This window comes from Gymnoscopelus braueri (genome assembly GCF_963280865.1).
Source record: "Gymnoscopelus braueri genome assembly, chromosome: 4".
NCBI classification, from domain to species: Eukaryota; Metazoa; Chordata; class Actinopteri; order Myctophiformes; family Myctophidae; genus Gymnoscopelus; species Gymnoscopelus braueri.
The window spans coordinates 19411069-19537290 of NC_137605.1; the positions used below are offsets into that span (position 1 = coordinate 19411069).

A 126222-nucleotide genomic window follows, 5' to 3' on the forward strand; every position below is an offset into this window, starting at 1 on the left:
CCACACCCTCTCCAGGCCCACAAGGGGCCATGCCTCTTCACTGTATCCATGAGCCCATCTAACTTATACCCCCAATGGCCCTGCTCAGCCCTCGAATCTGGAGCGTATCAAAACTGTACAGGGGAGAAGGGGGACAACCCAGGACTCCCTGGACTTCCAGCTGTCACAGGTTCCCTTAGGCCTAATTTGTTCCAAATTGTTTGTAATATCCCCTATAAATGACAATTTCCCCAATATACGTTTTAAACACATTCCTCACATTTGATCTCAAATCAGAATATGGGATTGGATTCTCCATATATGAAAACCTAAAAAGCTAAATTCAATCAAGTTTCTGCCTTGTGTAGTCAAAAATATGTTTTACGTAATATATTTCAGCATAGTGTTGGCCGCCATCATTAAATGGTCAATTTTGAGCTGGGCATACAGCAGATTTGGATTCAGCACCACTTAATACCCCAAAAAACATGTATGCCATAAATTAATAGAAATCCTGCCTACATATTGAAAGACATTTAACATGCTGTTCTGGAATGATTTATCTTAAAATGGAAAGTAATACTAATAATAATAATGATAATAATTTACATAGCAAGACACTGTAATGTTAGTTATTCAAGTAGATATATGGGTAGTGGAGACAAAAATGGAAATTAATGCTATTTCGACACATACGTTACGCAGGGGTCTTCAACAGGGGGTCCGGGACCCCTAGGGGGTCCTCAGAGTTACTACAGGGGGTCCTTCAAATCTTTGTGTGATATGATTTTTACCAGGTTGCCAAACCTGGTCTAACAAGAGGCAGACCTACTACTCATCATTCGACACCTTACAGATTTGCATTCGACAGATTCATTTGCATTCGACAGATTTGCGTCATTGGCTGTCCTTTAAGCCAATTTTCCCATACTCTGCACGGGGCGGCCTCGTCCTCCCAACCTATGGGACTAGACACGCCTCTCGCCTCTATGCCCAGTACTACACACGCCTGCTGTCGGATGCACGCTTATACAGTACTTGAGTAAATGTACTTAGTTACTTTACACCTCTGTGTGTGTTGTAGTGCGCGCGGGGGGGGGCTGTGGACAAATAGATATTAATCTAACGGCGTTCTTCTATTTCGCCGACTGTGTTGTTGACGGACAATGGATGCACGCTTATACAGTACTTGAGTAAATGTACTTAGTTACTTTACACCTCCTCTGTGTTGTATGCAGACAGACAGAACATTTATTTTTCGCCGACTTCACATCGCCCCTCCCCGCAGGGAAGGGGGTTCCCTGCCACAAAATAGATGGGGGGGGGGGGGCCTGTTGACAAATACATATTAATCTGGGGGTCCATGAACATGTTTGAGCACGCGAACGGCGTTTTCCTTTCGCCTCCGCGCCACCTAACCCAGTAGAGACACGAAAGGAGGTGGGGAGGGAGCCTGGCTGTGTTGTTGACGGACAACAGCTGCACGCTTTTATGCATTAACAACAAAAACACAACCTGGCGCAACAGTTGCGTGCATTAGCGCAAGATGAGGCCAAATGAAACGTATGAAAAGGCTACTACAGCAGACTACAGTCAAGTTGGACTGAATCAGGATATATGATATATATCATTTTAAAAGTCTATATACACACTTATATATTAAAACAATGATGTATTTAACTTTGGGGAATAAAATATTTGTTGAAAAAGGTGAAAAAAGTGAAAGAAATCGGGACACATGTGGAAAAAAATCGCGCACGCGCGCTTCGTGCGGAGTCCCCCGCCAAGCCCAGCCCCCCCTGGCATAAATGACTTCCAGTGTCCCTGCACTGAATGACTGAAACGGCTATGCCGTCGGTTTCAATCACCGTCACACAGAGTACTCACACGCGCATACTGAAATACTCTGAAAACAGCCGATCTACAAGCTCACAATCATTGTACAGTACTGGAGTAAATGTACTTAGTTACTTTACACCTCTTAACAGACGAGCATACGTGTTGAGGCTCCGAAAATCTGTACGAGCCACAACTCTGCGACCGTTTCACTAACTCTCGCCCCTAAACACGGTCGCCCCTGAACGCAACGGTCTGGGGTGAGCGATCAGCGCCGTTCTACCTCGCCCCTAAACACGGTCGCCCCGGATCGCAAAGAACGGTCTGGAGTGAGTGCTGCTCTGCCCTTCAGTGCATATTTGCATGCACATAATGATATTGTTGTTGTGGTTAAGTTGAAATAATAGTTGCACAACTTGTAACAATAGTGCTGTATCATTAATTTGTTGCAGTAATCAATTCATTATAATATACGTATAATGAATGACAGAATAGATAATATATATATATATATATATACTTCAAGAATGAATACATTTACCACTCAACTGAACAGCCACTCACCCCACCACAACATGACTCCACATACATTTACAGCTACTTCATGTTGGGCAGAAACAAGTCTCCACTAATTTACCAGCATTCTGTACTTTTTTACATAAATGTTTCCATTTCCTTAATTTGCATTTGTGAAAATAACTTTCATCTTGATTACTCATTTCAAAGATACATGTACACTGTCTTGTTTACTGCAAAATGTTATTGCTCCATTCCTTCAATAAAAACATCTATGAAAACATTGCCTCGGATATTATTTTGTGTCTTACACAAATACTTTCCCATATTTAGATGACTCTACTTATAATAATGACTGCATGTTTGACATTTTGCCCTGTACATGGCTGCTCTCTATCCCTCTTTCTCTCCACCTCTCTCTCCCTGAGTCCCCCCACTCTGATGCTGCAGTTGACCCATCTGACAAACACACGAGACAGACACCAACATCCCTACATTGTGACCGAGGCAGTGGTAGGGACAGAGACACAGACTGACAGAGACACAACCAGACAGACACCAGAGACACAACCAGACAGACACCAGAGACACAACCAGACAGACACCAGCGTGCACACACACACACACACACACACACACACACACACACACACACACACACACACACACACACACACACACACACACACACACACACACACACACACAATATTGATAGCCAACCAATGAACCTCTCTGTGGAGTTATTTTGGTTGCATTGGAATGGCTGAGATTTCATTTTAAAGACCACTTTCACATTTTGTGCTGCAGATTGGGGCAACAAAAGCCTGCCGCAACCTGGTATATTATGACTTTGTCACAACGCCTCGCGCTGCGAGGTGTTGTGAGCTTGTAGATCGGCTATTTTTGGCAAAGAGGTATAGGTGATGTGGGAAAAAATAGCAGACCACGTAAACAAAAAAAATTGAATCTGAAACACAATTTTATACGATATAGAGGGGTCCCTGCTTCATCTCTCTCTCAGCTAGGGGGTCCTTGGCCTGAAAACATTGAAGACCCCTGCGTTAGCACATAGACCTCTTCTGACTATTCTTGTGGAAATGTGCAGATAGCAGAAGAAATATTGTTTCTTTGGGAAATATGTGTGAAGTACCAGTTGCTACGCCTGATCCTGAATCCATAGATAACTCATTATGTTCATATTGGATAATCCAATCAAAAGATATAACAGTTCCAATATTGTTCTATGTGTGGGGTTGGGAACCGCTGACAGCCCCTAGAGGCCATTTTCTTTATCTGAGTGCTTGACACTCGAACCAGAAATGTTCTATAGACCCTTAACTTCAATTAAGTAGTGAAAACAAAACTTTCACATCAATTTGAAATTAAAACAACAAATTACCCATACTCGGTCCCCAACTATCTATTTTTGTCGATATGCGCCAATACTGGAAAATGAAATGGGTAACATGCTTGAAGTACCAAATGCTACTCCTGATCCTGTATCCATACATATCTCATATGTTCAGATCGGATAATCCAATCAAAAGTTACAATATATTTTGCTAGGGCTGGCAACTGCCGGCGCCCCCTAGAGGCCAATTTTTTTATCTGGGTGAAAAAATCTTCGACCAGAATTGTTCTATAGACCCTTACCTTCAAATTAGTAGTGAAAACGAAACTTTTACATGAATCGTAAATGAAAATTATTTTTCACATTGACACGGAACCCCACTATGGTCAACAAACGACATTCAGCAAGCAGAGAAAACAAAGGCTAAAGCTAACGTTTCAAATTAACTAGCCTTTAGCAGGTAAACAAACCGCCTGTCCTAAACAACTTGCTCTAAATAACATTATGCATCAATGATGTAAAGTTACTAAGTACATTTACTCAAGTAGCCTACTGTACTTATGTACAATTTGAGGTATTTGAACTTTACTGGAGTATTTTCAATACTTTTACTTCTACTCCACTACATCTCAGAGGCAAATATTGTACTTTTACTCCACTACAATTATTTGAAAACTTTAGTTACTAGTTACTTTGCAGATATAATTTATTATATAATATACATTAACCACTATAGCCCTATTTTATAGGCTATTTGAAAATAGCAGATCTACAAGGTTATAAGCTTGTAGATCTGCTATTTTCAAACATTTTTGTACTTTAACTTTTGGTACTTTGAGTATATTTTGCTGCCAATTGCTTTTGTACATTTTGAACACAGGCCTTTTACTTGTAAGAGTATTTTGATATTGTGGTATTGCTACTTTTACTTGCCACTACTGCATATTATAATATTAATACACGTGTGCATACCGTCTCCATGGTAACGTTCCGTTGATGTTGATGTGATGACGTCAGAAATAATGTCGCGCGCCGAGATCAACAACGTGAGCAGATCCACAAGCTCACAACTCGTTACACCTGCAACGCGTTGTGAGTTTGTAGATCTGCCGTTCGTAACGCAGTTTCCCATGATGCATCAGTAGCCTACTCGCCTTAAATGCAGCGGTACTTTTCAAGAGCTGTCAGAACATCACTCAACCAGCTGAAGAATAGTCAACTACTTGGAGCAGAGGAGAGGAGGATTACATTATTTCAGCCGTTATTGTTATTAATAGTGGAAACCGTGACTTAAATATGTGTTTGTCGATTTCGGACCGTGCTGTAGCTGTGCAACAGCTTACAACATATGGAATTAAAACACCGAACTTGATCAAAACTAAAGGAAGGAAACGGTCATCAACATGCAGCAACAAGGTGAGTGTGTATCATGGGATGGATGAACACCTGACTAGCACGCTTTGTCGTTTACTGGGATGTGTCATTTTGTCTCGTTCTGTCAGACCTGGGCCTGAATCAATGGATCCAACCGTTATGTGCAGATACAATGATGCTAATTTTTGGGTTTAGCAGCCAGGGTTAACTTGTTAGCATGTCATTTTTACTCGAGGACACTATATATGCATTACAAACTGTGATCAAGACTAGTTGATGAACAACAATTGAGGTCCTATATGTTTACTCTGGGTTTGTTACTGATAAACACATTAAAAGAGTCACAAGGTGTGCTGCAATAAGCCAGCTACTTTTCAAATGTGAACTTCCACATTTTTTTGTGTGAAATCACACCCACCAACATTCAGAGGAGGGATGTCTATATCTAAGATGATAAGATCCATTTGATAGAAAAAAAGTAAGCTTTACATCTGAGATTAAAGCTGTTTGAGAGGGCTTGAGTATCTTAAAAGGCACATTCAATCTATTTTATTGGTAATAATTTCCATTTGTTTTGTGAAATCTAAAATTCTGTTTTATATATGTTTCATCGCTCAGGTGAAGGTTTTCGGCGTACGGCTGGAGAGCTTACCTCACTATGATACTGAACATGGGAGTGTACCAAGGTAAGTGGAGAAAACAAATAAGCAAATAATGTCAGTTAATGTTCCTGTTCATAAGGTGTTTATTAATTTTTTTTGTTGCTCATTTCATGTCATGTCATGAAAAGGCCCGGGAGTTCAGAAAGGACCGGCACCTGTTTATTGCCTTCATCGACCTTAAGGCGGCCTTCGACACTGTAGACCACGGGTCCCTCTGGAACATCCTGAAGTCCCTCGGCGCCCCAACAAAAATCACCACACTCTTCAAGCAGCTGTACCATGGTGCGGAAAGCTGTGTGCGTGTGAATGGTCGGGACTCCGAGTGGTTCCCCATAAACAGCGGGGTAAGGCAGGGCTGCGTCGCTGCCCCAGAACTCTTTAACTGTGTCATTGACCACCTGATGTCAAGAGTCTGTGAGCGGGTCCCCGGGGTTTCACTCGGAAGCTACACTCTGAAGGACCTCGAATACGCTGATGACACCACTCTGTTCAGTGAGACTGCCGATCAGCTCTCTGAAGCCCTCAGCGTGTTTGACGAGGAGACCAAAAAGCTCGGCCTGAAGATAAGCTGGCACAAGACCGAACTTATGCACGTAGGCGACGGACCTGACCCACCACCCCTTCTGTTTGATGGCACCCCTGTCCACTTTGTCCCAACATTCAAGTTTCTGGGCTCGACAGTGTCCAACACCGGCAACCTCAAAATAGAGGTCGACCGACGCCGTGCCCTTGCAGCGTCCGTCATGCAGTCCCTATGGAGACCGCTGTGGCGACACCGGCACATATCCAGGGAGACAAAGCTCAGAGTCTACAATGCCTCTGTCATTTCTGTCCTCCTGTACGGCTCGGAAACATGGCCGCTGAATAACACTCTGGCGGCCAGGCTCGATGGCTTCGACTCCAGAGCCCTCAGGAGGATCGAAGGCATCACGTGGAGCCAGCATGTCACAAACCAGGCTTTAAGAGAGAAAACCCAACAGCTCCCAGCATCCCGCCTTGCAGCAATGCGACGAGTGCGCTGGTATGGCCACATCATCCGCCTGCCCGTGGAACACCCAACAAGCACCATCCTGGCCTTCAATCCCCAGCAAGCCGGTTGGAGACGTCCCAGAGGCGCCCCCCGCACCCGCTGGCTGGATGTAATAGCCCAGGACCTAAAGGCTTGTGATGTGACTCTGGCACAAGCTCAACACCTTGCCCACGACAGACCCAGATGGAGAAACCTGGTTGCTACAATTGGCTCTACGCGCCTTAGATGACAGCCCCGCTGTCTCATCTATAAGAAGTGCAAGAGGACTAAGTAAGTAAGTCTGCTTTCTCAGGTTTGTGGTGGATGCATGTTCGATGCTGCTGGATCACGCAGACAAAGAAGGCCTGTTCAGAAAGACGGCTTCCATTGCTAGTCGGAAAGCACTGAGGGTGAGTCATGGCTCTAGTTGACCTTGACCCAGAGAGAGGTCTAAAGGCAAACATTGTATCAGTTCAAAACATGCATTTTTGTGGAGTGTCACATAGGCCTGTTACAATTATTACATAATCGCCTAATTGCGATTATTTGAGATAATCCCAATAATATTTTGCATTATCGTCATAATCATTTACGTGTTGAAAAGCACACAATGCATCGCTTTTAAATCGTCTATTTCCGCAATTTTTTTATATTCTTTTGAAATTATAAAGTTATTAAATATGTTCGTAATTTCTTTGTATATTTAATTATTTGTCATATCTGCCTGTGGAATCTTTGCTTACGAAGCCTAAACGGCAAACAAATGCATTTTTTTAAAAATATGTACCATGTTCAATGCCAAAAAACACAATTAAATGATGATCGTGAGAGCCCTACTGACACTGTTGAAGTATAAATGAAGTCTAAACACAACTTGTTTGCATTGTTTCATCAGGCCAAGCTGGATGCGGGCGAGGAGTGCCTGTCCACAGCCAATCCCCATAATGTGGCCTGCCTGGTGAAGGAGTTCTTCAGGGAGCTGCCGGAACCCGTACTGCCCACCAAGCTGCATGATTCCTTTCTGAAGGCCCAGCAGCTGACCAGCGAAGTGGACCGCACCGCCGCCACACTGCTGCTGTCCTGCACACTGCCTGAAGGAAACCTCAGTGTGCTGCGCTACGTTTTTGACTTCCTCCACAGTGTGTCCAAGAGGTAAGAGTGTTCTCCAGCTTTTTGGAAAATCGTGAAAATGTGTGCAAATTTTTGTGTAGAAAATGTTTAACAAAATTATGTAATTGGCCGCGGACCCCCATCTTAAAATATTTTGTTCCAGGGACCCCCAGAAGCAAAGATTGAAATTAAAAATGTATATATTCATTCACACACATTTTCACAACTTTTTCCCCCAAAGTAGCAGATCTACAAGCTCATAACGTGGCCCTTGGTGCCGCACTATGCTTGTATATCTGCTATTTTGGAATAGGCAAAGAAATCTAAAGTGACACAGATCTTAATGGGTTAAACACATTATCATGTCCATACTTCCCAGCTCCATAATCTTTATTTGATAATGTTTCATCTGTCTGACATTCAAGAACAGTTCTTGAAGGACGGCAGATCAAATAAAGACAAATGTATATTGAACTGGACTCATTCTTACATAACTTGTGTATATACAGTGTACATCCCGTTCTGCTCACACCTGGTCTGACCCAATTGTCAGTGTTGCATATATATATATATATATATATATATATATATATATATGCAAATACACTTTTTTTTATACTGTACTGCTCTTCCAGATTTATGCTTGTGTTTTCTACTATGTGAGATCAAGTCTAATTCCCTGGCCAATAAATGGATTCCGATTGTAATCGTACTCTGTGATTGCTGTTTGTTTCTACCCTAGGAGTGCAGAGAACAAGATGGACAGCAGTAACCTATCTGTGGTCTTGACCCCTAATCTCTTTCCATCTGGAAAGGCAACTAAGAACATGGACGCCACAAATGAACTTCTCAAGCTGCAGACAGCAGCCATCCAGTGCTTCATAGAGAACGCTCAGGACTTCGGTAAGACTCTAGACGCCACAGTTCATTTCTAATCTATGCAATCAATTTAGACAACAAAATGACAGGTAACCACTTAAACCCTATATAATTCATTGACCGGGGTCCCCCAGGGATCTATACTTGGTCCCCATCTTTTCCCCCCTCTACACCAAATCTCATCACTACAAATATCCAATCTACAAGCTGTGTAGATGCTATTTTCACCAAATATTATTTAATGTATAATGCTATTAGGGCAAGGACGGTAAGGCCACAGCTTATTGGCCATGTTTGTAATTGAATGATTATCACCTGTTATTTGTTTAAAATAAACTAATTGTCTCCACCAGGGGGAGATGTTAGACTTTTAGTCATTAGGCAGAATTGGAATGTTAGGAATATGTTTACCCACAAAAACACACTTTCATTCTATAGAAAGACAAGCATTTTGCAAAGTTGTAGTGCATATTAGAAATGCTTACATAATACATCCCTCTAATACACTTTTGATTACTAACAGTTAGTTTGATTAATATGTGCTGATCAACTAATCAATGACTTCCTTTGTGCTGATAGGTGTGTTACCGCAGTTCCTCGTGGAGAAAGTTCCGGTCATGTTGGGCAGTGAGACCAGTGCTCTGTTGCCTCCTCGAGACAGAGAGGAGAGGACCCTAGGACGGAGAAAGAGACTTGCAAGGCTTGTAACTTGGATTCAAAGTCAGATCCTTGTGATTCACAGGGCATGCGCTTGCTGTGTGAGCCACCAGGTACTAACTGAAAAATGCACAGATTTAACATGATATTGCACTTGTTTAACATCTACAGGGCTCTTTTCACACAAAAAGACACACTAACACTACTAACAATAGTGTAATCTCTGGATCTATTGTACAAACTTTTAATGTCAAGGATCCTCACATGAATATGTACAGTATTTGGCCACAGACCCCCATCTGAAAATATTTGTGTACCTGGGCCCCCTGTACAAGATTTGTGTTCTTAAAAAGATTCACAATGTTTCACATCTTTTCAAGATTTCTTTTGAAAATAGTCAATCTACAAGCTCACAACACTTCGCGTCGTGACACGTTGTTGTGACCTTGTAGATCGTCTATTTTCAAATAGCCAATGTATAGTGGTTGAACAGATTTTTATGCTATATTAACACATTTTTAGCTGGGGAACCCCCTGTGGGTCCCTGGACCACACTTTCAGAACCACTGAATTAGAGGTTCAACATAATGCTGCAAATGATCCTAGACTGACGGTACTGTCCCACTCCTCTCTTTAGGCTCAAAGTACTTCAGTCAGTACACCTGAAGAGAACTTGCTGGCGTACCAGTGTGACGTAAGCGCCCTGCGGACCTCATGGAGCGGCGAGACGCCCGACGGAGCCCAGGAGTTCAGCGGGGGATCCATGACAGACACTCCCATGACAAGGGGCCTCCAGAGTAACTACTACTCCTCTCTCTGAGAACTGCCATCATAGCATCCAAGCCTCCGCTGGGGGTCAGCCTTCCCAGAAAGCTGTGCTGTGCGTGCCTCCAATGCAGCGAGCCTGGAGAACGAGGCCTCATCACATCAGTGCACACCCAGAGCGGTCCCACTCTGCTGAGGATCAAGACCATAGACATATAAAGGTAGACGCCTCCTCCGGCCCTGAGGCGTCTGTATCTCCGGCGCGCACCAGCTTCCGCTGGGCAAGCGGGATGCTTCCGTGTGTGTCACAGAAGGGGATGTTCGGTAGGCCAATCAGAGGCAGGTGGGGGCGGGTCTTTTCGTAACCCAGCCCTTAACCCTTTAAGAGGCAGCCGCGCAGCAACTAGTCAGTTACACACGCTGTGATTGGCCAGTAGTCACTTTGAGTGGCAGCGTGCTCCCTCTAAAATGGTGGCCGCGATACAGGTCGCTCCAACGAACTGCAGCGGCCAATGAGGTATCTAGGGTTCTATATCTATGATCAAGACGACCTTGACAGAATCAATGGACTGATTTCACATGACAATAGGACTTTGTTGTAGGCGTGCAACAGTTAATCGAACGGTAACCGGAAGACTAGGCACCTAAACATTGTGGGCACCTCATTGTTAAAATGGCATTTTTTTTGCAAAATGTAAAAATATAAAGAATTTGGGAAATAGTCTGAAGTAATGTTAAGTATACATGATATGAACATGCTTGAACATTTAAGATTTAAGGCCTAATACTTCTACACTTGCAACAAATTGTGATCAGCCAGTCACTATAGGGGCATAATAGTTGAAGGGTAAATTTAGGTCTGTTAATGATGTACCATGCATGTTCAAATCCTGTATACTTTACATTATTTCAGACCATTTTCCAAATTCTTAATGTTTTTCATTTAGAAAAAAATAGCCGATTTAACAGGTGCCCACAAGGTTTAAGTGCCCACTCTTACGGTTACCGTTCGATTAACTGTTGCACGCTGCCAACAAAGTCCTATTGTCATGTGAATCAGTCAATTTTCATGTATATATTGTATATATCGTATATTTTATTTTATATTTTATTTACTTTTAGTTTTTTTTAAATGTGATTGTGTAAACACTGGGGTGGAAAGCCAAAAACATGGAATATAATTTAAGGATGTTAAAATAACTTTGGCACTGTTTTTAATCTAATTTCCCCCTTTTTTTCCTTGTCTTGAAATAAATGAAAATATATTGTATATGTCTATAGTTTTAAAATGTATTATTGCCATTCTCTTTTATTAAATATAAAACAAAAATTCTGGAGTCATAGTGAATTTATTCACATTTAATATCCCAACATAATAAGTTATGATTCACTGTTCTACCACTAGTGAGGAGTGCATGTTACGATATGAGGGTTTCAGCATAATAATCGTACATTTATTACAGATTTTATTTCAGACAGAGGCAATTTATATCTGATCTCTGGTAACCTTGATTAGCTCAGCATTGCATTTTCCAGATTTTGCTTCAAACATACTATAAATGTTTCCAAAATGACATTTCTGTTCTAACAGAGAACAGCCAGCTGGGACAACCATAATACTTCCTGTACGATACATGTACAACGCAGACAAGCAATGGACAAGCAGGCAGGCTTATAGACAGAAAGATGACAGCAGTGATTCTCAAAGTTGTCACAGCAATGACCCCCAAATTAATATGTATTTGGCCATGGACCACCATCTGAAAATATTTGGTGCCAGGGACCCCCATACAAGATTTGTGTTAACATTTCTCACAACGCTCTCGCAGTGTTTAATTTATTTCGGTCATCATTTAACCCAAAGCAGAGGTCTGCATAGAAGTCACTTTTGTTCTGTCCATGTGTACCTGTCTGTGTGATTTGATTTATCCATGAGAAGTGCTGTTTGTAATGGGGTTGGTACGCTCTGAGTATGATTCCAGTGCACTAACACTGGACAATGAGTCAAAACTCTGTGGACAGTTCGCAGGACTCTCCATCCATGTAGGGCAGACCGCAGTAGCCCTAGTATAAAACTAATAAAAATAACTGCACCAAAACGCCAAAATCATATCATGAGAGCTTGGACTATGGGAACATATACAATTCAATTGTTATAACTGCCATTGTGCCACTAGTAAGCACATAAGCAAGTTTGGACTATTTATAATTATCTTCTGCTGTTTTAGCCATTCGTGAGTATGTAGCCTGTTGGTTTAATTGTGATTAGGAGATGTATGTATTCCATGATGATTGCATGGAATACACGGAGTGTTGGCTCTCTTCTGTATCTCCTATGAAATAATAAGGGCTTAAAAAAACCTTCACATTACATAATTTACAGAAATTCAGCTAGTGTGGAAAACACACGTGTCCCTTTTAAATTTAAAGCAGTAACAATGTAAATCCTATTTATAATTATTGATAGATTGCAGAGGACCTATTAACCACCAGTTGTGGAAAAAGTACTTTTTAACTTAATTTCACTGCCAGAACTTTTTTATTTTTGCGTTTGACAAACTGCCAGAGATTTTTTCATAGAAAAAGAAAGTACTCAGGAGCCAAGATACAAAATGTTTAAGTTTTAAGTTAACAAGGAAGTGGATTGGAGTCTAGATCTTCAACAAATCATATCTCCTTGGTCTTTAGGTTAAAAATTAAATAAATAAATAAGGAAAAAAAAGAAAAAGAAAAAAAAAAAGATTTTTTTTTTTTTGAAAAAATTAAAAGTCGTTTTAGTCGTTCTTGGCAGTGGGGGCTTAAAGGACAAAAGTCGTTTTAGTCGTTCTAGGCAGTTAAAAGTATCAATACCACAATGAAGAAATACTCTGTTACAAGTAAAAGTCTTAACATTTACTTGAGTAAAAGTACAAAGATATTGGCATAAAAATGTTCTTTAAGTACCAAAAGTATAATACTCATTATGCAGAATGTCCCATTTCACAACTTATGAAATATACATAACATATTTTGAAAATAGCAGATCTACAAGCATGTTAACTCACGCTACGGAGTCTGTGCAATGTATTAGTCCATATTCTTCAATAGATATGTGTTTTAATTCCGTCTGTGGCCGAACGCCATTTCCCCCATAGCCTTTCTTATATATATCTATGATTCCCCCCCTCGTTTACTTCCTGGTTACATTGAATGTAACTCCGGCTTTCACCGGATGCGCCCCGTCACTGCCGCCCATTGAGGCCCACAGAGAACTTCAGACAGAATTCAACACAGCCTGGATTAAAACACTTCTTTATTGGAAAAAACGGACTAATACATTACAGAAAGACTCCGAAGGGCGAGTTAACATTTGGGGCAGCCGGGTAAGCACCTTATATGTTTTCTTTGTAAATGTACGGAGAAGTACGGGCTTTACTGGTGAAAGTGCAGGACGCACTGGGGAGTGCTAGCCAAGACTATCGTAGATATAAAAATGTCAAAATCGATTCTATGATAATCTTGATCCATCATCCAAGGCTACTGAAGTCCCATCATCTAAATTATGTTAGGTAGTGTTTTTGAAGTGACCAGGTCTATGAAAATAAGTCCAAAATAAGCGACTAGGCCATGCTCTTTTCCACTCGTGTGTGTCCATAATATGTGACCACCATAGGCTACAATAATGTTCCCCTTGGAACAACAGTCTTTCCTTTATGAATAGACCAATTATTTGTTTACTAACGTTGAGAATGGATGCACAGGGGATTGTTTCACGCAATCAATTCCCAACCTGTTGTTTTGGGGTGCGCTGGTTTCAGCACATCCCAACCCTAACCCCTCTTGTGTGTTGGCTAGTGAGGCGCGTCCTAGCGAGACCTGAATGGGTTTCATTGAGCGCATATACTGGTTCTTATCAGTGTGACGTCGTCTGTTAAGGGGTCAGTAGGCAAAACAAATTTGACCCGAAGTTCAACTCCATCCAACATTAATAATGGTTGTACAATATTCCCAGTACCATAACTAAATTATTTTAGTTACATTATCCCACTAGGAATAGCATTAAGTAAAGATCTGTATTCTTTAAAAGGAGTCGGGAAATCATGAACAGACATAACACGTTTGTGGGACAACACATGACCAAAATTATTTTATTTTAAAACTAAAAAGTGATTTATGCCCCTCTGGAACCATTAAAATTTTATTTCTAACAATGTCTCCAATATTCCAAAGCAAAGTCCTGTGTGGGCAAAAGTTGTGAACATAATGTTTCCAAGCCAAAAGGGATTGTTGATGAAATTTAGACAAAAAAAAGAAAGCCCTCCCAATTTGTTAAATATAATTTGGTACAAAATTAAAAATTAAGTAAAAAATTGGCCTAAAACATATCTATGAGAAGGTCACAACTCACAAGGGGAGCTATTTTTATTTCCCTTTGAAAGGTGTTTTTCCTTTCCCTTTTTCTCCTTTGTATACTGTTTATTTGTTGATGACATGTAGTAATGTGTAATATTATTTGTGGTGTTCAATCAATCAATCAATCAATCAATCAATCAATCAATCAATCAATCAATCAACCATCCTTGGGACATTATAGTTAGTCCATTTGCCAGAAGATGGAGACAAATCACACCACTTAGAGGGAGAGAACACCCAACCATGGTTAAGAAAGAGACAAAGGGATCCATCTACTTATCTGCTGGCAAAGGTATAGGTACAGTATATCGTTGCTATCGGCTACATGATTCTGACATGATACTGACACAATACTGTCCATGACACTGACCATGATACTGACATGATACTGACCATAATACTGACATGATACTGACCATAATACTGACATAATACTGTCTGACATTGACCATTATACTGACATGATACTGACCATGATACTGACCATGACTAACCATGATACTGACCATGATGATACTGACATGATACCGGTATGAGCTGAGGGGAATGTTCGAAACTACTAGAGCTAGAACAAACATTAAAAGTAGATGTAGATCAGTTATGGCAATAGAAATATGGAATAGTGTGCAGTTCAATCTATAAATTCAAGATAATGTTTAAAGATAATGTAGTAGATACATATAAAACTTCATTAATCCATAAAAGTCAATAGTATGTGAAACGCCCACATTTTCGTCTTTGTTTTTGTCTTTTGTATCGATGTTTTGCTATTGTTTATGTTTTATGCATATACGGTAAAAAAAAGGGTAGGCATAAGCTATGGCTTCAGCCTACAACTTTTCGGTCCAAGTTTTGTTTTTTGTGCTGTTTGTTGTGACTAACTCTATGGCTTAAGACCAAAATAAAACCATTCATTCATTCTCTCACACTAACCATCATACTGACCACGATACTAACATTATACTGACGGGATGCCTGTCACAGCCCTATCACAGGGATGTCAGGCCCTGTCACATCAGCTGACATCCCTGTGACAGAGCTGACAGCCCTGTCATTCAGTACTGTGAGAGGGGACTAATGGGACAATAAATACAATTCTACTTCGTAACAGGCTTTTTTCTCTCCCTGGGAAGTAGGCTAATAATTACATAATAATCCCATACTAACAGTCTAGTTTAATGTAAAAAAAAGAAAAGAAGGAAATCCATGATATGTTTTCTAAATTATATAAGCAACACAATACACAATACAAATAAAGCTTACATAATTGGGTGTGGTGTGGGAGGTGGTAAGAGACCTGGATATTGGATAGGGGGCACTGGCCCAAAAAAGGTTGAGAAACACTCGACTATACAGTGAAAGATGGAATGAAGAGGACGGAACACTACATGAGTGGACACTAAACTACTATTACTAGCACAGACAGGTCAATTAACATCATTTATATTTACATTTTTAATTATTCTATTTAAACAATGGAGCACGAGAGGGAGTGAGTTACAGCAAATAATGTCACATTTGTGATCGCAAGATCATCAAATCATCAATATTATTCAACCAGTGTTCTATTTCTTATATGCAACAGTTTTTACAACATATCTCAATTCAAATTGTAAAAAAAACTCACTGAGACGTCAAGGTTTGATGAAGAGTTAATTCTGCTCTATTTATATGCGTTACTACAGTATGCAACTCTGAGCCATTATCGCAAAAAGCCATAATGGCCTCGGATTGCTTCAGCAGAACCAAATGTTGTGAAAGTATTAAGTATTTTATTATGTATGTACACTATCTCATTATTATTATACATTCATTGTTTAATTATTACTTTATACCTGTGGTTCTCAAAGTCGGGTCCAGGGACCCTCAGGGTTCCTTGAGTGGGTTCCAAATGGACCCTTACAGGTCTGTAACTCTGAGAGTGTAGAAATTGTTATGGGAATCCTTGAAATTACAAACAATTGAGAACCACTGCTTCATACCATTGTATGCATTTGTTTTATTTCATCCTTAAGTTACACGGTGACTGTTTTCATCACAGTCCCACTCTCCTCCACCAGGACCATCATCCCTTCCTCCCTCTCCCTCCTCTTCAGCCTTCTCCTGCTCTTCGTCGCCAGGTGAAAGACGGCCACGCTGCCCACCGATGATTCTGACATGATACTGACACAATACTGTCCATGACACTGACCATGATACTGACATGATACTGACCATAATACTGACATGATACTGACCATAATACTGACATAATACTGTCTGACATTGACCATTATACTGACATGATACTGACCATGATACTGACCATGACTAACCATGATACTGACCATGATGATACTGACATGATACCGGTATGAGCTGAGGGGAATGTTCGAAACTACTAGAGCTAGAACAAACATTAAAAGTAGATGTAGATCAGTTATGGCAATAGAAATATGGAATAGTGTGCAGTTCAATCTATAAATTCAAGATAATGTTTAAAGATAATGTAGTAGATACATATAAAACTTCATTAATCCATAAAAGTCAATAGTATGTGAAACGCCCACATTTTCGTCTTTGTTTTTGTCTTTTGTATCGATGTTTTGCTATTGTTTATGTTTTATGCATATACGGTAAAAAAAAGGGTAGGCATAAGCTATGGCTTCAGCCTACAACTTTTCGGTCCAAGTTTTGTTTTTTGTGCTGTTTGTTGTGACTAACTCTATGGCTTAAGACCAAAATAAAACCATTCATTCATTCTCTCACACTAACCATCATACTGACCACGATACTAACATTATACTGACGGGATGCCTGTCACAGCCCTATCACAGGGATGTCAGGCCCTGTCACATCAGCTGACATCCCTGTGACAGAGCTGACAGCCCTGTCATTCAGTACTGTGAGAGGGGACTAATGGGACAATAAATACAATTCTACTTCGTAACAGGCTTTTTTCTCTCCCTGGGAAGTAGGCTAATAATTACATAATAATCCCATACTAACAGTCTAGTTTAATGTAAAAAAAAGAAAAGAAGGAAATCCATGATATGTTTTCTAAATTATATAAGCAACACAATACACAATACAAATAAAGCTTACATAATTGGGTGTGGTGTGGGAGGTGGTAAGAGACCTGGATATTGGATAGGGGGCACTGGCCCAAAAAAGGTTGAGAAACACTCGACTATACAGTGAAAGATGGAATGAAGAGGACGGAACACTACATGAGTGGACACTAAACTACTATTACTAGCACAGACAGGTCAATTAACATCATTTATATTTACATTTTTAATTATTCTATTTAAACAATGGAGCACGAGAGGGAGTGAGTTACAGCAAATAATGTCACATTTGTGATCGCAAGATCATCAAATCATCAATATTATTCAACCAGTGTTCTATTTCTTATATGCAACAGTTTTTACAACATATCTCAATTCAAATTGTAAAAAAAACTCACTGAGACGTCAAGGTTTGATGAAGAGTTAATTCTGCTCTATTTATATGCGTTACTACAGTATGCAACTCTGAGCCATTATCGCAAAAAGCCATAATGGCCTCGGATTGCTTCAGCAGAACCAAATGTTGTGAAAGTATTAAGTATTTTATTATGTATGTACACTATCTCATTATTATTATACATTCATTGTTTAATTATTACTTTATACCTGTGGTTCTCAAAGTCGGGTCCAGGGACCCTCAGGGTTCCTTGAGTGGGTTCCAAATGGACCCTTACAGGTCTGTAACTCTGAGAGTGTAGAAATTGTTATGGGAATCCTTGAAATTACAAACAATTGAGAACCACTGCTTCATACCATTGTATGCATTTGTTTTATTTCATCCTTAAGTTACACGGTGACTGTTTTCATCACAGTCCCACTCTCCTCCACCAGGACCATCATCCCTTCCTCCCTCTCCCTCCTCTTCAGCCTTCTCCTGCTCTTCGTCGCCAGGTGAAAGACGGCCACGCTGCCCACCGCCCCGACACTGACCGCCAGGATCACCCAGCCCAGTCCCAGCAGGTGGGAGGTATCTACCCCTGACGAATGGGATTGGCGCCACAGCCCCAGGGCCACCACGCTCAAGCCGATGAGCGTCCCCCAAACGCCAAACGCCATGATGCAGGACCCCCAGGACAGCTCGGCGCCCCCGGTCACCACAGTGATGCCCGCCACAGAGACGACCCCTCCGGGTAAAGTCACGGTCTCAGATTTGGGGTCGTAGGTCACAGTAGAGGTGGGGGATGGTAAAGTGGAGGGATCTAGGGTTTCCATCTTTACCATGTCGGGTTTTATTCCTCGTCAGGGGGTTTACGGTGAACAAGCCTCTGGCTCTGTTTTCTTGATTTACTTCTTTTTTTCCCTCAGTGTCACTGTCCTCTGTCAACAGCCCTGGGTCCAATCCTACATATGGAACACAGACATGGTACTTGACAATGTGGCCTAGTTGTAAGAATTCAGAATTGCCATTAACTGGCAATTAAATCTCTAGCAGTCAAGAGAGAAAATTATATTTTATGAAAAGAATTAATGACTTTTAATTGAAAAGTTTCCCCTATAATGACATCCCCAACATATAGGGATGCCAGGTTTAAAGATACAAGTCCACACATATACAGTATACCTGCACACCCAAGGACAACTATCTTTCAAATGTCTTTTTAAAATGTCCATTAAAGATGGCCATTGGCCTATAGAAATGTTCCCACTTGACAACACGAACATTCTAAATGCACTTGGACCCAAGCTGTTCTTTAACAACGTATTTCCACTGACTATAAAGTTCATTTTAGTTTGTAGAATTTAACTGATAAAAACAAGACAATTATGAATTTTTATGTGCCATGTCATCAAACATCAAGCTTTCTGTTGCCTTTCTGCCATTGGAAACAGTATAGGCAGTACATAGTATTTGTATTCTTCACATATTTGCTAAAACACAAGCCATGGAGTTAAATGTGGGATCAGCTCGTTAGTTAGACAGGATGGAATATTACTGAAAAACAACTTTATTAGTCATTATTTATCAAAATTACTCCATTCAGAAGTAACCGACTGAAAGCAAAATCAGACAAAATAAAATAATTAGACAAATAAAGTACAAATGCAGAATTTAAAAGTAACAATTTACCAGGAGCAAATAAACAGAGAATTTTTTTAAGAGAAGTAGCACAAAATTGCTTACCTCAGTTGCGGCCCCTGACTTCAGGACATCTATGTAAAAATAGCTTTAGACGAATGCTCAGTATGAGATGGTGATATGAGTCATTTAAGTGAAAGTGCTGTTGATGTGTGTCTCTGTGTTGAGACAGCATAATGTGGAACGGGAGACTCATAGCCCGTTGTTACCTTTCCATCGTGTACGTCACAACATGAGGCCCCACAGAAGATGGCAGACGTCACAATAGTTATGATTGTTGTGTTATCATTTGTTTGGTTCTGCCATTCCTTGTTTGGAGTAGGAAGGTCTCGTCTGTCATTAAGCGTCATTATAAGCCATTAGCTGGTATTTATGTTAGACCCACTCCCTTCCTCTTTTCCTCCCTCTTTCACTCTTAAGATTTGGGTTGTGTTCCACCGCCGACACAAAGTTTGGTTTTATGTTTTAGCTCCGAAACTCTTGCAACCATTCAACCACTATAGAACCATTCATAGGTTTTTTTTGTCAAAAGGGGGACATCAACTGCCTGGGAATTTAAAAGGGAGGATAATAAAAAACAAAATCTGCACATTAATTAGAAGGAAAAGAGGACATAACATTTGTTCAGTATGAAAAAACATGGGCTTCTGTGTTCCAGCATGCTTGAGTATATTTAATCACTTTAAACCTAGCATCCTCATTCTAGGCATGTCATAATAGGCGAACATTTGGCAAAAATGTACAAGCTCACAAATCTACAATCTCACAACGCGACATGTGGTGAGATTGTAGATGGGCTATTTTCGGCAAAGAGGTGTAGAGGGAAAAAAGGAGGGGAGTGCATCTTAAACCCTATATTCTTAGTTGACCAGTGTCCCCCAGGGGTCACTAGGCCCCTTTTCCCCTCTACACCAAATCTCTTTGTAGATAATAAGTAGATCTGCAAGCTCACAACGTGTCACAGGACATCACGCCATGTTGTGAGCTTGTAGATCTGCCATTTCTGCTGAATGTTCCTCCCAGAATAGCGAAGCTAGGGTTCAAGTGGTTAAGTGAAAGGTTAAAAGTGAGGCAAACATGAAATACCACGTTAAATCTGTCATTTTAAATCTGTTTATATTTAAATACATTTGTAAAAAAGCCAGAAATACATAATGCTTGACTTCAATGAGGTTGTACGTTGCAAACCGGAGTGGCATTTTATTAATCTATGTCTTTATTGTTTCCGCCAGGCCAAAAGGCATGGCGAGAGTATGTTTTGCACCCTGTCCGTCCGTCCGTCCGTCCGTCCGTCCGTGTGTCCGTGTGTCCATCTGTCTGTGAGCAGCTAATCTCCGGCACCGTTGGCCCGGTTGCTGCGAAACTGTGCACACACACTCCCTGGATGCCAATTCAGAACCTCTCTATAGTCATGTGATCAACACGGATCTGTCCGATTTTCCATATTCCATCTTGATTGGCTAAGGTTAGCTTCCAAAGTTTGCAGGACCGTTTTGAACAAAATGCCGCAAATCATGAACGCAGCGTCCGATTGCGGTGAAACTTTGCACACACATTCACACTACATTGAGGAAGACATGCCACCCTTTCCACATTGCCCTATTATAGCGCCACCAGCAGGTCTAATTTAGCAAAACACATTTTTGGAACAAAATGCCTCTAATCATGAATGCATGCAGTGTCCGATTGCCATCAAAGGCCTAAGAAGAAATGGCACCCTTTTCACATTGGTCTATTATAGCGCCACCAGGAGGCCACGACAATCTACCTGACCTGTGCTCCGAGGAGCACTTTTTCTAGTTACATGAATGATTTTGTTCCAAAAACATTTTAGAAAGCTAGTTGTATGCCTCTATGTCTTGTAACAAGATTGTGAGTCTTATGTCTGCTGTCTATTTTAGTAAATATCTGAAAGTGTTTTATTTTGAATGTATAATTCACTGCACCTTTTCAGTTACTGCATAAATATTTATGTTGGGCTGTCACCATGAGCCAAAGAAAATGCTTTGTATGCAATACAAAAAACACCTTTTAGCAACAAGGCAACAAGTTCTTTACACAAAACATGAAATAGTCTGCCAAGTTAAAAGCAGCAGCAAACAGAAAAAATGAAATTAATGTATGAATCAAAAAAAAAAAACATTATCGAGTTGAGCACTGAGTTTTAATCGCTCTCCATTTGCTCCAAAAACAATTACTTAGGTGTCTTTGTTTGATTGAAGAAAATTCTGGCACATCCTATTGTTGAAAACGGATTATGCTCACTTAAACATTACTAGCAGCACAAGGAACATACAGTACTAATTTCCTTGGTTAATGTGATCTGATTCCAGACAGTTCAGTCTGCCTTCCAGACATCCACAGTAGATCAGCCTATACTTCCATCAATCCCTATTTTCTTCGCTATAGGAGGAAAACACTGAAGGAATGACCAGAGATCTGCTCGCTGCAGTTCAGGCTTAGAGTACTGGTCATAGGTCAGGTATCAGCGGGATTGTGGGGGTGGAGGTACAGTAAGTCACTTGGCTGTGGATAACGGTGATGATAATTGGCTCAGTGGTGGGTGGGGCGGGGCAGGAAAAAGGCATGAGTAATCCTGCAGATGGACTAGCATATTAATAGAGTAGGAAATATCTCGGACTGTAGGAGTGAATAGTAATCAAAAAGGCTGTCAGGGAGAGGAGAATTGAAAAGAGTCAGGGTGGAGGACATCTGTACATTGTAAAAAAAAAAGCGAAAATAGCAGATCTACAAGCTCAAAACGTGTCAATGCGACATGTTTTGAGCTTGTAGATCTGCTATTTTCATACGTTACACATGATACACTGTAGTATGATCAAGTAGGGCATTCATTTCCATAAAACATAAAAATAGATAAGTTTCTGCCCGACAGCGACAATATCAAGTAAGTAAGCATAGTCTGTCAGACAACAGCATACATATCAGGGCACGTCTTATAAAAATGTATGCACTTCCTCCAGAAGAAAATTATGAAGACATTTAGGGCACCAGACTGTCACCAATTTGGTGGTATTTGCAACCGTAAAAAATATAATTGGTGGCACTGCTGCCACTTATGTTGGTGTTTTTATTAATAGTATAATAATAATGATCCTAAAGCAATATTTTCGTCAAACAGTTGGCCAATTTTGTGTATTTATAATCCTTTTTTGAACTACCCACTGGCTGTATTTCTTTCTCGCATGTTACACTGTAGTATAGTATTGCAGCCTTAATTCTCCTGTGCAAAGTAACAACCTGTAGAGCCTTGAGGTTTTAGGTCATAATTGCCAGTCACAATTCTTTTTTAGGTATAATTGTTTCTTAATTTTTTTTTGTGTGTTTGGTATTGTACAGTTGATGTTTCGTCTACTACACGTCTACTGCACTTCTACTGCACTACAATATCATGGCATTGTCACTCACAAGTGCACTTGTGAGTCATTTTGTGCATACAAATCTACAAAGTAAAAAAATCAATAGGCCCGGACCGCTGGCGTAGCGGTTCGGGCACCTAGGCTCCAAAGTAGCCTGACAGCACGTCGTGGGTTTGAGTCCCGATCCCGACGGCCTTTGCTGCATGTCACTCACAGGGCCATATTATCCCTAAACTATTTTTAAAAACATTTTCAAATAGTTCAAATAGCCAATCTACAAGCTCACAACGTGTCGATGTAGATCGGCTAGTTGAACTATTTTAAAAATAGTAAAACATGTCAAAGAAGTTTAGGGATATTGGGTAAGGCACCGGTGAAAATAGGGCCCCCATCTCTTTCCCCATTTCCTGTCAACCTACTATCATATCAATAAAGGCAAGAAATCTTACAAACAAACAATAAAGTCAATCTTCCGTGACGGCTTGTGAGCTTGTAGATCGACTATTTCCGACACGCGACATCGTCGTCCCACAAACTAAGTATGAAGTTTGAAGGGGAAGTATGAAGAATTGTGCTTCAATTCAAACAAAAACATTGTAGAGAGAACAGAAGGGAGAAAGTCAGTCCAGCTCCAGGAGAGAGAGGTGGGCAGCAGTGTCAACATGCTGTCCAATAACAAGGAAGACGGTGGCCTAACACTTTCCAACATCCAACAGTTTAAAAGACAAACAAATCCCTGGTGAAAGACAAGACAAAGACAGGGGGGACAGCATTGTCACCCAGATATGGCAGAGGACGTGGGACAGGGAGACTGATGTCAGGGGTAGGGGAGACCTTTTTTTTAGTTCAGTTTCAGCTTCACCCTGCTGATGGCTGCTCAGATGGTCATGATGAGCGCTCGGGGGGGGGGAGCTGTTAAGAGTTAAAGGAAAAGTCCGGACTAAAATAACATATAGCCTTTTTTCCCTACTTATATTGATCCCAAATGACTGGCCATGTGGCCAGTACAGTCACTTTGATTGGCAGTTTAGCCAAACGCTCACCCCAAAACATGATTTACGAGACTGTAGCGGCTCGTGTGGGACAACCAAAGCATGGATGCGTGTGTAATGACAACTATTATAAACACTATAATAAAAAACACTTTTGACCGCAACAAATAGCGTAATGCTTTTGGGCTCCACTGATGTAATGGGGTCTGCTGGGAAACTGGTCGACAGGGGCAAATAGACCCCATAAGTAAGTAAGTCGGTAACAGCCGAGCAACACGCGGGAGTCTGTCCCCGTTACAATGCGCTAAACAAGTGGGAGTTGGATTGCTGAGGTAGAGCGACACACCTATCCTCAGCTCCCAGTATTTACCACACGACATACCGCACCCAAGCCATGCTATACTCAAGCGCTGAGTTGGCGGTGCCCGGGATCAAACCCATGACCTTGTGGTCTGAAGGCGAGAGCTCTACCGACTGAGCTACCCGGACACACCTATGGCCAGTCATTTGGGATCAATATAAGTAGGAAACAAAGGCTTGGGCGGTCAGGAGGCAGCTCCTGTGACCTTCTCATTACCAGACGCCCTGGCTTCTCTAACCAGTAAGCTATGGCACAGGTTAGAAACGGGGAGTTATAAATTATCATAAACAATAAATAACCCTAACCCTAGCCCTTTGGAAATGGGTATTTGAACAGCTAAATACACCCCTCCCCAACATTTAGAAAACATGCAGTAAATAAGGTTTTGTGAGTTGAAGTGGTCCAGCCTGGCAAACTCATCTGTTGTCTCTTATGTCCCTTATCTGTTGCCCTACCTTTAAGGCTAAACTCACCTTGGAAACCCTTGGCAGATGGTAGTCCAGAATTAGTTCCCAGGGGTCAACTAAACCCATTGAAAGGCCAATAGCCCAGTCAAGTAATGTCAAGTCAAGTCACCTTTATTTGTATAGCATTTTAAAAACAACAGAAGTTAACCCAAAATGATCATATAGACCCCAAAATAGCCACAGAAAACTAATTTAAAATAAAACATATTAAAAAAAATCATAAATAGCAATACACCAAAAAATATTAAACACAGATAGACATGACCATAGTGCCTTTGGCCCAATTTTTAGGGCAACAGGCCTTTAGCTTAACTTAGTTTAGTTTTAGTTTAGTTTAGTATGCACATGGGTGGAACATAGAATAAAGGTGATTGATGATTTATAGGCCACTTTGGCCTATATTTACAATACCTAGACAGCATATACAGCCTCCTGCTTTTACACTAAAGAAAAAAGAAGAATACTACAAATCTAGGCCAGCCCCAAATTGGCAATTTTCATTAGACCATTCATACGATTAAATTACATAAATCTACATAAGAGTGTACATATTGTTAATCTATGTCAACATAAACACAATATATTTGGGTAATCATTTCAAGTGGACTGAATTATGGTATAATTAAACTACAAATTTGGCTGAGGACCCCCTGGAAACCCCTCAAGGTCCCTGCAGTCCACTTTGAAAACCACTACCCTACTTAGAAAACCAGCAGGAACCTGCAGAACAGTCTAGAAAACCAGCAAAGGTGGAGAGAGAAGAAGGACCCTGAACCACTTTCAACCCGCACGGCAGCCCTTTTGGGCATATATCATTATTATGCGAAAATCTCCAAACATTTAAACATTTTTACAAAGATTTGAAAAACGATTTCAAAGAAATAGCAACAAAAAAAAGCAGCTCTACAAGATCACAACGCATCACAATGCGACGCGTTGTGAGCTTGTAGATCAGCTATTTTAGCTATTTTTGAAATAGGGCTTAAGTGGTTAACAGAATTAACCCTGGTAGCCGGCTAATGCCTCATCCCCTCCCTCAGTCTCGTAACCATCATCCATCTAATCCCTAACTGTCAATCCCTAACCCACATTTCCTCATCTTCTGTTTGGACATCGCACAGGTAAGTTTGTTGGAGCTCCCTTTACATTATTGATTATTGATATTGATTGTCCTGCTAGCTAGGTTCTAAACTGGAGATGTCAGATGTTTTCATTAGTGCTTCATCTCTTGATTGAATGTTTCTCTAAAAATTACTTTGCAGGACTCTTTTGGAGCCTTGGACATCAACTTGAGAGGCCAAATCTGTGAGCAAAGAGGGACTTTTACTGCGAGAAAGGGGAGATCTCAAACGTCAAGGAACTTGGCAGGAACTTGCCAAGACACTTGGGCTGGTGCATTTACGTTGGGTGGACACACACAAAACTGCCAAAATGGGAAATGCCACAAGTGGCAAGTTGTCCAAGGAGATCCTGGAGGACCTCAAATTGAACACCAAGTTCACAGAGAATGAGATCTCCCAGTGGTACGAGAACTTCGAGAAGCAGTGCCCAAGTGGACGGATCAGCCCGGAGGAGTTTGAGCAGATCTACGCCCGGTTCTTTCCAGACAGCGATGCCAAGACCTATGCCCACCATGTGTTCCGCTCGTTTGACACCAACGAAGACGGCACGCTGGACTTCAAGGAGTACATCATCGCCCTGCACATGACCTCGGGCAAGCCAACCAGGAAGCTGGAGTGGGCCTTCTCACTGTTTGACGTGGACAAGAACGGGTACATCACCAAGACAGAGGTGTCGGAAATCTGCCAGGTGAGGAGGGAACGGTGGTCTAAGTTACCGTCCTTATATAACAGAACCGTCCCACATTCAATGCCCACTATACGACCATGTGTCCTATATGAAGTGTCCTTGATTCAGACACTGAATCCTTGACATAAAAGGTAAAAACGGTCGATTGGGTATTATTTACAAAATACTGGCGAATTATTAGAGTAGGGTCTTGTGACAACACACATTGTCTCGATTTTAGTTTCAAAGTAGGTTTTCCAGAGTTGGTTCTTCTTCTTGTCACCTGCACATGTCTATGTGAACTGACTCCCAAACATTTATGTTAAACATTAGTATATATAACTTTATTTCAATGCCACCTGAAATAGTTGCAGAGCATAAAAGCAAATCATTTTGACAAAGACCATTTCATTAAGGACAAATGGACTGCTACTAATTAGATCATTAGTGCTACTATGAACATTGAGACACACAATTCACTTAAAATTTTGCTCAACAGGGGGATGAACTAATTAAAAATCTGCTTTTCTCAGAAACCAAGGCTAATCTCTAAATTAAATTGAGAGAAGCAATTTCAAGACCTGCCTTATCATCCATTAGGCAGGCCCCTTGAACCTCACAATCCTAATAATCTGTGATTAAAGGGTTTAGCCATTTAACCTAAATTCTACTCTTGGACCTATCTTACTCTATTCTAGCTGTTCAAGTTGAAGCTCAAGTTGTTTGGTAATAACAAACATTCATATCTTCTGCTTTAAATCAAATGATGTAGAACTCTGGGTAGTCTAGAAATCATTGGAGTCGAGCTTGATTAATTGTTTTGAATGGAGGCCATTGGACATTTGTCCATACACACTTTTTTTTAAAATATAAAGCTAGTGAAAAGGCCTAGAGTTCCAAAGCCTCTAAGAAACCTCAGAGTTTGCATGTTGCATGTAGGTTAAGAGATGTGTAGTTACATATGATATGTAGCTAGCTAGCTGATAGTTGCAGGTTAAGTAAAATTATTCACAATAAGGAAGTGGGGGCATAGAGTACCATTATTTTATAAGTTAACTGTACGTCTGTAGATGAGACACTACCACCTTGATCAACATCTACAGTCTTCACAGCCTGAACTAGATAGGCAAAGAGGGCAAGAGAGTAGCCGTGAAAGAAAAAAGACTGTAAGGGTCTGGCCCAGGGCTTGTTGCTAATCCATGCTAATCTACTGCAGGTGAGGGAGATGAGTGCTACCTCTCTATGTGGGACACACACTTAAAAGGTTTGACCCCAAAGCAGCTGGGTGGACAAAAAGTATAATACTCAAGTAATTACTCAAGTATTCAAAAGCACAAATTACAAAGTACATTTTATTTGTAATGTCAATGTATTGCTGTATTGCAATTTAGAACATTTACAAAAACTGTGAATATAGCAGGCTCACGACGTCTGATGCATTTTGAGCTTGTAGATCAGCTATTTTAACTCTACTTGAAATAGGGCTTACAGTGGTTAATATATTCATAATATATTTGTTAGTTTGGGTTACAAGAAGAGTCCCTTCCTAGAAATGTAGTTAAGTGAATTTCTACTATATTTCCACTATATTTCTATTTGAAATATAGTGGAGTGAAAGTCATGAGCTTGTAAAAAAAATAATTATAATAATAAATTTTTTTTTTGCATAAATACAATACTCAAGTAAATAGTATTACTTACTCAAGTAAATAGTATATAGTAAATAGCCTACTTGTACTGAAATGTAGCCTACTGAAAGAGGCCTTTCTCTGGGAGACCAGTTTTCCTAGGCTACACAATTAAATGGGTCAGAGCGATTCCGTAGACACAACTTCCGACAGGCAAGCTAAACAAGCATGGACAATAACATTGCATTAAATGTAGTTTAGGGAGTATAGTGTGTATTCAGCTTAATTCTAATGAATAAATTGGGTTTGTAAATGCATTACAGTGGCATACACAAGGATTTAAGGGCTCAGACTCAGACAATGATCAAGGAGCGGTCAAGGACCACTTTGGTGAACAGCCAGCTGGGCTACTGTGACATCTCCCTCTAGTGGCATGATCTTAACTTCACCACATAATTACCATAGGACACTATTGATTTTTTGGTGTAAATGTATCTGCTCATAAACAATAACAGATTGTCAATGAAAAGTAAAATAATAATAACAATAATAATAATTATTGAGTAATAATAATAATAATTGCTAATATATAGTAATAATATAACTTAAGAGCTTAAGATATTAGTCAACTGTCATACATTTGTTGTTACATAATTCATTAAATGATCGGTGTAAAAGAAATGCTGAAGCTGTCATTACACATTTTTGCTCATATTTATGTTATGTTTCCAACATGAAATGATGATAAAAACGTGTGTGTGTGTGTGTGTGTGTGTGTGTGTGTGTGTGTGTGTGTGTGTGTGTGTGTGTGTTATAAATGTATATTGTTCTCTACATTAAATGCATGTTCACCTCCACATCCAATGCAGGCCATATTTAAGCTGATTCCTAAAGAAGAGCAGAGCAAGTTACCAGACGATGAGAACAATCCAGAAAAGAGAGCCAATAAGCTGTGGTCTTACTTCGACAAAAAGGACAATGGTAATTCACACACACAAAATCTTTCAAAAACACACTTCTCGATTATTAATCAAAAATGTATCAATACAATAATTGCCAAGAGATGCAGCCCTATTTGCAGCCCTTCTGTATATTGCATACTGTACGTATACAACCCACTGTAACATGTCTGTCTGTGTGCGTGTGCGTGCATGTCTCTCTCTCTCTCTCTCCAGAGCGACTGGCAGAAGGAGAGTTCATAACAGGGGTGATTGAGAATGAAAACGCCATGCGTCTCATCACCTATGAACCACCAGTCAAACAATAAATTCACCCCCACTTCTTGCTCTGTTCAATGTTTTCTTTATCCGTTTAAATCTTTGTGCTCTCGCAATCTCTTTTTCACTCCATCTCTCCTCCTAGCCCTCTCTGTAAATACTTCCTTCGCAGCAGTGTCCTTGTCAAACCATTTGAGAAAGCAGAGGTTTACAGTAATATGAGTACATTCATGTTTGACGTATGTACGTTACTGAAGCGTTTATTCAATTTAAGTGGTTTTCTGGTGACTAGCATATCTGCTCATTTTATAAGTCATTGCAATAAATTGTAAATCGTAATCGTAATTGCAATTAAAAATTAATTATAATTTACAAATGAGCAGCTTTTGTAGAATGTTGGTGAATGTAATGCATTCTGTAACAGACTCAAAGACAGACAGAATAATTTAAGAATTGAATTAATCCCCACTAAAATGTTGCTTGGTAGATTTGTTTGGACAATCCTCTTGAAATTGTGTTACTATTTTAACCAAAGTGCAGTAATCTACTATGTGCTGTAAAAAAAAGAAGAAGAAAAAAGCTTCATTAAAGGTTTTGTCACAAATATGTGTGTTGGTGCAAGTCTTTTAATTTCACCTATACCCTGGAGAGCAATAAATTCCCCTTTGACCGAATGTATTCCATACTGGCATACTGTAGGGTGAAAAAAAATCCTCTTGACAACATGTTGCGTGACGACCCATGTTTTCTGGCTGTATTTGTCACCAGACAGAAAATCCAGGATTATTTGGCATGATGGCCTAAATGCTCCACCAACTGCATATACATTTGATGGAATTGGAAGTAGTGCCTTAGCCCTTAAATTTACAAATTGCATATATAAATGCCTATAGGTTGTTACTATATAAATATTTTTCTCATCCATCATTTGAGAATACTGTAGGCATATGTGTATTTATCTACATTTTGTGTAGTTCGTGTGTGTGCCAGCATGTGCTGCCATTTCTTTCCAAACTCATTCTGTGACCCCCACACAACCCACCATCGCTAAACCCCCCCGCCCCACCCACTCCATCCGCCTTCCATCTCTCCTGGATCTATTTGTCTGTTTGTCCATCCAATTTGGGATTACTCCCATAATCTTCTGTTTAACATGAGAGAGCAGACGTGTCACAATCTCTGTAATCTTCCTAACCCTGTGTGTCTGTCTTGTGCGTGCTTCAGCTGGGAGGTTCCATGTGTCTTGCATGTGACATGTATGACAGGCTTATCAGACCCATGTCTGTGGTATATGACAGGATCTGCATCAAACTGTGAACACAAGTCCCAACACTGTAAAAACTAAAAGGTGTGCATGGTGTCCAGAGACAGTATAGTGGTTAAGACACATGTCTCTGGAGCCACAAGTGCACTGTTCTTTCCTTGACTTTCCATACTGAGATTCCTCTCTCCCCTACTGGTACTTTGTGTTTGTGTTGTCTCACTAAAGTCTAAAATACAACTCATTCTTCTTTAAAACCAGACAGGTTCTAATAACGGCGTGGCTTCCATGTGAATCTCAGACTTCGTGTAGCCAGTCATCTGTGATGTTTTAGTCACCTCCATGTGACTAATTTGCAAGGTTTCAGTCCGATTCGACCACCATTCACTTCCAGCTACGGGGAGGCTGTAGCTGAGTGTGTAGATAGGCCATCTGGGCAAGGTCGCTGGTTGGAGCCTCGGCTCGCCCAGTCAAAATGATGCTAAGCACGACACATTCACTAACAGGTAAAAGTCATTTCACCTACCCATGGGGACCAGAATATACACCCAATAAAATGAGGATTTGGCGATGATCGGTCCAGGTTTGCGATATTAGCCCTGGACTCACACACATACTCAGACACACAGACTCACAAACCTCCTCTAGACGGCTCGGCCCCTTCAGGGCCATGTCGTAAAAAGGGAGCCCTGTGCTTAACCACTTAAACTCTTTAGTCTTAGTGAAACAGACTTGAGTTACAGCTGTACTCAGACCGATCTACAAGCTATTTTTGGCGAATGTTCCCCCCAGAATCGGGATGCTGCCTGGGGTTCAAGTGGTTAAAGCACCACTGACTGACATGGAATCAGCAGAGAAAGATCACACTTCTGTTTATTTGACAATAAACATCATATATAAATCATATAAAGTGTATGTTTTCTCTAGGTGACAAAGTATGTTCTGCATGGTATTTATTACCAGAGAAAGACAGGATACATTTGATGACATTGTCATCCTTAGAGCCCTGCCTCTATAGCAGAGCTAAAAAATGTCACATGCGCTGTGAGCATAAACCAAACCTGCTGTCTTTGGATTGGTTCTTGTGCAATACTTTCCTTCCGATTAGAGTGTAGTTAGCTAAAGGCTCATATCCACATATATTCCACCGTTTGTTCAGGAAGTACCGACAAAGCAAATTTGGCATCAGTCCATTCTTCCAGGAGTTACCCAGAGACGCTGCATGCAGATGCTTTCTCTTTGAACAGCCCCTGTGTGGATGAACAGAAGAACGTGAAACTTTCACTCGTATAATCAGAGGTTCTGATCCTCTAACAGGGTGAGTCCACCCTGTCCATGGATTCTTCCATCTCATACATCTCTCTGTCACAATCTTCACAGCCCTCCACCCCGCATCCCCCTACTAACACCAGTGTCGGTACATCCCTGTCCCACACTCCGAACTCGCCGCTCTCCGGGGCCCACGACAAATTGACCATCCCATCTGGACACTGCAACAATCCGCTGACAGAGTACAGACTGTTGCCCGGGACCACCTCATCATAGGAGGAGAGGAGGGTAGCAGCTCTGGCCTCGTTCTGTTGGCGCATCTGTCTGCGTCGCTGTTCGATGATGGTCTTGGTGTAGGAGTTGAGTGTGAGCACCGCCGACCCCATAGAGCAGCCGAACGACAGCCAGGCCAGACTAACGAGGAGGAGGAGAGAGGAGACAGGTGGAGGAGGAGGGGGAGTAGTTACTGTTCGGGAAGTTACAGTACACTTTGGGATCTTTTGGAAACAAAGATCCATTGGAAAACATTGGTAGCAGCACTCAAAAACACCTGACAAGTTATTTTGGGGGATTTTCTGCCTTTATTGTCAACGAGAGAGACAGGAAACTGTCCCCGTTGTACCCGTCTGTCTGTGTCCCTTTTGTGCCCATATATGGAGATCTCTGTATCTGTCAGTCCTTGTCCCTTTTATGCCCATATATAGAGATCCCTGATGTCATTCGTATATGCCCATACCCTGTATATTGGGATGCCCATCTATGGGCATATTGGTCGGATCGGCGGTTCTAGACAAACGCATATCCAAGCGGCTCGGCGGGGGGGCACAGCACTCCCTCGAGTCCTTGCCGACGTATCGGATTTGTTTATGGTTATGTCTGTGTCATAGTGACATGCCTATATATGGGTGTATCTGGTTTGTTTATGGTTATGTCTGTGTCATAGTGACATGCCTATATATGGGAGTATTGGGTTTGTTTATGGTTATGTCTGAGTCATAGCGAGGTGGCCATGGTCTGCCTGCCGGCCGGCCGGCCGGCCCACCCTCCCATTAGCCAATTTTAATATAGGATAGCATTTTATCTAGATCTACATTATATGAGGCTTGAATTTTGCTTTCACACAATTTAACCACACCCTAGCATCCCTATTCTGGGCATGTCATACTGTAATAGGTGAACTTGTGGTTCAGATCTCTTCGCTGGAAATAGCAGATATACAACCTCACAACATGTTGCAAGCTTGTAGGCTATTTTTCCCGCGAAGAGATATGGTGTTGAGGGAAAAAGGATGGGGAAGATAAATCAAAGAGCTCAAGGTCAAAGCTTAGCCAACATACGCAAAAGACCAGCTATAGTCCCAAGAATCTGGCCTCCAGTCTTTGGGTCCCACAATGATGGTCATCTGAAACACTGTACTGAACATCATGTGGGCCACCATCCCTACCAGACCTGGTGAGAGATAAAACACACACAATTAATAATGCATTTTTATACAATAAAAAATGCAGAAAGTTAATGTCTTGAAGTTACAGTAGATCGTCTAAGAGGCAATTTATACATTTTCAACAATGGCTTTCAAAATGGGGCCTGGGGACCCCCAGGGGTCCTTGAGGTGGTTCCAAGGGGGTCCCCAGAAAAATTTGAAACAGTTTAAACACTTATCCCTTAAAGGGATATTTCACTTTCAAAAAAACTTTTGGTCATTTTATTGTCTACTCAGGCTTTTGTGAGCCCCCAGACCGTTTTTAAGTTGCTTGATTCCGTATTTAGATATTTGATATTCATTTTATCAGACACGCCCCCTTCCTATACAAACCCATTATAACTTCAAACTCCATTTTTTACATGTTAGATTCATAAAATAAATATCAAATATCTAAATACTGAATCAAGCAACTTAAAAACGGTCTGGGGGGCTCACAAAAGCCTGATAGTAGATGATAAAATGACCCAAAGTTTTCTTTTAAGTGAAATATCCCTTTAAGTTAAGCCCCATTTTATTTTGTGTCTATTTTCAAAGATCTTTGCCAAATCTTGCCAAATCTTCTCCTATGGTCCCTGGCACAATAGATAAACAAGAATAAAGAGGTAGAGCAGAGTAATTAATATAATGGATACAGCACCAGGACTCACCTGACAGTACACAGCAGATAGCCGCGAATGAGTTGATCTTCAGCGCGTACATCTCCTTGTCAGCACATAGCACCTCCAACCAGTTCAACAGAAACCCCATCCCCAGTAGACCAATGTAGGTGAACTCAGAAATCACAGACAGCCACAGTACCCCTGAGACGCACGCACGCACGCACGCACACACGCACGCACACAACACAACGTAAGGTAAACTTTTTTACCTTACATCTTTAAAAATATATTTTATAAATCCGGCTTGAAGCGACACTATTTCGATTTTCAACATTATCCTAATTATTTGTATTGTTTGTTGTATGACTAATATAATAAATCTGAGTTCTGGGTCTTCTGTTTGTCTGCACAGTGCACACCACTGAAAGCAACCCAAATGCCAGTATAACTCATTCTTCTTCCTTTAGGAAGAAGAATGATGCAAGTGGACTGTACAATGATGTCACATCTTTCAGAAAATAAGAAATAAATGCATTTTCTGCCTTTGGAACCATCCACCTAATTCAAAGATATGGCACAGGTGCAGCTACAGTAGTTCATACATAGACAGCTTTGGTTTCAACTTACCTTGTGTTTCTTCGGGGGTTAGTTCTGTAAAGCTGCGACACTTTTCATCTGCAATATAATGTTTATTAACATTGTAAAAAAGAAGAAATAAAACACAAAGGAATGAAAAGGAGAAAGCAAATATTTGTAATTCAGGATCTGTGTTACATTCTGACAGAACCTGAAAATTCACTTCCTACATCTGGTACAATTATTTGCAAATATGTAGGTGATTATGATGTCACTGGTCAACTTGCAGTGTCTTTGTGTGGGTATTTGGTCTCCACCACTTTGGTCAAAATGTCTCTAATGAAGAAGGGGAGCTTTAATTCCAGCGTGTGGATATGTTTTCTCATGTGCTTTATTCCAGCACCTTGGATGTGCACGACTATTCATTATGCTGTATGCATATTATCTCAACAGGAAGATTGTCAGTGCAGCATGGCTCTTATTAAGCCTATAAATTATTTTCATCTCCCTGTTGCACTTGTTCTAAGAGCCTCAGTTAATGCCTAAAACACTAAAAAGACGTTTGGTGTCCGTGTGGGAAACCAAACACAGTATACCGCTCACTCAAAGGAATTCCCCCTTGACCAAGGGAGATATTATGCTTATGAACTTCAAGCAGAGCTACTCTATTCACATCCCCCACCGGGGAACCCGATCCGGATGAACCTGATGAAGACCTTTTGGGTCGAAACATTGTTTGTTTAATAAATACACGGTGGGAGCATTCAAGCAGTTTTTTAAATTTTTATAATACATTTGTGTCTTGTACATCTCACCATTGCTGTGTTGCTCTTGCTCACAGCTTATCCAGAAGCCAGTATGAAAGTATTTGAAGGCGTACTTGTCCTCTCCTGTCTCCCAGACATAATGGACTGCGTTAGCTAGCTGTCTCTGTCTGATCTCGGCCAGTTCCTCGTTCCGGGCCAGAGACAGCGTGTTGTTGAATGGAATGGGAGTGGGAATATCTGCAGAGCACCACGGGCACATGAGGAGAGTGAAAGTCAGGGAACACAACGTGCCATGTGCCGGACAACTGCTCAGCACACCACAACTATGATGGTCAGTGTGGATGCTCACAATTATGATTATAGTTATATACTTATCATGCTTGGTGTGGATGGCCAATTAAAGGAAAACGTGTCAATTATGGAGTTCAATTTAGCAACAAACATTAACATTAACCAAATGAAACCTTGGCCATAAAAAAAAAAAGTAGAAAGAAATTGTGATCCACTAATGAAATGGGAATAATGGGATTAATGAATGCAAAGTGTAAAGCTCTAAATTATCAGTGGTTAAGGAAAATGGCAGACATGTGGCATGCACTGTAAAATAGATATAATGCTGGGAGAGCTAAAAGACGATACCTACCAGTACCTGTGGTGTAAGGCTCACTGTTGTTCTGGCCGCAGTTCTTCATCTTGACAGGAGACAGGCAGATGGGCTTCACCACCTTGTGTGTCCCCTCACACCAGTAGGACGTGGTGATAGCCAGGATGGACAGAGACAGGGCCAGAGAGGTCAGGGACAGGGACAGCAGGGAACGAGAACGACGTGACATTTGATCCAACATGGCCGATGGAGGTCACAGAGGCCCAAGTGACAGAGAGAGAGAGGAACCAAAGGGAATGGGGGTTCCACATAGGGTTGGTAGAGACAACAGGTGCAGATCACGCAGGCGTTATCACTTTATGTATATATGACTATGATTTCACTGCTGCTGCACCGGCACTATAACGTATGTATACATTTGATTTACAAATGTATGATTTATCGTCTCTCACGGATTTATATCTACTGATATTTATATCTGCTCCTAATGATTCTCTACTTGCATAAGAAGCCTTTTTGCCTCATATATTTCTATTTTTACCATGCATCTTACGTATTTGATATTTTATATCTGACATTGTGTTTTCTTATCTGACTTCGCTTCCCTTGTTTATTGCAAAACGTTGAGAGCTTGTACAAAAAAAGAATTGTACGCACTCTTTTATACCTGTAAACTTGTGACGTGACAATAAAGTTTAAGTTGAGATGCTACCACTAAGGTTGCACTGTCATGGTAGACATGATAATCCAGATTATTTTGTTAGATGTAGGGTTTCTGGTTGCCAATGACAATTATTAGTCTGGATGATTTGGCAAACAAAATTAATAGACTTTTGCAGATTAGATCAACATGTTGACAATCCTCAACAACAGCAGGTGTTCTAAAATCAAATGAAATCCTTAAAATTGTGAGGCAGTAATAAACTGTTGATTATCAGTTAACTAACATTGCAGAGCTGTATTATGCAATGTGATCACAGCTTTAGTGCTCAGTGCTTTGTGCAGCCCTAACTGGCACAGATTGGATGGCAAGGAGAGGACAGATGTTTGGGATGTTAGAGAATAGAGAGATTAAAAGAAAGGAGGAGGAAGAAGAGAGGATCATTAGTTGAAATGTGGCAAACAAACAGATGGGAGCAGGGAAGCGAACAAATTTGTTGTGGATTTAGACGAGTTTCCTACGTTCTTCCATACGTTTTCCTTTTATTTTTCCAAATCTTGGAAATCTTGAGCTTCCATCTTCCTGATAACAGTAAATCACCTCTCATGCTATTGTACTATCCACGTCTCTTTAAGTCGAAGGCAAGATGGAAACAAGGGATTACTTTTTTGATGAAAATATGGATAAGGCCGGGACTTAAATGAAATGTAGCTATTCTATTAATCCCTGTTCATCTGCATTAATCCGTTTGGTGAGTGCATGTGGGTGTGAAACCCATGCTTGATATCTCTCTCTCTCCATAGGATGAGGATGTATGAAATACGGCAGATCATGTTAAAGCCTAATTTACAGTATATTTTGTTGTATGACAGTGTAGCTCCCAAAGATAATGCACGCACACACACACAACACCAAAGTGAACAAACAGGAGATATATACACACACACACACACACACACACACACACACACACACACACACACACACACACACACACACACACACACACACACACACACACACACACACACACACACACACACACACACACACACACACACACACACACACATATATATCCTGTTTGTTTACTTTGTTGCTAGACGTTGGTCAAACTATGACTGCTTTGGAAACACATAGCTTTACATAACTTATGAATACCATTTTCAGTTTGTTTTTAAATTATCATCACAAAACATATCAACTTAGCTTTTCTCACAGTACCATTTATTTCACGCATGAAAAAGTATTTCACCTACTTCTTTACACCTGTAAACCTGTGACAATAAAGTTGTGAATTATAAAGCTGTGAATTAAAACAAAAACATACTTCTGTTACTACAGTATAACTCCCACCAAATGATATAGCATCTGGTGCCATCAACGTTTTAATTCAGACCAAATCCTTTCAATTAATTTCCGTTTCTGAGAATGTGTTTAGGCATTGGATCAAATACTGCAATACACAGTTAAACTGCCAAAGTAAACTGGGCCACGGCAGGAAAACATTTTGTGAGCTGAGACATTGTGACATAATAGTCATTATTGAAGCAGGCTCTTAGAGATGACAGTGTATTATGTCACTGACCACTTGAAAATTAAACTTTTTATGGATTAAAACCAATCAATTTCCACAGAAGCAGAACCCCTGGACCGAAGAAGAAGTATTCTCTTATGGTCCAGCTGCACATTTGTCCTTAACCACTGCCAACCTGTTGTCTTCCTTACCAAAACATTTGCAAATATTTTGTGTTTTTTTAAGTGACCATCGTAGGACAAAATATAAACTAGGTGATTAAAAAGTAATCTATAAAGGCATTAACTCTGTTTCAGTTACCTCAATTATCTTAAAATAGAAGATATTACACGCTCAAAATGTCTCACTCTCCCCCAATTGTCTCAAAGAAAAATGCCCCAAATCATTTTACAGCATACAATATACAGTAGTGCTTGCTTCATACAGTAGTAATACATCTATCATTCACTGATGAAACAAAGACCGTCTCACCATTCCTTCCACTTCTTTGAAGACTTCTGTGGCTGACTTCAGAACCTTTTAATCCTAAACCACTTCACTTGTAGAAATGTCTTGTTACTCCATCTTGAGCTCGGTCTTTCTCTCTCACTGCCCCTCCCCTCTCTGGTCCTGTCACTCACTTCCCACCATCAGAGTGGGCATCCGTGTCTCGTTCCTCTCGTGGTCGGATGGATGGAATTGCAGGACTGTGATTTGAGTGCCTGCATACAACACTTCACTCCCATTTCCGTCTTTCTTGTGAATTTACGGCACAAACCTAGCCTGTTAAACCCTCCCTCCGGAAATCTCATTTCCATTTGATTTCTCCTGAAATCAAATGGAAATGAGATTTCCGGAGGGTTTACCAGGCTAGCACAAACCACCCTGACTCACGTAATCCTCCTACTGAAACTCCATCTGTTACTGTAGTTCCTCTTTCCATCTCTCTCCCTCTCTGCACCAGTGTCCCAGTTCATCCTTACACCTTCTCCTACGTCCATCACTCAAACTTTTACCCCCAGTGTGAAGGGCTCCATGTCATTAACCACTTGAACCCTATATACTTCGTCATACAACAAATAGGAAAAATAGCTGATGCACAAGCAACATGACGCATTGTGTTGCTATTTTTGTACATTTATTTTTTTTGAAATGTACAAAAGGTTTTCAACTTTTTTGCCTATGACATTCCCAAAACAGCCAAAGTTATTGTCATTAACGAGACTTCAACATGGTGTTTAAAGTAAGTTTTTCCTCAGTGTCAGTAGGAGTTCATCTTTTGCGTTTTGCCCTCGTGCTTGCGTTGCCCCCTACTAATCAGCGCTCCGCTGGCACTGTGCAAAGACAAATCAGCTGTCGACTGAGTTAAGTTCAAATGTTCACTCACACAGTACAGGCTACAGAGTCATGGTTTATGTAGTCACAACTATTTATTTACATTATTATGTGCATAACAAAACTGAAGGAAGGTAACAAAGAGGATTATGTTTGTGTGTGGGTGAAGTTAAGAAAGGGAGGTATAGGGAGCACAGGAATGGTAAAAAAAAAAAAAAAAGTCAACCCCAGGCTTGAGATTTACAATAATGTAGAATCAATTTGCCATCGCTGCCAAAACACTGCAAGAAAGACAAGGAGAGAATGATATCAGTTATTTTACAATGCACACCTGTCACATCAGTAAAGCCTGCTGAATCCTAACCTAAACTGACAGAGAAAGTGGTCAGTCTTCAGTATTATACACAAAAACAGATACACATAGGGGTCTGGCTATGTAGTATTTAAATGGTCTTGAATATTTAGTCCCACAGATAGAGGACAGTGGTTTAGTTTAGCCACTCAGTGTGGTCTGGAGCTTTCTTTTAGCATTTAATGAGCAAGAAATTAGTTTCAAATAGAGCTGCCCCCTTATCGCACCCTCTGCTGGCCAACTATCCACAAGATCACCTAATGTGCTGTGAGGTAAACACAAACTTAGGGATACCGAAACTAAACTGTCTATATTATTCACATACTGTATTTCTCCACTGAATAACTGAGGTGCCCTTACCACTGTGTGGATAATGTGGATCTCCGAATCCACATGGGAACAGCATAGCTCCCATGTGGATCTCAAGAGTTCATGTGGCCAGCCTGTGATGTCTCTATGACGTATGATGCCAAATTTGGGCAATATTTCAGCCTGATCTGAGCCTCATTGACTTCCATTGTAATATTACATTTAAAACAACAAAATGTATGAACATATGTGTGGGGGGGGGGATAGTGGAGGTTCTTCTGTGGCATAATGGCAGTGTGCATACAAAGTTTGGTGCTGATCAGTCCAGTGCTTTGCGAGATTAGCTCTGAACACAAAGGCACACAGACACTCTGATATGCGGCTAGCCACCATTGAAAATAAAGTGATTATTATTGGTGCCCCTCCCTCTTTTTGTTCTGAATAGGGTGGATGGGTACCAGCTAGGGCTGCAGAATTGTGGGTAAAATCAATCGTGATGATTTTATACATGACTAACTTTGCTAATTTCACTTTTACCTCTCCATTTTGGAAATATGAAGCACAAGTGGAGATAAAACACACCGTGTGACCATAACTCTGTCAGAAGCCTGCAGTTGACACCAGGGGTTTCTTTTCTCTTTACAACAGAACTTTGTAACTGACACTACATCTGGTGAGCAATGTCATTAAAGTATGATTTATGCTTTGGTGAGAAAGTGTTATGTGATTTGTCGCTCAACCAAAATAATGTTACTGTATCTTTAATGCATTGCATCACTCTTGGTTGCTAAAGCAACTTGTGGTAAATTCAGAGGCATACTGACACAGAGTCATAGCTTACTATATTCCATCTAAAGAGAAGCAAAGAACTACCAAAAACATAAAAACAATCCACAACTCTAGACAAAGTCATGTAAAAGTAAGTAGCCTTGGGAACCACATGGCCCATAGCTCAGGAGCCTATCTCCTGTTTCCTTAGCGTGAGGCAGCTTGATATCAGATATGTCACAGGGACTTCCTCCCAATCCTCCCGAACCCTTGACGGTTGGTGCCAAGCATTGGGTAACATTACTCTAGTCTTTGATATAACTTGGCCGGGGATTGAGCCCACAACCTCCTAACGTGAGGGCGGACTCTAACCATAAGGCCTCTAAGCTGGTTCAGGACAAAGTGACATACTCACTTCAAAAAGGACTCCAACTTCTTGATCAGGTGAGGGAGCGAAGGACTGGTTCACATAAATAAACTGAAAGACAGGAAGAGACTAATTATGTGATTGTGTATAGAATGTACGAATCAACTGATAATTATAATATCTACTTGTGTGTGAGTTTTATTTTTATTATTTTTCTTTGTACAGTTTTGTAGCATGGAGCTACCGTATGGTGTGTCTTGTCAAGCAAACAAATAAATAAATTGTCTCTGTCGGGTGGAAACCTCATATGTAACAGCTACTTTTCGGGATTTAAATCCAAAAATAGCAAAGGTAGCAGATCGCAATCTCAAAACGCGTCGTTTCGTGCCGCGTTTCGAGCTTGCAGATCTGCTACTTTCTATGATTGTGTGACGGTGTGGTATGATCACTTAGGGCATTAATTTACAAAAAAACACAAAAAGTTTAAATATGGAGATAATGGCGGTTTCTGCCCAACAAAATCATGGTTTAGTAGGGTCCGGGATTCGGTGAATTGAGTCCTCACCAGTTGCTCACTGGCATCCAGTTTGAGATATTTAAAGATGAACTGCGACAGAGACTGAACTGTCCTCCCCTTCTCCAACGACCATTTCTTGGTCTTCATGATGGGAGTGTCTCCCACCGCCTTCAACAGCACGTCAACTGAAGAGACAGGAAGAAATGTAAGTATGTTTATCATGTGCACACACAAGCACACACTTATACCGTTGTTTGTTCTTATCCACATTTATTAAAATACTTTATCCAGTATTTTAGTCTTAGGTTTAGAATATACATGATAACACAATCAGAAATTAGACTGAAGACTAATTATGTGCCTTGAATAATAAACTCAGTTGTTGCTAATATGTGTGCTCTGCCTTCATTTATATGCATGTCCAGACCAGGTTTATAAAGGAATCTAGCCATGGTTCACATGACGCTCGTCTGTCATATGACAGTCATGTTTCAGGGCTAAAAGGAATCAGATGTAATACAATAGAAGGATGAAAATCAGCAAACATTAGCCTTTCATGGTTTTGACATAATCAGGCCACATAAGGGTCCGCCTTATTCCAGGAAGTAAGTAGATTCCTGGTAGCTCACTGGCTGCTTAAGGAATGTCTTCCCATACCATTGGCTATAACACTTGTCAATATTGTCTACGTCATCTAGTATGCGGAAGTAGCATATTGCAGCAGTCTTCATAAACAGATCGGAACAGTCTGAATTCTAACGAAACATTCACAGTACATTTATAGTTTCTTACTTTTTTTCTTTTCATCGCTTATGGAGTCGTCCGATGGAGGCTGTGGGGCAGAAGGCTCCTCTTTCTGGGCTTCAGTCGGGGACTCTGCGTCAGACATCTTTATTCTTCACCAACACAACACCCAAACATCAGCTGCTACAGCAGAAGCGCGTACTCGGGTTGCAGATCCGGTCTAGAGCATGCCTACTAATAAAATGTTCCGTTTCCGGTTTGTGCCCTAGTGTTATTGTTCCGACCAAGATACAATAATTTGTTTGGTGCAGTGATGGAAGAAGTACTCATTATCAATACTGCAATGTAGATGTACTCTAAGTAGAAGTCCCGTATTCAAAATGTACTTGAGTAAAAGTACAAAAGTATCGGCACAAAAATATACTTAAAGTACCAAAAGTAAAAGTACTCATTGTGCAGAATGTCCATTTTCACAAGTTCAAAATATATAAAAAATCTTGCCGAAATATACATAGGGCTGAAGTGGTTAGTGTGTAATAATCTAAATCTACAAAGTAACTAGTAACTCAAGTTTTCATATAATTGTAGTGAAGTAAAGTACAATATTGTCCTCTGAGATGTAGTGGGGTAGAAGTAAAAGTATTGAAAATTGTAAATACTGATTAAAATAAAATAAAAACTCAAAATTGTACTTAAGTACAATACTTGAGTAAATGTGTCACTGTCAAGCAGTTTAGCATAATACTTTGTTTGGTGTGTCCATGTTTTATTAAAGTGACTGGCGAGGATGGTGCACTGCCTCTCGATTCTGCATTAGTGTGGGGGAACCCTAGATAATATATACCTAAGGGGGGAACAATAACACTGCTGCACACAGAGTGGGCGGGCGCTAGACCGCACTAGTAGAGCAAACAAGACATACTATTGGTTAAGGCAAATATCAATCACTAAGAAGGTTTTTACCGATTGGTAACCGTTAAACAGATCTTGGGGGAGTGTTTACCGTGGAAGCCAACCACTGGTCGAGCTTGTGAGAGGCAGCGTTGCCATGTCGGTTTATTATAAGCGACTTTGGGCTTGTTTTTCTGTAAAGTTGCTTGTAAAAAATGGTATTTGCGGGTTGCGTTTTTTTGGGCTTGTTTTAAAGTGTACTTGCTTATTTAGGCTTGCCTCCAATTTATTTTTTAATTATTATGTAAACCAGTGGTTCTCAAATATTTTCATTAAAATGTTTTGTGCCAGGGAGCATTTGTGTTGTTAGAATGTTTCGCATTGCGACGCATTGTGAGCTTGTAGATCGGCTATTTTCAAATAGCCGATGCATAGTAGGTTGAAAGTGCTCATGTGGCTATATTTGCTTCTTTTGGGCTTGTTTTCATAGACCTGGTTGCTTATTTCTTTCACACAATCTGGCAACACTGCTTGTGAGAGGTTGTGTGGGGTGGACTGTTGCAGGACTGGTGAGGTACTGTGTAGCTTTGTTGTGTAGTTGTGTACTCTTGACTTTCATAAATAATAATCATGCATTTCAAAAGGTTCAGATTGAGGCACCGACGGACTGTTTGTTTTTGATGTCTGATGTTTTTATTTTGCTTTTTATCTGTAAACGCATAGAAGCTGTCAGTCAATCTGCAACAGCAGTGACAGGAGGACATTCACCTTTTCACCTGCATTCAAGGGTCGTCACATGTTCAGTAGAGATACACTTTCACCTGAAAGCTGAAGTGTCACCCAGTCCTCTCATCAGATCAGACCACCCAGGTGACAGCAAGTAAGTTGGCGTTTCTTGTGATCTTTCAGTCCAGTAATGTCATTTCCAGTTACTGTATATTGCATGTGGCCTACAGTAAATGGGGAAGAAATTACATTTAAAATAACATTTTTAGGTAGATATTAAAACGCAAAAATAATATTGTTTATAGGGCTGGGAAATATATTGATTATATGTACTGTATTTTGTGATATGAAATATCACAATATGGTTTTAATGGCTGCTTTACAGTAAAATGATATGATTCACAGATTTTCTAAACTTACTGTTCTTCTAGCTGTTCTATTATGTTCTATTCTATTATTACCCCGTACCCATTATATACTGTAGGCATTACTGATGATTATTTAACGAAGATCTCAAATATTTTGTGATTGATTGAATACTTTAATAACAAGTTTGTTATTTTCCACAATTATGGCAGAAAACCGAATCATGGCTGACATTACATGTACCTGTAATGAACACCAATGAGAGGTGCTTATATATAAGTGATTGTGTTTGTTCCAGTGGCTGGCATCGGCAGGCTCTCCACTAAAGGCTCAGTGCTGTTGCTATGTGACATGCAGGAGAAGTTCAGACCCAACATCTTCCAGTTCACCAACATAGTCAGCAATGCTGCCAGGTTGCTCCAGGTAAGATGAAACACACGCAAACGCACGCACGCGCGCACACACACACACACACACACACACACACACACACACACACACACACACACACACACACACACACACACACACACACACACACACACACACACACACACACACACACACACACACACACACACACACACACACACACACACACACACACACACACACAGCCATGCACACGCACACACACAGCCATGCACAGACCACACTGAGTAATTCGAACATGTCATATCAGCCATGGAGTATAGGATTACATTTGAGATTTAGTTTGAAAACATTCTCATATTTAACTTTTTCTTTGTTGTAATTTGACTAAATAATTAGATTTTTTACTGAACCGCAACGGCAACATAAAACTCCTTCATGCCCATACTTCTCCCTTGCTTGCTCCTTCTAGGATGACCAGAGATTGTTGTACACCTCTGAAACATCAATGAATTACGGTAAATGTAAACTTTTCTTCTCCACCTACAGGCCAGTCGTGTTTTGGGCATCCCGCCCATTGTAACAGAACAGTACCCTAAAGGCCTGGGCCCCACGGTACCTGAGCTAGGAGCAGGGGACCTGAAGGCCCATGCTAAGACCAGGTTCACCATGATGATAGAGTCTGTGGAGAAGGAGCTGACGGCCCTGGGCAGCCCCAAACAGGCCATCCTGTGTGGAATAGAGGCTCAGGCCTGCATAGCGGTGAGATCCCACCCTCATCTCTTATATCTCGCTGTTATGACATATTTTATGATAAAGTATGAAATAGGGCTTAAAGGGCAAAACCACTTTGTTAGAGGTTTGGGTTGTGTAGTTACCTTGCCATTATGTAACTCCAAAGGTGGACAAGAAATCAAAAATAATTGCTCCATTGATTAGAAATTGATAATTCAAAATATGCTCCTCATTGACTTACATTGTACGCTGAAACAGCTCTCAAAGTCACTCTTTTAGCACGTAAATGGACGCAAACAAAGTTGATTCGGACAATATAGAACCTCACCAAACCCAGTACTGTTTTCTTTTTTTAATAAAAATGTTAGCTTCCTGTTGATTTTGCTATTTTTATTTAGAAGAAAACCCGGACTGGATCCGCGGATCCGGATCTTCAAATAGTAAAATCAACAGGAAGTTGACATAAAAAATAAAAGAAAAACAGTACTGGGTTTGGTGATGTTCTATATTGTCTGAATCAGCTTTGTTTGTGTTAGTTTATGTGCTAAAAGAGTGACTTTGAGAGCTGTTTCACCGTACAATGTAAGTCAATGAGGAGCATATTTTGAATTATCAATTTCTAATCAATGGAGCAATATTTTTGATTTGTTGTCCACCTTTGGAGTTACACCATGGCAAGGTAAATACACAACCCAAACCTCTACCAATGTGGTCTTGCCCTTTAAGAGGTTAATCAGACAATCGTCTATTTGTAGGTGCTTCTCCATTTATTTGATTAATTGGAAAAGTTATCCATAGAATAATGGCGGTGAAAATAACCGATAGATGCAGCCCTAATTTGTAATGTTGGTGATCTGAGAGTTGAACCTTATTTCACAGTTGACCAGGCAGTGGAGAAATGTTTAACTTATAATAAGGTTAGTGTTTGAGTGGTGGAGCAGACGTCCCTCCTCCTGACCTCTGTTCCATTTTCCTTTATTCAGTGCACCACCTTTGACCTGCTGGAGAAGGGAATCGAGGTTCATATTGTGGCCGACGCTGTCTCATCCAGAAGGTATATCAGTCATTCAAATAATTTCTTCTGTACTATAAGTTGTATAAATTAATGTATATTATGCAGGGGATATCTTTTTTTAGACTGTATTAGTACTATAAATAGATAGATAGTGTTGCACCATGTTTTCAGTGGAAAATAAAAGGATACATTTTCAGCAAGTGGCATGCAAAGTATAAATTGGTTGCTAATTAATTTGGAACTAAATAATTATAATACACTTTATTTGTAAAGTGCATTTCAAAGCAAGGTTACAAAGTGCTTTGTAACTCGAGATAAGATAAATAATAAGTAAATGTAATAGAATTAGGGCTGTCACGATTTTACTTGACGATTAATTGTCGCTCAAATAATTGTGATTATTTCTTTTTGGCTTTTAGACTTTGTAAACAAAAGGTGCACTGGGCAGATAAATGACCAATAACTTACATCATTTAATAACTTTATACTTTATATGAATAGTGGAAATAGGTTTTGAGCTTGTAGATCGGCTATTTCCACAGCATCATTTTTCAACATGGAAATGATTATGACCATTATTCAAAAAATTATTGTGATTATCTCAAATAATTGTAATTAGTGGGTTAGGCGATCATGTAATAGTTTTACAGGCCTAAATAGAATTGAGTGGAATCATAACCAGCATGTCATTAGTGTGTGTGTGTGTGTGTGTGTGTGTGTGTGTGTGTGTGTGTGTGTGTGTGTGTGTGTGTGTGTGTGTGTGTGTGTGTGTGTGTGTGTGTGTGTGTGTGTGTGTGTGTGTGTGTGTGTGTGTGTGTGTGTGTGTGTGTGTGTGTGTGTGTGTGTGTGTGTGTGTGTGTGGTGTTCTTCCATGTGTGCAGCCAGACAGATCGTCTGTTCGCCTTGTCCAGGCTGAAGCAGAGTGGAGCGTTCCTCACCACTACAGAGGCTGTGCTGCTGCAGCTGGTTCAAGACGCCAAACACCCCGATTTCAAGGAGGTGCTTACTCTGTTCACACTACCACTGTGTCTCACACTGCTATTTTGGTATTAACTACGGTATATGAACCCCAGCCTCCCTGTTGTGGGGGGCGAACATTCTGCGAAAATAGCTGATATATACAATGGTGTATTTTTATTTTCAGTGTCCACAGGAAGTGAGTATATTTGGTGATATTGATGTATATTATATAAATATTGTATAGGTACATATTGTACCACAATGTAAAAACCTGTTGCTTCCCAGTAAAGATCACACTACCTTGCAAAATAATGTTAAGAATTTTAGCCGTAGTCATGCAAGCATGATTATACCCAGTGGTGTATTGGTCGTTTCACCACGGCATGTGGGCATTATTGTTTTTCACATGCATGCACAGGTACGGTACGGATGTGCACAAGCGTCCACGTGTATGCACGCTAGGGCATCGATTCATGAGCCACAGCCAAGTATCCAAATGGCAACTTTGCATAAAACTAGTAATTTCCTATACAAACATGTTTCCTACTTTAAGGTAAATTTAAATGTGCGCGATGTGAAAAAAATAGGTTAAAATCTTCACCTATACTGACCCAAAACAGGGACGCCAGGTTGAAAGTGGTCACGGTGTCTGTGAAAGCGATATATGTATGAATTGCTTCGTAATGTTGTGTGGTATTAACTCTGTGACAGATCCAGAAGCTGCTGACTCATCCGTCCCCCGACACGGGCCTGCTCTCCCTCTTCAGCTCTCTGTAGTGAGAGACCACCACCACCTCCCAGTCTGTTATTCCATCAGCCATACACAAAGTCAGTCCGTTCCAACACACTGTCTGTACAACTAGAGCAATAAAATGATGCTGCTATTTCAAGTTTTGGTCCCTGTTCTTATTTGATCATTTATTGGCGGTGGCTCCTGAACCTGGCAGTATCATTACTCACAATGCCAGTTAAGGTATAGTCTCTCATGTGGTTAGACCCCACCGCCCTGCGTCATCAATCGCAGCCGCGGCAATGTCTGCATTAGAGGTCAGTATGTCTGGGTTTTACTCAGCTATAAAATGAAAGATTGTGTTTATGTATTAGGTTAGACATGGTTAATGCTGAAATCCATAGTGAATACATTTTTATTTTAACCAATCTGTATGGTAGATTATGTTTATACAATGGTGGTTGGAGGTGATCTACCTCCTCTTCTATAGAAGAGGAGGTAGTTCACTACTGTCCACTACTGGTGGACAAGAGGTATCACATGAATTTCAAAATGCAATATATCCTCTGCCCAAACAGGCTTGCTGTATTAGCTCAGCAGTAGAAATTTTGGACACACGCGGGGGGACCCGGGTTTGAATCATGGGTAGCACATGAAAGTTACGGATTGCAGCTTTAAGTTTAGGCAAAACGTAAAACAAATGGTTTTGTTTAGCCATTAGGTTAGAGATGGTTGAGTGCTAGTGTGGGTTTGGTTTGGATAAGCATCTGAGAGTCTGAGAGGGTAGGAGTTAACAGTTCTATGTGGGTTCGTATCAGGTTGTTTTTCAACCTGTTTCATATTTAAATTCTGGACCGTGTTCCTCTGTATTGCTGGTATGTTGGTTGGTTATGTTTGCAGGCCAGCAGCAGAGAGGGAGGAGGGAGTTTCAGGAACTTCTCCCTCAAGCCGAGCAAGAGGGGTGTGTCCACAACCCCTGGAGGCGGGGGCAGTGGGGGGTGATGTCATAGAAGGGGAGGAGTGGGTGACGTTATGGGACAGGCAGGGAGGGGGCGAGTGAGACAGACAGGGAGAGAGAGAGAGAGAGAGAGAAAAAGGAAGCAGACCTACGATAAGTTTTCCCCATGTTAATCCCAAAGTAAAACAAACTTTGAGAAAGTGAAAGCATAGTAGGAGGCCCGAGGCGTTGCCACACACTGGGAAGCAGACGAATCTGAACGTGGACAAAGACCAGCGAAGGAGAGCAGTTTGGAGTCAACAACCGTGCAACATCTGATGACAACATCAAATATTAACACAGTTTGAGGCCTCGGGCCTGGAGTGAGTGACTTGCAGAGAGGTAAGGCGAACGACTCCCTCTTCCTCAGAAACGATGAGCGCATAGCCTTGCTGTGAATTGACGCACAACCTAGAATATTCAGACACACACACACACACACAAACACTGACACTTTGTGCTAACGTCTTCTCCTGTGAATGGAATGTTTCAAGTGCAGCGCAAAGTCTCTTGAGGGCTGGGGCACACAGGCTTGTAAACAACGCTGGCTGGGGTTACACCAACAGAGCGGCTGTCAGTGTTACATTACAGGCACAAGAGACGGACAGATTAGGGGATCCTGCTATAGAAATTTAACCCTGGGTCTCTACACACAGTGTCCTGAGGAAAGAGACGTGTTGTTGAACTTGTGGTGCCACCTCTGACCTCCCCTAGGCCCCCCACACAGAGAGGACATGTCTTCTGAACTGGACTCCAGTTTGACCAGCATAGACTGGCTGCCACAGCTGGGAATCAGCAGCCTTCGTTCGGGGAAAGAGAGGGGAGGAGGAGGAGGAGGAGGGGTAGAGCGAGACAAGAAGAAGGACAGAGGGAGGGAGAGAGGAGAGTTCCTGCCCTCCGTTCCGGCCCCGTCTCCCTCAAACTCCAAAGGGAAGCCTCCCCACAGCTATGCCACCCTCATCGCCATGGCCATAGCCTCTACCCCTGAGAGGAAGTTGAGCCTGAACGACATCTACACCTGGATCAGCGACACCTTCCCCTACTACAGCCGAGCAGGCCGCGGGTGGAAGGTAGGCTCATCACGCAATGCACGCATGTACAACATTTATTATGAGCAGGTGGGATCTCTTGCAAGCCACTTTGCATAGTATCTAGAAACGGGCTTCAGCGTAGCCATTCAACCTAATTAGAGAATGAGTTCATGACATTCTGTGTGTACTTGTAAATGTTTAAAGTGTGTTGTGTTTTCTCAAAGATAGATATCAGGTTTAAAAACAACTTTGAAGGAGTGAGCAGGTAATGGTTCAGTGTCTTGCTCAAGGACACATTGGCGTTGATAGGCACATATTTGCTGTTGTAGGGATTATAACATAATAATTATGATAATACATTTTAATTAAGGAGCAATTATCAAAGAAAAATGACAAAGTGCTTTACGTAAAACTAAAGAAAAATGAAATCAAACAAACAACACGTGTGCAAAATCGGATTGAACCTGTGGCCCCAGCATTACGGATACCATCCATACCATCAAGCTGCCTTGCTAGCGACCATGTCTGTGTGAGAGCTGCATCTTTATGTAATTCTTAATTCATTCATTTATTCATGTCCCCAACAGAACTCTATCCGACACAACTTGTCGCTCAACAAATGTTTCCGGAAAGTTCCTCGTCCACAGAGTGACCCCGGCAAGGTGAAAAAAAAAAATTTGACCATCATTATGCTGAATTTATCATGCATATACAAATGTCTTGCTATATGCATTTAGAAGCTGACTGGTAAACATAACATGGCGCTGAAAACTAGTTGTATTTGCAGGGTTCCTATTGGACAATGGATGGACCGGCACAGGCCAGTCAAGTGAGGGCCCCCAAACGTCCCTACCCAGAAGACTCGGAGGAAGGACAGAATGTATGTCTTTAAGTTCAATTCACTAACTCATTTAAAATGTTTAAATCTTACTTAACCACATGAACCCTATTCTGGGCCAAACATTCTGTGAAAATAGCAGATCTACAAGCTCACAGACGTGAGCAGCACTACAGCTCAAGTGTGTTGTTTGCCGTAGTGCTGCTCTCATGGCCGGGTCTCCGTTGAAGAAGAGATTTACTGCTGGTCATTAGGACTGTAACTAATGCAGCTATTTAAATGCAATCAAATTTAATTAAATTGAGATGATCAAGTTTGATATATCGTGATGAAAAGCAGAAATGAGTTTAGTTACGGTCCTAAATTTGGAGCTGGTTTCACAGAGTTCATAGACGGCTGTTCCTCTTTGCAACTGTTCAGTTGGATGAAATCACGACATTACATGCCCTATTATGGGCATGTAATAGGGACACTATGGCCCACAATGCATGGGCAATTTTTGGCAAAGAGATTTGGTGTAGAGGGAAAAAAATGGTTTTAAGTGGTGAAATAATAGTTTCTGTCGCCCCGTTTCTCCTTCCATGATTCCTCAGGTGCCAGTGACACACGCAGAGAGAGGCCTTTCTCCCCTACAGTCACATCCAGCGTCTCAGAATGACTCCCAGCCTAGATCATTGTCACTAGGGACCCTCCAACAACATTATGACCCCCAGCCTAGGGCACTGTCACTAGGGACCCTCCAACAACATTATGACCCCCATTCGAGGGCACTGTCACTGGGGGCCCTCCAACAGCAGTCCCTCCATCACGTCTCCCTGTCTCCTCCTCCGTGCAAGGTACACCCTCCGATCTATTTCAATTATTGTGTTCATGTTTTAATGTGTCCTTTATATGTTTTGTTTTGTTTTTTGTGTCCCACCCGTCTGTAAACGTCTGTTACAATTTGTGGGATGATAACTTGGCATCCTCTGCTCTAGAAACGTGTCTGTCTGTCATTCATTCGATTCATTCATTCATTCTGTCTGTCTGTCTGTCTGTCTGTCTGTCTGTCTGTCTGTCTGTCTGTCTGTCTGTCTGTCTGTCTCACTGGACTGATCAGTGCCAAATTTATTTTTGCTGCCAATAGGCCAAGGATGTAGCTCCCTGCATTTTGCATTTAACTTAAATGTTATAATGGAAGTCAATGCAATCAGTTTAGGCTGAAACCTTGCCCAATAATGGAGTTATACATCTTAGATATATCATAGATGACTGGCGTCATAGACTGGCCGCAGGAAGTCAAAGATCTACATGCGAGCCATAATGCCATTATTAGACTCTGTCTCTTTCAATGACAGTTACCACCTCTTACAGGATTAGTCTACTTATATTGTACCATGAGCATTAAATAAGGTACTACATTTTTTTTCTCTAGCCACTATTTCCAGCAAATACCTGTAGCACCAACAACTTATCTAGTCCAAGTCCAACAACTTGTTATTTTGCCAACAAATTTAAGGTTGGTTAAGGCTCTCTAGACGTAGTGGGATGCCCCAAACTAAATGGATTACTCCACCGCATACAAAAAAAACAACGGTAAACTGTTTTGCTAGGTCTGTCTTGTTGCTATGATGACAACCATGCTAAGTACCTGTATGACATTGTCTACAATTACCTTCTATACCACTTGAACCCACATCAACAGTGGAAACCTTTAGTACAGGGACGTGCCTAACCTTGTTGTGTTGTGGGCATGTATTGGGATTTATTCATTACTGCAAAACTCCCCCATATGGGATTTTCAAAAGTTTTTGAAAATGCTTGAAAAAAATAAAATAAATTGACAATAAAAATGACATGGCATCAAAATGGGGATACCAAAAAGCGTATTAATTTAAGGTAGGGTAAGTGATTTTCTTTGGTTAAAATAAGTGTTAAATAGCTCTATATTCTGATAGTACTCATTGCTATGGAGTGTTTGTTCAGTAAAAGGAGTCTCCTTGTCTCTCCAGCTCTTTATAAAACAGAAAATGCATTTTCGTTTCATTTCCAATTTTATCCAATCAGGATAGAGAACTCAATCAGGATATAGATTAAACAAGTGAAATTGGAAGTGATGACACTAAGAAATGAGCAGGCAAAATTGGAACTGGAAAACTATAAAAATGAAGCTTAAAAATGGGTACTTTCTCCTGATTGGCTGAGATTTTGACACCTACCGGAAAATGTATTTTCTGTTTATTAAAGAGCTGGAGAGACAGGGAGACTCCTGTTACTGAACAAACACTCTATAGCAATGATTACTATCAGAATATAGTGCTTTAACCTTTTAACAAAATACTTTTTGTTTTAACCCAAAAATATCACTTACCCTACCTTTAATTTGAATTGAAATGAAACATGTTATAGTTTTTTCATATTTTTTTTCATTTTCCATCCCTTTCCAATTTGCCATTACTGTATTGCATCCTAATTTCATTGATTCTTTCTTTCCTTGTTTCTTGCAACAGAGATCGCCCTACACACCTTACACAGGCCCTGTTATGCCCAGCCCTCATCCCTCCATCAATCCGATCTCTCCCCATCACTCCTCCATCACTTCTCCCCCTCCTCTTCCGCTGCCTGCCACCCGTCATTACCCCATGCCCCAGTCCTCTGTCCCCTCTCTCTCTGTGTCCGTCCCTGCTAATTCAGTGCCCGTGTACGTCCACACTTTCTCCCCTCCTATCAACTCGCTCCCCATGCTTGTTTCCACTGCCTCGGGCCCCCTTCACCCTGTGCCTTCCATCACTGTCGCCCCCCCTCCTCCTCCTCATCTTCCTCCTCAGTCTAGCCTTCCTACGTCTGCTGCTTCTCTCGCTGGTTCGTCCCAGTCCTCCACCGACCCCTCGAACCGTTTCACCTTCGATGAGCTCAACATGCCGGACCTGTACGCCTCCTTCAAATCCTTCTTCAAGACCATGCGAGAGAGGGGGGGCTCACAATGTAAGTGTGTGTGTGTATGCTAATCTTCTTTGGCATTGTGCTCAGTTTGGGACATGCTGGTACCGGTTCAGTCCCGGCCTGATTCAGTTCACCTCTGTTACTGTGTAACTTGATCACCAAGTCTGCAAATCCATACAACATCCGACTCTGAAACCATTTTCCTCCTATAAAACATTTCAGCTTCTTGAAATATGGATATTGCAGTATTGGGTCAATACTGCAATATAGTATACTGTATTTGAATTTACGATATATTGGGGATCCCTAATTTTGATTAAAACTTTGTGTTTTTGTTGCAGCGGATGTGATTCCACTGGGGGCACTGACCAATGACATTACCCCTCTGCACACCCCCACCCTGTTACCCATGTCCCCTCACCCCGCACCTGTCCCCACCCTGTTACCCCTGTCCCCTCACCCGCTCACCTGTCCCAGTACCCCAGCACCACCACCAGGCCCTCCTGAGACAGAGCGCCCTCCTCAGTACAGTGAGTGTCATAGTTATTGACATGTACAGTATGACCTATATTTATTATAACTAGGCTGATGCACCTGTGGTTAGGCTGTGTACCCGTTGAACCCGTTGACAGAGTACTTAGTGTAGTACCTATTATCACAGTACTTGATAGCCGGTCTATTACGTCAATATAATATTATATATATATTTATGACATTAGGGATCACCATGCATGGGCATAAAAGGGGGACAGACAAACAGACAGACAGATACAGAGATCTCCATATACAGGCATTAAATGGGATACAGATAAGACATACACGGAGACAGATAGATACAGAGGGCCCTATCTTTCACCCGGCACATGGGGGTGTGTTGGTCTTAAAATGAGGTGTGGTCTCGTGCGATCACTGCGCCGTAATGCTATTTTCCCCACAGACTTTGCACTCCAAGCTATAAGAAAAAATTGAGCGGTGATGATCTAAAATCAATTATTTTATTACAAAAATGTGTCATAATCGATTACATCGATTAGTACGATTAACTGTTGCACCCCTAGTCGATAAACTACTGTACCTTTCCTGTGCAGCTAATGTGGTAAATGGGGTGATTCTAATTCTGAGCATGTGTGAATGAAAATGAAAAATTTACGAAAATGAGCCATGAAGCACACCGTTGAACTTGGCGTTTGATGTCCGTCCTGTAGCATTACCAGCTGACTGGTTCAGTAACACAGACTCACTGAAGGAGAGCATCCGGATCGCCACCAACCTGGACTGGGCCAACATAGACCTGTCCAGTTACCCAGGTCAGTCACTGTTATGTCATCTCATGTCCCTTTTGGGGTCAGTGTCGTTCCGAAATCACATGAAACCATTTTAAACATATGAACCCTTATTCTGGGAGCACACATTCTGTGAAAATAGCAGAATAGCTCAACACGCGAGCTTGTAGATCGGCTATTTTCTGTGAAATGATTTGGTGTAGTGGGTAAAAAGAAGGGGGCCTAGTATAGTGCCCTGGGGGACCCTGGTCAGCAAAATACAGTAAATGCAATGAATTGAAGCGGTCTAATCTATGTTTTGTATCAATTTAGAGAAATTATAATTACAGTACAGTTTAATAATTCAGATATAACAGTATATAGATAATTATACATATAAAATGCTGTTGACATAGGAATGAACTTAATCATTACCCTACTATCCTTAAACAATTTAGCAAATTTTTGTTTGGTGCAAATGGTGATTATCTCATTTTGAGACTACTTCTGTACTACTTCTTTAGAGGCTATGTGCGTGACATCATCGCACCCAAAAGTTATGAGGGAACGCTACAGAGTGTCAAAAAACAACAGAAAAGTCCCATCTGATTGTATTAAACAACGTTAAACTCACCAACATGGCAGCTGTACGGAAAGCTTGGATTATCCTCTTTCTATCTGCAAAGTTTTTGTTTCATAAAAATCCCCCGTAACGGCAGTGGTCTTACGTTTCTTCTGTTGAGACATTTAGATGGAGTGGTTGGGTAGGACCACTACTGGTTGACAAGTGGTATTGCATGACGGTGAAAGCACTATTTATCCTCTGCCCAAAAGGGCTGCCTGTCCTTTATAGTTCAACAGTAGAAACTTCAGTGCTCTCGCGTGGTGCACTCGGGTTAGAGTCCTGGGTATAGGACATAAATACCATAGATTGCAGCTTTAAGGCAGTCTAGAGCAATTTTGGAATATCCACTGCTCATGTTTGTCACCTATCTGCCTGTTCTGAACGTTTCAATTCTTCTGCTTCAAGACCTGCTGGCGAGCATGCGCCAGGCCGAGTTCTGTGATTGGGCGCTGGAGCCGGCCGTGTTCACCTCCCTCTGTGATTCGCTGAACCGCTTCTTCACTCAGAAGGGTATGATTGGTTCATCCTCCGGGAACAACTCCCCATTGGCCCTCCAGGGACTGGGCATCCATTCCTCAGGTCCCCCTACCCTGGCCAGCCTCACGCACCCCTCACCCCTGGCCTACCCAGCCACCGTCCCCACCTCCAATGGAGCTCAGCAGCCCCTAGGGTTCAGAAGGACCCCGTACCCCCAGGGAGGAGGAGGAGGGCTCCAGAGGCCTCAGATGACACAGCCTGTACACACCACAGGTAGGACCTGCACTACAGTGATTCTCAACCCGGGCCCACTAGTTGGCCTCGAGGATATTGCAAGTGGGCACCCAAATGATTCGTAACCAAATAATTTGTAAAACACAGACTAAAACTGATAATATTAATATATAAAAAAAATATTATGTACAAAGAAATGTCATGCCATTTTTTATTTAAAACCGTGACAATTGAGTTCTCATTGTGATGCAGATAAATAGGAACTTAAAGTATACTACATTGGTTCCACATGGTGCCAGAACACAATCGATTGATCGTTAAAATAAACGTGCTCTGAAAATTTACGCAGCCCCCCCATGTGACCACTTAACACGGCAGCCGATTGGCTGCCGTGTTAAGTGACGAGACAGTGACGAGATGAAAGGAATGCATCAAGTAAAAATCGCTGCAGTTGTGGAACTAAATGCAGGAGCAAGGGTACGATGGTTTAGATATGACGATATATGACACAACTGGAATCATCCTGATTAAATAATACAAGAAAGCAATTGAAAACGTTTTACATAATGAGATTTGTTTGATGTAAACACCTGAGGGGCCGGTGACCACTGTATTGGTGTCCCTGCAAAACATGTTTGCTACTTAGACTAATCAATTTAGAGTTTTTTCGCATCAATTCGTTGAAGTATAAAAAAATTAAACAAATGATTAAAAAATATATATATTCTTGATTTTTCTATTAATTAAAACATAAATAATAATTATAGATAGTTGCAGGCCTAAAATAAATTATTGATTTCCTCAAAAATGTCCTTTCCTCTCCTGTTTTCTCTCCCCTTTCTTGTCAGCTGGGATACCACCCCAGCAGCCCATGACACCCAGACAGCGTCCTCCTCTCAAACACCTGCACAGCAACAGCGAGGAGATCCAGGATGACTTTGACTGGGATTCACTGATTGGCTAACAGCAGCCGAGTGGCGGGCCTACACCAGTGGTTCTCAAACTTTTTAATTTGAAGGACCCCCAGTTTAGAATGCATTAGGCCACGGACCCCCACATTATGGGTCCATTTGGTTCCTAACTATCAATTCTTTAGCTGGGGACTCCCCGGAACCCCCCTCAAGGACCCCTGGGGCTCCCCGGACCCCACTTTGAGAACCACTGACCTACAGTAGTAACCATGTGGGACGTTCCATTCAGGAAGTCGACCGTCCCCACACTGATCCTACCGATCCGCTTTATCAACTAACTTCCGTTTTCTGAGGATCAATCCTCGACTGTAATTTTACCACAGTGAAACTTGATGCAAACTAACTGCCACGTTACACTAAAAGTCAATGCATCAGCTGCCTTGCCGTTGTGCCTTTTGAAGCTCTGCTCTGATGGAGCAGGGATGGTGTCAGCTACACATTATGTATGACTGAATGCTGTAGTAGTAGTATTATTATTTTTGTATTTGAGGGCGAGGTGGTTAAAGGTGCATTTCACCAATGGGGAAAAGAACTTATCTTTTCTGCACATAATCTCACACATACTGTACGGTATGCCTGGAGCTACACACTACCATGTAGCACTGACACTAGGGTTGGGCAATATATCGATATTGTGATATAAGAGATATATCGTCTAGGATATTGGATATTGTTGTGATTTGGCATAAATGTTGTACTTAAATCTTGTTTTATGATTTTAGACATTTATAATATTCTAAAATAGCTATTTTTGAAAAGTATAGAAAAATGTAAAATAAATTTTATATTTTCGTCACAAATTCACAATACGATATTATCGTCACAATATCAAGGTATTTGGCCAAAAATATTGTGATAATTTTGTCCATATCGCCCAGCCTTAACTGACACATTTGCATTGAAAGTCAATCAGTTGAATTTGGACACTGCTGTGATAAATACAACTCAGTGAAATGTCAACACTAAACACAATGCCACCGCTCAGAACCATGTAAAGAGAGTTGCTACATTAATAAAAAAAAGAAATGGCAGATCATGGAGCCTTTCAATAGTTCCCGGAAGTTTGCAGCAAACACTAGCACCACAGTAGTATATATTGCAGAATAGATAGTTTGTGATGCACTTTTAATAAGGCCTTACAGTATGTGCCACAAAGCACAAGGTGGATAGGTAATACCAGATGCACTTTTAAAATGTAACACGTTTAAAGAAATCAGATTGTATATAATCATCACATCTGAATCAATTTAAGTGAGACTATCTGAGATCTACTGTACTTAAATCACATGATCATCAAGCATTTTGGACTTTTGTTGTCACAACTCTCTTTACATGGCTCTGGGCCCAAAGAGGGATACTGTTCTGTATGGGGTCATTTTAGTCATTAGGTGCAATATGTCAACGCATTATATCCAACTACAGACGGAACAGAAAATCTCTTTTGGAGAATCACTGAGAGCAGTGAAGTACAGTTCACACGTGTTATGGGTGAAATGCTCCATTAAAAGCATGTTTTAAGCATCTTCGGTCGAAATCTGTTTGCTGTAGTGTTAATTTTTTGTCATTTGTAGTGTTAAATCTTTGTTTATGCTCATTCTCTTTGGTTAGCGGGGAAGGGGGCAGATGTTCAGTTGATTTATACAACACTGCTCATGTTCACCAGAGACAATAAACTGTACAAAAATTTGTTTGGTTCTTTGGTCTTCCTCTGAGGTTCTGTGAATGTGGTGTTTGATGTTTGTTGGGCTCGACTCATGGGCTTAAGTTGTGCATGGGGGTAGTTTGTGACGTGGACGCAAAAACGACACAACTGAGAAAGCTAAGGGGCCCATGATGATGTCATCAAACCAGAAACGGGCCCAAAACACTATCATGGTCAGTGTGCTGTCTGTATTGTATCATGGTCAGTGTGTCAGTATCATGGTCAGTATGATGTCTGCATCATCAGTATGATGTCTGTATCATGGTCAGTATGTCAGTATCATGATCAGTATGATGTCTGTATTATGGTCAGTGTGATGTCAGTATCATGTCACAAGGCTGACAGAGCCCGACATCCCTGTGACAGGGGGCCTATTTCACGAAAGCAGAATTAGGGGTTAAGCCTGGATTTAACACCTATCCTGGCTTAATTTAGCCAGGATTTGCGATGAATCGGTTTCATGAAAGCTGAATTGTCTTGCCAGATTAGTTTAGCCAGAGCACCCTGGATAAGTTTATCCATGACTCGATTTCACGAAAGAAAATGTACGCAATCCTACCTTAGTTACCATGGTAGGACCAGGCTAACAGCCAAGCTTACTTAATCCAGTGCCTTGTTCTTCAAGTTTTTCTACAGTTAATTCAACACATGTGTTTGTATATGGACTAATTTTAATGACCCTGCATTCAAATAAAATGAAATAAATATAAGCAATAAGATATAATCAATTTAATTATATTACTGAAATAGAGTGTGACCATGAATCATAATTGTTTCACAATGACTCATGTGATATGAAACATTTCAAAGATTCATTTTCACCTTGTGGGCAACTCAACATTAAATTGGCTCTTTTTTCCCAAAAAAAATAAAAAAAATAAAGATTAAATGTATGCTTTGGAAAGTGGTCGGAAATAATGTAATGTAAGTATACATGATTTGAGCATGCACGAATCATCATTATCAATCAGATCTAAAGTTACCCTTCGCCTTCGTGTTTGTCCTAAAAAATTACTGGATATCACAGGTTTTGGAGCAATTTGCAGCATCTGCAGAAATATTGGGCCTTAAATTGAATTTTTAATGAACTATACATGTGTGTGTGGTTTGTTGGTTTGTTGGTCTGAATACATCGATGAGTATTAACTTCGGGGCCTTGAGGCTGGGCAACCTTACTTGCAGAGACGAGAATTGGACCTGTGGCCCAGGGGCCTGTTCCTCGAAAGGTGAATTAAATAAGCCTGGATTTAAGTCAAATCCAGGCTTGACAAAGTCGGGTCCGTATAGCCTGGTTTATTCGGTTCCTGGAACGCCAAGCCAGGCTGAAAAGGAGCGACTTTGTCGAGCTAGGTCTTGTCAAGCCAGGCTGTGTCGAGCCAGGATAATGAAGCCAGGCTTCACTTATTTCTATAAAAGACCATGAAAGTCGATAGCAGAATCCTTGAACTTGACCAATCATGGAGCCCAAAACCAGAGCGGCGTTCTTCTCTGTGGCTGAACAGCAGCACTGCAGCAGCTCATGGAATCTTACAAGGAAGTAACATTTATAATAAGCAAGAAAGGAAACACGGCCGCAATAAATATAGATCCAGGGAGAAAGCGTGGCAAAGTATTGCCGACAAATTAAATGCACAAGTTGTCCAAAAATATGCAATTAATTTATATACAAATCCATAAATATATAATTCAGTTAGGTTTAAACATAAGGAGTTTAAGTGAATGTTGGAATTATAATTATAAACACTTAGAATAATTTTCTAATTTCAAATTTCTAAAATCGAAGATCTACAAGGGAAAAGCTTGCCTTTTGGCGGCCGGGGGTCCACGGTCCACGGGGGTCAACGGGGGTCCGGGAGTACACGGGGGGCCGGGCCCCCCGTGTACTCCCGGACCCCCGTTGACCCCCAACAGAGGTCTGGGGTATACGGGGGTCCACGGGGGCGGGGGTCCACAGGGGTCCGGAGGTCCATGGGGGTCCGGAGGTCCATGGGGGTCCGGGCGTCCATGGGGGTCCGGGGGTCCACGGGGGTCCGGAGGTCCATGGGGGTCCGGGGGTCCACGGGGGTCCGGAGGTACACAGGGGGCCGGGGGTACACGGGGGTCCACGGGGGCGGGGGTCCATGGGGGGCCGGGGACCCCCGGCCGCCATAAGACAAAAACATTTCGGGCTTGTAGATCTTTGATTTTCGCATAAGAATTGAATAAGTGTAGAAAAACTCATTGGTTTATGATTGGAGTCATTGGACTAACAGCTATTTCACAAAACTTGAAGAACAAGGCACTGGATTAATAAAGCTTGGCTGTTAGCCTGCTCCTGACCAGGCTAACTTCACAGCTAAATTGCCATGGTAACTAAGCTAGGCTTGCTTCAATTCTCTTTTGAGGAATCGGATAAGGCTAAACTTAGCCAGGGTGAACTGGCTAAACTAATCTTCAAGATAATTCACCTTTTGAGGAACCGACTCAGCTCTAATCCTGGCTAAATTAAGCCAGGATAGGTGGTAAAGCCAGGCTTTAGCTCTAATTCACCTTTTGAGGAACAGGCCCCTGGTCGCCGTGTGGCTTTCGGTGCCAAAGACCACAGAGGTGTCCACCAACTATCCGCTGCCCTATGGCACCTCCACACATTTACACATGTTTCTTTTAGTGCTTTTAAGTGTACTTCCTGGATGTTAGTGTTCAAAACATGCTTCAGAGTAAAGAATAGGAAGATTTGAACCCACGACCTCTGGATCATGTAGACAGTGTCTTAACACAGTGGGCCTGTCACAGCCTTGTCACAGGGCTGTCAGGCCCTGTGACCATGGTAACATGACAGGGCCATGACAGCCCTGCCATTCAGTGCTATGAGAGGGGCCTGATGTGACAGGGCCTGACATCCATAGACAATTCTACTTATGATCTTAACAGGGAAGTAGGCTAATAATTACATAATTATCCCACACCAACAGTCCAGTTTCATGTAAAATCTTATATTTGGATATCAATGAGATGTTTTCTAAATGATATAAGCAACACAATAAAAATAAAGCTTACATTTTAATTGGCTGTGGGGGGGGGCGGTAATGGGCCTGGATCTTGGATAGAAGACTCTGGTTCAAAAAAGGTTGAGAAACACTATAGCTCTATGACAGAACTCTGGATTGTGAGGCGCTTCAGCAGCAGGTGCAGTCACAGATAAAAACACAAATGAATAGTGTTTCTCAAAATCAGGATTCTATTTGAAAAAAAGAGAGGACATTTTCTTAACCACTTAAGCCCTGTATATTTCATATGACAAATAGAGAAAATGGCAGATCTAAAAGCTCACAATGCATCGCAACGCTTTGTGATCTTTTAGATCGGCTATTTCCACTATTATGGGGGGAAAAATAAACATTTCGAAAAATGTTATGTGGTTAACATATTTTTAATTAAATTGTTAAATTGTGATATTATCAAACATAAATATCAAACATATCAGACAAGTCCACATTTCCCAAAAGGAAATGCATGTGTTTAATTCAGTCTGACCAGAAGCAGCAGGGATAAAACGTATCCCCAAAGGCCATAAAAATGAATGACCAGAGGGGGGATATCAAAAGCAGAGGCATGGATTTCCTCCTCCATCCCCCCCAGCAAATTGAACCCTGCACTCAACACATTTGGTCATTTCATGTTAATGCAAGGTTCAAGTCTGTGTGCAAAACTGTTGCACTGAATGCAAATTTGTTCTACAGCAGATGAGGCATGATTTGCAATAAAATTACATACTGAGCTATGAAAAATATACATAGGAATTTGATAACTAAATAGAGCAAGCATGAAACAATCCACACAGTTATCCTTTGTGGATTTTTTTTTTATTTCATAAATTTCTTCTTTTTTTCCATTTTACTTTTCAAATGTGAATGTTGTCACAGTTAACACCACACAAAATTTGACCTTACCCAATAAAAGAGATATTTTTCTTTTTCGTTGATATATAAAATAAAACCATAAATTCATTAAACTAAATTAAAAGAAACAGCATGGAGCATGTCATTGAGTCCCTGTTGGGCTTCTTTTTTTCCACTTCGTTCATTCATTCATTGAAATAATTGTCTTTGTTTTTTTTCTTCTTTAAAGTAGCATTTGTAGTTCTTTCATTTCCTTGAAGGAAAAAGGCTGAAATGAGAGGGACAGTGGTGCCGAGGGATGTTCCTATGTATCCAGGGATCCCTGTGTGTGTGAGTGAGTGTGTGACAAGTGATAAACAAAACAAAACAAAAAAACACCATAATGCTTTCGATTAATGCAAAAAATTAATGCGTGAAACATGATTGGCAGAGAAACGCGAGAACCTTCTAACACCTCATTTGAAATCCCAATGTTACATACGAGCGACGAAAAAAATAAAAGCAGAATGAAACGAGACAAAACACAAAATAAAACATTTGACTGTTTTTCAGGTTCGCAAAAAAAAAAAGACAGGCCACGGAGATGAAGTGAGAAACAGATACATACAGTACAGTACATACATACACACATGGAAACAGGCATTTGCGCTACAGCGTATTGGGCCTACACGCAAATAAGCATCATAGTCTCATTCGTAATGTTATGCTCATACATACGGCAAGTGTCGCGCGCCAAACGGAGCACATCTGCGAGATCTACAAGAGCTTGTAGATGTGCTCTTTTCGTCGCGAGACGAAATATAAATCAGGCTTCAGTCGCTCGTGTCAACGTGAACACGTGCACGCTCGACACACCCCTCCCCCATCAGGGCATCGATGGCAGAGGGTTCTAGCTTCTCCATTGTCCGATTTCTAGCACGGCAAACAGGCAAAAAAGAGGAAAAGAAAAAAAGATTTTTTAAAAGTTTGATTTAAATGGCATTGCATTTGATTTGAACTTCTTCCTCGTTTTACTCGTTGCCAGACGTGGAGAAGAAAATAAATTACATTTAACATTAAATTAAAAAAATAAAATCAAAAAGTGAAAAGTGAAATAGTTTCGACGATTGGACCATTTTGTGTCTGAAAATGCTAATACGTGTTTTTTTCCTTTTCTTTTTTCTCTCCCGCTTCTTTATTTCAGTCCAGACATCCGAGTCAGGAGTTCATGTATTAAAGAAAGAATCCTTGCGCTCGTTTTCAGTGTTTCTTGTCGTTCTAGGACAAACTTAGCGGAAGAGGCAGGAAGGAGAGCGTTTATGTCCGTTTCAGTTTTCATATAGTGCAGTGGTTCTCAAAGTGGGGTCCAAGGACCCTCATGGTTCCTTTAGGGGGTTCCAAATGGACCCTTACGGGTCTGTAACTCTGAGAGTGCACAAATAGAAATTTTGCTCCATTTGTGCACTCTCAGAGTTATGGGAGTCCTTGAAATTAAAATGTTTGAGAACAACTAGTATAGTGGCTATGACGTGTCCCTCTCCGTCGTCTGTCCATCCATCCATCCTGCAGCTCTCTCTCTCTCTCTCAGTGCAGTGACATCAGAACAGTGACACTTAGATGTTGCGAATTCTCGCAGAACCCATCATCTCAGATAGGACTGGAACAAAGGAAGAAAATACGAAAAAAAAAGAAGAAAAAAAACACCACACACCCAGAAACACAACATGAAGAAACCGGAAGAAAAAAAGTGGAAAATTAAAACCAAACAAATAAATAGATTTTTCCTGCCCCGCTACACCCCACTCTGAAATGAAAAAGGAACCAAATATGAGTAGCTGTTTTTTTTGTTTAGTTGAGTTTTTTCTTTGTTTTTACTTGAAATTCTTTGGAGCTGAAAAAGAAATTGTAATGCTTTCTGAGAGAAATAAAGAAGAAAGGAAAAAAACTGAAAATGTAATTTTTGATTTTTTAGTTTTCTTTTTAAATATAGAGATGTAAGCACATTTCTTCTTTTTTTTTTGGACACATAAATTGTTTGTGTAGAGGGGAGGGTAATGACGAAAGAGATGGAAATGGGGCTCGAGTGGGGGGGGGGGGGCGTGAAAACTTCCTCAGAGAAGAAACGGATTGGTGCTCGCCCCCGTCGTCCCCCCGCTCCCGACCGCTCCTCCGGTGGCTCCCATCACCCCTCCCATTCCCGAGGGCCCCCCCAAAATCAGCTGAGGGGGCGGTGCCCCTCCTACGGGCCCCATGAGCAGAGACGAGCCTGGGGGAGCCATGGGCGAGAGCCGTAGGGCATCGCCGTAGGGCATTCCCATGGGGCTGGCCTGCATCATGCCCAGGCCCATCCCTGGAGCGCCCATGCCTACGCCCATGGGACCCATGCCCATGCCCATACCCATGCCCAGCATGGCGTTGGGGGGCACGGGGCTGGTGCGGAACCCGCTGAGGCCCAGTGATGACGGCTGAGGTGAGATGGATGGCATGGGGGCGGCCACGCCGAACGGGTTGGAAGAGGCCAGGGGCGTGGGCGAAACGCCCCTACTGGAGATGGTGCTGCCCGGAGTCACCGCCATGCATGGGACAGGAGATGAGCCTGGAGGGGAGGGAATGGAAGTCAGTGCTGTGGATGTGGATGTAGCCTGAAACCAACATTTAACATTATTCCGTTTGAATGTGCTCCCACTGCCGTTTTCCAAAGAGGAAGTCCTCAGCAATTAGTTAATCCCCTTCCCAATTACAAGCCAGTCACACAATTCAATAAGTCATCGAATTTATTGTTTCTTTTATTCTGCAATAAAATGACATATTGAGCTATGAAAAATATACATAGGAATTTGAAACATAAATGTACGTATTATGTTTGTTGTGCTCTTGGCCAAGTCCGTCTCATAAAAGATATTATTTATGTCAATGAGGACTACCTGGTTAAATAAAGGTAAAAAAAAAAGATTTTTTTTTTGGTGTAACACTGAACTCAGAGATATATGAATTTTCTATTTCAGTAGACTGTTGATTTTTGAATAGCCTGACACTAAGACTGTACTTCCATTTAGTTTCACTTCATCATTCCTGTGAGTCTTTTCAAAACTGCTTTTAAACTGCCTCATTCTGCTTGCATTCAAAGGAATTCCAACTGAGAAAACACTTCACGACAGCAGTACCACGGGTCCATTTGGATCCATTTGTACAATCTCAGAGTAAACTTTACACTGAGGATTTTGCAGTGTAATTAACGTCCCAGAGATACAAAAAAAAAGACCAGGAGACCTGGTTCTGCCAGACCCAGAATGAAGTCCTAGTATGTAATATATGGGGGTTCCAGAATGGAGAGTACAGTGGTTGATGAGCTTTACTTAATTACATACTTGTGACATAATAATGATGTCATGAATAGTTCGTGACGAAAGGGGACGAAAGGGGGACAGACTTTTTTTTGGCTGGGGCCGGAGGACAAAGTGACCATGCCCATGTATGGACGAAACAGGTACAAAGCCTCATGTAAGCCCGACCCCTTGGGTCTGGCAAAAAGAAGGTATCAAATGATATCAAACTGGGGATCCTTGTAATTCAAAAGGTTGAGAATGACTGGCTTTAGCCCAACACTGAAACTGACCTGTGTTCTGGAGGAAAGGGTTGTGTGCTGAGGACGAGGAGATGGAGGGAGGTGGAGGCTGTTTAGACTTGGGTTTAGACGACAACAAGGAGTCCAGGTCCACCAGTGCTGCGTTGGGGCCAAGGAACGACTCTGGAGTCTTGCGGACAGGAAGCGAAGAGCCCAGAGAGGACAGGTCGAAGGGCACCGGGGAGCCCGTGCTGTCCCCCGCCGTCGCTGACGATCCCCGTCGCTCTGCGTCTCCTGAGGGGACACAATTAGAGGTGCAACAGTTAATTAAACTAATGGATTTAATCCTTAATAGATTTTTCTACCTTTATTGATAGATACAGTAGACTGACAGGAAACGGGGGGAGAGAGACACGCAGAAAAGGTCATCGGGATCGGGAGTCAAACCCGCGACACGCTGTCAGGCCACACCAGCAGTCTAGGTACCCGGACCGCTACGCCAGCCGTCCGGGCCATCCATAATAGATTTTAATGAAATAATCGATAAAGATTTTTTTTTTGCACAACACTGTTAGGACTTAGTGGTTTAGTGGACTAAAACGTTTATTTGATTCTGTGTCGATTCTTGTGCGTCTCGATTATTTGATTAATCAAAAAATAATCAATAGGATTATAGCTAAGAAAATAATGGATTGTTGCAGCCATGGACAGAAATAACATGGAGACGAGGCATAAAGTACAAAGACATTTGTACAGATGAACTCTCCATAATGATTAACTACTTGCCACACAATTGGTGACCTATCAAAATTCTGTGACTCCAGGTATCTCTGTATTGGGTTAGTGTTACAGCCGGTGAGAAATATTGCAAAAATATCATCTCTCAGTCTCAACAGGAACAGTGGAACACGATCATAATTTACCAGTAAAAAAACAACTATGAGTAACAAAAAAGAGACCGGCAAGGTAACAAAATCTATCAAATAAAATAAAATAGCATAGTTCCAGGGAGTCCCCGCCTAAATGACTGAGAGTTAATAGTTCAAATGGTTCTATTTGTAAACTCCCAGAGTTAAATGAACACTGATGATTTTACAGTGTAGATCAGAGTCCCAAAGCCATTAAAATGGTACCAAATGGGCATCTGTTGCCTAATGCATATCTAACTGGGGATCCATGAAATTAAAAAGGTTGAGAATCACCGAACTAAACCAGTTCCATATTACCAATGTTACATTTCTTTTTACAAACTCATGTAACGTCGTGTTGTCATCATTGCTGCTAAACTTAAGTCCTGCAGAGTCACGCTGTAAAAAGGGGGAGGGAGCTTTAGATGCACGTATGAGCAAAAATAACAAAACTACAAGTTAAAAACCTGTAGCATCACACGTGGTAGGCTTATAGACCGGTTCTATTTTGCGAGTACAAAATAAGGTCTACAACTACAACTGATAGAATGTGCTATCATGATGGAACGATCTCTCTGAAATGGCAGATTGTGTAGAGTAGACAATAAACATTTTAATAGTTCGCGATTATCGTCATATTACACACCCCTTAGTTGGTGTTTGAGGTTGATTATTGTCATAGCCAAGTCAAATATTGAGATGGCAATTGTGGGAAACAGGGATGTGATTTCAAGTTTGGGAAAACAAGCATTTTGCAGCATACCCTCAGTAAAAGTAGAGAATTAAACTAAAGAGAAGTCGCGAGTTAGAAGTGTACAGTACAGTACGTGTGCTACGTGAGCCACAGCAACCTCTCGAGACACAGAATTCCATTAGTCACCGATTTTGTACGGCCGCCATTAGTCACACTGATGGAGGATGAAATGCAGACAAGACAACTGTTGTGCTGGTTCAGGCACATGACAAATCTATGGCTGTGTGAACTCTTAGCTTTTAACATCAATAGTGTTTTTGTGTGGGATTCCACCATGAAACATTTATATTAATTATGTACATTGTACAATGTATATTGTGTGTAATCAGTTTGTGTGTGTGTGTGTGTGTCTATGTAGTCTTTTAAGTGTGAATGTACCTGTGCCGTTAGTGTGTGTGGCGGAGCCACTCCAGATGTCTGAGGTGAGAGGGTCAGAGGCAGGGATCGCCCCGTCCCCTGACCAGGGGTCTACTGGCCCCCCTGAGGAAGAGGTGCTGGGGGGCACTGGGGGGCCCCAGGGGTCAGCACTGGGGGGGGTCACAGCTACATGAGGAGGGGAGGAGGAGGAGGAGACGCAGGAGGGGAGGGGAGGGGAGGGGAGGGGAGGGGAGGATTAACACAAAACCTTACAGGTAGACTTCATGGTACAGAAAATGGAACAGGAGGCGTGGCTTGGCTGGACTTCCCTCTCTCCATCACTCTTTCTCTCTAACCTCTCCTTCATTGCCACTCGACTGACAAAAAGCCTGTCATCGTTTTTTGGTTTGCGGCGGCAGTAAAGGAGAAGTCATACCGCCCTGCAAAGGCAAATGTGTGACTTAAAGGGTTAAAGGGTTTGGATTTCATAAATCAGCATAACTCCATTAAAAGCTACTGTACTGAGTGATGGAACTGTCAGTACCCAACAGCACGGGGAGGTCAAATCTGAAGTCATTTACGGGGTTTCCAGACCCAGGCGGTCAAAAACTCTTTGCCTTTGAATAAATCAGAGGTTCCCCAGCTAAATTAGTTAATATAAGATCAAAATCGGTTTAACCACTGTAAACCTATACATCGGATATTGGTAAATCTACAAGCACACAACACAGCGCATTGTGAGCTTGTAGAGCTCAAGAAATCTTGAAATAGGTTTGAGAACCAGTGTAATAAACAAGGGACACAAGGGCGAGGAGAGAGAGAGAGAGAGAGCTCCTGTTCAGACACAGCCACAGCCAGTCCTGATTGTAAACAAGAGGACAAAAAGCCCCTGGTTTAGACAAGGAGGGTAGAATGAATTCAGCATGCTTGCTTTCCTTGGGATGAGCTTCAGAGAGGATGCTACGACATGACAGCATGGAGACATGACAGAGAATGACTGGGAGAGGATATAGGGTCTGCACGAAGTATGGCTAGAAATGAGAATCGAATATCTTTTCAAGAGTTGGTGGTCACCATTATTGCGAATGATTAATGACGATGTGAGCAACAAAACTGTATCATGTCTTTTATTGACATGCCGACTATGTTCAACTCCAGTGGGTGTCAAAAAACAAAAAGAAACCGCTATGGGTCATTTGTGACTCCTGTATATTTTCTCATGCTAATTTATGCTCTGTCGTATGACAAAGTGGTTAAGTGGTCTCATCGCAAATCTCTGGTCTGTACTAGGATTAAAGCTTTCATTGTGATCAGTATACAAATATTATTCTTCACTGTACCAATCAATATTCAAACATTAATAGGTTCTATGCAGAGCAGCCATGTTGGAAAGAAATTAGGCCTCTTTCTTATTTCCTTCATAGGTGTTACCAATGTTCCATTGAATCCATTCTGGTCAAACAGAGTCAGGGTGCTGATATTGTGCATGTCTGCTCACTGGAAACACTCTGCTACACCAGTGGGTCTCAAATTGGGGTCCAGGGTTCCTTGAGGGGGTTCCAACTAGCCCCTACACGGGTGTGTAACTCTGAGAGTGTACGGGTCCATTTGGGTCCATTTGTTATGGGGGTCCTTGATATTATAAAGTTTGAGAACCACTGTGCTACACTAAAAGGAACAGAGCCTTCATTTGTATCATTGGTAACACCTGTGAAGGAAGTAAGGAAAAAGGGCTTAAGCCCAATTTCTTTCCAATATGGCTGCTGTGCATAGAGCCCATCGTGCAGCCCCCCCTCCCGCCCCCACACGGCAGTGACATTATGGTATGACAAACGGAACCATGATGAGGGCAGTGCAACCTCAGCCGCTTGCAGCCAGTCTCTGGGGGGAGAGGTTTGTGAAATTTGCTCTACCCTCACTTTCCGATTTCTCACAATGTTGTTTAATTGGCTAGACTTGAGCCAATACCATTGGACCAGTGGTTGAGAGAGTGGCGTTGCAGGTTTGAAACCCTATTGGCGAATTTTGTCCCGTCATTCTATCCAGTTAGCATCGATTTGCTTTACTCTCCAACGAAGTAGAAACACGAGACCTAAAAAAAGAGAGAACCCACTGACCTGAGGACCCCCAGGGATCTATGTTGTTGACTCTGTTGGCGCTGTCTCCCCAGGGATCTGGGGGATGGGCTATCGTAGGCGGGGCTCCCCCGCCCCAGGGGTCCGAGCTCGGCGGGGATGTGGGCGAGGCTGCCCCCCAGGGGTCTGCGCTGGCTGGGCCCCAGGGGCCAGAGACGGAGGGGACGGGGACTGTGGGTGGTGGCGAAGGGCCCGCTAACGCAAAGCCCCCCGAGGCAGTGGCGCCAGCAGCAGCACCTTGTTGGGCGCCCCACGGGTCAGCGGCGCTCAGCTCCATCAGAGCACCCTGGGTAGAAGGAGAATACGCATTTATTCGAATTCACTGCCGACAGACAGACGTTACACACTAACACAATACACATGCACTGGTAATAAAACACTGGGGTCACTATTTCTAAAGAGGAAATGCAGAATGCTGTAAGAGGTAGAAAGGAAGGAAGGAGAGAGGATGTGAAACTAACACACAGTGGGTAGAGTGAGAACACTGCTTTCCAAAAACACTCGTCTCTCACTAGAACAAACTAATACTCTGACTAGGGGTGCAACAGTTAATCCAACTAATCAGTTTAATCGATTATAAAATCGATTTTAATAAAAAAAGAAAAAGCTGGATCATTTTGATTATTTTTTCCCCCTAAAAAAAAAATAGCGAATAGCATGAATCTGAAAACGTACTTGTATACCGAGGCATTTTCATATATTTTATTGCCTCTTTCATTCAAATTATTACATTGCAGACATTGCCTTATTTCGTTTTTTTATTTGACTATTTACAGTTGAATGTTGAACTCTTTTACTGCCATGGACGCGTTGTCAATTGGTACTTGGTCCACATGGCCATTGACGCGTATCTCTGGTTCTGGTTTCACACAGAACCCGAGATAACGCGATCCGAAGATTTACTGCTCCATTCACATCCTGGTTAACGTATTACTTAAAAATGCTGTATCTCAGCTCCTGTGTACTTTTTTTAACTATTTATTTTTGGTCGAGACATGCTATTTTCAAAGGCGGACAACAAATGTCAACGAGGTCGCGATGACCTCGTTGACATTTGTGAAACCACACAGTGAAACCCTCGGTGATTAGCAACCATCAGGGGATCGATCATACTGGAGATAAATATTCGGTGACTACTTGAAAAGGTTATAAAACACAAAAATCGCTGGCAGTGGGGGAGTTTATTAATGTATATAGTGGCAGTTAAAGAGTTAATAGACTATTGATGTTTATCCTCATGGTTGTATTTTATCTTGGTACTGTAAAGCACTTTGTAACGTTTCGAATAACGCTTTAGAAATAAAATAGTGAAAACTGCGTTGCGATGTGTTGTGAGCTTCACTTGTAAGTTCGATTAACTGTTGCACCCTGAGTGCACGTATACACACTCACGTCCTCAGGCTTGGCCTTCTCCCTCTTGCTCTCCTCGAGTGCCATCTGCAATCTCAGGTCATCACCTCGACGCATTCGCTCCTCCTGCCAATCACACACACACAAAGCCATGATGTCATCAAAACGAGACAGATACAGAGAGATCCTCAGAGAGCACGCCAGGTGGCCAAAAATAAAGAAAAGGTCACAGATTCAGTGAGAGTTCACGATCACCCATCTTTAAGTCTGAAACTTTAGGGATGGAAACTTAAACAAATGAGCTCGAACCTGCAGTTTGAGAACATCATGACCGCCAGCTCTCAAATCCTCTAGTCGGTTCACTTATAAAAAGCAGTAAAAAGCCTTTCCCCACCTTTCATTGTACTCAAGGTCTCCCTCTCCATATCCCTCACTAAATGAATGACCTAATCTAACTCATAGTTTTTTATGGTAGCCAATTTTTCCCAATTTAGCCGTTATGCCAATGAATCCTCGCCACAATTATTTGTGTTGCCACTGCTGTTGTATCCTACTGACTCACCTGCCAGCGAGGAGCCCCCACCAGGAGGATGTAGCATCTCTGTCCTACTCCTCCCGTTCAACATTCCTGGCTGACAGGCACCACCCCAGCCCAGTAGGAGTCGCTAGGGCAGTGAAAAAGGTTGCCCTCCCACAAAATGGTTTTAATAGACACTCGGCCACACTTATGCGCTGTGGATGGGCGATTTGAACCTGTAGACTCAGTGATCTGCACCACCCGAGCGCCTCCAATCTAAACCTTAACCAAATCTCAACCAATGCTTTTTCATAAACAAGCAGTATGTACTAGAACATTCCTGGATGTAGACAACAAGGTCTCTATTGTATTATAAAGTCAAGTTTGAAGGGACATGGTATAGTTTTATCAGAGCACACATTTGATGCCATAACTCTTTCTTCACAGCAATTAATCAACGAAACCAGCTCATAGCTACAGCTGGGACTCACTCCTCACCCCCGCTGTTCTGACCAATGCCTAGTCCTAGACCACCAATAGCAGATGTTTTGACAAAACCTACAAAAAACTAAAATAAATTTAAACTAAAACAACTTTTGATAGATACTAATTTTAAGTATATAGCAATCTTCAATATATGAAAAGAAGATGTAACTTTAATTACAATAATACACCAATAAACCAAACTTATTATTATTATTATTACAACTATTATACATGCCGATTCTGCCCTTACAGCGCCCCCTGCAGGTTCTCACCCTGCCCCCTCGTCCTGTACACCCAATGGGAAATCAAAACAACAGGTTGAGTACAAGTCTGGTCGTGTCTGAGGCCTATCATTTGAGGCATGCTGTCAAGAGTAATTATGGGGAGGAAAAGAGGTAAAATAGCTTACAAATTATTCAGTCTTCAGTTTGGTCAATTATAACGATTTGGTCATGCACAATTTGGACTGTTTGAATACACTGCTAACAAAGGATTGAAGAACAAAGCGTGTTCCATTACAATGCTCTTTGAGTGTAAATACACTGGAGGAAAATAAAGGATTATGGGTAGCGTAGTAAATTTTCAGAGAATTACAGTGCGCAGTCGAAAGAGCAACTTAATGGAAAGTCAAACCAAACTCATTGTTATGATGAAAGGGAAAACAATGCAACAAATTAATTTAGCTTTTGATTGGTTGATACTTGATGATGTGCTGCCTGACAGGATTCCAATTGGCAGACAGATAGATAGGTGACGGCTGGTTGGCCGGTGGGTTGGCCACGCCCTACGCCCCCTGACCTTTTGATGTATCTCCTTGCTGATTGTGAGTGCATAGTGGAGCTCTGCGTCCTCCAGAGGTGCCATGCTAGTCTGGGGGAGGTCAGGGGTCAAATGGTGAATGCAAAGCCTAGTGGGTAATGCAGTAAATATAACAAACTCACACAGACACCCCCTCTGCGTTGCTGAGGTTCATGAGAACTACAAATCACAGTTTGGTTCTAAGAAAGTGGCTGCCATATCTGTTATAGGGCTGCACAATACATTTTGTTATACAAAACTGGTTGGTTAAATCCTGTTAGATGTTAGGTGATGTTAGGCTGTTAGGTGTGGTATATTAACCACATGATATGGAGTCTAATATCTTTGTACAATTCAATGTCACTCCACCTCTAAGGCAAAAACTTAAGTTTTGATCTCCATGGACATTCAACTATGGAGGAGTAGATAGAGCAACAAATCCACCTCTAAAAGGATGACATGCAGAGCTGCTGAAACATTAGATTGATTGAAAAGTTTAGATATTCAAACGGCATCAGAGGTGTGGGTCAGCAAAGTGTAAACTAAAATACAATAGGTATTCTGTTCCAATAAACCATGAGATCGCAATAGTGTGCTCACAAGAGTTTTTATACTTTCAATATTTTAAGACAATCCAGAATAGACTGAAACCCCTACACATTGTAATTGCCTTACAAAGATTTGTGTGAAACAATATTGCAATACCACTTTTCGATAATATTGTGCAGCCCTAATACCAGTCGGACTCTGGCCCCGTCTGTGCTCTGATAGGCTGTTATGTGTTACCTGTTCCGCCTCTTCTTTGCTCATGGCCAATGCCAGTTGCAGCTGCAGATCCTCCTCTCCAGAGCTCTGTGGCCAGGCCTGCTCAGGGTCCGCCCCTCCAGACTGGGAACCCAGCGACAGGCTGCCCCCGAGGCCAGGAGCTGTGGGGGCTGAGGATGCTGGGGGAATAAAAAACCCATTTTGTCGCTGTCAGGCAGAAACCTTACATCTCCATATATATTTTTTTTTTTCATAAATCAATGCCCTACTTCGTCGTACAAAAGTGTCCCGCAGAAGTAGCAAAAATAGCCTATCTACAAGCTCACAACGGGTCACATTGTGACGCGGTGTGAGCTTGAAAAATTGTCAAAGTGAAAATGAAAGTGGTTAATTCTGCCTGTGGGTTTGATACATATTTAACCAATGACTTAGCTTGTGACTGAACAATAACTACACTGGATCCATTAGAACACAGGTTGTTTTTTCCTAAAAACGATTTTGGACGTACAAGGTTTCTGCCATGATATACAAGCACATGACTCTCACTACTTCAAATTCCCTATATAGGGCACTCTATATGGAGGATTATACAGTGAACACATCGACAAAATATATTAAAAAAAATAAAAACATTCCAGACACTACAAAAAAAAATCCGCGCAGTGTATGATGGTACAGCATATAGGGTTTGTGATAGTGCCCATCGGTTGTACCCTACCTTTCACGATGCATTGTGGGATCAGTCCACTATATAGGGTATATTAATTATCATTTTACATTTGGACACCACGAGTGAAATGTGATTTTGGATACAGCCCATGACTCTTATGCACATATTTGGGAGGAGGAGTAGTGTTTTTTTTAACTACTTAAACCATATACTGTGCGTCATATAAAGAAAATAACCACAACGTGTCTGACATGACGCATCGTAAGCTCGTAGATCGGATATTTTCGGGTAATGTTCACCTGTTATGACATTCCCAGGGTTCATGTGGTTAAATAAGTCCTAATTGTCCTCCACCGTGATGCAATGTGGGGGGGGGGGCGTCTTGTCGGTCTGTGTGTTTGCTTGTTTGTCACGCAGTAACGTTGACTTTGTGCCGCTAGGAGGAGGTCTGGCACTTTGTGTTGTTTTTTCTTATTATATGCTGCAGTGGCAGACCAAAGAAGAGAACAAGTGATGTTTAATCAGTGGTGTAAAAAATGTAACACTCAAGTAAAGTAAACATACTCAGTTACTTTCCACCACTGCGTTTAATTTATGTTTTTTGTTAATGTTGATATCCTGCAGTGTGGAAGTTGCCTACATAGAAACTGTTGTCATAACAACCGCAGTACATCACTGTTGGGGGACAACATGTTTATTATTTGCGTGTTACTTGAACAGAGTCTATACTTGTTGGATTAGTATACACCAATACTTGAAACTAAAATGCACTTGTCATTAACTTGACTCCTGGGTCTTTGGATTGCAACTGGATCGTGGTACACGGAAATAATTCAGGTGTAAGTGAACCCAGTGTTGCAATGAAGATAGGTTTACCCAAACCACTTCCGAAGTCGGACAGATATGCATTTGAATAATAAAAGAAACGTCTTGAATACACACACAGTACACTCAACTATGCAACAACAAAAAAAAGGTGTCAGGCAACTTGGATCGTATTTTAAACTAGGGGGGATTTTTTTTTAATGAGTATCTAATGAGATTTCAACATGTAATACTGGAGACAGGTGTTAATACTGGTGCAACTAGAGCCTATGAGCTATTTCTGCAGGCCAAATTCAGTTTCACCCAGATGATGGCTGAGTTCTCTCTCCTGACCTGATGAAATTTGTAACCGACCTGAAAATGTATTTTCTGTTTACTAAAGAGCTGGAGAGACCACTTACTGAACAAACACTATAGCAATGTTTACTATCGGAATATATATATCGTGATATTTTGTTTTAACCACAAAATATCACATACAGCACCTTTAAATGGTAATGGGAAATGTTTCTTTTTATGTTCCAAATAATGGCAGAGGATGTGACAAGACAATGACATGTATTGACGGTGGTATGGTCCTTTAACCAGGTTCAAGCTTCAGCATCCATAATCCTGGGGAAACCTTTCATAGAAAATAGCAGATCTACAAGCCCACAGCACTCAACTATTTAATGTAGAGCAAGTCACTAGCATAGGGCCCTGAGGAACTCAACAAAGTATTGGGTTTAAGTGGTTGATATGAATGCAGTGGTCTCTCACCACTGGAGGTCTGTGCCATCTTCTCTTTGGTTTTGAGGGCATGGATCCTCTCCTCTCGTAGTCTCTCCTCGTCCTTCAGCAGCGTCACCAGCTGTTTGGCTTTCTCTCGCACATTCACCCCCTGGACAGAGAGCACACATGGGGGACAATCCAACACATAGGATTTTCTTACATTCGCTTATTAATTGAACATGAAGAGTGTGCCTCATTTGGTCGCTGTCGGGTAGAAACCTTGTACAGTATGTCTAAAACCGTTATTGGGGGGGGGGGGGGGGGAGAACCTGTGTTCTAACAGATCCAATGCAGTTATTCATTTAGTCACAAGCTCTCGTTAATACTTTCCACTGGTTCAGTATTTTCAAAACGCACAGATTTAAACACTGTCACTTTCACAATTTTACAAAAAGTAGTCGATCTACTATAGCTCAGTGGTTCTCAACCTTTTCAGGCCGCGACCCCTCAAAATAATCATAATTTGAACTGGGGACCCCCCACCCTGACAAGCACTTGGAATTGAAGGAGTTGAGGCATTACATTTCGTTTGACTCAGTTCCACAGATAAAAATGAAAATGTGAAAATAGCAGATCTACAAGCTTACAATGCCTTGCAACGCATTGTGAGCTTGTAGATCGGCTATTTTAAATGCCACTTACATTATTTGACAATTTGGCCAATGTTTTACCAGTTTTTATAGTATAGTTTGTTGATTACTTTTGATGCAGTAATGGTCTTTTTCTAGGCATTAAAAAGGTCTTAAAAGTCCTTAAATAGTCAGTTCACTGTCATCTGAGGACCCCTCAAAAATCATGTGGGGACCCCCCTGGGGGTCCCGACCCACAGGTTGCGAACCACTGTACTAGCTTACAATGCAAAGCAGTGCGAGACGTTGTGAGCTTGTAGATTGGCTAGTTTCCCTACTTTTGCACGACACTCTAGTTTAGTACAACGAAGTAGCGCATTATTGCTTCACAAAAAAAACGAAATACAAGGTTTCTGTCCGACAGCAACGAAATGATAAATACAATTGTACCGTTTCTTTGTCTTTCTCTTGTGCAGATAAACCCATTTGGCAGTGTAATAATTGTTACCACTTTGGCACGTAGTCTCAGTGATAACAACCAATAAAAAAATGTAACAGTGGCCGCTTTCATTGTTATGTTTGTACAAGAGTTCAGAGACATTGTAAAAACAACCTTGAATGAGCCATGAGTGGCATGTTTGACAATGTGGGGCCTGTGCTCTTTGCTCAGTCATTGCTTAAGCGTGTGTGTGTGTGTGTGTGTGTGTGTGTGTGTGTGTGTGTGTGTACCTGGTCTTTGCCATCTCTGTCTATGAACTGGAAGTCCTTGAGCGTCTGGACTGCGTAGATATTTTCTCGACACTGTTGTGCGACGCGCTCTGAGCCCGTCTTAATCAGGTACTCCATAAGAGTCATAGCCTGGTGCCAAACACAACCCAACCACAAAGCAGTGAACAACATACAGCATTATGTTCAACGGTCATGAAATTAACTGGCAAATTTAACTGGGAGATCTTGTTGAACCTAGCAGAAATCAGTGTTTCTGCTAGGTGTTTTTCGGCCGGCCGTCGTGGCCGATGAGATTCTCTTTCGCCGACCAAATGTTCAAATGATCAACCAATGCCATTATGTAGTTTTGTAATACACGTCACGTGCGAGTTTGCAGATAGGCTACAAGCGTGTGCACCACCCAACTGATCGCTATACCACTTTAGCGCACTGCTTCTTTAAACCACTTTAACACAGATGCACAGCACTGTTCCTGCATATATCTGTAGTTTCCTAAAGTATCATTTGTATTCTCGCCTGCATGATGCAGGGGTATTTCTTACGGAGTCTGCATCAAGATCCCTCACTCCTTCAGTCACTCACTCACAACCCTTGTATAGATGCCTCCATGTTCACTCCTTACTCACACACACACACCTTGTCTCAGGTTCACTCATTCATACACACCTTGTATACATGTCTCCAGTTCTTGCCGTGGTCGTTGAGACGTTTCCACACCATGCTCATGATCTCAGAGAAGGCCACAACGTTGTAAGTCAGATCTGCAATTTCTGACATCAGAGAGCTGCTGGGGCCCCATGGATCGTTAGATGTTGCCTCTCGAACCTGGACAACACAGCCAGAGACAAATGCTTAGTCAATATTATTCTAAGCAAGTCATAAATGTCCCATAAAAGGAAGTTTAATTTGCAGGTAAACAACGGGGATAAACTTCAATCATTTCCTATCCATGACAGAAGCAGTTTGGTGGATGCTTTAACCACTTTCAGACTGGTGTCAGTACAGATGACCTTTGTCAAACATTTTCAAGTATTTCCAAAATAGCAAAAACTGCCGATTTACAAGCTTGCAACCAAGGAAGATATTCTGTTACAAATCATACACACGCTGAGCCATCGATACCGATATTTTATTACAAACTATCAATGAGAACACAGGCTAGAGAGAGAGAGAGAAAGAGACACACACAGAGAGACTTCACTACAAAGTTGAAATGTTACACTGCTCTGTTTATACATTTGTTTATTATAGTTTAACTGTATATTTATTGTCCGTTTTATTTGACACTTGCTTTGGCAATGTAAATGTATGCTTTCCATGCCAATAACGCCTCTTTGAATTTAATTGAACTGTGTGTGTGTGTGTGAGAGAGAAAGAGAGAAAGAGAGAAAGAGAGAAAGAGAGAAAGAGAGAGAGACATAAGAGGGGTAGAGATAAAGACAGAGTCATGGTGATAAATAGATAACATGATTAGATTATGTGCAGACATAAAGAGGGAGTGGAGGGAGTCCTTTCCATTCCAAATAGTTTCATTAATGTAGATATCCTGGACGTGGCAGTTCACATACATTGTTCTACACCGTATTGTACAGTGACACATCTTATGCTTCATTTGTACTTCGTCATACAGTGGCATCGTGTGCCAAAAATAGTTAATCCACCAGCTCAAGAGGCAACAAACACGCTGTGAGCTTGCAGATCGGTTATTATCGGGTGAGCGACACCGGCACCCAGCGACGTATAAATCGGGCTTTATTGTTGTTCTTCTCCCATCCAAATCATTTTGTGACTTTGTCATTTTGACTCTCTGATGTGTTTGTTGTGTGGTTAATTTTCAAAAGCTTTTCATCTCACACTATTTACTAAACATGTTTCTTATTGTCCCCTCCCTCTCTCTCTCTCTCTCTTTTCATTCCTGTGGTTTGTAATCACTCTGCTTCCACGGTTTATCCTTGTGCAAACAAACCCAACTATGCAGCACCGCTACAAGGTGGTATCAGGGGGGCGGGGCCGCCACTGAGCGCAAGGTGTGCTGGTTAGTGGTAGGGCTGTCACAATCAGTACAGTTTTAGTTGACATTTAATTGTCGTATAAAAAAATTGTGATTAACAATCTAAATGCGTTTTCTTTTTGTATTGAACATAGGAACGTACTATAAATCAAAATTACATTTATGCTTGCCTTTTAGGCTTTGTAAATAAAATTGCACGGGGCATATATGACAAATAACTTAAAGGGATATTTCACTTTCAAACGTGTTTGTGGTCATTTTAACGTCTACTCTGGCTTTTGTGAGCACCCCAGACAGATTTTAAGTTGCTTGATTCAGTGTTTGGATTTTTTGGGGGATTTTTATGCCTTTACTTAGAAAGGGATAAGGGAAAGTAGGCTGACAGGAAATGGGTCACACTACGGCCCAGGCCCAGTATTTAGATATTCGATATTCATTTTTATCAGACACGCCCCCCTTCTTACAAAAACGTGTAACTTCAAACTCCATATTAACCATGTTAGATTCATCGAACACACCCTCCTTGGTTCTGGTGACTCAGACTGCCGTCCTAATACGGGCCATGTTTTTTCTATTAATTTTTTCATTTATTTTTCAAAGAAAATATTTTTTAAATAAATGAAAGAATTCATTGAAAAAAACACGGCTCCCTCGGTACTAGGAGGGCAGTATGAGTCACCAGAACCAAGGACGGGGGTTTTCAATGAATCCAACATGGTTAAAATGGAGTTTGAAGTTACACTTTTGTTTGTACAGGAAGGGGGCGTGTCTGATAAAATGAATATCAAATATCTTCATACTGAATCAAGCAACTTAAAAACTGTCTGGGGTGCTCACAAAAATGTAAATGACCCCAAACATGTTTGAAAGTGAAATATCCCTTTAAATATACAAAGACATGACAATGACCGGTAATAATAAAACATTAATAATGTGCTATGGCACAAACAGGGCATGCATTTAATAAGTTTATAAAAAAAATAGCAAAAGTTGCCTACAAGCTAAGCTTGTAGATGGGCTTTTCCCCCCCTATTTTCCCAACAGATAAATGTATACATCTGAATGGAAACATGTCTGACAATTATGCAAAAATAATTGCAATTATCAGAGATAATTGCGACCAGGCGATTATGTAATAATAGTGACAGGCCTAGTTGCTGTGCATGTAACCAGAGTAAACGCATAAAGATGTGTGTGGGAATGACAAGGCAGTGGTTCTCAAAGTGGGGTCCTTGGGGGGGGGGTCCCCAGCAACATTTAGTAATACAGCATCACAATCATTGTAACCCCTTTATCCATATTTTATACGTTGGCTATTCAAAAATCTTGAAAGTATTGGAACGTTTTGAATAATTTTGCAACCTTTTTACACAAATCTTCTCTTCTGGGGGTCCCTGGCTGGCACAAAACATATTCAATTTCAGATGGGGGTCCGTGGCCGAATATGTATCAATTTAGGGGTCCTTGATATGATTACGTTTGAGAAGCACTGCGATAAGGGAAGACGGCCACAACCTTGATTTCAGCCTCTGAGTAGTTGTGGACGATGTTCTTCACTTGTCGCCGCAGCGATGAGGTCGACATGGCAACCGTCTGGCTGTCGGGTTGCACTGTAATCTGACAGGGGAACAGGGGGGGGACAGGGTTGTTGTAAAACATAGTTAATGCAGTACAAAGCAAATAAGCACAGGGCAAATAACACTGTTAATACTAACAGAGGGCTGCAGACAGAGGTGGTTGGCATAGAGAGAGAGAGAGAGAGAGAGAGAGAGAGAGAGAGAGAGAGAGAGAGAGAGAGGAGGTAGAAAGAGAAGACTGGCTGTAGAAGTGAGAGTGGGAGTTGGCAACAAAAGGAGACCTTGAGAGACAATGGCTGTGTGTGTGTGTGTGTGCGTGTGCGTGTGCGTGTGTGTGTGTGTGTGTGTGCAAGGTGTGAAAAACGGCATGCTCAAACACATAGAGTACTTGGCGTCAAGAGAGGCTCAGAGGAAGAGAGCGCCATGCACACCTGTTGCACACAAGAACGATGCGGGGCGAGGGGGGGGCTTCTCTCCTCTCCTCTCCTGGGCGTCTCTCAGCCTCTATTGTTCTGGCTCCACTCGTTCACGGAGTGCTCTGTCTCAGCCGGTTTCTCCCCGTGGCGACATTGGGACGTCGAAGCTCAGGTTTATTGGGACAAAACTGTTGAGACACATTGAGACGTCATGTCAATGAGGCTGATAATGACTGTACTCACTCACTGGTAAATAGCTAAATTGGACACAGAAATTTGTATTCACTTGTGGCTTGAGCCACAGGTTGCTTGAACCACTAGTTTGCGAACCAGTGTTCTACGCTATTTAATGTAGGACTACTACGGGTAAGAGTAACCAATGATAGCGCTAGACAAAACTAACGGTCTGTGTGGACGGCCGCCACATGAATCAGCACTGATACGCACATGGTTGGTCCCCTGATGCACCATGTAATCTGGTTTTGCTATCAAAGCCCTTTTACCAACTTCCCCAAAACAGACAAAACACCTGCAATATAAGACACCATAGTAAGTTCCCGGTTGTGATCAACAGGGCTTTTGTGAAAGAAGGTTACTTTTTGTTTTGTTTTTTTAACAGAAAATAATATATGATGAACATGATATCACAGTTGTCAGGTCCCAAGATATTCTCCTGAAGGACATTTGGGAGCCCAATGTATTGCCAAATGTCAAATGGGTTACTTAGTCCCATAACAACTTTTCAACTTTTCTCCATTTATTTTGGGCATGTCATTATAGGCATAAATGTTTTAAAAAATAGCCGTACAATTAAATATGGCTTGTGGTTAAAGAACAACCAACACTGTAAGTGCATCTACATCAAGTAAATGATAATACAAAAATAAATAATTTCTCTAACAATAGGCTACTTCCCAGTAGACAACGTCCATATTCAACACCACCTTGAAGAACACCATATGGTTGCTGTTGGGCAGAAACCTCCCATCTCCATATTCTAACTTTTTGACTTTTCTCGTACAGTAATGCCCTACTTGATCACACTACAGCGTCACACAAAAGTATCAAAAGTAGCAGATCAACAAGCTCGAAACGAAGCGACGCGCTTTGAGCTTGTAGATCTGCTGCTTTTGCCATTTTTTAAACTGAATCCTTAAAAATAACAATTTTGGACAAATGAGGTGAGGTGATGAACATGCAACATCATGTTCAAGTGGATGTAAATAAAATACAACATCCATCTCAAACTTCTGAGTGTGAACAGGACAACTTGTCCATATGCTCAGACATCTCTTCAGATAAAGCCAGTATCAACAAATTCACAGAGAGCAGAAATCCTATAAAACCAAACACACCCATGTGTGAAGGAAGACATGTCAAACTAATATGAGACCAAGTAGCATTGCATAACACGAGGTGATAACCGATCCAAAAGTCAGCTTAGAGACTCCAAAGACAATGTACCAAAGTTCAGATACGCCTCCTCTGTTACTGTTGCAGATAAGGGACACGCTTGAGCCCCGTTGCCCATAAGCGGCATGCTTAACCACTTAAGCCCTATATACTTTGTTGTATTGACGAATAGCAAAAATAAAATAGCCAGGCTATTTTCACAATTCTTGAAAATGTTCACATATGAGGACATTTCAAAAATAGGGGTGCCAGGTTTGAAAGTGGTTGACCCCGCCATGTCATGGTTGACTCATTGACCCAAATCTCTCTCAAATGCAATCCTGAAAGTCATCTATAAAAAGATAATAGGTCAAATATCGAGGCCCAGTGGGTCTTACATTTCTTAGTAAAAATGTACCACTTAAACCCTAAATACTAAGTATTAATTAGTTTACTAATAAGTATTCTGTTTCCCCAGAATAGGGATGCTAGAGTTAACTCTGCAGTGTTCATATATTCTAGCCACAAGCAACTTAGAGAGTATCCATAACCTCCAAGTTGCAATTCCCTCCATTGACTTTCATGAAAAAGAAAATACCTATCTTATTGTATTAAACAACTATAAACTCACCAATATTGCACCTGGACAGCTTGGGTTATTATACTTTTAGTTTCTCTCAAGGCTGTGTTTTTAAAAAAAATCCACCTTTGACATGTTATGGGCAACTTTCTGTTAATAAACTGTACGTTTTGGGGAGCGCTCGTTAACTCAATGTCCTGCATATGCAATTTCGCAAGACTTTTCTGTCTCATGTATGGGGCTTTCAATGGAGAGAATTTCAGCTTGGAGGTTATATCTAAGTTGCTTTTGGTAAAGCAAAGTATTCATCTAATTTACTTACTGTAGTATTATTTGACACACCAATGACAAACCAAGAAACACTTAAAAACGTACAAGCATCCACACAGAAATGTACATTTAAACACTGCACACACTCTGGACATGACACTTACATGACACGCCATCAAAAAAGACTGCACACACACAATAAATGTACATACGCATTATATAATCATGCAAATACAGACTTACACAGACGTACTGCACAGTGCAAACATACATGCAGTATATACTATTTAGAAGTAGGACCCATATACACAACACCTTCAAGCACCTCAAAATGTGTTATGACTAATGTAGATATACTTTGATATTTATTTTCTACAAATTATTTCTGCTTCCTTTAATCACCTTTGGCGCTTATTGGTGCTACAAAGAACCAACCAAACAATTACTTTTGTGTACACGTGCATATGATATACAACAATACAATGTTGAACTTGAACATGAAAAACAAACGGCACTGTGATGATTGTCTTAAAGAGAACATGCAACAAGTCATGACTAGTGACTAGTGACTTCACGTTAGCCAAGTTGGCTACATGGTTGAGCAATGTATACTTTACCCGCCCAGTGACTCATAAAAAACATGAATATCTAAGGCAGTGGTTCTCAAACTTTGTAATTTCAAGGACCCCCATATGAGAGTGTACAAATGGTTCCATTTGTACACTCTCTGAGTTACAGACCTGTATAGGGTCCATTTGAAACCCCTTAAATTAACCCAGAGTCCCTGGACCCCACTTTGAGAACCCCTGATCTAAAGGCACAACTAAACTAGCAGCATGTAAAACGGTGGGGCACTAAAGTCTAAGCACGTTCTCTCCTATCACCAGCAGAGAGATAAACAACACCCCATGAACAAGAGACCCCCGCCCAGTTAGCCTGCCAAAAGCTAATGTTAGACACAAGATAGAGCAGCTTTTCTGTCACAAAGTTACAGCAGACAGGCTGGCCAAGGCGAAACTAGCAAGTCAGCAACCCGACAAAACACAGCGTTTTAAAGTCATAATGTCTTAACAGAAAAAGGGGGAAAAACAAGAACTGTGCAGCAATCAGAGTAACGCTAGCAGAGCCAGACAGGAACGTTACAGTATGTTACCATTCAGCTGTCATGTGGAAATGACAGATATACTCATCCATTCTCAGCCCAAAATGTAACAGTATTTACACTACATCCTCCAGGGTGGAGGAGACAGGAGAGAAGGGCTGGGCACACTATAAGTACATGTACAAGTGGAAGTATAACGTTATACTTTGATATTTATTTTCTACAAATTATTTCTGCTTCCTTTAATCACCTTTGGCGCTTATTGGTGCTACAAAGAACCAACCAAACAATTACTTTTGTGTACACGTGCATATGATATACAACAATACAATGTTGAACTTGAACATGAAAAACAAACGGCACTGTGATGATTGTCTTAAAGAGAACATGCAACAAGTCATGACTAGTGACTAGTGACTTCACGTTAGCCAAGTTGGCTACATGGTTGAGCAATGTATACTTTACCCGCCCAGTGACTCATAAAAAACATGAATATCTAAGGCAGTGGTTCTCAAACTTTGTAATTTCAAGGACCCCCATATGAGAGTGTACAAATGGTTCCATTTGTACACTCTCTGAGTTACAGACCTGTATAGGGTCCATTTGAAACCCCTTAAATTAACCCAGAGTCCCTGGACCCCACTTTGAGAACCCCTGATCTAAAGGCACAACTAAACTAGCAGCATGTAAAACGGTGGGGCACTAAAGTCTAAGCACGTTCTCTCCTATCACCAGCAGAGAGATAAACAACACCCCATGAACAAGAGACCCCCGCCCAGTTAGCCTGCCAAAAGCTAATGTTAGACACAAGATAGAGCAGCTTTTCTGTCACAAAGTTACAGCAGACAGGCTGGCCAAGGCGAAACTAGCAAGTCAGCAACCCGACAAAACACAGCGTTTTAAAGTCATAATGTCTTAACAGAAAAAGGGGGAAAAACAAGAACTGTGCAGCAATCAGAGTAACGCTAGCAGAGCCAGACAGGAACGTTACAGTATGTTACCATTCAGCTGTCATGTGGAAATGACAGATATACTCATCCATTCTCAGCCCAAAATGTAACAGTATTTACACTACATCCTCCAGGGTGGAGGAGACAGGAGAGAAGGGCTGGGCACACTATAAGTACATGTACAAGTGGAAGTATAACGTTACTTAGATAGCACACACACTGAGGCCAACAACACCAGCTGTCATACGACTCGTTTCCCCAGCATAGAATCAAAGCAACAAGCCATTCGTGGAGGTTTTACCTGTCTGTCAACGTGAACCACAGAATCAATCACTTCTTGCTAACGTTAATAGAGGAGCTGGAGCAGCAGCCCTGCTAACGCTGCCTACCACTACCGCACCAAGGATGCGACAGCTACGTCACTAAAAACGGAGGTAGCGCTGGTTTAGTTCCGTGATCCGTCTTCTTCTTTTAATTTCAGGGCTGTGCAGTGAGATGCGCAATGCTGCCCTCCACTGGCTAGACCTGTGGTTCTCAAACTTTTTCGTGCCAAGGACCCAAATTTAACCTGGAACCTCCTCAAGGACCCCTGGGGGTCCCCGTACCCCACTTTGAGGTACCACTGGGCAAGACATTTTGCTGTTCATCCCAGATGAGTGAAGAAAGTTGGACTGTTCTATTAACAGCTTACAAAATCATCTGTGACGCAAAAACAGACACATGATTGCATGAGTGTGTAGATCTGCTACTTTTATCATTTTAGAAAATTAGAATAAGAAATAATAAACATTACACATTTGCACACAATAGGGATGCCAGGGTGCTTAATTTGATTTAAGTATGAATAATCAGCGATGACAACTTCACGGTTTTTGTTCCAAGGAGCCCGAATCTGGAACATTTCCACTAGACGGCGCTCGTTTGTGACGTCACCCACGGCTCCTTGGAAACTTTGTCCTAGATGGTCTGCTAACAGTTAGCAGGCTAGTTGATGCTAACTCGCAAGCAGCAACATAGCGTTATTGTCAGACCATAGAAGCGGATACAGTGACGCTCCCTGCTTGAGACCAAAGCGGAACTTCTACTTGCGAATTACGAGCGACAGCGTTTCCTCAGCGTTCAGACGTAGCATAATAAATGTTTCAATGAAGTGTGTACTGACCCTGTTGTAGCTTGAATGGTACGAGGAGGAGATGGCCGAACTTCCGCTTCCGCTTCACAGCAAGACATGACCCTAGAGTAGAGCAGCAGTGTTAATTTTGACAGCACATTTGGCTTTAGTTTTAGTCTTTTGAATAACATTTCGTTTAGTTTTAGTCATATTTTAGTCATCTGAAATGTTTTAGTTTTAGTCTAGTTTTAGTCGACTAAATATCATAAGATTTTAGTCGACTAAATTGACAGTTTATTTTGGCGGGCCTTGACCATCAAGGCTTGCCTTGACGGCGTGGTAATGCCTGATTTTACACTTGGTTGCATGCTGAAAATAGCCGATCTTCAAGCTCACAACGCGTTGCAGCGCGGCGCCATGCATTGTGAGCTTGTATTGTGTAGATCTGCTATTTGCAGAAACACCCAAGCGCAACCAAACATAAAATGACTTGTCTTTTAGTTCTACTGATGGTGGATCTCTTCTCCACTAGTCCGTCCCTCCCTAACATTTTAGTCTAGATTGTATTTGTTGACGAAATTGTCAATATATTTAGTCTTAGTTTTAGCTTAGTTTTGATTTGTTTTTTTTATTTAGTGTTCGTCAGTGAAAAAAGGTAGTCGACAAACATTTTTTGTCATAGTCTTAGTCGATGAAATTAACACTTGACTGCAGAGCAGAAACATGGCCCACCACACTACAGTGGTTCTCAAAGTTTTTAATTAATTAAAGGTAGGGTAAGTGATTTGCAATTATTCAAATAATTGCAAAATGGGTCTATGTTCTGATAGTGCTCGTTACTATAGAGTGTCCTGTCCATATAAAGAGTCTCCATGTCTCTCCAGCTCTTTATAAAACAGAAAATGTATTTTGTAGTTTTTTTTTTTTTTTTTTTTGTTTCATTTCCAATTTTATCCAACCAGGACAGAGAACTCAATCAGGATATAGATTAAACAAGTGAAATTGGAAGTGATGACACTAAGAAATGAGCAGACAACATTTTAACTGGAACACTATACAAATTAAGCTTAAAAATTGGTACTTTCTCCTGATTGGCTGAGATTTTGACACCTACCGAAAAATGTATTTTCTGTTTATTAAAGAGCTGGAGAGACAGGGAGACATCTGTTACTGAACAAACACTCTATAGCAATGATTACTATCAGAATATAGTATTTTAACCTTTTAACAAAATACTTTTTGTTTTAACCAAAAAATATCACTTACCCTACCTTTAAGGACCCCCAAATTAATATGTACTTGGCAGCTGAAAAAAAATATTTTGTGCCAGGGACCCGCAATACTAGAATTTTGTTATGTCTTTCCCCCATAAAAAAGCTGATCTACAAGCTCACACCGCATGGATCGGCTATTTTCAAATAGTTAATGTAGGCCTATACAGTTTACTTACTTACTTATCCTCTTCGTTCCGGTTGGGGCATAAGGCCGCAACCATACTGAACCCTGTCTCTGCTTTGGCCTGTGCTTGGCTGAAAGCACCTCTTGCTTTGTTGAGACACGTCTTGATGTCTGTATACTTCCAAAATATATACAGTTGGGAAGTAGTTAAACTGGTTTTAATCCTATATTAACTATTTAAGCTGGGGGTCCCTTCAAGGACCCCTGGGGGTCCCCGGACACCACTTTGAGAACCACTGGTCTTGGGGACCAAACCACACAAGTGTTGAAGATATAAAATATAAGGCCTGAACAATTTCACACACACACACGCACGCACGCACGCACGCACGCACGCACGCACGCACGCACGCACGCACGCACGCACGCACGCACGCACGCACGCACGCACACACACACACACACACACACACACACACACACACACACACACACACACACACACACACACACACACACACACACACAGCAATAGTTATAGTTAAGGCAAGTTAAGGCATGTAACTAGTTAAGGCAAGTTAACCTAACACTGTTAGGTTAACTAGTTAAGGCAAGTTAACCTAACACTGTTAGGTTAACTAGGTTAACCAATTATTTATGTTGTTTAGAATTGGCTCAAATGTAAATCAACTTTAAGATTCCTTCAAACATGCAACTTGATTTGTTGGTCTGCAATAGCATACCACCGGATATTGTAGGTTATCCGCCACTAATTTGTTAATAAAGTGTATTCATGTTTTATTATCAAAATGTTATCATTTTGTCAATTATTTGGGGGCTTACCTGCAATACCCTTGCGGCCCACCAGTGGGCACCGGCCCACAGGTTGCGAGTCTCTGAGCGTGCCTCTTTGTTTTTTTCCACTGGGATTTCCATAAGCAGGCACTGTCTCTCCAGACATAGGTCATCTGATTCCTAATCCATTTCCCCCAAACGCTACTAGACATGTGATTAGTGGAGATCTCATGAATTAAGCTAACACCCAGCTACATAACTGTAGGCCTACATGAAGTCTGCACAACCTTCAGAACGCAAGTGACCCCAATACTCAGTGCATATGATACTTAACTGCATGGCTGCCCCTGGCATAGACTGCAGTGGTTCTCTAAGTGGATTCCAGGGACTCTCTGTTCCTTTAGGGGGGTCTACAAGTAGGTAACACTGACCGAGTACAAATGGTATACAGTGTACACATTTGTCTACTGTCAGAGTTAAGGGGAGACCCTGAAAAGTAAAAGTTTGAGAACCATTGGACTAGAGCCATGCTGTAGCATGAACCCTCCACAAAGAGGCAGCCTCCAACTAGCTCTGGTGTCTGTTGCGAGTACAATTCCATCAGTCCTCAGTGGAAACATAAATACAATGTGTTAAGCCCCCGTGGACCAGAGCGACACTGTAACAGATGGCATGCATGTGTGTTACTTACAAGCCCCCTGATTTATCATGCGTCTATTTATCCTTTTATCTTGGCCCGTGCTCCCTGTGGGAGGCATGGTGCCATGGCAGGCAGTGTTACGTTGTACAAACAAACTATTTTACTACCGTGCCCACTATAGTGATCCTCTGTTGTGGAGACTTATGTCTTGTGATTATAAGGAAACATAATGACTCGCCTTCCACTAACAAACAAAGCACATTTCCATTACACCCACTGTCACACCAGCTTTGTTAGAGGGCAGTTTATTGAAACACAATGCCTGTGTCATTGAATCAAAAAGCAGCAAATGCCACCAAGCAGGGAATTGTAGGATTAAACGCCTGAAGTGTGATCAATTGACTGGCGTCTTTATTGACAAAATTCATATGCATAAACATATCTAAATATTTGTGTTTGAAACTATAAGATCAGAAAACAAAAACCACTTCAGAGGTTTTGCTAAAAGCCTTACATCAAAACACAAATTCATGTAATCAGTCTTACATCAAAGTCAAACATGGGCTGACTTGACACAAATTTAACCCATTAATACCTGGAACTGTGTCATTTTTAGATTTGAGCTAAAGAGCATTATTTTACACTTTAGGCTATTCAAAAATAGCAGATCTACAAGCTCATAGCGCGGCACCGAGTGCCGCGCTACGAGCTTGTATATCTGCTATTTTTGAAAAATCATGAAAATGTGTGCAAATCTTTGAATATATATTTTTAAAGCGAACATTTTTAACTCAAATCGTTGCTTCTGGGGGGTCCCTGGAACAAAATATTTTGATGGGGGTCCGCGGCCAAATACATATCATTCTGGGGGTCCTTGACATGAAAAAGATTGAGCACCACTGATATAGAAACAAAAGTTTTTCAGAAAACTGTTGAGATTTAGGAGACATGTAGAATCGGCTTCAGGTCTCAATGGGTTAAAAAAGAATGTGTACGAAGGTCATCTGGGTGGTGTAGAGGTACCACACTCACCCACCGCAGACACCCGTGTTCAATTCCACGGGGCCGGCTGCTCCAGCGAACACATTTGTCAGTGTGGGTGGGTGGGTGGGAAGCTGCAGGCTGAGGATTGTGTCCTGTTATGGCCTCCCATGCAGTGAAACCCCTCGCTGTAAGGTGAAAAGAAGCTGCTGGTGATACTGTGTGTATCGAAGGAGACATGTTTTTTCCAGTGGTTCTCAAAGTGGGGTCCGGGGATCCTCAGGGGTCCTTGAATGTGTTTCAGGGGGTCCACAGCTAAATTAGTTAATATAGCTAATGCATCAAAATCAGTTTAATCACTTTAACACGTCGCATCGCATTTTAACAAAACAAATATTTTATGGGGGCACAAAATATTTTCTGATGGGGGTCTGCGGCCAAACATATATTAATTTGGGGATCGTTGACATGAAAAGGTTTGAGGACCAGTGGTTGGACAGTACACATAGGGACCACAGGACACATGAGGAATCAGCAATGAGTAAATTGGGAGAAAAGTATAAAAACAAGGAAAAGGGAGGAGCACAAGGAGGTGATGAAATGCAACATTCTCCTGGGAAACGGTTATATCTCATCCTGTGCTTATGTACAACATATGCATAGAAAATTCATGTATCATTGTTACATACAGTACAGTACTACAGATGCATTTGCTTAGTTTTAACCCCATACTTTAATTGACCCTATTCACAAGGGCTCTATACTAGGTCCCTCCTGTTTTTGCTATAGACTAAATATCTTTGCAGAAAATAGCCAATCTACAAGATCACAATGTAGCACATTGCCATGCGTTGTAAGCTTGTAGATCTGCCATTTTTGCAGCCCTAATATTAGCACCAGGTGCAGTCTGAAAACTAATCTCTGAACTGAATCTCAGTTTGCTGAGACGTAGGGTATTATAATTAGATCCTTCTTTGACACATTTTATCTAGTGCAAAAAAAAGAAAATAAATCTCAGTGGCCTTGGGGTTAAGGTTACTACCCAGAAACTGTAAACGTATGCTAACAGTGTAAAAATCCTGATTCTGCACATCATTCAAGATGGTTTGCAGAACACTCATGCCCTGTACAGTTTTGAAATAGTCATCCTTGCGTTACACAACATGGAAACAAATGTGGCGAAACCTAATGATATAGGTTTTGAATCATTGCAAAGTGTTGCCAGACAACCAGTTTATTATTGTTGGGAAATAGTGTTATTTTCTTAAATTCTTTATTTCAATGCACTATTCTCAGAACATTAATTAACAGGAGTTTTGGGATAAGGTGGTAAATGAATAACTTGATGATAGTTCATTTGCAACAACCCTGCTGCAGTGCAATTATGACATTTTTGTCATGTACTTCTCTTTCATGACAGCGGACAGATGAGAAGCTCTTGCGTAAGTGACAGCGTTGTCATTAAAAGTATTCGGTGACCAAAAAACATATGCAGCATATAAAGCAGAGAAGTATGTAATGTAACTCCTCTGTACCTGTCAACAACTGAGTGTGTGTGTGTGTGTGTGTGTGTGTGTGTGTGTGTGTGTGTGTGTGTGTGTGTGTGTGTGTGTGTGTGTGTGTGTGTGTGTGTGTGTGTGTGTGTGTGTGTGTGTGTGTGTGTGTGTGTGTGTGTGTCCATGCCCACATGTGTACGCCTGTGTAGTAACCTATGTGTATTTGTTTCACATATCTGTGGCCTGTCTATTTGTAATGTGCTTATGTAACTTGTGTGTATTTGTGACTGCATACATCCGCTGTGTATATACTATACATCTGCGTCTGTGATGGTCACCATATATGTGTGTATAATGCACTTGTTTGTCTCTACAGTATATGTCACTACACACCACGTGTGCATTTCTGTGTGTGCATGCAGGCCATGCATGTCTATGCATGTTTGTGAATGAAAGCAGAGTTGCCCTGACATCCACTTAGTTGTGTTTGTTGGTAGTATTTAAGCGTGGGCGAGCAGGTTGCCACAGCAGGGACCCAGGGGCCCAGGACGCCCCACGTTTGTCACATACAAACATGGAAGTGGCCAGTGGTCTGGTCAGGGTCCTGCAAACCCCACAAGCAGCTGTGGAAACCCGAGTGCTGGCCGGGGCCTTGTCACCATGGCTGTCCATGTTTGCGTTACATAACAGGCCTAAGAGGCCCGTGGCAATAATAGTGTCGTAGTATGTCGCATCAGGGGAAATCCATCTGAGTGGACAGAAAGAAGAGGAGGGTGTCGGGGCAGAGGGAGATGGAGAAAGTCTCCCTTGCCCGCAGCGGCAGCTGGCACTAACTAGGAAACAGAGCTGGCACATAGACATGTAGCGCATGCAGTGCACAGCATGGGGGCGTGCTCTATGAGGCAGGGTTTCAGCTGTTAGTTTTGTCACTCAGTGGTGATAGGGTATAATGCGCTCTAAGCCGGAAAGCGGCAGGGTGCAGGTCAGGGTTTTGGACGGAGAGAAGGTGGAAGATGAGAGTTAAAGAGGGTCGGCTCAGAGAAAGAGATTTGTATCTTGCATCCAAAACAGATGCTAGGTGACGATGAAAAATGTACTACTTAAAAGTCAGACCAGAGCCTATAAAAGGTGAGCAGAGGACAGCAGAATGAAGAACTAACTACTTAACCACTTGAGCCCTGCATACATTTTCGTACTACGAACGGCATAAATAGTAGATGTACAAACTCACAACGTGCCGCATTGTGACGCGCTGTTGACTTGTAGATGTGGTCTTTTTTTAAACGTCAGGTAAGGTTGAACGTTCTTAAAAGTGAGAGCAGGACAGCATATTACACAGACTGCCTCTAAGAAAGAGAAACAGGATGACATGACATTGGGTGTGCCTCCATGCTCTCTAATACCCCTATCATAACCATATTTAGGCAATTCCTCAACAAGTGTATGTATGCATGCATTTAAATGCATGTACAGAAAATGAATTAGGCATTAGGGTCTTATTAATTGAGTAAGCATAACGCAATTAATAAGACCCTATATATTTATTGTATTTTCAATGTTGCTGGCTGCTGCTGATTTCATAAAGGTCATAGAAGAAGTTGACCCAGATGTGTAAGCAAATACACCAAGCTGGTGTGTTTGTTTCTTTACACAATGACACAGGAAGTGGTGAAGTGGTGATGAAAAACAACATTTCAACACATTTCAAGACTTCTGTCAAGCATATGACATCTAACCTGATTATAAATCAGGGTAAAGATAGCTATTGGAAGAAATTGTGTCGTTTCAAGTACAGTAACATTTACATGCTTTAGAAACATGAAAACATGCACGTAAATACAGTCTTAGTCTTTAATAGTCAAATATAATAATCCATGTTTTGGTACTCAGACACCAAACAGTATTTGAAGCTATTTTGCTGTCGCAGATGCTATTTAAGTGACTTCCACTTCTATTGAAGTGGATCTCAGACGTCATATTGACACTGTTACGTCATATCGCTGTGACGTATAATATTGACTTCCAAATATGGAGTTATTTGCCTCTCTATTGACTTCAAGTTAAAATAAAAAGTTGAATATTTTAGAAAAGTATAAAACACTATGTGTGAAGAATATTTGGGGATTTACTTCCTTGGCCTACTGGCAGTGTACACAAGAAATTGCAGCTGATGACCACTCCAGTGGTTTGCAAGATTAGCCGCAGAGACACACACACACACGCACACGCACACGCACACACACACACACACACACACACACACACACACACACACACACACACACACAGTGTTTATTTATGTCCACATAAACAGAAGTACAAGGATGCCTTGTACAAAGGACATAAACACTGCCAGTGCAGTCAGACAATAGGAGGACAGCCAGTTACAAAGTGCATTGACGGCAGAACATTGTTACATACAGTATAGTTGACACACTTGTCAGACACAGCAGACATAAATCATGGATAAAGGAAACAACGCCTCCTACAAATTGAGCGGCTTCCTATAATAGCTGATACTGAGCAGTACCAGTACAAAGGACCCCAATGGAAACAAGCCATAGGCTTTCTTGGGTTTTAAATCCTCTTAGCTGACCTTGTATTCAACTGTACATGTGCTTTTTTTCTTAATTGCTAATAAAGTATTCAATCAATCAAAACACCTTGCTAACTGCTTGGCCCTCCTTTTGGAGAGGCCGGCCAGTAAGCCCCTCACAAGCAACTTGTGCATATAGGCTACCAAAGATTAAAAAACTAAAAGTTTACATCTGTAGCCTAGCTGTGAGATGATCTGCTCTAGCTGTTGATATTCCAGCACTTCGGTTAGAAAGGCTTCCTCCAAGCTGTGGTCAAGAGTACAGCCGACCTCGAGAATGAACACCTCCCTATGGTTTTCATTTACAACAACGACATCAGGGGTGTTAGCTGTATTGTTAGAGAACACAGAATCATCATTACACAGGTTAAACATACTCGGCTTCACAGTAGAATGCTTATACAGCATGATGGAGGACCTGAAAATAGAAGAGATATCTTCCGATATCCTAGGGGCCACGGCGTAATAATAGTTTTAGTCTGATTGGTGAGCAACCCCTGTCACCAGTAACCATTTAGATGATCCAGACTCAATTGGAGCGGTCGTAATGCAGACAAACATGTTTGCTATCCTCAAAAAGGCCTTAGTCCCTGCTCCTGTTGCCTGTGATGTTCAGCTAATGTGCTGAGTTCTCTTTGGCTGTCATCACAGCACCACACAAGTGGTTAGCCCAAAGTGGACTTGACCTGTATCAGGACGTGTACTGAAAACAAGTGTGCCCTTGATGAGTCCTCCAATATGATGCTGGTCTAATATATGGCAGTGGTTCCCAAACGTTTTTATCCTCAAGGACCCCCATTAGCTCTAAGAGTGTAGAAATGGAACCCTTATGGGTCCATTTGGTTCCATGTGTACACTCTCAGAGTTTTAGACCTGTAAGAGTCCATTTGGAATGTATACAACAACACATAATAAAAATCACATTATAGGCGGAGAACAATAAAGGAGAGCATGGAGGTTAAAAAAAGCACAATATAAGAGTCCAAGCATTTACTCTATGGAGGCAGTGGGACATTTGATTTAAAGTCTTTAGTCTGGATTTAAAAGGGTTTAATTCTATAAACCCTACAGTTAAGTGGTTAAAGAATCCATGTATAGGTGTGATGCCACGTGACTCTCAGTCTTTGTGTCAGTGTGTCGCGCTTCTATTGCAGCTTTATCTGCGTATATCATATATCTATCATCACAAAGCAAGAAAGAGGCATACACTCCATAATACTAGATTTTGACATTGGTTTTTTTTAAGGCTATAGCAGGGGATATAAAAGCAGCACACAGTGCAGACATTTCGGCCAAAGGCCTTCCTCAGTGTATGGACAGTGTAGGGTTACAGTCGCTATGATTAACTGCCTGTCAATGGAGTTATGTGTTAATGCCAATGGCCCCATACTCCATGTAACCCTACTGTCATGTGATTGAATCCCAACAGAGCCTTTTCTCCTATGCATGAAGTAATCGAACTGCCCACACAATTCATTTGAAAATGGAGCCACGCACACTCAGATTAATGGTCCAATTTACACCCTCTCAGACTTTCATTCACACTCAATATTTTGCGGTGCACTCTCCTTTATTTAAAGTTGTACAATGCAGAATCACAAATAACGATTTTTAGCAACCTCTGCTGGTCACTACCGTCACTGCATACAATTTCCCTAGTCCTCGATTACCCAGAATTCCATTCGTTTTCACCGGAAGCCGGAAGCGTTTCAAAAAGCGATCTTTTAATTGTTTTATACTATCTACGGATCGTTTCTCTTAGCCAGTGGAGCATTAGTTACCATGAGCTGTGCTTTCTTTTTCTGTTCTTTTTCGATCTTCCAATCCTACATTATCTTAAAATCAGCGTGAGGTTCCTTTTTGTTAATAGCGCGGTAGTTCCTGGTCAAACAGGAAACCGTTGCGGTAGTTCCTGAGGACGTCGGCCACGACGTCATGACGTTGGCCAGGAACGTCATTTTCCCGGGAAAGTCCCCCCCGTACACGTTCAATAGAAAATATATAAATAAAAGGCTTCCGGGGGTGAAATTCACAGAGTGGGTGTTGTGAAACTTTTGCCACTCGCAAAAGATATACAATTTAACTTTAGTTTTGTTGAAAACGTTACCTAGTATTACTTTAACAGAACAAAATTATTGATAATGGAAAAAGCTCACTGGTCAAAGTCAACCCAAGTCAAGCATGACTGCTGACTAACGGTCAAGAAGAAGACTGGGGTGAAGAAAGATGGAATGAGAAATAGAGCAGTGCAGGCTGCGCAGCGGTTCTCATAGTGGGGTCCAGGGACCCTCAGGGTTCCTTGAGGGATTCCAAATGGACCCTTACAGGTCTGTAACTCTCTCTCAGAGTTATGGGATTCCTTGAAATGTAAACGTTAGAGAGAGCCGCTGAGATAGAGAGAGGTGGGGCAGAGTAGAGAGAGGTACATTGTCAAGATTAGAGAGGACAGAGGAGAGAGAGGAATGAGGGCTGGGTAGAAAGTATAGGGAAGTGAAGGAGTTAAGGGGTGCAGGCAGGAAAGCGACGAGTTAACAGCCTGAATGACAGGTCGGATGTTGGGGACATTAACACTGTATTGCAGGAGGGAGGGAGCAGGACACACAGCGAGAGAGAGAGAGAGAGAGAGAGACAGGCAGAGAGAGAGAGAGAGAGAGAGAGAGGGGGGGAGAGAGAGATTTTTGACATGCCTTACAGCTGGTAAAACAGACTCAAGTGATTAAGAGAGTTGGCGCGAGAGTATAGGAGAGTAGAGGGCGGGAGCAAGCGAGAGCGAGTGAGTGAGTGAGTGAGCAAGGTATAGGCACAGCCACAGACAGTCAGCGCTCAGGTCTCATGAGGAAGAGACACATGTGTCCATCTCCACTATAAAGCTGCTGTATCACTGCATGGACCTGCAGAGCCAAGACACAAACCCCAGCGGGTTCTTCTTCTATTTGAGCTGAATCGGTAGACGACATCCAAGGACAGGCAGTGTAGAGGGGCCGTATAGCTGTGCTTTGACAAGGCTTTGTTTAGATGCTGCCAAGAACCGAGGCACAGTGAGCAGAGACCCAGACACCCAACTGAGAAAACTGTTAAAAATGACAGTGAGTATACACCTTGACATCAGTCACCGCCAGTACACAAAAATACTAACATTGGCATTCTGATGGCTTGCTTGAAAGTCTTTTCTGTCCCTCCACTAACAAATTAAAATGCCAGCAAGTGCAGAACTGAATTCTAGTCTCAAATACACATACATGCACAAAACAAATCTAACATTTATGCAAACTTTCCGTCCTGTTATTTAATTGTGATATGGATCTTCCTGGGTCTGAAACAAAGATTGAATTGAATTGAATTTATACTAACACACAAAATGACGTTCTATACATTCAATGTCATTTTAATATCTCACTGACATGAGTTGAACTCACTTCACTTATATTGCAAATACACCATATTATCATAAAAACAGAAAACAGTGAACACATATACAGTACTTGCAAAACAACTGTGCTCATACAGCCATGTCCCAGTGGGTAACACAGTAGAGATGAGGATTTAAGGCATCAAACTGTAAACGTGTTTTTGCCAAGAGCATAATTGGATGGTATTGCGATAAGGTGTTGATTAATTTTCATTATTTTCACATATGTTCCTGCTAAATTCTAGTGATGATGCCATGCTTTGATTGGTGCACAGAACGGTGAGGATTTGTCAGGTCCGCGCTGATACTTTATCTTTATAGCAGGGCTCACTCATAAATCTGTATAAGATTAGTTCCCTGACAGCTCATAATAAAATCAGAGATCTTTTTTTAAACACAGCCCATCTACACCGAGTTCCAGTTACCATTAGATGATTAAATAATAATCACTTCAGGTTACACGGACATAGAAAATCAGAGCAAATGTGTTGAAAGCACCTGCTCTGCTCTGCTGTCCAGGACATTGTATAATAGGCACTGGATAATTCAATTGGGGTATAGGATGACACCCACTGAAATTGGCAAGTTTTAAGAGTTAATAATTTAATAGGCATAGCTAGCATCGGAAGTATTGTGTGAAGGGAACGCAGATATTTGATTAATATAATGAAGTGATTCATTGTGTTGTATTTGCTTGGAATGCAATGGATTAACTAGCCTTTTTGCTTTTCCTGATATTACTTGCATATGCTGCAATAAAAGTAATTTGCATTATTCACTGACAAATCTGTATCCAGTGAACAAATTGTAGATTTGATATTGTGACCTTGCATGTCCAGTTTCACAATGTTTTATTCTTTAAAGCTAATTATGCAAAACAGCAGGTCATTTCTTAGTTCCTGGTGAGTTGTGGTTGCAAGAACACTTGCAACCAAAGCAACAGTAGATAAACAGAGTGGGTGAATGGAACATTTTGAGGTGGCGGTGTTGGTGGTGGGTTCCTAAAAAAGGTCTATAACTTATTGACTTATCTATAAGTAAGTAAGTATGTATGTAAGTAAGCAAGCAGGTCAGGTTATAAGTGGTTTGCAATCGACATCAGCCGAGCAACAAGAGAGTCTATCCTCTTTACGATTAGTCAATATTAAAGACTCCTGCTGTAAAACAGTACTACGCTTGGATCATTAATTTGGCAGTGCCCCCAAAAAGCTATTATTTCATGCCATCAATCAATTTGTCCCCCTTTTCAAAGGGGCAATATTTAATCTAACCACATGAACCTTAGCATCCCTATTCTGGGCACGTCATAGGCGAACATTCAGTCACAGGATCACTGCAAGCACAGGTTGCAGGCGCGTGCCATAAATCATCAAATAATAATCCATGATATTATTTATTATAACACACAACCTCAAGTATTCTATTACTGTAATACAAAAGTATGTATAGTGTCGCTGTCGGGCAGAAACCAGCTCAATCTAAATTTTTCAACAATTATTTTTCTTTTTTTTAAATCAGTGCTATTGAACACCCTTTACGTCTGTGTGTGGGTTTTACAAATATTGAACCAATGAAAAGTATTAAAAAGCGCTTCTGACTAAACCTCATAACTCCATTGGATCCTCAAAACGGTCTGTCAAACCACCTAACTCCAACTTTGGAGATAGTTGTTTTTGATTAGAATGACGAAGTCTGACGGGAAAAAACTCCACATTAATGGTCAAAAACCTCCTAACTCCACTAGAGCTGGACACACATTCAAGTATCTGACAACTTTGATGAGGCAGTATTGTGTTGTTCTGATTATACAATACCGTCAATTAAAGGTGATGTAAGTGATATTGTTTAGTTTCAAAACAAAACATTTGTTAAAGCTCTATATTCTGATAGTAATCATTGCTATAGATAGAGTATGTGTTCAGTCTCTCCAGCTCAAACAGAAAATATATTTTCAGGTGGGTTACAAATTCCATCCAATCGGGAGAGAGAACCTATTTATCAGCTTAAAGTTTTGTGTTCTAGTTCAAAATTTGTCTGCTCCATTTATTTTGCTTCATCACTTCCAATTTAACTTGTTTATCATATCCTGTAGTTCTCTCTCCTGATGGGATGAAATCGGTATCCCAACCTGAAAATGCATTTTCTGTTTACTAAAGAGCTGGAGAGATGGGGAGAACAAACACTCAATACTATAGCAATGATTACTATCAGAATATAGGGCTCTTTAACACATATCTTAACAGCAACAAAAAAAATCAGTTACAGCACATTTAAACAGAGATATCAAGTTTTGAAGAAGAGTTATTCCATTCTCTACATGCTTTTCTCCTAGCTGTGTTGTTATCGCAAAATAACACGCATGCTTTTGTGGTATATGGACAGTGTGCAAGTCAAAACATATTAAGAAATATTCTAAAGCTAAAGTAAACACCATATATAAATGATAAGTTCTGTGTGTTGTAGACGGAGTCTAACTGTATGCATATTGGCCTACTCAAGTGACCTTTGTTGTTTACTCAGATCCTGGCTAGCTCTGCTATTCAGGGACTGGGGTGACATCTAATCAGGTAGAGAGACAGTAGTCTACCATTTGCCAATGATCAAAGATCTCCTTAATCAACAGGTGGGGGCTCTCCCCCACCCCACAGGCTGTATGCAAATGTCACCTACCTACAGTGTATAAGAGAGTGTCTGTAAAGTGGTTAGTTAGAACTGTCACACGACGTGAGGCGGTCAGGGAGCTGCGGCTCCTGGCTCTCTGGCTCTCTCTGCTATGCTGTTATGATGCTGTTGGATGCTGAATAAATGAACATGGAAACTTGGAACCCCTGACGTCTGCTCTCTGCTTCTTCTCCTCTTCATTATTACCACCAACGGGCCTGATAACACGCAGTCTGATGCCTCAAATACACGACATATTTGGCGGGCCAGCTCCATCGTTGTGCATACTTTTGCGAGTGTGTGCTTCGTTTAAAGAACCTGTGTGTTTTGGGGTGACCGCGGGTGCGGGCCTGTGAGGAGAATCGGGCCCGTGGATGTCTTCCTACGGCGAGGAGGACCGCCGCGGAGCAACCATGGAGACGTTAGCGCGACCTGGGTTCTACGTGCCTACGAGGAGGACCTTGCAGCGGCAACGCTGTGATGACTACGCCCGCTCGTGGCCGGATCTCGGATGGCTGCGGGAAACATCTACTCTTCTCATGGTGGTTGCGAGCGGAGCGCTTTGGCTGTGGAGACGGCGGGGCGGAGATCTTGCTGGTCGCAGTTCTCCGTGGGGGGAGGTGGTGTGAACAGCGGCTATCTTTTTGGCTGGAGGACAATGACGTGCGTGGACATTGAGCTAGAGGCGACGAGAGCAGCATTATCGGATGGGAACAATGAACAATGCAGGAGAGAGGTTGTATTTAGTGATAAAGTGATTTAAACTACGGAGCGTTATTTTTGTTGCCGTGCGTAAAAGTGTGAAGTGAGGATTTTGTTATTCTGGTCTCTAGGGTTAAATGTGGAGTTTTTGAGGGCGATTCCCTTATGTTTTTTGTTTTTTATTTGCGCGAGGAGTTTGCGACAACAGCTGAACCTATCATATTAGGGTGGGCGTGTGTTATGGTCCCTTTCCAGGTAAAGGAGACATTCGTTCATACCACAGGATGTTATGGTTTGCTGTGCACATTTTATTCTAGAGTTTAAAGACAACAGAAAGGCCTGCACACTGATTAGGAGGGGAAATGCATACTGGATGCGACGTGAGGGGGTGTCTCTGACAAACTAATAAGGCTATAAAAAGTTTGGTCTTGAGATATTTGACTCCCTTATGTTAAGTATGCGACTGAGATTGATAGAGATCGAGGCGCTGAAGTGCATGTTGATGTATTTTCCCTGAATAAGGTTTTCTGAGTTGTTTTATTTTTTAAGCTTGTTTTATTTTTAAATAGTTCCAGTCTTTGCCTTCGGTGTCAGTCGAAAGTCATGTGATCCATGACGCACGCGTCCAATGTTAGTCGATCCGTTACTAAATACTGATATTATTGCTTGATTTTGTGGAACAGTTTGTCTATTTTTATTTTGAAATTTGATGTAAACCACTGTATGGCTATTGTGTAATTTCTATTCCTGTATCTAAGTTGTTCTGTCTCATGTGTTGTTTGCGTTGAATCTGCTGAATGTCCTTTTGTTAAACTTCCAGTCATTGGTCATGGGGGGTGTAGTAGAAGGAAGGTTGTTTTTTGGTGTTTTCTCTTGCAAACTGTTTATTCAATATACCTGGTTGCGAAAGAAGTTTGATTCTTTCGTGGGGGGAAGTTGTGTGGTATATGGACAGTGTGCAAGTCAAAACATATTAAGAAATATTCTAAAGCTAAAGTAAACACCATATATAAATGATAAGTTCTGTGTGTTGTAGACGGAGTCTAACTGTATGCATATTGGCCTACTCAAGTGACCTTTGTTGTTTACTCAGATCCTGGCTAGCTCTGCTATTCAGGGACTGGGGTGACATCTAATCAGGTAGAGAGACAGTAGTCTACCATTTGCCAATGATCAAAGATCTCCTTAATCAACAGGTGGGGGCTCTCCCCCACCCCACAGGCTGTATGCAAATGTCACCTACCTACAGTGTATAAGAGAGTGTCTGTAAAGTGGTTAGTTAGAACTGTCACACGACGTGAGGCGGTCAGGGAGCTGCGGCTCCTGGCTCTCTGGCTCTCTCTGCTATGCTGTTATGATGCTGTTGGATGCTGAATAAATGAACATGGAAACTTGGAACCCCTGACGTCTGCTCTCTGCTTCTTCTCCTCTTCATTATTACCACCAACGGGCCTGATAACACGCAGTCTGATGCCTCAAATACACGACACTTTCGGCCAATCATATTGCTTGATTGAACCAACTGCTGTGTAATGTGGAAAGAAATACAACTCATTCTGGTATGTCATGTCTCTAGAGAAGTATCAATCCTTCTGTCTGCCATTGAGTTTGACATGCCCGTCATCAGCTCTGTTTGACATGATGTAACTGACTGTCTCGCTGTTATCCGTACCAGGCAACGCACAGACTACTTTAAACCTGCAACCTTATTCTTGGCTCCACATCACATAAATGGCTTTGTCAAGTGGCAAGACACAAATGACAGACAACTGCACACAGCCTGATCACTCATCGGTGTGACCGTGTGACAGTGTTTGTTGATGGATGCATGGCCTGGAAGACTCTTTTCGACTACAAGAACTAAGTGAACCTTGCCGCGTACCTATTTCACAGGTTCTGGTTTCAATACGCTACGGCTGGGTTTCAGATAAGACCTAATCTGGGCCCTGCTCAGGAGGTAATACTAACCTTGAGTTCTGGGTACCAAGAAGTCAGAATTTGTACTTCGCATCTCGACGTGGTGTGAGCTTGTAGTTTTGCTTTTTTTGTTTTTTTGTGACGTACCTCCCCAGTTCTACTACTGGAGCTTAAACCAAAAAATCATTACAGAACTTCATGGGTTCTGGAAAGTTTCAGCTTATGGAAGGTTCTGGATAGTTGAAAAGAGCCATTGTCTAGATAACAACCCCATGAACACTACCATCCCTATTCTGAGGCAAACATTCGGCAAAGAGGTTTGGGGTGGAGGGAAGAAGGGAGGGGGCCTATTATAGACACCTGGGGGACTCCCATTTCTGAAGACCGCCATACAGTACTCCTTCCTTGCCCAGAATTGAGCCCCTCTCAGATTTACTAAATCCTCAAAGAATCTCAATAAAGAAGTCTTTTTCATTCACTCTGCTCATGCAGATTGCTGTAACCCAGCCATGCTGTCACCCACACCTCCTCGACAGGGGGTGCGCTCCTTTTCCGTTGACCTTACAGTGTAATTCAATCAAAATCGAACCGGTTGACGCCTATACGCTCTCTTATGCAACATGTACATACAGAAGGTCAAAGGTAAAAATAAGCGAATGCGTTGTGATCTGTCTCATCATTTGTGAGCTTTGCTGTGACCATGTTCACACCCGCTCCTCTAATTAGCGGTGGTATTTGGCAGGGGATCAAGTTCAAAAGAAAGTCAGCAAGGATGTGCGTTCGTGAAATAGATAAATTGCATAATGTATGCAGTGGGACAGAGGGAATCAAATGACAGGACAACATGTTCATATTGCTTAGATAAGACACCAACAAAACAATTCAGCACCTTCATCATCCATTATCCCAGACAATGGGGAATGACTGAGGTCATGCCAGACCTGCAGATGTGTTGATTCAGTTGGAATAATGGCTATAATGTTGTCAGCTTTTGGTTGCCCCACCAGTTCAGCTTAAAGCTGGAATCCCTCATTATTTTAGTGAATACAACGCTATTTTAGTTAAAAGACTAGCACATTACTAACAAACAAACCGAACATACAAAACATACAAATAAAAACATATAAGGGGAAGCTTTAAACATTTTCAACCTGGTGTCCCCATTTTGTGCATGTCATTTTAAGCAAATGATATGCACACAAATAGCAGATCTATAAGCTCATCGCTACGTGTAGTGACATTGTAGATTGTCTATTTCCAGCCACTTTCATTATTTTCGAACGGCAGAGTATACAGTACATAAAAGAAAAGAAATGGACACTTTTCCGCCTGTCAGTGTTGAGAGAAATTTCCGCATACTTTGTCAGAGTGACACTGTATACTCACTGGCACTGTAACCAACACTGAATGGAATTCATATATTGCATTCTGATTATGAAACAAGCAATGTTCATGACACAACTTGTCAGTAAGCGTGTGGCGACAAGGATCGTAACGTTATAGTATTCTGTAAAACTATCACTCACAGATGTCAACGTGGTCGTCAAATGTGAGCTAGAGAACTGTATTCTGTTTGATCTACATAGCATCGTTACACATGTGTGTGTGTTTTCCGAAGCGGCTTAGTTTGAATGTGTCATTGTTGAGCAAGACAGACTCTCTGTTCATTATATGATGGGATCAAATCCATTTGTGTGCTAGCAATAGGTGAACAGCAAACCAACGTGTGTGTTTGTGTGTGTGTCTGCAGCCCACAGCCGAGGAGCTGGAGGAGCTGTGCTTCCTCTCATCCCAGTCTCTGTCCAGCCTGGTCACCTCCGAACACTTCAAGATGGTCAAGAAGCTCGGAGAGGGCTCATACGGCAAGGTTATGCTCGCCTTGCACAAGAAGAGAGGTGGGTGGTTTTTAAACACTTGCAGAACATTTGTAGCGAAGAACATGAGACGGCATTTTCAAAAGCAAAATATTAAAGCAAGAAAAGTTTGGGCAAGGACCAAAGCTCAGGGGTGAAGACTGTACCGGTTGAACTCGTGGGGAAAACGTGTGGAATCCAAAGCTCCATCATTAAGGGTCCGGCTTGAATTTCACCTTCGTAATCATCTCCAATTAAGAATCTCGTTAATGAATCTGCCCACCACAGTGCATTTAGATGTTTCAGGTTTCCTGTCCATGCAGGAGCTGCACACTAAGTCAATTTATCCACATGTAACTCATAGAGAGTGGACCTGTAAGGGTCTATTTGGTTACATTTGTACACTGTGAGTTAAATGAACACAGAGGATTTGCATGAGAGCTCTAATGCCACACCATTGGCAGCATAGAGGTGTCTGTCTTTATATAGTGTTCACTTAACCTTTCGCGCCAGTGTTGCTGTAACCAAGTGCTTTACTACATTCTTGGGGATAGGGTTGCTGCAACGCAGGGGGTGTACCCTGCATCTTCAGGGACAGCTAATGCACTTGCATCCTTCTCTAAGGGGAAGTTATATTGGTTCGCAGCGTCAATGAAGGATTGCCTTCACATTCTCTTGATGATGACAATTTTTCCTCGTTGACGGAATTTACGTTGACCCCTTTTAAGCTCTGGTATGTCTCGGGTTTCGTTATTACAAAATAAGACATCTATCATTGGGTAAAAAACATCGCCTTCTACTCTTACACACTAATGGATGTTGTAAAAATTGTGGCACTCATAAAGGTCTGAGTAACTGCATTTCAAAAATGGGGAACAATTGTCTGTGCTTTTGAATTATAGGCAAGAACTCCCAACAACAACAACATACTGTATAATACAATTTGGTCTGGAATTATTCAAACATCTCCTCCCTCCTATTACTTACAGTCATTGTAGCTTTGCCAACCTTCGCAAATGTGAGTCTACAAACACAAGATGGTGAGCATGGGCATTGGGCTCCTTGTCCAATCTTTAGCTATTGATATCAAATCACTAGATTGTCACAATGCAAATGTTCAGTTTGACTGGCGAACGAAGTTAACTTCAGTGCCGTTTCATGGAGTGCACATCCAGTTTTTTACTACAACACTTTGCGTTTCTTTTTCGTGACGTGATTGTGATTGGTCTACTTTTGTGGGGACATACACACCGTACAGTAGATCGACACATACAGACAAACCCTGGTGTACAGTAGATGGCTTGTCAAGAATCGATTTGACATGAAGCTCAGTTTATACTCGCTTGCCGATAAGAACAGTTCTTCAAGCTAACAAGGGCGCCTCTCACCCCACCCAGGGACTCCCATGGCTCTGAAGTTCTTCCCACGGCGCACCACCTCCCTCTTCTCCTTCCTGCGTGAATACAACCTCTCCCTGTCCTACTGCACCCATCCCTCCCTGACGCGCGCCCTGGGGATATTCTTCTCCACCCCCACCTACTACGTGTTCGCCCAGCAGGCCGGTCTCTACGGAGACCTCTACAACGTCATCGTGTCCGGGGTGCGTGTGCATGTGTGTGCAAAAGTTAGTTAAATATCACACAACAGGAGGGATTCAATCCTATACCCTCGTGTAACATTTCTAACAGTAACATGGGGCACACAGAAGCAGTTCAGTTCAGGTGGATTCCATTCTTAGCTGCGGTTCACTGCCGTAATCCAACTCTACACCCTTCCCCGTCCCCAAGGGATTTTGATGGCAGACCTACGAGCGTATCTAAATTCTGCCCTCTGTCCTGTGGTGCTCTTGCTTCTGTCAGCGAAAACATTAGCTACTAAGAGTATAAGATAAGGGCCTTAGCTGGAACACTATGGGCCCTCCCGTAAGCTCATAGTGTGCCGCTGCGTTTGTGTTGTCTGCCAGTAACCTTAAGAGAGCTGATAAGGAAGGACAGACTGCTCTTACAGCTTTCAGTGGAATACGTGAGGTGGAGCAGGGATTTCCAGCAGTAACCAGTTACATGGCCTAGAGATTGTGTATGGAACGGAACAGAACGCAACGCAACACAACACAACAGAAGAGAACACAACGCAACACAACACAACAGAATAGAATAGAATAAGATGTCATATTTATGTAATATTTGCAGTCATAAAATGTCCTAAATAAACTAAATTAGAACCAACCAACAATAGGGAGTTCAATCGTGCCCAGGTAATGTGTGTGTGTGCATGGCATGCGTGTGTGATCCTACATAGAAACTTTAGAAAGTGCATGTGAGAGAGAAGTGCAGGGACCAGATATAAGGGACAAGAGCTATGAAGAAGATTAATTATGAGTCATAATTATTCATGAATACAAAAATATGAATGAAAGCTTACTGGAATTAGCAGAGAAGGAACGTTTCTCATATCTCCCTCTTCTTTCCTCTCTCTCCACCCCTCCTTCTCTCCCTCTCTCTCATTCTCTCTCTCCAGGATGGGATGGAGGACCACCGTGCTCAGAGGGTGATGTCCCAGCTGAGCGGTGCCGTGTCTCACCTCCACTCCCTGGGCTTCGTCCACCGCGACATCAAACCGGAGAACATCTTCCTGTGCGACCCCCGCTGCCGCTGGGTCAAGCTGGGCGACTTCGGCCTGACGCGCTCCATCGGCACCGAGGTGCGCGGCGTCTGGTACGACTCGCCCTTCTGCACGCCCGAGGTGGAGCAATCCAAGGAGATCCAGAGGAAGTGGGATAAGAGGCAAAAAGAGAAACAGAACAAAAAGGAGGAGGAGGAGGAGGAGGAGGAAGAGGACCAGTGGATAACGGTGCAGCCCAGCATCGACAGCTGGTCACTGGGAGTTCTGGTCTACTGCCTGCTGACCGGCTGCTTCCCCTGGGGAGAGACCACCAGCGACGACTTCCGCTACCGGCGGTACAAGGCGTGGTTCGACCGCGTGGCCGACAGGGAGCGGGAGGAGCGGGAGCAGGAGGAGAGGAGGAGGAGGATCGGGGGCGAAGAAACGGACGATCTTGTGATCACGGAGTGGGAGCCCGAGAAACCGCCCTCCCAGTTCGAGGGCCTCAGCACGCTGGTAATGACTCTGATACGGGAGCTGCTCCACCCAGAGCCCAAGCTCCGCGGCAGCCCCGAGGAGATCCTCAGCTACCTGGGAGGCCCCTGGACGACGGCGACGGAGGAGCAGGAGAGGAAGAAAGCGGAGGAGGCAGAGATGGAGGCCGGGAAAATGAGGGAGGCTGGAGGGGTGGAGAAGGAGTTGGTGAGGGAGGGAAGAGGAGAGAGATAAATATTCTAAGCGCTTCATTTAAGTATTGTTATACTTATAGTATATATATTATACTATATGGTAAAACTGTCGTACTTGAGTATTTATAGGTAATTATCAGTACTTACTACTATTTGCACTGTATTGTAGCAGGAAATATTTTTGTGTTTTTTTTACAGAGTGTATATGTTTGACAAAAATATTGCTGATGTCGTTTTGTGTTTAACGTTACAACATCTAATGTACTGTATATATGACGGTAAATGTAGAAAAATTGGAAATGTCTACATTATCCCAGGAAATTTAGACATTTCCCAACAGAAAATCTACATTCCACTTTTGTTTTTGATCACTAATTTTAATGTAATTAATGGATCAGTCAGATCGATTAATTAATATTCTTGATTCTTGTTTCGAATCATGTTTAAATCTATTTCTCCAAGGAGGAAGGAATCTAGTTGAGTCGGGGACGGGGCGGTCGCTCATTTTGTTTCCCTCAATGTCCTGTGTACAATAAGTACAATTTTGAAAAAGTGATAACCTATTCCGTCCACCACGGCTTGCCAACTCGGACAGCGCACATTTCCCAGGAAATGTAAAACGTTTTCCTACATTTACCATGACATATATGTTATATGGTGCACTACTTTTCTGTTTTTGTAAATAGCTCCACTAGCACTTTAACTTGTATATCTAAGAGGAAAGTGTTAATAGTTGAAGAAAAGCTAATGTTTCAAACCAAAACTGTATTATGTCTGTAAGAATCTGCGGTTGAACTGCTTTACAAATTAAATAAACTAATTTGTACCAACCTAACTGCTCATATGTTTGAAAAGCCCATGCATGCGTTTTCCTACTATATATATGCAGTTATGCCAGGAAGAATTCAGATCAGGCCAACATAGTGAATGATCTTGAAAAGAGCTAGGGCCCAATGCGCGCAATCGTGCGCACGCACGCACGCACGCACGCACACGCACACGCACACACACACACACACACACACACACACACACACACACACACACACACACACACACACACACACACACACACAGCAGACTCATTCCACATTTTCCACCGCAGTTTGGAAGCAAACTTTTAGTTGTTAATGTACGTTATTTTGATAGGTACTGTATGTAAATATTTGTTTTACCGTAGATACATACAGTAGTATGTTACTTATGATTATCTTTGGCATTTCTGCATTATTTCAACAGGGTAGTGAACAGAAAGAGAGACAGGAAAGGCAGGAGAAAGAGGGGGGATGACCATGCAGTAAAGTGCCTCGGGTCGGATTCAAACCCTGGCCAGCAATTGTTTTCTTGGCACCCTATTTAGTTGACAACTTACCCTGCTGTTGACTGACTAGGGTTCACCCCATTTACTCTGATCTTGCACTTTGTAAATGGCTCTGGATCAGAGCATGTGCTCATATAGCCTAAGTTTGTTTTCAGGTGAGATGTTTATTTTACATGACGCTTCCACTTGCAAAACTACCATGTCGTCGCTGTCGGGCCAAAAACCTTTGTGTTCTTTTTAGGTTCTTTCATAAATGAACGTCCATCTTTATACTTCATACTGTCATACATCGTTTTACAGTGTCGCACATATGTAGCAAAAATAGCCAATCTATGAGTTCACAATGTGTCGTGATGTGACACAATTGTGAGCTTGTAGGTCTGCCGTTTCCGCAATGTTTGAAAAGAAATTGTGTACCGTATCTTTTTTTTTAAACAATTGCATTTTTTTGCCTACTGTATAATAATAACATGCCCAAAATAGGGACGCCAGGTTGAAAGTGATGAAGTCGGTCTGTGAGTAAAAAAAATATGTAACCAAGAAAAGACCTTATTACATTGGATCCATTGGAAAAGTAATAGTTTTGGACATACTTTTTTTTTTGCCCGACCGCGACGATGTACATCATATTGATTTGTATCGCCTCTTTGTTCTAATATTAAAACTAAACCAACAAATAAATAATTTGTCTTGCAGCAGGCCAAAGCAAAACACACACATCACTGCTGCAATGCTGAAGCGCAGCTACGGAAGAAAAGTGATGACTTTTTTGACAGGGTAACAGGTGCTTCGGAACAGGGAGTCGTATCTAAAATTGGATTGAACAATACACCACGATAGTGAAACCAATACTGCATGAAGTTCTTCCAGGCTCTGATGCCAACTTGAGATCTCTACCTCCACCGCAAGCCACGAAGAGACCGGACCTGCTGTTTTCACTTTGTTGGAGCTGTAATTTTGCAGTTAATGTGACCTTCTGTATACTACATCACGTGAGGTTCCACGTGAGGTTGTCACCTCACGTGGAAAGTACACACACACAACTTCCATAGGTTTGACCTCCATACTGTTAGTGAGGGGCAACTTGCCCTAAATCTGTCAAAAGGAACAATGTGCAAGTTGAAATATTACCTTCACGCCATTGTCTCTTCAGAGATAGGCCTTGCATGCATAGATGCTGAGTAATGTTTTTGCCAGTGGATGCGTTCAAAATATTTTTTCTTCTATAAATTATGTTTGTGAAGTAAACGTAACCCTATTAAATTGTTTTTTATATTGAGCATACTATTTCTTCAAGCTGATATCAGTATGCTTTACAGTGCATAGTGCAAGAAGCTGTAAAGTGCACTGTGCACAAATAGTGATTTTTGCTGATTTGAACTTCCTTCATGACTTTCCACATCTAATACAAACTGCTAGAGTTGGCCTCCACATCCACTGCTGACAGTAAAAGCAAATTTCCTTTCAACTTTTGCGTGCACAGAATCTGGAGTGCAGCCCCGCTGGTAGTGAGTTGCTAATAATCAGTGTGTGTTGCATATGTCAGTGGGGCTTGTGCTAACCCCAGCTATAAGGACCACTCCAGATGGCTTTATAAATAGACTGCAGGCCCATTTATTAAACTCCCCTCACATCATCACCTCTCTCCTGACTATCTCTACCCTGCAGGTCCCACAGCTCCAAACCTCCAGCGCCAGGTCGCCTTGGCGCCCACAGGACTGTTATTGCACAATCTGGAGGGTCACCGTGACTCACGTGCTCTTTAACACACTCCTCCGCTCTCGCTTTCATTCTATAGCTGCTTCTGATAGCAGACCTTTCTTCCTGGCTCTCCTCCCGTGTCACTTGGGGACTTTATCTTTCCTCTCATCTCTCCTGCCTCCCCTGTCACGTAAACAGGTGGTCAAGAGACACTACATGTTTTGTGTTCTGCAATATTGTTATGATGCGAACTGGTTTGCATTCAAAAGAGAGTCTGCGGGTCTGCAAGAGTCCAATGCAGGATAGATGCATAATGAATGCATGAAGGTGGAGTACAATAGTTCTACTGTGTAGTTATCACTGTAAGCATGAAGGGGAACTACATGAAGGGGGGGTTACACCGGCTTCCACTGCGCACAAGTAAAGAAAAGGCCAGGTTGTGGGGAGAGCATTTGTTTAGTTTTTCCATAGTCTGATTGTTGGGCAGTAACACGTTATTTGTAACTAACATTAGTACTGACACTAACTACTAACCCTTTAGTAACTACTAACGCCAGTAACTACTAACGCGTTGCTGTAAAAATATTACTTTTAACAGTAACGAGTACCATAACTAGGCTAATTATGATTTCAGTAATAATATTACAGTGATCCTTTCCCAAAAAGTTACTTGTTACAAGTTTCACGTAACTTGATTTGCGTGTTGTCACAAGTTTGATTTTGTCAGGGGGCAGGCGACAGTGCAGCATTTCAAAGTGAATGAATACACAGAATTCAACAGTGGCTCAGGGGTAGAGTGGCTGGGTAGAGTGAACTTGAAACCACAAGGTTCCCAGTTCGATCCCGGGCTGGGGGGCTCCCCCAGAGTTAGAGTCGAAGTGTCCTTGAGCAAGACGCTGAACTCCTAATTGCTCCCGATGAGCAGGTTGGTGCCTTGCATGGTTTCCTCCGCCATCGGTGTATGAATGTGTGTGTGAATGGGTGAATGTAATGCACAATCTATGTAAAGCGCTTTGGATAAAAGCCCTGTATTAATGCACCCTTTACCATTTACAAATGGAACCAAATAGACCAGTTCCATTTGTACACTCTTCTCTCTTAAATCAGCAATGAGGATTTAGCCTGCACAAACAAAGGAAAGGAGTGCGCTCCAGTGTTTCAAAGAAAAAAACTTCTAGTGGTGCACATAACATGCAGTCTGCATTTTGAGTAAAAAGGAGGCAATTACCAATTTCTTGGGGTGTAACAGAAAAGTAATATAACTATTTACTGTTGGCAGGGAGTATTAAGTAAAGTAATATTACTTTTGAAAAGACTAAAGAGTATTGAGTGATAAATTACTTTTTTGAGCCCCACTGTCTGGGCAGCCCACTGGCAATGACCTTGTGGTTGCGGAGCTCCTTTCCATGTGGCAGTATCTGAAACAGTCCGTGGTTGGGATGGCTATGATCTTTGATGATCCTGCAAGCTTTGCTGACACAGCAGCGTCCATCATATGTCTTGGACACGGAGGGAAGTTCGCATCCACTGATGCGCCCGGCTGTCTGCACGCCCCTCTGCATGTCTTTGCGGTTGAGGTCAGTACCATTTCCCATACCATGCAGATGTTATCATATCCACTGCTATTTTAACTGCCTCATTCTATTGCTATTTTTAGCCACGCACCTTATGTATATATCATGCACTTTATGTATATATTTCACACTGCCCATATTCATATTTGATCTGCTTTTCTGTTTCCTTCTTTCTCTATCTTTTTCCACATTTCTGAAACTGCAACTCATGGAGCTTATTCGACAGAAGGATTTCAGCCACTTTTTTACACTTCTAAACCTGTGACGTGACAATAAAGTTGAGTTAGTGTAGTTATCACTTCTACTGTAGTGTATACATCAAGGAGGACTACAATAGTACTGCAGTTATTACTGTATGTATGAATTACATAACATTTTTCTGCTGTAATTATCACTGTATACATGATGGGGGACTATACATTACACTATGGACTTATGCAATGATGTCTATAACTGGAAGGCCCTCTTGTTGATAGTGATACCCATGCATTCCTCCTTGGCCCCCATCCCCTTGTCTTCAGTAATATTTCCTTACACACTCCTTTTCTCACCCTCTCTCCTTCTGGGAACTTCTGTCTACTCGGGTCACTGCTTACGTGGCCAAGGAACAGCCGGTCGACTACATGCATGTCTCTGTAACACATGTGACGTGTACATTAAAAGACTTCTCACTTCACACCTCTTAACCCACTTTAGACAGACAGCTTATGTTTGATATCCCCTGTACACTGGTTGCTGTTGTTCGGGATACCATTATTTCCAGTAAACACAGAGCGGGTGGACAGGTGGGTGTTTTGCGGTGATGGGGGGGAGTTTAATGTGACATTTTGAATGTGAGGAGGTAATGATGGACCTGGCAGATGGAAACACATGCCACAACAATGGATTGCCAGTACAAAGATGCTGATTGAGGTGCAAATCTAAGGGAGAGCCAGCGAGGAGAAAGAGTTGATGATGCAACCAGGAGAAACAGGACATACTAAGTTTACTTTAATGCTTTTAGATCATTAAAACAATGCATCATCCTGCATCAAACAATGCATCTTCAATTAATATCTGTTTAGCACTGTACAATGACAGCAACTGTAATCTCTCTAGGATTATCTCTAGGATTACCAAGGACCCTCGTCATCCCATTCATGGACTGTTTCAGCTGCTACTGTCTGGCAAACGGTTCTGCAGCGTCAAGGCCTGGACCAGCAGGCTCGAGACTGCCTTCCAAAAGGCAACTAGGCTTATGATACATATGTATATATATATGTGTATATATGTAGAGAGAGAGAGAGAGAGAGATAAGAGAGAGAGAGAGAGAGAGAGAGAGAGAGAGAGAGAGAGAGAGAGAGAGAGACCCATGTACACAGCACAAAGGCACTTCACTGTGTGCTATGATTATGGTATTAGTCTTTTCTTTCTTTTCTTTGTTGCTACAATGTCAAGTTACAGTATATTAGAATGTAATGAATATCTCAGAATATCTCGCATCTGCTAAATGCCTAAATTGTAACTTGTAAAATGCATTACATCTCATAAATCTACAATGTTGTTCTGTACATAGAACTGAAAGCGCCTTTTGCAACAAAAAAAGAAAAAACAATGGCATTTTATACACAATTCCTCCCAGTGGTGGAGCATCAGTGCAATAGTAGCCCAGCAAGCATCCAAAAAGTAGGGCTTAGAAGGGTACAGAAGGTGAGAGTCACTGAGGGTTAGACTGATACAGAGACAGAGAGACAGGTGGTTATGGACTGTCGGGTATAGGCATGCAGACTGAGGGAGCTGTCTACAGTATATGAAGACCCAACCGCCATCTCAGGGACGAATGAACTGACCCACTTAAAGTTAAAGGGACATGGCATATGGGATTCGTTATGTAATTCCAATAGCTGAGGAAGAAATCAGTGCACTAGGCCATCGCCTGCTCGGATTCTGTCATTTCCACTGTCGCCACTCTATATTCAACATTCAACTTTGACCCCTATGACCTTTCAACACGCAGCCAGAGTGGATGCTAGGACTGAATGGTGAATGACCACACATGCCGTCTGTCTCTGTCTCTGTACAAATGGTACACTCAGGAGTCAGGACTACAGTTTTTTTCTAAATATAAATTTGCATGGCAAAATATCAGATCTCAATTGGGGCTACAGGGTATAAGCACTACTTCATTGATATCTACCCAGGCAGTTCTAGCTCAATATGAAGAAAGCTACTGTAGAATGGGGAATAACTTTTTTTCTTTTGCCACTTGCCGCTCACCTTGCACTGACCGCAGCGGCAAGCCCTGCGGCAAGTTGCCGCCGTACCACGTCCAGTGAAGTGGTTAAACACAGCACACCAGAGCGACCAAGACAGATGAGAATGGTGACTGATAGCTGACAGATGAGGGCAGGTGATGGATATAATATCAGTTATGTGGGGAAAAAGCAGGCAAACAAAATGGACTCTGACAGCGATATGAAAACAGAGATAGATGGATGAAACACTAAGAATGACACATTGACATTAAAAAGAAAGATGGATGATGACTAGAGTGGAGCAATGATGGCTCGGATGGCCCAGCGTTGGAAATGTATCTCCTGAGCTACCAAGCAAACTGCACTGGGGTCATCATGGCCTGATATCTCTGCTTTGCCCTCTCTGTGTGTATTAAACAGTATAACTCCATTGCCACCAGCCTCGTAAAATTTCATCTACTGTAGTTTAATTGCTTCAGCAGGATTAAGAAAAGGCTAGTGTTAGGAATTATCTCTTTTCCACAGCGCGGAGCATGCTGCCATGCGCGCAACGTGTCATTTGATCCATGTTTATGAAGGCAGTGCATTTGGGTTGAGCGAGTGCGTGTCAACGGAATAGCATGGCTGCTGCTGTGTGTGCGCTGCAGTAGTGCAGTAGTACAGTATACTTTAAATTTAAAGTGGAAAGGGGCAAGAAATAGCTCAGAAAAGCGACAGGCTGGTGGAAAGTCAGAGCACGAGGGAGGGCGTCGAGGTAAAGAGTGGGTCATGTGGAGAACGTGCTGTGGGGGCTGGGCTACCTCGTAGGGAGCGGCCGCTGTAGAGAAGCATTGCCTTCCAGCCGATAAACAAGTCTAGAGATGATCATGTGTTTACAATCTGGCATGCCTCTCTCTTCTCTTCTCATTCTGCTTCAGCTGCATTCCTTCATTCCCTTCCTTCTCCCTCTCTGTCCGTTTTCCTCCCCCTCCTTAGTGGACATGACGGTTGGTGTGCTCCTAGGAGGGACGCCCTGCTCCTCTCTCCCGACCCGCCCCCCCCCCCCACCACCTCCCAGTGCTTACCCCCTTAGTCCATATGTCAAGTTGTCATCAGCCTTACACGGTCGACCTTGTTAGGGCAACTCCCCCGTCACTCACCCCTCCCCCTCCACCGGAGGCTATGTAGCCCCGATATGCCAAGGGGTTGATGAGTGTCCCCCCTCTTGAACTGCAGTGTGCGTGCCGTGGCAGCTATACAGTTTTGTTGTATGTGGCTCGGTGTGCGTGCGCGTGCGCGCATGCGTGTGCGCGCATGTGCGTGTGCGTGCGCGTGCGCGTGTGCGTGTGTGTGTGTGTGTGTGTGTGCAGTGTGTGTGTGTGTGTGTGACAATATTTATATTGGTACGGTTCACAGATGCCCAAGCAGCATCAGGTTTCTTTCTCTCTCTCTGTGCAGCTATAATGGTCTCCTATGAAAAGATAGTTTTCAACACAAAGGCTGGCTGAGACCAAGGCTCATGAGTTACGAGTTATGACTGTGATGTTTCAGCCACTGCTGCACTTTGATGTGCCATTAGTGCATATAATTGCTTGGGATGAGAAAATGTTGCAAAACTGACGGGATTCATGTTGTTTTACAATTTTTACAATTTATTGTTTATTTATTTATTTATGGAGCACATTTGTTGAACCAAAGTAGACTACTGTTAAATAAGAAATAAAGAAATAAGAAATAAGAAAATGTATAACAAGAACACATCATAAAACAATTTGTTTTAAGATGGTATTTAAAAACAAACAGCCATGGTTGGTGCCATCCTAACATGGGGGGGGGGTTAATTTGTTCCACAGTTTACAATGGAACAAATTAGGGTGTGGGGGGTGAACGGGTTACCCCTGGTCTCAAGTAGACCTAAAAATAGGTATGATTTTCTATAATTTTTTATAATTCTTTAAATACGGTATTTGTTTACCACCATCCATCATCCACCCACACATGTAAGCCGATTTTGATAAACAGTAAGATATTGAAGTCAAGGGCTGTCGGATCAATATCTGTCTACAGCCCTGTCCACAGACATTTTTTAAAACATAATCATTCTTTATGCTTTTGGGCCTTTCATCCACACACACGCCCTTTTGGACCCTGAAAAGAGACCTTTAAAATTAACATTTAAGACGCGAGAATGGAAGTTTGAGTATTGGAATGTATGTGTCCGATTTAATGTCCTCAGTGATGTGTACGCCGAGGAAGTCCCTTACCCTTTCCACTGCAGCGCTGTCGATGAAGATAGGGGCGTCCTCCTTGGTCTTGTTGACGTTGAGAGCGAGGTTGTTCTCCTGACACAGTGTCAGTGATCTCACGTCGTCCCTGTGGGTAGTCTCGTCATCGTCGACCATCCAGCCCATCACTGTCGTGTCGTCAGCATACTTGATGATGACATTGTGTGGGCATTGTGTGGCCACGCAGTCACGTGTGTACAGAACACGAGTAAGCTTGTGGGATTAAATCGAGTTTTTGTATGATGTATGACAGTCGGTGCAACCTTTTACGTTTGTGGCGGGCCCTGGCAGAAGTGCTTTTGGAAGTGCGCTCTATAGAAAAAGCAAAGCAAAATCAGACTTGAAATTCGCCACGGACGTTGCAGATGACCCGAGAGAGTTCCGTGCCCGGCGTCGAGTCGATCGGATAGGTGGTTGTCCAGAACCACCAGAAAAGGCTCTGGCCGTGGCCCAAATGAGCCAATTGATTGCCATGGCAACCCCACCTCTGACGTCACGCTCATGTCACCATGACTCAGCCATAACCATATAAGGAGTTCCCAATGCAGCTACGCCCAAATATGGAGTGTGTTGTCTAACCTCATTGTGTCGTCATGACATCAGTAAACAAATCAGTCAGCTCCAGGTCATCTACAGACCACCTTTGTTCATAGTGAGATGCCTAAAGGTACCCGAGCCTACCGCAAGCAAGCTGATGCATGATGCACAACAACGTGCACGTGCAGCTCAGTCAGACCAAGCACGAGATGCACGCCTTCATGTCAGAAAGGTTGCCACATACTCATGTCATCAGAGAACTCCATATACGGGCACAAAAGGAACACAGACAGATACAGAAATCTCCAAATATGTGCATAAATAAAACATTGCATAAATGGGTGGGGCATGCATTTCCCACATCGTGTAGGCCGCCTCAACAGACACCGGTCATGTACTGTAAGTATTAAATAGCTCTATATTCTGATAGTCTTCACTGCTATGGAGTGTTTGTTCAGTAACGGGAGTCTCTCTAGCCCTGTCTCTCTAGCTCTTTAGTAAACAGAAATTACATTTTAAGGTCAGGATACCAATTTTATCCAATCAGGTGAACTCGCACAGATACAGATCAAACAAGTGAAATTGTGACACAAAGAAATGAGAACTGGAATTGTATATAATTTAAGCTGATAAATAAGTACTCTCTACTGATTGGGTGAAAAATTGCAATCCCCCTGAACTTTTTTTCCCTGTTTATTAAAGAGGTAGAGAGACAGGAAACCCCTGATACTGAACATGTAGAGACCATAGAGTTAAAAAATAATAGAGAGGGCACCGGATATCCCCTCCCATCCACTTGCATTGAGTTGCTCACACAGCGCATGGGCCGACATCACCCCTTCTTCCGGGTTGGAAATGTGGTGGGCGAGGCCTATTTGGGGCTCCTGCGCGTCACTTCTGTGACGCGTTTTGCGTCACAGAAGTGCGCAGCCCCGTGTGCAAGCTTGTGCGCAATCTCGTGAGTCGAGGCCATTGGTCGAAACCGTTTTCGCTCGTTCATGTACAGTGGCCCCAGCCATTTTAAGCTGCAGTACCTATGAATGGCCAGCATGTCCATTGCGCTTCAATGCAAACTCTAGGTTCTGGGATAAGGATAAGGATAATTCCTTTTAACAGGTCGTTCATGAAAGTCCTTGCGGTCTTGTTTCCAATGAGAACCTGTGAGCAATTAGGGGTTAAGAGTCTTGCTCAGGGACAAATTTCATTTCATCGACACATATGCTGGCCTGGCCTGGAATCGAACCTGGGGCAACCAGGGCCTCTGGCTCCCTAGGCGGGCTCACTAACCACTCAGCTATGGCCGCCCCTTGGGGGCTTGGTCGAGACGGGAGACCCCTGTTGCTGAACATACACTCTAAGTGCCAGGTAGATGCCAGGTCGTTGTTGACCTGGCATCCTATAGTGTGTATAGTTTCATTGTACAGATTATAGATTTTTTAGGATATTCTACGGTTAGACTGATATTGGTTTAATTATGTATTCGTTTATTAGTAGATTACTATTTTATTTATAAATTTGATATATTACCTTGTGTTGTCCTTGCTTACTGTAAATCGCTCTGGATTAAGAGTGTCTGCTAAATGCCTAAATTCTAAATTGTAAAGCAACTAGAAGTTCCCCCCCCCCCCCCTGGGGTCTCCAGGCCGTGACCTACAGACACGGCGAAGGAAAACTGTAAAGCCACAGCCACGCATGCAAGATGTTGCACATGAACTCTGCAGCCGCACTGAGGCGCTCCAACACAAACAGTCTGACATTAAGCTTCACACAACAAACATCAGCAGCACACACAACATTCACCACAATGACAAACAAATTACGTCCGCGCAAAAATAAGCGAGGGCTCGCTTATTTTGGGGTTCAAAAATCGTGGGATAAAAATTTCCCCCAAAAAAGTTTTAAATTTTTTTAAAATAATTTTACTTCTTGGGACCCCCGCGAAACATCGTGGACCCCCGTGAAACATCGCGGACCCCATCGGCTGTTTTTTTTTTTCATGAAGAAATGTCCCCCAAAAAAGTTTTTAATTTTTGTTAAATAATTTTACTCCCAGGGGGTCCGCGGACCCCCTGGGAGTCTTGGGACCCCCACGAAACATCGCGGACCCCCGTGAAACATCACGGACCCCATCGGCTGTTTTTTTTTTTCATGAAGAATGATCGTTTTTCCCCTTCAGCAGTGCATTTTTGCCACCTCCGCGACTAATGTGACGCAACGGGACTTTTGAGATGGCCATGCCCAAAATAGGTTGCCTTATTCGGATACATGCGTGTGACTGCCCGCCCCTGCCGGTTCTCTGAATTTTTATTTTTAAATAGGCTCTGTCATGATTAATTGACCACATATATGAAGTGAAACAACTAAATTATATCCAAACGATATCTTATAAGTAAATTCCGTGCCTCAAAGAAGAAGTTTGAGAGCTTTTTGAAGTTCTAAAACAGCTGAGAAAAGTGCGGAGAAAACTGCCCACAGAAACAATGGCTGCCGTTCGTGTTTGGTCGGCTGCACTGAGGTTGCACTCGGATCCCTTCGGGCTCACTCGAACTCGCCACCTGATTGGCCAACTTTTGCTGTCAATCACAGAACGATGAGCGACGACGCTGATAGGCTCGGAGAGTGAGGTTGGGTTGCCATGTCCAGGTGTTGTAAGCGTGAAGTGGGTGTAATTGGTTAGAGAAAGTGCGTCGACGCATGCGCAGTGCGCAGCTTTGTGTTTTTTCATGAAGCTGGTTGCTTGTTGCTCACGCACAATCTGGCAACAGCGGTGAAAGACGAAGTCAAACCAGTGAAAGACAAGTCAAACCCGTTACCTCTCGCGCATGCGCCTGCATGCCAATTGTAGTATAGATGAGTACTGTGGAGAGACAGGGAGACCCCTGTTACTGAACATACTGTACACTCGATAGCAATGAGGGAGAGACAGGGAGACCCTTGTTACTGAACATACACTCTATAGCAATGAGTAGGCTACTACCAGAATAAAGTGCTTTAACCTTTTAACAAAAAAACGAATAATAAACCAAAATAAGAGTAATAAAAAACAAATCACCAAAAACTAGTAGAGGAAGAGATCCTCCAACGGTGTTGGAGATGGATAGGCCATACTCTCCGTAAACCATTCTCAAACACCACAAGACAGTCCCTCAAGTGGAAGCCCCAAGGGAAAAGAAAGAGAGGTCGGTCTTGGAGGCAGATGCCAAGAAAATGTGCCACACTTGGGGATAGCTGGAGATGTTGGCACAGGACCGAGATGCTTGGAGAACTCTTGTTGACGGCCTAAACGCCAGAAGGGGTAACAGGCGTAAGGGTCCGGACTTGTAAGTTAAGTAAGTAAGTAATCAAGTAAAATAAATAAAACTATTAAACTAAACTGACATTAACAATAAATGCACGCAGCCAAAGGCAGAGCGGATTCGATTATTGATTTAAATAACAGTGTGACAAGGCAGCAAAGTGAGGCAAGCAGGGATCAAAACCTTGAGGCAGTCCAAGCAGGCAAACACATTCAAGGGAGCAGGCAATAATCCAATCCAAAGACTAGCAACGAGGTCAAAACATGAAGCAGGCTAAAGAGCAAAATGTGGGACATGAACCAGAACCACCGACCACACTGAGAACAAAAGCCTAGGGAGCCAAAAACAGAAACACAAGGTAATATGAATGAGTCCAGCTTTAACACGCAGCAAGCTGATGAGTGAAGTGGCAACAGGTGAGTAATGTGCGTGGCACAGTTCCATGCAACTGCAGGGCTGAAGAATGAAGTGGCAACAGGTGTGTAGCTGGGACTGAGTTGAGGTGGTAAGGAATGTAGGAGTGGCTGGGGCGGAGAGACAGAGACAGAAGGTGCGTTTCCATTAGTCTCTCGAGATTGGCTCACACAATTTTCAAAAACTCAGATCAGATTACAGGACTTTTAATATGTTGAATTATTTGGAAATATTGTAGCATCACACACTACACTAGGATAACCATAAGATTCTCATATAAGATTATCTTAAACACACACTGCAAGATTTTAAATTAATGGGGCATCAGAAACAACAGGATTCTATTGAGATAAATAATCAGGCTTTCCGGAGCACGGCAAACGCAGCAGCTCCACATGCTGTGATCACATGCAGAAACAGTAGTAAACAACGGAGCCTGTTGTGGCAACGGACAAACGGTTCTGATATGTCTGGGAAGATGAAGACAAGAAACGTTATGTTCGATAGAGTTGTGTTCTTGCCACATCAGCTGTCCAATGTACCCAGGTTGTTTCGACCGGTCGTTATGTCAAAGTCCTCTCTCAATTACGACGTAATTGAGAGAGGACTCAGGACACCTGAGATGTGTTGACAAACAGTAGGGGGGGGGGGGCTTGATTGTATGACACGGTTCAAGAGATAGACCAAAATGTGAAGTGGCCTGTTATAGTGGCAGCATGAGGCCAATTTGGCAAAAACATAATCCCTCACCCCCGGCCGTTCCGGCCTGGTGGAGATATGAATGCTATGTGCATGGACATGGTACTTAAGTAGCCTATCCACTTTAACATTACATTTTATCATAATGCTACTCATTTAGTATTATGATGAGATTATTATTGTGGTCTCATACTACTGTATATGTAGCAGTTACTTACTGTATGCTACTTTGAAACTGCCCTTTGGGCACCGGCCTACTCAGGGACCATGAAAGTCGGGAAAGATGCAAGTCAGTAATACATGCCCTATCTGTTGTGTAGTACTCCTTTTATCTGATGTACTTTCTGTACCCACCGCTTGCATTTGCTACAGCCTCCTTCACCCATGAGCACAGATCTCGTACTATTTATTCCATTGTACACACTGCCACTTAAGCGAAACGGCTAAACGTGATGCAAATCTCAGCCAATCATTGAAGCCGACCGGTCAGGTTGGCCAATCAAGGAAAATGTATGTTGCTACGTTACCTACGTAGCCTATATAGCAACATCTAAAATGACACAGATGCTTTCCTGGATTGAAGTATAACAATCTACAGTATAGGCTTTCCAGGTCAGATAGATAAGGGTGTTCAGGTGGGCAAAATCCAGCAGAATTGTACCCCACTTACCAGTGAGTATACCGCATGCCCAATTCAAGCACTGACTGTTACAACAATGTCATTCATGTATCTCGATTACCAGGTCAGTGGCCCTGTGGTTAGCGTGTCCTTTGCTCAACCAGCATACCTTCAATGTGCCAGTGTAGGCTGTGTAAAATATTATTTTCGGACAAATATCTTATAGTATATCTCGATTACAAGCTTAGTGGCCTTGCGGTTAGAGTGTCTGCACAGACTGGGAGGTTGGTGCGTCTCCAGTGCCATTTTGACTATGCTTGCACGTCATGGTTCAACAACACCCCCATGTCACTAAAAACAAAACTACAGACCTCTCAAAACAAACCAATGAGACTGCTACTGAACCTCAAACCCAGGACTCATGTAATACCAGCACACTTTGCTAGGCTGGTAAGGCTCGTGATAGACAACGAAGACTACAGAGTACAGCAACTTGCAATGGGTCTGGTATTCAAAATACTCTGAGGATCAGTGCCCACTTACCTGTCAAACTGCTTCTCTATAGTGAGAGACACCCATGGGCACATCACCAGAGAGAGCTTCTCTGACCTAGTTCCCCCTAGATTCGGCTCAAACATGGAGACCAATCCATTCTACCACTCTGCCACCAAAATGTGGAATGCCCTACCAACAGCCTGGATCGATTCCGCATCCACTTTTAAAACTGACCTAAAAACATGGCTGTCGTACAAGGTCAAGGTCATTGGCAGTTTTCAAGAAAGGGGAAAATATTACAGATACTGTAGTAAGAAAACAAGGAAAGCAGGTCAGAAATGTTCTTAATACCAGTAATAATAATAATAATAATAATAATAATAATAATAATAATAATAAACATTATTTATATAGCACCTTTTTAAACAAAGTTAGAAAATGCTTAACAACTTAAAATCAAACAGCAAATCATAAATCATAAACAATTTGGAAAAAAAATAGGTTGACAAGACAACACACAATAACATTGAGAATAGATGCATCAATTTCTGCCGTTAGAGGGTTAAAAAGGCTTTTTTAGTATAAAAAATAGTGGTAGCACTTGCTATGCATCCCATGTGTATAACGCATTATACACATACTTATAAGGCATTATAATCTGCTCATAACCCTGTATAATCAGATTTATAAGAGCTCATAAATAATCATAATGCTTTATAAGCATAACCATAGCACATTATAAAGCTTATTATAATGACTTAGAGTTGTGTTCTTGCCACATCAGCTGTCCAATGTACCCAGGTTGTTTCGACCGGTCGTTATGTCAAAGTCCTCTCTCAATTACGACGTAATTCTACTTGTCTCTCTCAGTCACACGAGACTCCGCCGTGCCGTCCCACTTGGTAACATTTGCTATGCAACCCAAAATGTATTTTCATAGTTATAATCCATTATAATCAATCCTTTATTATCACTGCTATAATGCATTATAATGACAGTTATAATGCATTATAAGTGATAATAAGGCATTATAACAGTGATTAAAATGCGTTATAACAGTGAGTATAAGGCATTTTATATGTTATAATACAGCATTATAAAATTATCACAAAGTAACAAATGGCCACTTATAATCAGTTATGATCATAGTGTAATGCATTATAACAGTAATTAAAATGCATTATAACAGTGATTTAAAGGCGATAAAAATGTAATAATAACACCTTATAAAATTATCATAATGTCACAAATGTTCACTTTATAATAACTTATAATCACTGTATAACGCCTTATAAGTGATAATAAGGCATTATACACGTGATAATAAAGCCTTATAAAATGATCATAAAGTAAAAAATGACCATTTATAATAATTTATAATCGTAGTATA

At 41.9% G+C, this 126222-nt stretch overlaps 8 protein-coding genes across 10 annotated transcripts; 4 read left to right on the forward strand and 4 right to left on the reverse strand.

Moving 5' to 3' along the window:
• Positions 1-14321: 14321 nt before the first annotated feature.
• Positions 14322-19865, reverse strand: LOC308084702 (transmembrane protein 100). Its single transcript, XM_080427526.1, has 2 exons — positions 19706-19865; positions 14322-18924 (listed from the first exon to the last, which is right to left on the reverse strand). Exon 2 carries the CDS (start codon positions 18802-18804, stop codon positions 18370-18372), a length of 435 nt encoding a protein of 144 aa, XP_080283652.1. The 5' UTR covers positions 18805-18924; positions 19706-19865; the 3' UTR covers positions 14322-18369.
• Positions 19866-26288: 6423 nt separating this feature from the next.
• Positions 26289-29540, forward strand: rcvrn2 (recoverin 2; the record flags this gene model as incomplete). The annotated part of the gene is made up of 3 exons (XM_080427525.1): positions 26289-26666; positions 29143-29254; positions 29449-29540. 3 exons carry the CDS (start codon positions 26289-26291, stop codon positions 29538-29540), a joined length of 582 nt encoding a protein of 193 aa, XP_080283651.1.
• A 2275-nt stretch (positions 29541-31815) lies between these two features.
• On the reverse strand, positions 31816-36293 carry LOC308084689 (germ cell-specific gene 1-like protein; the record flags this gene model as incomplete). Its single annotated transcript, XM_080427507.1, has 6 exons — positions 31816-32434; positions 33358-33469; positions 34154-34306; positions 34733-34780; positions 35497-35685; positions 36098-36293. 6 exons carry the CDS (start codon positions 36291-36293, stop codon positions 32062-32064), a joined length of 1071 nt encoding a protein of 356 aa, XP_080283633.1. The 3' UTR covers positions 31816-32061.
• A 3222-nt stretch (positions 36294-39515) lies between these two features.
• atg12 (ATG12 autophagy related 12 homolog) lies at positions 39516-42820 on the reverse strand. Its single transcript, XM_080427529.1, has 4 exons — positions 42670-42820; positions 41926-42062; positions 41409-41471; positions 39516-39845 (listed from the first exon to the last, which is right to left on the reverse strand). The coding sequence occupies exons 1-4, from the start codon at positions 42764-42766 to the stop codon at positions 39786-39788; spliced, it is 357 nt and encodes a 118-aa protein (XP_080283655.1). The 5' UTR covers positions 42767-42820; the 3' UTR covers positions 39516-39785.
• Positions 42821-44009: 1189 nt separating this feature from the next.
• On the forward strand, positions 44010-48576 carry isoc2 (isochorismatase domain containing 2). Of its 2 annotated transcripts, none has more exons than XM_080427523.1 (7): positions 44010-44081; positions 44236-44392; positions 44903-45027; positions 45526-45738; positions 46695-46765; positions 47608-47725; positions 48398-48576. In XM_080427523.1, coding segments are annotated over exons 2-7 (594 nt in total). In that variant the 5' UTR covers positions 44010-44081; positions 44236-44391; the 3' UTR covers positions 48464-48576. The 2 variants fall into 2 exon arrangements, with proteins under 2 accessions (XP_080283649.1, XP_080283648.1); XM_080427522.1 differs by having other exon boundaries at positions 44035-44086.
• A 916-nt stretch (positions 48577-49492) lies between these two features.
• Positions 49493-59460, forward strand: foxj2 (forkhead box J2). The gene is made up of 10 exons (XM_080427493.1): positions 49493-49755; positions 50128-50483; positions 51032-51106; positions 51232-51324; positions 51876-52118; positions 53772-54246; positions 54546-54734; positions 55410-55511; positions 56497-56841; positions 57651-59460. The coding sequence occupies exons 2-10, from the start codon at positions 50148-50150 to the stop codon at positions 57764-57766; spliced, it is 1974 nt and encodes a 657-aa protein (XP_080283619.1). The 5' UTR covers positions 49493-49755; positions 50128-50147; the 3' UTR covers positions 57767-59460.
• Positions 59461-63295: 3835 nt separating this feature from the next.
• epn1a (epsin 1a) lies at positions 63296-82582 on the reverse strand. Of its 2 annotated transcripts, XM_080427491.1 has the most exons (12): positions 82551-82582; positions 82058-82159; positions 79198-79356; positions 78532-78660; positions 77222-77342; positions 74989-75146; positions 74203-74274; positions 72444-72527; positions 71034-71337; positions 68938-69102; positions 66949-67191; positions 63296-65928 (listed from the first exon to the last, which is right to left on the reverse strand). In XM_080427491.1, the coding sequence occupies exons 2-12, from the start codon at positions 82124-82126 to the stop codon at positions 65444-65446; spliced, it is 1989 nt and encodes a 662-aa protein (XP_080283617.1). In that variant the 5' UTR covers positions 82127-82159; positions 82551-82582; the 3' UTR covers positions 63296-65443. The 2 variants fall into 2 exon arrangements, with proteins under 2 accessions (XP_080283617.1, XP_080283618.1); XM_080427492.1 differs by lacking the exon at positions 74203-74274.
• Positions 82583-98583: 16001 nt separating this feature from the next.
• Positions 98584-110499, forward strand: sbk3 (SH3 domain binding kinase family, member 3). The gene is made up of 4 exons (XM_080427506.1): positions 98584-98932; positions 106286-106430; positions 107786-107988; positions 108906-110499. Exons 1-4 carry the CDS (start codon positions 98927-98929, stop codon positions 109716-109718), a joined length of 1167 nt encoding a protein of 388 aa, XP_080283632.1. The 5' UTR covers positions 98584-98926; the 3' UTR covers positions 109719-110499.
• Positions 110500-126222: the final 15723 nt, after the last annotated feature.

Bases quoted from the DNA above. Each gene is read 5' to 3' on its own strand.
- LOC308084702 (XM_080427526.1), bottom strand. From the start codon at position 18,804: ATGGTAAAGATGGAAACCCTAGATCCCTCCACTTTACCATCCCCCACC.
- atg12 (XM_080427529.1), bottom strand. From the start codon at position 42,766: ATGTCTGACGCAGAGTCCCCGACTGAAGCCCAGAAAGAGGAGCCTTCT. The intron at 42,063-42,669 runs GTAAGAAACTAT...CTGTCTCTTCAG, and splicing joins AAGCGATGAAAAGAAAAAAA to TTGACGTGCTGTTGAAGGCG. The intron at 39,846-41,408 runs GTGAGTATGTCA...TCTTTCTTGCAG, and splicing joins AAGTTGGAGTCCTTTTTGAA to TGTTTTGGCAGCGATGGCAA.
- isoc2 (XM_080427523.1), top strand. The intron at 45,739-46,694 runs GTGAGATCCCAC...TCCTTTATTCAG, and splicing joins AGGCTCAGGCCTGCATAGCG to TGCACCACCTTTGACCTGCT. The intron at 47,726-48,397 runs GTGCTTACTCTG...ACTCTGTGACAG, and splicing joins AACACCCCGATTTCAAGGAG to ATCCAGAAGCTGCTGACTCA.
- foxj2 (XM_080427493.1), top strand. From the start codon at position 50,148: ATGTCTTCTGAACTGGACTCCAGTTTGACCAGCATAGACTGGCTGCCA. The intron at 52,119-53,771 runs GTACACCCTCCG...TTCTTGCAACAG, and splicing joins TGTCTCCTCCTCCGTGCAAG to AGATCGCCCTACACACCTTA. The intron at 56,842-57,650 runs GTAGGACCTGCA...CTTTCTTGTCAG, and splicing joins ACAGCCTGTACACACCACAG to CTGGGATACCACCCCAGCAG.
- epn1a (XM_080427491.1), bottom strand. From the start codon at position 82,126: ATGTCGACCTCATCGCTGCGGCGACAAGTGAAGAACATCGTCCACAAC. The intron at 74,275-74,988 runs GTAACACATAAC...GACCTCCCCCAG, and splicing joins GCAAAGAAGAGGCGGAACAG to ACTAGCATGGCACCTCTGGA. The intron at 71,338-72,443 runs GTGAGTGTGTAT...CCTTCTACCCAG, and splicing joins AGAAGGCCAAGCCTGAGGAC to GGTGCTCTGATGGAGCTGAG.
- sbk3 (XM_080427506.1), top strand. The intron at 106,431-107,785 runs GTGGGTGGTTTT...CACCCCACCCAG, and splicing joins CGCCTTGCACAAGAAGAGAG to GGACTCCCATGGCTCTGAAG. The intron at 107,989-108,905 runs GTGCGTGTGCAT...CTCTCTCTCCAG, and splicing joins ACAACGTCATCGTGTCCGGG to GATGGGATGGAGGACCACCG.